The sequence below is a fragment of the Centruroides sculpturatus genome, unplaced genomic scaffold (genome assembly GCF_000671375.1).
Source record: "Centruroides sculpturatus isolate CEXI.00-Female unplaced genomic scaffold, Cexi_2.0 scaffold711, whole genome shotgun sequence".
Lineage (NCBI taxonomy): Eukaryota > Metazoa > Arthropoda > Arachnida > Scorpiones > Buthidae > Centruroides > Centruroides sculpturatus.
Genome location: NW_019384941.1, coordinates 1 through 108,925, shown reverse-complemented (window position 1 = coordinate 108,925; position 108,925 = coordinate 1). Strand labels below are relative to the sequence as shown.

General features: G+C 33.6%; 4 protein-coding genes and 1 long non-coding RNA gene across 5 annotated transcripts; 2 read left to right on the top strand and 3 right to left on the bottom strand.

Annotated features, from left to right (window-relative positions):
- Positions 1-17,119: 17,119 nt before the first annotated feature.
- LOC111632125 (chordin-like) lies at positions 17,120-39,211 on the top strand. Its single transcript, XM_023376490.1, has 23 exons — positions 17,120-17,530; positions 29,715-29,818; positions 30,669-30,795; positions 32,272-32,340; positions 33,806-33,923; positions 34,829-34,928; positions 35,000-35,141; positions 35,306-35,431; positions 35,500-35,594; positions 35,679-35,823; positions 35,895-36,007; positions 36,090-36,200; positions 36,275-36,422; positions 36,500-36,711; positions 36,789-36,908; positions 36,976-37,161; positions 37,235-37,328; positions 37,406-37,548; positions 37,621-37,729; positions 37,800-37,898; positions 37,969-38,066; positions 38,142-38,241; positions 38,311-39,211. Exons 1-23 carry the CDS (start codon positions 17,392-17,394, stop codon positions 38,388-38,390), a joined length of 2,778 nt encoding a protein of 925 aa, XP_023232258.1. The 5' UTR covers positions 17,120-17,391; the 3' UTR covers positions 38,391-39,211.
- A 119-nt stretch (positions 39,212-39,330) lies between these two features.
- LOC111632124 (ER membrane protein complex subunit 1-like) lies at positions 39,331-80,167 on the bottom strand. The gene is made up of 22 exons (XM_023376489.1): positions 80,009-80,167; positions 74,120-74,247; positions 71,194-71,256; positions 69,098-69,200; positions 66,140-66,292; positions 65,958-66,066; positions 65,717-65,884; positions 62,060-62,128; positions 61,885-61,983; positions 54,598-54,694; positions 54,414-54,530; positions 53,639-53,826; positions 53,410-53,565; positions 53,172-53,327; positions 49,418-49,543; positions 49,267-49,351; positions 49,091-49,201; positions 48,225-48,337; positions 47,929-48,139; positions 47,750-47,834; positions 39,783-39,931; positions 39,331-39,713 (listed from the first exon to the last, which is right to left on the bottom strand). The coding sequence occupies exons 1-22, from the start codon at positions 80,137-80,139 to the stop codon at positions 39,553-39,555; spliced, it is 2,778 nt and encodes a 925-aa protein (XP_023232257.1). The 5' UTR covers positions 80,140-80,167; the 3' UTR covers positions 39,331-39,552.
- Positions 80,168-80,367: 200 nt separating this feature from the next.
- Positions 80,368-81,666, top strand: LOC111632133 (GTPase Era, mitochondrial-like). Its single transcript, XM_023376504.1, has one exon. It carries the CDS (start codon positions 80,388-80,390, stop codon positions 81,516-81,518), a length of 1,131 nt encoding a protein of 376 aa, XP_023232272.1. The 5' UTR covers positions 80,368-80,387; the 3' UTR covers positions 81,519-81,666.
- Positions 81,667-85,788: 4,122 nt separating this feature from the next.
- Positions 85,789-90,235, bottom strand: LOC111632123. Its single transcript, XR_002757812.1, has 4 exons — positions 89,521-90,235; positions 89,213-89,425; positions 88,644-88,853; positions 85,789-86,361 (listed from the first exon to the last, which is right to left on the bottom strand). It is a non-coding gene; the product is annotated as an uncharacterized LOC111632123 (long non-coding RNA).
- Positions 90,236-101,616: 11,381 nt separating this feature from the next.
- On the bottom strand, positions 101,617-104,743 carry LOC111632136 (transcription factor HES-4-like). Its single transcript, XM_023376510.1, has 4 exons — positions 104,667-104,743; positions 103,879-103,980; positions 102,799-102,886; positions 101,617-102,156 (listed from the first exon to the last, which is right to left on the bottom strand). The coding sequence occupies exons 1-4, from the start codon at positions 104,724-104,726 to the stop codon at positions 101,759-101,761; spliced, it is 648 nt and encodes a 215-aa protein (XP_023232278.1). The 5' UTR covers positions 104,727-104,743; the 3' UTR covers positions 101,617-101,758.
- Positions 104,744-108,925: the final 4,182 nt, after the last annotated feature.

The window sequence follows — 108,925 nt, the reverse complement described above, 5'->3', positions numbered from 1 at the left end:
GCTAGGGGAGGTCGGTGTTTCCGGTGTTTATGCAATTGTTTTTTTTTTGGAGGGGGTGATGCGCATCGGCGGCGGCAGTTTACGCGTTGCTATGGCGAGTCACGTGACCGGTTTGGAAATTTTATTGCTGCCGTGTGACGATATCGATACGTATAAGAACAAATAATTGGGTCGTCGCCGCTGTAGTCACGTAAACACGATTGTGATTGCCCTTCGCATTTTTGTCGATGTTCTCTCGGCGTGCGAGTGCTTAATTATTTCATTTTTTTTCTTTATACATTTGTTTAATTAATAAGTTTCGATTTTGTGTGTGTTTTTACTGATATATATATACTTTTTTTTAAATACAGAAACTATTATTAAACGATACAAATATATCTAAGTTGAGGTATAATGGCAAAACGTTTCAGATTGGTGATCACACAGGTGTGGTGGACAGGAATACCCGTCGAGAAGACCGTTATCTCGGGTGGTGAAGGCCCCTCGACGGTAATGGAATGGGCCTTCCTCGTGTTCTCTCATTTATACTTTCCATTGTTCTCGTGGCAGCACTCGCTCTCAAGGGTCGTATTCCTGATTAATTAAAGTGTTTACGTTTGTTTGTTGCTTTGTTTGCTTCGTATCCTAAATAGGGGCGAGGGAACAGGATCAAATTTTCTTCCTTGATTCCTTTTACTAAAGGTCCTGAATGTATTGAAACACTGCACAATAAATTTTCCACGCTTACACTGGATCTTCGTGGACAAAAAGGGAATTTGCCCGCGATCCCAAACCAATCTTTCATAAGAAAAATGTCTGAAGTCAACACTGTAAATGGGCCCTCTAATTCAAATTTACTTGGGCCTTATGAAGCTATAAACAGCCACTGTATACTTAACAGTTTCCAGAACTCTTTTATATATATATATATATAACTAAATAACTTGTGAATGACTTTTTAAATTAGAAAGAAGATGAAATTAAAAAGTTTTAAAGAAAATTTAGTGAGATAACTTAGGCTAATTAACGGTGATTAACGCATGGAAATACGCTGGTTATAGCTAGTAATTGTTGCTTAATTAACATAAATTAATTTAAGATAATTTAGGAGTAAAAAAGAAAAAAACTTTACAAATTTCACGTCATATCGTGTATATAATAATGTATTTTAACGTACATAAATTAGAGAAAAATGTCTCGTTGCTATAATTGTAGTCCCTCTAAAAGATCATTTTAACGAATATAATTACGAAATATATTCTATTCGATCGAGTATATTTTAATAAATAATTGTAAAATTTATAGTTTTAGCTGTGTGATATTTTGGTGCGATTTAGAACAGATCAAGATTCCAGTAAAAGGATATATTAAAGAGAGATAATGTGAAAAGGGAAGAGAAATGAGAAGACAACGGTAGAATCGGAAATAAAAAGACTAAATTGGTAGAGAAGCTTTGTAAGTCGACCCGTCTTTTAGATGAAATGACATTAAACTAAAAGTATTTTAGATGGAGGAAAAACAAGAATTTCGAACGGAATTGTCGAAAATGTCACATGCCAATCCTACACTTTCAAAAACTTATCTAAGCGTTGATTATTTTTAACATTCTCTTCTAAAATCGAAACCATTTTTATTCTCATTTTATCCTTTACCTTTCAAATGGATTAAATTCGAAATTAATATTTAAATTATTAAAGATGCTTTATAAAGGTTCCACAGAAGAAACTTGCTTTAAGATGTTCTCGTACAAATGAATTTCATGGAAAAAAAAACATGTTCCGTTGTTTTAAATTATTATTATTATAACACTAACTATTTTATGAAATTTTATTAATAAAATTGATTTATAAAAAGATTTCGGGCTTATTCAGAGGGGGTTGCTTATGATACTGCAACATCCTCTTAATGTCAAAGCAATCAGTTTTTGCTATTTTAAAATATAATTACAATAATACATATCGCACGATTTCATTTAGGTACGATTAGGAGGATAACTACAAAATAATTGTAATGTAATTGAGTAATGGATCCTCCCGAATCTTTCTCGAGCAGCCATTAACTAAAGAATTAAATACAGTATTTGTATTTGGTTTGGTCTAGTTTGGCTAATAAGACTATACTTGTTATAGTATGGGCCAAATTATTCCATGTATCGTGGTCTCTGTATACCATGGAAATGATATTAGGCTACAAGTAATGTATCGACTAATGTTAGCATATGCTTTCACAGATTAATGTTAACTCAGTGATTCCCAAAATGGGCACTACCCTCGAGGGCGTTAGGGGTGTCGACGGAGGATAACAAAGATATAAGAAATATACGCGCTAAAAGAGAGTTGTAGTCCGAAAAGTTTGGGAAAAATGGCTTATTTTCTGTGTTATGTCGCACTCCTAATTCCATCTATTCATATATTTATCTTTCTGTTTCGTATCCTATCCCTAAAGTTTATTTACAAGCGAAAGTAGATCGAGAGTGATAAAATTTTATGCTTTCTGTACATTTAAATGCTTACTAAAATTAGCTAAACACTCCAAAATGGTAGTTCGTATGTTATATTACTCTATAAAATAGATTTCGTCTGTAGAAAGGGCGAGCGAGGTAATTGCCCTCCCATAGGATCGAATAAAAATTCCACAAATTATAATCGTAAAAGTGATTGAAATATGTAACCTTACACCCTCGACCTTTGTATGTCTTTTTACTGTAATTCACCAATCAATTATTAATTTTATTTCTGAATAACCATCGGAAATCATTAGATCAATGCAAATCGTTTAGGCCATTACCATCAATTACAAATCTCGATTATTTCGGTTAAAATTAAGCATTGTGTCCATTCCAACATTACACATTTATTATCGAATAGAATTGGAAAAAGACTTATTCCATAATTAATCAATAATTGATTATTATTTAATTCTTTATGAAGTTATTAATCAAAAGCTGCAGATGAATAGATGAATTAGTAGTAGGGAGGAACTATTCAGGATTGATTGATTTGTGAAATTCATTTAAGATAAAGAAAAAAACTAATTGCTTACCGGGTTATGAATTTCGCTAATGGTATTTTGGAAATTTATTAGTTCCTAAAGTAATTTAAAATCAGAAATTTTTATAATTTATTATTACTGAATTGCTCGCTAATGTTACGAATTTAAAAATAATTAAAAAAAAAATGTTCAACCTTATTCAAGAAATTTATTAATAATTTCTGGTTGACGATTTATCGATTACGTTTTCCAGTTTTAAATTTTTAAATCGTCTTGAAGGAGCGGAGCGTAGTATACTTTATACAAAAGTTCTATGAGAATTCGTACAAGTTATACAAGTCGACCCCCCTATAACACTGTTGATTTTTCCGTTTTATATGAATTCCATGTTGTACGAGTCACTTAAATTTTACAAATACGTGAGCCGTTCACAGCCCAGCACACGTATTTGTAAAATCTAAGTGACTCGTACAACATGGAATTCATATAAAACGGAAAAATCAACAGTGTTATAGAGTGGTCGACTGTATTTGAATTTAATACAATAAATCTATAGCCTAAAAATATTTTACATTCTGTTTAAGCAAATTTTCATTGATTCTTATCGAATTTACTGATTGGATTGAATTTATCCGTAAGGCATTCAATTCCTAATGGACTGTACCATCCATTATGGAGTACACGAACTGCATTGGGAATAAGGGGAATCGGTGGGGGAAAAAACACACGAAAAATCCGAATTTGGATTTTCTACCGCGGCTGAAAAAAAAATCCCTAATGGCATTTATTCCATCATAAATTGATCGATATGAATTAATTTATAGGATGTAGGAGAATGGATCTAATTTATACCTCTGGGGACAAATTAAATGAATAAAATGCAACCATTACTAACGCTAATAACACTGTTGATTTTTCCGTTTTATACGAATTCCATGTTGTACGAGTCACTTAGATTTTACAAATAAATGTGCCCAACTGTGAACGGCTCGTGTATTTGTAAAATCTAAGTGACTCGTACAACATGAAATTCATATAAAACGGAAAAATCAACAGTGTTATAGGAGGTCGACTGGTATAAATATGCGGCTGGAAAAGAGTAGATTTATACGATATAACATAAAGATCTATATATATATATATAGTTTATAAAGTAATAAAATAAAGGAATTAATTTTTGTTTTCGATTCAGAAATCTCTCTTATCCTTAATTTAATTTTCCCCAACACTTCTCTATTATACTACTTCCGAAATTAATATAATATAACGGGTGATTGCGGAAAGGGTACACATTAAAAAATAGAGAGAGAGAGAGAGAAAACTTAGTTGCAAAAGTAATCATTCATCGAGTAAATTCATAGAATCGGCAATTTTCTACGGAAACGAATTACTAGCTTAGAGATAATAGCATTTATTTCAGCAATATTTTGCATGAAATTGCATAGTTGTGTTTTGTATCTTTCAACTGATTATACGCAACGTAGGAAATCTCATTGAATATTTTACTTAAGATCAATTTGTAAACCTGTAATTACTGATTTCTCTTAACTTTTCTGAGAAATCCACTTTACGAAATGCCATTTTAGATTAGACAGCAGCTTTGTAACCATTTTTTTTTTTTTTTTTGCATATTTTTCTTCTTTGTGGTGATTTTTTTATTAAATAATGAAACTTAAAACATATTTTTAAAAGAAATTAAAGTATAAACAATATAAGAAATCGCTCATTCGATTGTTATTTAATTGCTCTTAAGCTACAAATGAGGTTAAATAATATAATTAGTATTGTAATTATCAATACGTATAACAAGTCATTAGTTGAAGAGTATTAACATTTTTTTAAAAAAAATATATTTCTATACAAAAATTAATGACGTTTATAGCTTAATAAAAGACACATAAAATTAATTTATTATACAAACAAAAGGCTCCTATTAATGCCATTTATTAAATATTTATCCGACGTTTAATTTTACGACTTTTAATCATTTAAAATGTATTGTTATAGGCCTATTTGTTTGCTTTGTTTTGTGTGTATATGTCGCTTACTAATAACTTTATTTTACTTCTCGAAGGGTTTATTTAATCCTTAAATCTAGCAACTGGATATCGAAATTCTCTTGAAGTATCATAAAAAAAAACACATACGAGAGTTACGTATTTATCTTCAGAAAATGAACGAAACACTGTGTATTAATAAAATAAACAAGTAAAATGATTTATTATTTGTATTTAAATCAGCATGCGAAACAATTACGACTTTCATTAAAGGTTTTATTTAATAAAAAGTAAAATGTTTCAACGTTTGAAAATATGAATTACTCTCTCTCTCTCTCTATCTGTTTAATGTATTGATTTACGTACAAAAAAAAGGGTGGAAACCTCTAAATAATCGAAGGATTTCTGTTGTAGACCGCACGTCGATATTCTTAACCCAATAGAGAATTATTATAAAGTAAAATTCGACTGTTTAATAATTAATCAAGCGATTGGTGGTGTAAAATTTATACTAGCTAATTTTTTTTTATTATTACACAGTATTAAATTCAAGGATACCAAGAAGTTATGGTGTTAATAATTATTTACTTTACAAAATGTTGACACGTATATATATATAGAGACGTGTATATATGCCTATATTTCTTTTATACAATAATTTAGTGGCTCAGAATATATATATATATAATGTTATTATTACTTTTAAAATCCTGTTAATGAGTACTTGATAAACTATATAGAATTTAGGATCCAGAGAATTTAAATTCTCTAGAATTAATGGTGTATTTTTGTAATGGGCGATAACATCTTTCATATCTAAATTTATAAACGTTATGTTATTAAATATACATCTGGATATGCTTAAGGCTCGATAGTTAATGTATCTCGATAGGTCATCGTAGTAGCCTACGTAATAATTCTTTAGGCGATTCTGTGTCATAATAATATAATGACAGATTTCTAAATCCTTCGGGGTATTTAAATACTTTTTCTTGAAAAATAATTCAATTAGTAAAGTTATCGAGTGTTTTATATATATATTAGAAGAGTGTAGAGAAGGCCCTAAATAAAAGAAGCCCCAATCTAATAAATTATAATAGCTCGAGATCTTAAACTGTATCGTTAGGCCCTAACCCGTAACTTGTCAAGCTGAAATACGTACACGTCTGAGGCCCTAGGCAAAAGCCTAGTTTTGCTTACGACTAATATATATACTACTACCATTGACTAGGATAACACACGAGATTTATGGCGGTCGCGATCTACCGGTTGGTTTAATAAATTTGACATAAATTAATTTTTATCAGTGTAGACTCGAAAGGAAGAAGGGGGGGGAAATGGTTATAATATCTAAATCCTGATATTCTATATCTCGTTTAGGAGTTATTATCTGCCTACTCTCTTAAAATGTTTACGCAATATTTATGTTAAGTATATCATTATAGGCTTACTCCCGATATTGTTGGATTAATTACTGTGTTTTTTTTTCTTCCTCCCCCCAAGTTTTAATATTCAAATAAGTGTTTTTTTTTTCATCGAGTTTTCTTCGAATTTTTTTTTTCTATCCTTAAATACTTATTAATATTTCCTCCTTACGAATTTTCTTTTTCTAGAGAACTTAAGTATCCGTTTGGCCTCCTTAATTCTAGTTTTATATTTATTACAGGAATTATAATGACGTTGTAACGATTATTAAAGTAAACATTCAATGAGGAAGATTTTAAACCGATTTAAAACGATTAAAATCATTCATATAACGCGATTTAATAGTACATTCCACTCACTATTATCACCTTAAAATTTTTTAAAAAAGAATAATAGTTATTAAATTTTCAAAGAGATGGCGCTACATACAAGAAATACGGTCTAGACACCCCCTTAATAACAATATCTATTAGACAATTAATCAAAGAATATTCCCATTAAAAAAAAAAAAAAGTCGTATACATTATTTTAAAATGTAATCGAGCGCACATCTCTTAAATTTTAATTATATATTTATTGTTATAAATTATTGCTAAACAATTTAAGAAATCATAAGAGAATTAATTGAATTGAATTTCCTCTTCTTCTTTTTTTTTTTTAAGAAAAAAAGTGATATATGTTACAGATGCTCATATTTTATAATGCGAACGATTGGGGAACAAAGGGATCTCTTTTTAAGTGTCGGAAAAAGTTGCGCCATATCTCTACTATCGATGACATAAATAGCAATTAAAGTCGAGTAGTGAATGAAGGGATAGAAAAAGAAAAAAGAGGAAGAGAAGAATCAGCTAGAGTTTCGAGTCTATTCGTTATTCGATCAGTCTTGGAAGTGAACACAACCTTTACTAAAGTTCAATATGTCTCCTACACACATACACACCAGGCGTCATAACAATGGTACGAAAGGGGGGGATAGAGAAAGAGAAAGAGAGAGAGAGAGATAAAAAAAGAAATAAGCATGGAGTTCGACAGTTTCAACTGACATAGATCCGATCAGATAATTCGCCTACGTTAATATTTCTCATGGTGTTGATTAATCACATGATCGAGATGTTTCGAATGACTCGGTCTTCTTGTAAAAAGCCAATTTATAGAGCAACGGGGCAGGAAGTTATTAGTATCGATTTTTTGATTTTCTTTCTTTCTTAATCTCTACGCTACTGTTTTGATTTCATTATACGTAGATAGGGTGGAGTAATGTGTGGTTTCTAGGGAGTGTTATTAATTATTTCAAAAGTGTTAAGGAGAAATGGTGAAGAGAGATCGATCTTGGAAACGATTAACGCTCGAGTAAATTTCGACACTCGTCTTCGTGATGGGCGACGTGACAAGGACTCTCTCTATCTCTCTCTCCATCCCGTTGTGTACGAGTATCTAATGTTACTTCTTCTACTTATCTATTATACAGTCCATCCGGTATTAATCAAGCGAGAAAACTCTAAACAGGGCCAAGTTAGGTAGCGAAACAATAACAATATATAGCATTCCAGGAAGTCTTTTAACTAACATTGTACGAGCTTTTTCGATCATTCATCAACCGTTCTCGTATTACGAAAATAAATGGTTCCTTACTATTAAAATTTTTCATTTGTTTGTCGATTGTTTGACATTTACTTTCATTGAATAAGTTAATTAATTAATTACTATTTAAAAAAAAAAGCTTTGTAAGATCGAAGGGGATAAAAATTCCATTTGTATAATTAGGTTCTATACGTTTAACACGTTCCTAATGTAAATGTTTGTCTAGTTAAATTTAAAAATATGCAAAACTTCGGATGTGTTTAGAGAAGAAAAGATACTATTCATAGAAATGCAAGCCCAAGAATGCCACGAATTTATTTCAATGTGGGAGCTCCCTTTGTTAAAAAGATTGAGTGAAGGATATAAACGGAATAAGATTATTATGATTATATAAGTTAACTTTTCAAGAATATTCACTAAAGTATTTGAAAGGAAATTCTTTTCCTAAGTTATAATTATAACCAGAATTGAGAAAATTTAATATTAGAAAGAGAAAAAAAAAACTCGAATGTTTTATGTTATAAAAACTTTTAAAGTATAATAATAATAAAAACTTTCCTTAAAGTTTTATATTATTACATACCAATCGACCCCCCTATAAGATTGTTGATTTTTCCGTTTTATATGAATTCCATGTTGTACGAGTCACTTAGATTTTACAAATACGTGTGCCAGGTTGTGAACGGCTGACGTATTTGTAAAATCTAAGTGACTCGTACAACATGGAATTCATATAAAACGGAAAAATCAACAGTGTTATGGGGGGGTCGACTGTAGCCTACACTCTAATTTAAGAGGTGATAGTTTATTGAGAAAATCATTGTGTTAAATTCTTCGAAGAATAATAATAATAATAATAGAATTAATTCGAATTTACTTTAGAAATTAGGGAAGAATTTTGTAAAAGAAAAAAGAAAAATTGTACGGGAGACAATGGTATAAAGGAGAAAAAGAAAGTGTAATTTCCTTAGCAGACAAATTAAGGAAGTGCAATATTTTGTTTAAACATGAAACGTTTTATTTCTTATCTCTAATAGGTGAAACATTAGCTAAAATGTTATTGCAAATAGCAATTCTTAGAAACGAAACTTTCGACGTGACACGTGATTGCTAATGAATAAAGGATCACATGATTGTTATTTAATACTTTTTTTAAAGAGGGGGTTACAAAAATGTATTCTATAGTCTACGTTAATGAGATTGTGTATCAATAATTTGAATAGTGAATTATACTAATGAATGAATAAATGAGTAGAGAACGAGAGAGAGAGAAGGAGGAAGAAAGAAAAAAAAGGGGGGGAACGTTTAAAAGGAATTGCTGCATTATAGTTATTGTTGCGTGCACCATTGGGGATGAAAGTATTTGTCATTTAAACAAGCCTTTGTATAAAAATTCATTGAATTCGATAGAAAAATGATCCTTTTGTAGCTTATAAAGAGTGTAATACAAAAGGGCATATATATATATATATTTATATCGTGGTGCGTGGCAAAAAAAATGGAATGTACTGATTATAACTTGTCTTGCATGCCGTTTCTTATAAGGCTAATAAGTAAGAACGTGTATAAAAACATGCTTAGATTCAAAATAAACTGTCGAAGTACTTAAACTTTTAATATATAATTTCTGATTTAAAAAAATAAATAAATAAAAAGTCAGAAAGAATCTTTATTACTTTTATAAACTATCCCCGTTTTTGCCATTTAAAAAAAAAAAAAATTACTTGAACTCCCTTAAAGTTAGCCTTTGTCGAGCCCCGCTAATTATGCACAGTTTGCCCACACCCTATAAATATACCAAAGCTAATTTAGCACTAGAGAGGCCATGGTAGGATCGAAACCCACGATACGTGCTAACTACCCTCTCGAAAGACCTACTGATCTACTCCTTAAAGGTGCAATAACTTGGGAGTTCATAAAAAGAAAAATATTACACAAAAGAAAATGGAAGCTTTCTACGTAACATTAAAAAAAAAAAAATGCCACATAAAGCTTTCATATCTACATTGCAAGACGAATTTGTAAGCTAACGATTGGTTTAAAGCCCGGTTGATATTTTGTTTACATTCAGAATCTACCCAGGAATAACTATACACTAACCATCTTTCCACACCATTCCCCATTTTTTTATAAGTCGAAGATTAAGAGACTATGAGTCGGCGCTTATATCAAACAGCAAATCCTCATGGCGCCAATAATGTTGACAAGTTTCTAATCAACTTTTCCGACAACTCATACTGAAATATCAACATTTGGTGCTTATAAATAATAATAATAATAATAAAAACGAATATATCCTTCCTGCAAGTATCCTTCTATTTGTTTTTATATATCTATTCCTTTGGCTTCTTTCTTTCTTTCTTTTTTCTACCCAACTCAACTTCTGGAAGTATAAACAGAAGATCGATTTTCCAGAGGGAAAATATCCATCAGTATGTCTGTCAATTTACTAAATGAATTGAAGATAGGTCGAGGGTAATTACGTTTTGATTTGTAACATTACTCTGTAAGTTTTTCATGTGTTAAATCATGTATATATATATTTGCGTAGGATCCTCATCCAATATTAAAAGTTTCGAAATTATCAAACGAAAAGAGAGAGAAAGAGAGAGAGAGAGAGATGAATTTCATTTCGTGAGACCCAATTTATTTTTGACCTTCAAATCTTTTTTTTTTGGGTGTGATGAAGTTACTAGTTTTAGTGTCAAACCCCAATAAAAGTCTCGAGTTAATTGTGTGCTCTCTTGGAAGTTAATGCTATCATTTGGGTGTAACTCTACCATTTTCTACACAAATATTTCGTCTTAAATAAAGAAATTTAAACGTTCCACGGAAATTATGCGCCCAGAAGTTTTTGGAAAAATGAATATATATATATATATATATATATAATTTCTATATTCCTCAACTGTGTATGATCTCAACCATAAAACGCGAATCCTTGGTGGGCTGATTAGAATTTCGTCATAGCCCTTGAGACTGGATAGATTTGCGGATATAACGGGTCCTGATGCGTTGCTTACAAGCGCCTACACTAGTGTTCAAGGACTTCTAAGAGGGGATGGGAGCGGAAAAATTCAGGGACCTCGAAGTCGCGGGATTGATGGATAAGGTTTATATACGCGCTCATCCAAGGGGGACGGAGATGTAATTTAGGTGGGGGGAAAAAGAATAAGATGCTTTGAACAAATTAGAAGACTTAAAAAAATTGCTTCTATGTACTGTTATTTGATACAATGTGCCTATTTAACTTAACAATAAAGGCTGATCTTTTGCTTTTGTTTGCATATTTACACGTGGAATTTTTTTTATTAAAAACTCATTTCTGGGATATTCTTTGATACTTTTAATTAAATTCGAATGCTTAGCACGCTTAGAAACTATACATTTAGATACTAGACTGGAGCTTTCCCCTTAGAATAAAAAAAAAAAAAGACAGAGAGAGAGGGGGGGAATAAAAAGAAAATTTTACATAAATTATTAAATGAAGAGAGTAAATTAAACGTTCTTGAAATAAAATACAAAAATGTAATACTAGTATTTACAACCTCGTGTTAGTAATAAAGATGGAAATGTAAAATATGTTAATCTCTTTTAAAAAATATCTCAAATTCTCGACTAATCGCATCCCATTCAAAAACATAGGCGTCAAGATGGCGGCGGGAAATGAGAGATGAAAGAAAAGTTATTTACGGTGTCATTTACTAAACTATAGATAGGAAATGAGTTTACACTTTTAACAAATGTGTATGTACTTATGATTTTTTCCCAATTGCATTCATTTTTCTTATAATTTTCGCTAACTTTTTTTTTACGTCAAAACTTTGCCTGAAGTCACGAATGCGGGGAAATAAAAGAATTTTCGCTATATATATATATATTTTTTTTTTAATTTTTTTTTAAACTATTCTTAGTTTATCTTGTTTTGGAATCATTTGCAATGATTTCTAGACATTTTGGCATAGTTTGACAAACGTAATCGACAGCTGAAAACCGTAACTTAACGCCATATTTTCTTTCGCCATTGGCAGAGACTTTCTTAGTTTTTAAACATTGTTAAATCGCTCTCTCTCTTCCATTTCGCTTGTTTCTTTCGTTAAAGCGAAATATTATTCGTTCCTTCGGCACATCCCCGACAAATCAGCTCATTTATCTCTCTCTCTCTCTCTCTCTCTCTCTTCCTATTCATTATCGAATTGAGATAAATAATTCTCATGCTCCTAATTAAAGAAGAAAGTGATTTTCAAATGCGTAATGTAAAAAAAAAAAAAAAGAAAAACAATAAATAAATGCTGTTTTTGCTAGTTATAAAACGACCCAAAAGTCAGTTAACGTCGTAAAGAATAAAAACTTCCGCCCCGTCCGAAATAATTTATTACGGAATTTCTTCGCTCTAGTCACGAATTTATGTGGGACACGCGGGCCAAACACGGTCAACTGACTTTTGGTCCTGCCTGTATTTTAAACCCCGTATGCGCGTGGCATCGTTTTATTCCAGATCGTGCATCCCAATTTTTTTTTTCTTTTTTAATAAAAATAAACTTTTGCGTTATTCTAAGTATGTCATTTCTCGCCAATGTTTAAATAATGCTAGAGCATTTCGAGTTAAGTAAGTAAAGCATTTTTGAAACCACAAAACTAAATAAACTATTTGGGATATTTTTAAAAATTTTTCAAGCGAAAACCATTTTCGAAGAGTCGTCAATACGAAAAAATCGATTACAGTAATGTAATTTCTTTTTTTTTGTGTGTGTGTGTTTTCTCCCTCCCTTCTTCTGAGAGAGTGAATCAGCGAGATGTACATCAGATTTACAATACGTTTTTCATTAAATAATAATAATAATAATAATATAGAGAAGAAGGAGGGAGATTATGTCTGGTATCGCAAACTTGTAAGGGGGAAAACTAATCGATCAGTCGGGGTGTGGGTCTAGTCGTTAGTCTACCGTTGACGTCTGAGCTACCGAAAATTATAGTGCCCACGTGCCGACTCTTTCCTAATAATAAGTTAAGGAGGAGAACCGAATCTAGAATTTTCACGGAATATTAACAACATTATAACGCTAATTAAAAGAATAACAACAACAACAAAAAGATTGAAAATTATATAAGAAAAGAAAAATGGAGGAGAGGAAGAAGAAGATGATTCATTTTTTTTTTTGTTTTCGTACTTCAATGAGTGTTTCTATAGTTAACTTTTTTAACAATTCCCATTATTTTTGTCTTCTGTATCTTACTAGATTCGTGAGATTTCATGATGACAACACTGCGTACTCTAGAATCCCGGCAGTTGACATTGTACGTGGAATGTCAAGTCTCTCTCTCTCTCTCTCTCTCTCTCTCCGAAAGGGGCATTAACCTGAACTCTGCTTGAACCAAAAATTACAGCTGTGTTGATTACCTAATTCTAGCTAGGTAATACTCTATCGTTGCTGTCTTTGATTATTATTTAAGTAGCAAATATTAAGCAATAAATCAATTCGAAGCGATATTTATCGCCTGCGACTTTGTCGTCGACGGTACGGACTAACATTTCCATTTATTTATTTATTCCTGTCTATATATATATATATATATAATACATTAATTAATCAAGGTGGTTAACGTGTACGAAACACAGTCGGCGTAACGGGCAATTGAAGAGGACAAAAATCGGCAGGAGGTAGGTCCTACCTTTAGATAAAAGCTAAAAGGGGCCTTGCCTAAACGTTACACTAGAGATTTAGAAAGGAATAACTTCTTTAAAAGTTGTAAATTGGTTACTTTTGTCGTGCCATTCTTCCCTTTCGCTCAATTAATTCCGGTATTTTTCAAACGAATTTCTACTTTTAACCTCGTGTGAAATCCACTAGATATTTAATTAGAAGCGCGTGAGATAAGTAATTAAAACTAAGTTTTTAAACGATATAAAAAGCTTACTTTAACTGATAACTCCTACGCTAATCGAGATATGTATCAACGTGTAATTTCACACATAAATAATACGATAAATAATTATATAAATAGATCGTTTCCATCAACGTTTCGATATCACTTTCTTGTTTTATCACTTTCCTTCGAAATGTTTTTTTTTTTTTATGCCAAAACTTAATTTGAATCTCCTGTCAACTTGTACAGAAACACTATTTTATACCTTTCAATTTATAAAGTATCGAGTTTTAAAACTGTTTATGCGATTGTGATGAAGTATTATTTATATTATCTGAGTCGAAATTTATTTATATTTTGTTTGTATCGCTGCAAACTTAAAAAAACAATTGGAAATTTTTGCATAATTTAATACTCAACTTCGATCAGAGGGGGTAACAGCAGGGCATCAAATTATGCAAAAATCTTGCAATATTTTAGATATAGGAGCCATATCTTGGCATGCATTTGGCAATACAGGACCCCCGAAATTTAGCCTCTTACGATATAAGAATAAAAAAATTGAAATTTCTATTGTTTTGTCGATTTTTTATGGCTTTCGGAAAGGATTGGAACCGAAATTTTTCACTTATTTTTTAGTTCTCTCGGTCCCTGTTCGTTTGTATTATATTCCTTAGAATTAGCATTATTAACAAATCTACAGTTCACTTTATTATATAATATATTATTTATGTAGTACGAAAGAAGGTTTTATTTGTGTGATGGATTTTACATACTCGAAATTGTCAACACCGAAAACTGTTTAAAAGCGATAGATCGACCGCTAATACAGGTGTGCTGTTATGTGTGTGTGAATCTAAGTGCCGACGTGTGTGTGTGTGTACGCGTGAACCATTGATTATTCCCTCGTGCTTTGTTTAGAATAAAAGAGAGAGCTACCCACAAAGTTAAATCTGTCAGAGGAGGTGTTTCCTTTCGCAGGTGTTCACAGATAGAACTTATTACTTTATTGCTGTTAATTAAAATCTCATTCTATTCAAATAGCACCTAAACAGCCTTTAACGAGTTCTGAGAGATTTATTATTAAAAAGGAAAGAAACAAGAGAGTGGAAGCTATGCAGTGTGCTTCAAGTATCCTTGTACAGACTTGGAGGTGACGTCATTTATATTTCACTGATCTAACTTCAAAGAATCCCGACTTTGCATATCGTTTGAGAAATTATATCTCGTGCGAAGAAAACAAGAGTGAATTGTAGAGTGGAAAATTCATTTCGGGGGATACTTTTCTTTTTGCAATAACGATTTTGCACCTACAGTAAACATGGAAGACGTAGTAAATACACCGGGGTCGTATGTCTCGTAAGTGTGACGTAAGTACACGATACACGTACGTCAGAAGAGTAAGGGGGAGGGGTTTATTTTGTGTTTACTCGAAATTGTTTTCGATCCATCGATGACGTAGGAGAATTTCTCTAAAACCGTTTCACCTTGATCGTTGGGTACTTCGGACAATCATTCCTTGTTTATATTCAAAAAATGGCCTTTTGTGCATTAGTAGTTTCGTAAAAATATTCCGTTTTTCAGATTGTGTTAATATCAATATTGTGTAATATTTCTCACAATGACGTCATTTCGAATTGTGCCTTGTTTTGACATTAATAAGCTCCCCTCTGTTTAACTTAATGATTTTTAATACTAGAGAGACTAATACCCCATGGGGACGTGCACTGCGATGAGTCACTTAAACCTGACCTTCATTAAGTCGAATTATGGATAACCTAATTTTCTTCATTACATCCTAAATTTCCTCGTAGAATATTAAAAAAAATTGATTAAAAACCCGAAAAGAAATTATTATTATATACAAAAAAGCTTCCCTTCTAAGCTGGAACCTTTACAAGAGTACCCTAAGAAGATTCTATAATATAGATGAGTGTAAACTTCACGTGTTTTTTTTTTTAAATTTCTTATATGCAACGAGTTATGTATTAACTCTGAAAAAAAAGGAAAAAAATAAATAAATAGACCAATGGAGGAGATTATGTTACAACAGATAATGTTTATCTGAAGGATGAAGAAAAGATGAATGAGGTGTGCGATGGGAAGGCGCCAGTGGACATGCAAGTGTGTTGATCCGTTAGACTATTGGCACGTGGCACGAAATAAGCCTCGGGCCAACCTCCGTTTATAAAGTACATTAATGGAATCAAATCGGATTTGTAAAAAAACAAGAGAAGTTTGAGCCGAAATGACCCTTCCTACGCGTTGAAGATCTACTGAATTATAATAAATTCGGTCTGTGTCAGGTATTTTTATAACAGGTTGACAAAATCATTCAGTTACAGTCAGATCAAAAGTCACATCGACCCCCTGCACGTTCTACCCACTTGGATAGTCCTACCTACACTCGGGTGACGTACGATATACGGCATAATATAACTTAGAATTAAAAACGAGTCACGTCAGGTCATATCCTATATAAGCAACTTCGCAGGAAGGATGATAAAAAAGTATAGTCTATTTATATATATATTTTGGTCTTTATTTATTTATTGGTATTAAAATCCTTGTATTATAAACAGTAGAGTTTTTTTTTTTTTCTTCTTCTTCTTCTCCTGCCTAAATTTCTGAAGGCTTCCTGTAAATAAATACGCTGGTGTGTCGGTTCCACACTCTCTCTTACATAATAATACCCGGAATGGATGGAGTGGATTATTTTTACTTTATGCTTTCACCTGTAACTACATTCCCACCGTGCAGCAAGGGTGCGGTAAAGTGCCCTTCGCGCATTTGCACTCAACATGAGAATGAAAGGGGAAAAACCTGCCCTAATATTGCTGGAGAACGGGTTTTCGGCAATCCTCAGACAAGCTACGTCTCCCTCCGCATCTGTAGATGGCGACGTCTGGCCGGCAACAGCGACATCTAACGGATAATACTCCCATCTGCGAACTGCAACACTCTTAAGGATGCAGATGCTCGGGTTAACCATTAACTATCGGGCGCCTTGGCGTGCCAAAACCACGAAATAATCGAATGGCGGAGCGGCACCTTACCCAATCGACTGTACCGCTTTATAATCCCGACAGGTGGCGCGGTGGCGACGGAGATGCGCACGTCCCGTCTTCGCCAGTTTCGGGCTCGCCGCGCCCGTCGGGTCAAAGGTGGCGCAAGATGGAGCGGGTGTGGTGTAGGTACTTTGACCTCCTGGCCATCGGGATCTTACGCGCTAGCTACGATCTCGACTCCGCAGCCATTGGTTAATACGCACGTGACGTCATCGGCTTTTACTAGGATATTTGTAGATATCCCACACGTGCGTCTTTTCCTATCGCCTAAGGAACGCTGTAGGGTAAACTACAATATTTGCCGACTTTCCACCTGCACCCGGTGACCTGCGGGGTGTGGCCTGTGCACGTGCATTGCCGACTATTTAAGGATGTGACACATTGCCAACCTCACTTACAGCAGCCGACCCTCTCTACTGACCGCACGAGGCGCTGTCTCGCCTCTCTCAACCATACACACCCCTCGTGTTGATAGTGTAGCGATGCTCGCCACTTGGAAGCTGACTTTATATTGTTTCTGTGTCCTGATAGTAGCTGCCAGGAGTCGGGATGCAGCTAGGAACAGGGGGAAGCCTCCCCTCATCGAGGAACCCAGCAAGAAAAGTAAAAATCGACCGACACGTAAGTAAATCCAATCTTATCCCTAATTTTTTTTTTTAATTCGCCAAAAAATCCAACGGCCCGTCTTTTTAAACATATGGTGTAAAATTTCGAATTATCCGAATATTTTCCTCTAGTAACGTGACCGAAAAATGACTTTTACGAATATTCCGTCGTAATATTACGGAAATTCAATCGGTGTCTATCGCGTTGCATCCTTTCTCAACGTTAGATCGTATGTCGTCGACCATTTATCGGTTATCGCGGCAAAGAGTGTCAAGGGATATGGAATACACCCTCTTAGTTTTTATAAACACTTGGAGATCCGGTATTTATCTAGTTGCGACCTTGCTTGACTCGCTTAATGCTGTAAACATCGGAAATCAGCACAATTCTTTTTCCCCCTCAATGTTATCTCCTTACATTGATTAATATTGTTGCTATTACGGGATGCCAGTTTAGAATACGCTCTATCTTTCTCGATTACAGATTAAATCAACCCTCCCCCCCACGTAACAATCGACATTTTAAACTTATTCCTTTTTATAATTCTTTTTTTTTTTTTAATCTAGAAGGGCATTTGGAGTGTTTGATTTACGCTTAGCTTGGCTAATAAATTTCGGGAGACGTCACTCTTGCTAGCTTATCGAGTTAATTTGTTCTATATTAGACACGTGGAAGCGTAAACACCGAATAAGTCGTGATTATATAAATCTGAAATGATGAATCGACTGAATTTTTATGAAAATTTTAACTGGCATATAATTATTATTTTATTTATTTATCTAGACAGGCGCGGCTATCGGGGGCTTAGAGGGTTAAAGAACCCCAAAAGAGATGACACTTAGGCTGTTTGAAAACATAAAACACACCCTGATATATTATTTATACGGCCTTCTTTCTCCTCCTTGTGCTATTGTAGTGTATTTTATCTGGATATTTTCCGAGGTCGCAACTCGTTACTATGTAACTTATTGTTCCTGATTGAACTGGAAAGTTTGTAATTAAAGAATGAATTCTTTTAAAAAAGTAATACTTAACTAAAGTATTATTTTAATTAAGAACGAACGGGGGGAGGGGGGGCATTTTCTAGTTTGTAATTCGTCAATCGAAACGTTTCGATAAATCAAAACAACTCTCTATAAATCAAATATTGCTACGTTTAATTTTAAAGAATTTTAATTTAAATATTAAATTTATCCAGACATTATGAATAATTAATGTGCGAATAATTATATAATTAACATTTCGTAGCTTAATAAAATATTTATGTAGAGATTTTTATGGAACGTATTGATAATTTACATATAAGAATAAATTATATGGGACATACTAAAAAAGTAAACAGTTGTAGAGCCCATTGTTGTCTTTTTAATCCGATGGTTTTACCATAAACAGTAAATTAGAGCAAATGTTCGATATAACAAAAGCTTAATGAAGTGGAAGAAAGAATATATGTATTATTTTTTTTTTTTGGTTAATAAATTGGAATAAGAGGAAGTTATTAGTGGGCGAACCTCACGCTTGTTTTACTACTCCACTGACCCAAACCCGAAATATAATAAGAATAAATGATAATAGATGGCGCAATGCGTAATGGGGTAGTAAACAAAAATTCCATATCGTTTTCAAATACCAATGTGATGTAATTGTAATTATCCACCTGCTATCGGTAGACGTATCATAATAATAATAACCAGTTGACTGTAACATTCGATATTCCTGAGAGTTGTTGGCAGCACATGACACCATGGGAGACACCTATGTCATTACGTCATTACTCGAGTCACTAGTGACGTGGAGACAGTACGTCACTGACCCACCTCCCAACTGACATTGACATAGGTTTACTATTCCTCCAGATATAATTTCGTTTGACATTCGAGAAGATGCAATTAGTCGACAGATTTTTCCCTTCCGTTCTATCGAGTACGCGCAGATTAATCGAGAAACGGAGAAGAAAGTTATTTTGTATATCTTTTTTTTCTACCCCCCCCCTTTCCTTCTTCTTTTTTTTTCTCTCTCTCTCTTTCTCGTGTGGTTAAGATCTCGAAAAAGGTCAGTAACCTAATATGACCCAAAACGCAAACTAGTTTTCGCCCCCAAACCGATAACTTCGGGGTTTATTTTCGAGATGAGAAGAAAAAGTATGGTTTTAGCATTTTGCGTCGGGGGGGGCGAACTTTTTTCTTCTTCTTTTTTTATTTTTTAGCCAATATCATTCGATCGAAAGACGTTACGCAACCGTCTGGGACTTCCTCTTAAAAAGCCAATGGTGACTTTTACAAATGGGGTGTTGGACGATGACTTTTTCGGTTAAAAGCTAAAAATGCCCGTTACGCGCGAGTATTCGAAAAGGGGGGGAGGAGGAGGAGAAGGAGGGTGAACGAAGCTTTTAAAGGTTAGGAAAATCCTAATAAGGACGATAGTAAATTATTATCCCAGACAGAAAAAAATCACAAGATCAAGGTTGGCTTCGGAGAGGTGCGAAAGTTTTTCCAAAAAAATTAAAAAACAAAAGTTGTACGTATCGTCCGAGACGTTAAATTGGCAGAGAGCCAAAACCGTAGTTTGATTTTTATGACTTTAAGCTTCGTGATGTGACGGATGAACGTGATAAGAATAAGGTAAGGTTACAAACTATACCTCCCCTCTCACAGTGTATTTTATATAATGCCGGAGACTATTCTTTTCAATAGACTCTATTGTAATAACACCGGTTGGCATGACGTCATCTGATGAGGGCGATAAATTCCAAGGTTGGACATATCACGTGTATATATCACGTCACTATCGTGACTGTACACAAGAGTTTCGGAAACTCAATCCTTCCACTCCAACCCCATCGAAACACTCGAGTATTTCTGCACCTCTTGAACTAACCATTCGAAGGTTGCACATGTTCTCATATGCACAGTGTGACGTAAAAATTGTTTTCTTTATTACTATTATTATTATTATTTATTTTCAAATTAAAATAATTAACTCGCTAACGTATAAAGATTTTTTTTCTTTTAAAAGAGGACAAAATTCTAAGAATTCGACACCTAGACTAAAGTGTATAAAAAAAAAAAAAATTGGGCGCGACTGCACATGAAAGCACGTTACATACTTTTATCGTGGAAGACGTGATAAAGCCATTCTACTTTCACAACTGGGAATTAGCAAGAGACGGTGACTTCATCATCCCTCCGGGTGCACCTTGCAAGTCATCAATTACCTAGCTCAAGGCTATCACATAAAGCACCAAAAAGGTGTAGCGGGGTTAGATGACTCAGCTTCTGCTCCTTCGTCTCCTCAGCCATCACCAGATATGACGTCATTTCTGGTCACCTGTACATCTCGTTACTCGGGTCAGTTGCCTTGGATGCATTTGACCCAGTTAGCAACCCGTAGCATGAAATATAGCCGAAAATTAAAATAAAACCGTACAGATTCTATATGTAAATATTTCGCAATTGTTTACAATTTTTTTGTGTGTGTGCGCGCGCGAGTGTGTGTGTGTGTGTTATTTCAAGTGTCACATTGAATAATCGGATAACGAGTGTTTTAACACGTTTCATTTACACCATCGAATTCGCAAAATAACGTCGTTTCCCAAACACCAGTAGGGATGATGTTTTATGAGGTCAAGGAGTTAGTGTTTTTTTTTTTTTTTGCACGGTAGCGTATTTTTAATTTTAAAAAATTCACGGAACCAATTTAAAAGGACAAATTCATTTCCTACATTCGTTTGGTTTCTCTTTAGAAAAATCAATTTCTCTATCTAATTTTAAGCGAAATAAATTTTCCCTTCTAATACATAATTTTTATTATTATTATTTTAAATGTGTCTATAATAAGTAACTTTAAAATTAGCGCCCGAAGAGTGTAATTTCTAAGCTAAAAATTCCTTTTAAACACTATACAAAAAAAAAATACTGCATGTTTATTCCAGGAAAAAAATAAATATTATAGAAATTTTTTTTCTAATTTTCCTCCTCCAGAAATTTTTGTATTTTAGGAAGTAATTTTTGTTTTCTATCCCCCTACTTAAAATGCATTCCGTCCCCATTTACCCGGGATATTTCTTCTCGCCGTTTAGGGAAATTTCCCCGTTTTTTTTTTTTTTTTTTTTTTTGCATTTCNAACCAATTTTTTTTTTTTTTTTTTTTTTGGTAAAGAACATCGGAATTTTCAGTAGACATTCTTTAAATGTTTCAACACACATTATTAACGTCGGTCGTTTTTAAGACTCCAAGTTTTCCATTCATTTATATCAATTAGAGAGCAGGCTGCAATTTCATTTATTTTATTTTATTTTTTTAAATATCGGAGACCATCTTGTATCAGAAAAGAGTTGTCTTCGTTTCTGCGGTAATTATCTACAACAAGTTTTGCGTGAGGAACGATATCTGAGGCCGGCAGCCCCATTCAGTCGTACGACTAAGTATATTTAAGTTGTTCCTAGTCTAGTCGGCGCCAGTCTTCAGTTATTTAGCCACAAGATCCTTGGTGGCGTCTCCCAAACAGGAAAATGGGGGCGCGTATAGTAAAAAGGACCGCCCGGGGGTAGAATATAAAATTAAATTTACATACATATATATATATTTGTATGAATATAAATATATATAAATTAAGAATGCTCTCTCTATATAGATATTTGGCAAGTTTTTCATCTTGTTTTTAAAATCGTAAACTACTACTAACTGAAGATATTAACTCGATTTTACGATTGTTCTAACTACTATCCAATTGATAGTTCTGCCACTCAATGTTATTAACTGGGGGAGGGGGGAAAAGAAACCCCTTTCTAAGTGATAAGGATAACGAGCGATTCGGATTTCTTTAAAAGTCGTAAGGGGAGAATATTGTATTTTTATTTTTAAATGATGCACGGACTAATAGAAAACGATAGGGAACAAGTGGAACGAACGTCGTCGAGTGCTGGAAAACTAAATTTAAAATAGAATATTAGAACCGAAATAGCAGAATGTATACATTTATTGGATTTGTTTGCTTTGGTTTCCTCGTATAGATTTTTTTTTTTTTTGGTTTACATTTCACAGTCTCTGTTAATCCGCGAAAAAGCCGATTATTCCGTAAGGAGTAAAGGGAGAGTTCGGATAATTGAGGGGGAGGGAGGCAATAATCCTATTATTTAGTGTATTAACTTAATGATAATCTAAAGGTTAATTATTTTTTTTTTATCCGAAAATTGTTTATTTTCTACACCGTAGAATAGATTTATTACGTCTAAATATGAATGATGTCATTTTACTTTGCTATTTCGACATAGATATTATGTAAATTATTCGAATTATTTCCGTAGAATAGAAAAAATTCCCTTTTTCTAATCGAATAATTTGGTATATTTTATTCAAATTCATTGTTTTTTGTTAAAATGTCATGTCATTATCGATTAATTTTAGTTCTAGAAACGGGATTTTTTTCCCTCCTTTCTTAATCCATTTTCTTTTCGACTTTATCCCGATTCGTTCTACATTATATAAAGTATTGTAAATTACCTGCACTAGCATTTTAATCAGATATAATTCTACGCGTAAGAGTAATAATAATAATTATTATTATTATAATGGAAACCCGATACAATGAAAGAATTAAAAATTGTTTTTAAAATATTTACCTTATTGGATTTACATTCTTTTGAAGATTTAAGGAGATTAACTCTTAAAAGAAACAATTGTAAATCGACTGTTCTTAATCTTTCGTATCCCTCTTAAAAACTTTAATGTATAGGAAAGTGATAAGGTTAAAAGTACTTTTTTCCTTTTGTATTCATTAAAACTTAATGGCTGTGAAGGATTAAAAAAAAAGGTTTTTAAGGATTTAGAGATTCGAAGGGTTTAAAACGGATTTCAACGGATGTATTGAATTTACATTAAGGAATTAAAAGGATAATAATGGATGCGAAAGTAAAATCTGTTTTAGATCCTTAATGACACCCAAAGATTTCTTCTTGAACATTAACGGTTTTCGTAGGATTTTAATGGATGTATGAATTGTTTTCATCTCACAATGGCTAAATCCTTTTCGGGTAGGAAAAATAGGCGAAATTATCTTTCCTATAAGGGAAATACTTTTGTTTTAAAGGATTTTTTAAGGGATTGAAGGCCACCCTCATCACATACGTCCCTACAATGCGTTCACACACACACACACACCCATCTAAAACATCCGTGCCCAATTGATATTACCGATTAAATTCTAAATCTGGTTACGTTTATCGGGTTTCCGAGTGGAGAAGATGGCGAGGATGAGGCCACCCCCTAAAACATCATTAAAATGGATTGTCATAGGGATTAGGCATGTCAGAAGCGTGGACACGATACAAGAGTTTTAATAATTTAAAAAAAAAAAAAGCTTTTAAGGATTCAAAATAATGTATTAATCCTTTTATACGGGTTATGAATCAGGTTGGGACTTAAGATTTACCTTAAAATTCCTTAAGGATTTCAGGATGTTTAACGATTTTAAATCCTTAATTAATTAAACGCATATTTACGTCGTCATATCGTCTGCTTTTCAAGTTAGTTTATAAAACCGACGCTATCGGGCGCTGTTCGAATGAAATATTTCGTTTATAAATAAATAAAGATATTTAAATTCAATGTGTAAATATTAATATTAATTTCGGATAAATTATTATATATTTATGATTCGAAAAGGAAATGTTTTATTTATAGATTAGAAATTCCGATTTTGAATTCCGTTGATGATAATTTTTTTTATTTTTATTTTGAATAAATTCTTTGCCCGAATGATATTTTAATGATAGGTTGCCTCCTTGTACTTAATCTAAATTTTAATCAAATTAATTAAATAAAATAATATTTTAATAATAATAATAATAAATTTGGTTTTCGTTAATGGATTTCGGTGATTTTTTTAATTAATTTTTTTTTATAAGTAATTTAATCGCCACTAGAGGGACTCTTTTGATATGAGGAATTTTCATTAAATGAGGCTTAAATATATGTGTAATATTTAAAAACGAATTTTTATTACTATTATTTTTAAGTTTTTTAAATATTTTTCTGAAATAAAATACAACTTTAATTTAAATTGCTAGATCTATAATTTTTTTTTTTTCGACGTTATTTGACGTTGCAGGGGGCGATAGTAGCCATATTGAAGGGCGCCATTTTGATTATTCGTTTGTCGAGATATAAAAATGGAATAAAAATGAATTTTACGTGATATTTTTTTCATTTTAATTATGAGTAATTTTAAAATTTAAAGTTTTGAATTGGATCGAGCGTAATTTACTTTTTCTTGATCAATTTTTAAGGGATTAAGTAGTGTCTGACGTAAGAATATCCCCTAAAGGGATCTTTTTAATCCCTTTTGAAAGTTCATCAGCGTAAATTCATTATTCGTTAAGGGAAAATTCGTTATTCATTAGAAAAATTAAAAAAAGAAGAAGAGACGTTGTTTCATTAGGAAAGAAAGGAAAAATTAATTAGTGTAAGGGAAAAAGTATTCATTATTTGACAGGGAAAAAACGGGAGAGAAGTTCGTTCGTTCGCCAGGGGAAAGAGGAAGCATTCACTATCGATAGGGAAAAATTTCCCTTTTCCACAGTTAACAATAAATTATTTTCACTAGGGAAGTACGGGAAAAATTCAACAGGAGTTAGGGAGGAAAAAAAAAAACAGTACAATTCGCAATTCATTAGGGAATAGGGATTAAAAGTTCCCTACACAAGAGACCTTTTAATCCGTAAAACTCCCGGCGAAAGCAACGAAGACTTATTTAATTGTATACAAACTTCAGTTACAAAGTGTTAAGTTGATATTTCCTCTTTCCGTAATTCAAATAAAAAGAAATAAAGAATATATATATATATTTATTATTATTATTTTATCTCCCGTGTAGAATTAAATTTCGTGTAAGGAAATAAATCATCTTTCCGCATAGCGCGGAATCTCCTATAAACAGGTTTCTCTTGAAGAGCCAGAAAGTTTTGTGGACAAAACAACTCCTCTTCTGTCAGGTTCCTTTCCTTTTGTGTGAGACAGATAAGTCTGGCTGATAACATTGATTTTTCCCTTATTTATATTACTTGTTACGTCCGGTAAATAAACAACTCCAAGTGTCCGATGTGTAATTTGTATACAAACTCCTCCGAAGGCAGACATAACGAAGCCCTTTGTAAGCTTATCGCCGCTTCTAAAACATCATCATTTTTTTTTTTTTTTAAAGCGAAACCCTTAATTTCTGCCCTAAAATCTCCCTTTTTCTTCATTAAAATTTAATTTTTCGCCCGAAAAACCCGTGTCGTTTGTACATGGAGCGGTTTTTCCGCCAATTTAGTATTAACAGATCCCTTTCAAGAAGCCATTTTACAATAAAAAAAAAGGCTTATATGTTAATTAAAATGAAATTTCTTTGCATATAATACTGTATACAAGCGATACAAAGCATTAGTATTGTACAGAAATGCTGTTAATTGCATTGTGTTGCCTTTAAAAGCACGCTTAATGGCTATTGTTTAATGTAAGAAGTCGATTTTATATATAAAAATATGCTTTTTATATTAATTAGAATTAATTTTTCCATTAAACATAATCATTATAAGCAAGTAATAACTATAAAAACACATTTTAAATGACATTAAAACTTGTTTTATTGATATAGCTTACATAATTAATGTCTATAACAACTTTCTTACTAACCTAATCAATTGCTTAATGTTATTCATAAACATCAAGAAGGTTTATTATTATTATTAATAATAATAATAATAAAAACATTAATTAACTTCAAAAAATAATTTAATTTTATATGGAATTAAGGATGCTTAATGGCATATTTATACTTTAATATAGAATTAAAGCATGGTTTTTATGTAATTCTATGATTTATTAATTAATGATTCTGTGATTTATGCCTTAACTATATGGAATTAAGCCTATTTACTAGATCTTTACAGCTTTAATTCTGGATATAAACCAAAGAATTGCACGAAAATCCATGTTAAAGCATAACAATGCCACCCAGTAGCCTCTTTAATAACCGTAGACTTACATAAAACCAGGGGTTAATTCTAATGTTTATGGTCATGAAAGCTACTCGGTACCTTAATTTTGCATGAAAAGTCAATATTAAAGCATTTCTACGGTCATTAATTAGTGTTTTTATACAAGAATTAAAGCTGTTAAGGCATAATTACTTTTACTAAACAGTATTTTATGTATAATTTAAGTCTATAGTTATTAATTAGAATTCAATGGTATAATTATGATCTAATATAAAAAATATCCCAGGCTTTTTATGCAATTCGATGCTTAGAAAAGCATTTTTTAACACAGAAAAAAAAAACCTTTTACTGCCAGGCTGAAGAGGAGGAGAAAATGTTATTTATTGTTAGTCGGGGGATGTGTTTACAGCCGTCTTTTGGCAGTTACTGTGCATTTTTATTGAGGAAATAAAAGTAAATAAATCACTCCAAACAGTCTTAAAAGAAGATATTTAAGCATTTTTTGATGTTTATAATTGCATTCTCTGCGGACCGAGCGTTAAATATCAAGCAGAAAGCCACAAAATACCATTCTGTAGAGAGAAAAGAGGAAAAGGTGCGAGAGAAAAAGCATGCAAACGTCAGAGAAACTCGTGCAATTCGGTATCTTTTTAAAATCCCAAATCGGCCAAATATCGCCGATTACAACACACAATTGCACAATTGTAAGAATCCGCGCATAGTAAAGGGAAGGGGGGGAAATCGATTGCGACACTCGGTAACGTGTGTCTACATGGTTACTATGTAAACTAGGCTCTACTACAGATAAGCGTGTTTTTATTTATGTTTAATTCTTTAAAAGTAACTTAATTTACTAAATATTAAAGCATTTTAAACCCAATTTAGGGTATTTCTAGTGTTCCTCAAACCCCCAAACTCGCTGGAAAGTTGATTTTGTTTGAATCGCAAGAGTCTCGATTATTAATTGTTATTTCAATTTCGAATTTAATTAAAACTATTGGCACAGTTTTTAATGAGGTAAAACCTAATTTTCAACTCGATTTTATACTAGAAAACGGTTCTCTTATTGAAAATCTACCGATATTTTAGTTAAAAAAAAATGATTTTCTATCGCCAGTTTCAATGAGGAAAAGTCTGTTTAATGAGGTAAATCCTAATTTTAAACTTAAAAGATGACTTTTCCTCGTCGAAACTGGCTTATTTCGGCGATAAAAATTCGGTTTTCTATTAAAAATATATATTCAATGAGGGAACCGTTTTCTAGTAGAAAATCCAGTTTTCATCGCCAGTTTCAACGAGAAAAAAAACTTGAAAATTCGACAATATTTTAGTATATTTTCACTGTGTTTAGTAATTAAGCGACTATTTTTATAGCCAATAAATGTCCTTCAAAACAGTGTATTTTCTAAAGTTATAAACGAGTAAACTCTCTACAATTTCGTCTTTTATCACTTTTTATTAGTTGACTTTCCAATAAATTTTCTAAAGATATAATTAACAGCCAATAAAATCATTTACTTCTATACCATTTGACCTGCGTAAGCCGACTCGCAAACCCTTTGATGTCCGCTCGTTTAATGTCCCTCTAAACGCTAATCGGTTTACGTGTTCGAAAACATGTTTTAAGGGGCTTCGAATTAGAGGTGGGGGGGAAACGCCGAACACTTCTCATTTTTTCCCTATTTTCTTCAAGTTTTTGCTGTAAATTCTTCGGTCGGACCTGCGATGGCGAACACCTCTAAGCGACGGCCAATTTTTTGGGAATTTATATGCAATTTTTGAACCAAAAAAAAACCTCTAAACAGCGGCCATTTTCTTTCGGGAACGTACGTTCCCGAAAGAAAGGTTAATTAATAATAATAAAAATGTCCGCCTTATAGAGATTATTTTGCGTGCGTTTTTGATATTCCCGTCAATGTCCGTTGTTCGGAGGTTCGGCTGCACTACTCTAAACAAATACGTAATTTAAATGTACTCGTAACTGTAGTGGAACCTCGATATAACGCCCTCCTGAATAGCGTTGGAAGACACGCGATTCGACGACGACAACCCGTTTACAGTGCGAAATCTCAAGTTTTAGTAATTCGCAGACACCCGAGGCTTTCCCCTTATTTAATACCGTATTTATCAGACGACACTACATCGAGGTTTGGCCTTATTTCTACGCTTAATTTTGTCTGTTGTTAAACTTAGCGGCGCCAACTCGAATACGTAAATACAGTCAAACCGCGATATACCGTCGCCCCCCCGTAAAGCGTGTCGAACAGCTCATAACTATGATGTATACAATACAAAATCTACATTTAGCGAAGGGTTTACCCCGTTTAAAACGTCTTAGGCAATCGTTCGCCGACGCAATACCGAAGTTTGGCTGCTTTTTACGCCCCCGCAATACGGATAAATCGCAAGTAAAAGAGGGGAAAGCCATTATTAGAATGCGGTACCGTTTCCTAGAAAGTTTCACACACTCCAGCCGCACAGTTCCCATATAACGAGGAATGTGGGAGTGGCGCTAAAGAGGGGGGAGCTTTTTAAATCGAATATCGAGTCGTGAAAATTATATTCATTTGCATAAAACGTGACGCGGAAGTGATTTACTAAACACACGACTCGGCATTACACTCATTCCATTATTAACTCGTATGCAAAGGAGAAGAAGAAGAAAACGAGCCAACTCTACACGCGTATAACGCGCGGAAGTACTGTTATATCGAAGTTTTCGGCGAGAAAAACACTAGATTAATCACTAAAAAAGTAATAATAATAATGGCACGAGTCGAGTCATGGTTCAAAACTGCGCTATGTATTCAGACGCTCACGCGCTGCATAAGGTCATTAGGTTATGGGCAATTATTCCATGGCGTCTGTATGTCGATACGTATTCGATTAATTAAAACCCATTTTTTTACTGGTCGGATAGAACCTTAATAGTATTGTTGACACGACAGCAACACAGTTGACATTCAAGTTATTAGGACAAACGCCCAGTGAGAAGTTCAATGTCCCGTCGACATACTCAGCACAGAGATATCTCTCTTTCCCCCCCCCTGTCTATGCCACGTCTCGCGCTCTCCCAGTTACCAAAATTAACATCGATGCATCTTTCAGAAATCAGATAGCGCGCCCGCGCGTTAAAACACCCCCCGAAAAGACAATACAAACAATACAAGAGGGGGTGGAAAGTTCTCGTGTCTCTTCTGACCTCGCTTTACCGTTTTCCAGACTGTACTTTCGGCAATCTGACCTACGAGTTGGAAGAAAGATGGAGACCCGACCTTGGCCCACCCTTTGGAGTGTTGTATTGCGTTCGATGCGAGTGTACTGCGGTGAGTAACTCAGATTTTATTTTTTTTGGAGGGGGTTTCTCCTGTGGTTTCCCCTCACTTACGGCGTTGAAAGGTGGCCACTTTGGCGCTGTGTCGAAATCCCCCTGCCAGTGCCGAGCCGTCAAACGTAAACATCTCGATAAGGGCGTAACACTATCCCCGTGCCCTCCCGAGCACCACCAAAAATGAGTTTCTTCCGGGAGTGCCCTCTACACTTTTTATCATTTTCTCGCGCGATTTGGGAGTCTCGCCCGGCCTCCAAATCTCTAAGGGGGCTAGCGTTCGGGAGAGGGGATGGAAAAAACCTTTTCTGGGAATGGGTACCACGTCCCCTCTAAACACCTGGTTTCACTAAAGTTGGGAGCCGAAGATTATCTCCCATCTAGCTCGGTGGCCTCCTTTGTTTGACTGCCACGACATTGTTAGTGCACGTGACGATTTCACAGCTTAACGCATTAACACCCCCGAGTTTTACTGTTTGGCGATGGCACACCTTAAAGACACTTCCGACAATCCGGACCATTCCAGCGTTTCTGGAATGCCAGCTCGGAATTTTCGGGATGTCTTAGGGGATTAATACCTTAAAAAAAAGCCGTTTTCTCTCTATAAACCCATTTTATCGGCTTTTCGGGAATGGGGGGGGGAATCGCGCGCCCGTTCTTCTGATGTTTCTGCAAAATAAAACGATAGCTTAATGTAGCAAAATTGGTTCCCATTGTGGCAAATTCGCTTCCTTTTATTGTTCTTCCATTGCCGTATGTGTGTGGGGGTGCCGCTCGAGAAGGGGGAGCGACAGAGATTTGTTACATCTCGGGGTGGAATTCTAATATCTTGTGTTTTTCTGCTTTAGGTGCGCAAGAAGAAACGAGTTACAGCCAAAGTCAGGTGTCGCAACATTAAGTACGACTGTCCCAAACTGACCTGTCACAATCCGGTCCTCCAATCTGGCAGGTGCTGCAAAACCTGTCCGGGACAAGGTGAGCAATATCCTAGTGTTTTACTCAACCGTTCGTACTACGAAACACTGTCGAGTGCCGGGATTACATAATAGAATCTACGTCACAAATGACTTCTTTTTTTTTTTTTTTTAATTCTTTTTATGGAAAGGGGCCATCTTTCGTCGTGGAGCTCCATGATTGATATTTCTTTTTTCCCCTCTCTCTCTCCCTCTTCGTTCACGATGTTGTCTGTCATTTTTAACAGAAATTTCCCTGCGAGGGGGGTTCGGCGTGACGTCATTGGGACTAAACGAAACCAGCTGACAATTCTCTCCTCTCACTCTTCTTCAATCCGCGGTCAATGAACTTGAAGAATAGTTCATCCTACTTCCGGTTGCCGAGGTCATTGGGGGGACCGAAAACGGTGACGTCAGGAACCCAAACTTCCAAGCGGGCGGGGGAGAGAGGGGGGAAGTATCCGTCGATATTTATAGACGGAGTGTCGGCCCGTTCGTTGTTTTGTGTGTATATAAACAAGGAGACACGTGGACAGTTGGGCGAGTGCCAAGACCCAAAACGGACGTTGTCGGTGGGCGAAATACCGTAAGGGGGTGACGTAACGCGTAACGGGTTCGCTTACCTCCGCGTGCACGGGTGTCTGCGCGCGCGTGCGCCCCCCAGAAATGTGCTACCGTATCACTAGGATCGAAATCAAGTTCAACCTAATTGTGGATCTTCCAAGACGTCTGCGCATTTTCCCCCCTCCCGGCAACTTAGAAAGTCATTTAAAACTCCAATATTCTAGTGGGGTTGGCAACACTACGCAGAGGGATATTTTTTTTTCGGGGAAGGGGGGAATTTTAGGGGCGCAAGAGCGAAATAAAATATAATACTTTAATTATAATTAATTATTTGAATTTTCGGACTCGTTAATTACATGAAATTGGACAAGTGTTCTCGATATTAATTACTCTCTCTCTCTCTCGCCGTGTGATGGGCACACATGACACTAGCTTATGTAACCCTTCTTGAGTGTTATTAAAGATTACTTTTCGCAGAAGTGATTTGGGTTTTCTACAATTTTTCCCCCCCTTTTAATTTTATTGGCTGACTACCCTCCCTTTGGGATGTTTGTAGGGGATTTTGTGTGTGTGTGTATCGAGGTTTTTCTGTGTTAAAACATAGACTTTCCCCCTCTTGCTCGAGTTAACCCCCAGAAAAAAAGGAGACTCGAAAGAATCTTTCTCAGAATCGAGAGTACACTGCCCTTTTTGAAAAACAATGAACTTCGAAGGGTGCATTGGCACCATACACTAGTATTGGGTTTTATCTAGAATTTGTGCGCGCGTTGCAATGCGCGGGGCCTTCAGTGGAGGGAGGCCCGAAGTGTGTTTCGAGTGTTTCTGTCGATAGATTTTTATAAAAAGGGGCTAATCTTTGGCATCTCTTCCTCGTGTCGATATTGCCCACCCCTACCACGCGTAAATTAAGTTTAAAAGCTATAATTTTTTCCAGATTACGCGGATCTAGAAGAGGATCTAGCGTCGAAGAAATTCGAGGACGAAGAGGAAAATGCAATTAAAGGTAAGAAACGTAATTATGTAACTGTATTGGAATGACAATGACTGTGTTTCGCACGCCCACGAACCCTCTCTTCCCCCCATTTTCTCCTTCTGTGCCGTTACTTAATTATAGATTAAATTATCTTCAAGTAGTGGGGTGTGGGTGGAGATGAGAAAGGCTGGGATGCGTTTTGAAAGCGGGTCAAGTTTGTATTGTCACCTGGGAAGACCATTTCCCTTTTTATGGTAAGGTGGATTATGTAGTGCCACCCGTACGTCATGGGCGCACCCGGTCGATCCGAGGATCAATGAATTTTGAAAATGGTCTTGTGGGATTCTTATGCTGAATTCTTATGGAAAGGGCACTCAAACATTGTAGTTAACGAGATGTTTTTTTTAATTAAAGGGGTTCCAGATGACCCTGCTCGGTACAGAACCATAAAACCTCATTTTCTACTTTAGATGATAAATATTTAAGTGTTAACCATAGAAGAATAAAGCGAGAACTATTAGAATAGTCGCGATCCTGTGCTAAAACCATGGGATCATCAAGGGTGAGCCGTGGATTCTAATGTGGACCCTTATTCTATGAGGAGGGAGGACCGTACCACCCTAAATTCGGGCGAGACAAAATATTAATAAAAGACTGGGGTAAGGTGAATGAAAGGACCGATTGACACCACGACCTTCATTAAGAATTAACGAGTACAGTACGTAATGTACACCGAATGCGTACCCATAAAAAAAACCCCCATCAAGAGTGTAATTATTCTCTTCGGTAGTGCTCCTTACCCTTGAGAGAAAGGCAGACGGAACGAATACACCCTCACATCTAGATAATATTTAAATGAAGGTGACCCCCGGATGAAGAAAACGAGCGCTCACGCCTACGAACGGGGGGAGAGAACGCGCAGTTTACGATCCCGAACGCGAGTTACATCCACAATGGCCAATACGCGAGCAATTCCGCGTGCGAGGAGAGGGGGGGGAGAGGGAGAGCGTTTTCAATTTCTCTCTCTCTCTCTCTCTCTCTCTTTCCGTCTGCAACCTTCGGACTTGTTTTCGAATGGCGGGGGCACGACATTGTGGCGCCATCCTACGGGACCAAATCAAAACATGTATCTTGAAAGGGAATATTTAATTGATGGGCGTGGATTCGAGTTCAAGGTTTTGCATCAATGTTGAAAGCTATCGCAATTTTTTTTTATTGTGGGGATGCACTTTTAAGCACCTCGTTGGCGCCGATAATATTCCAAAATGAGATAGCAAACTCTCCCCCCACCTTTTTATATATATTTTTTAAACGAGTGCAGTCGCTCTCTCGCTTCTGTTCAAACAATGAGTGCTAGAGTTGAAATTAGGCCAAGGACCACTTGTTTTACATACGCTATCTCTTCTTCTTTCCTCTTCCCCCTCTCGATTTTTCGTCCCTTCTCGATAATCCGGCACTCCTCTTTTTATTTATTTATTTTATTATTTTTTTTCAGAGTTTTCTGCCCTGATGACCGGACGTGGGTTCTTACCAAACGTACAGACTGGTGCGGCGGCTAGGGGTTATGCCATTTTAAATAAAAGAAATCTTCACTATACGATTCATTATTCCGGGTGAGTAGACGATAAATCGAGTGATTTCGGCGCTGGTCCGGGCGCGTGCCGTTTAGCTTGGTTCCAAAATTTTAATTGTTTTCCGTACGTATCCACTTTAAACTCGCTCTCAAGGATGCTTGGAAGAGCAGAGTATTTTTTATATTTTACACGTGATAAGTCCAGTCTTCCGGGGATATTTTACCAGATCCTTGTGTGAAAAGGATTGTTGACGCTTCCTGTAATGCCCCCTTTAAAAAAAAATTGTGGTAAGATGCCTTTCATTCTTAAGGAAGCTGAACAGAATTATACTTAACAGAATAGCACTTATTCAGTGTAAAGCTTCGTTCAGAATGAGCTTGAAGTGAAAGATATTTTGTAAAGGGGCATCGCAGGAAGCATTAATAATCCTTTTCATACAAGGATCTGGTAAAATATTGCTGGAAGACAGCCTGAAAAATTGGACTTAACTTAATCTTCTGGTAATATTTTACCAGATACTTGTATGAAAGGGGGTTATTAATGCTTCCTATGATGCCCCTTTACAAAATTTTATAGTAAAATGCTTCTCTCTCACAAAATGGCTCTTATTCAGAGTAAAGTATTAATTCTGTTAAAGCTTCTTTGAGTGTGAGCTTGAAAGGACAGGAATTTTACTATGAAATTTTGGAATGAGGCATCACAGGATGTTAATAAACCTTTTTATACAAGGATTCCTGGAAGACAAATAAAAACAAGTCGAAATTTTCATGAATTTTTACCAGATCCTTGTATAAAAACGATTATTAGTGCTTCCTGTGATGTACATTCCAAAATTTTAATTATAGCACCTTTCACTTCAAGCTTATTTGCAAGAGCAGCATGCTTACATATAATTGATACAAAAAAATTTTAATTCTTTAAAATTAATCTAAAACATTTTTCAGGCTGAGTCTTCCTACTTCGGTCCGGTTTACCGACGACGAAGGCACCATTCTGTCGGAACACGAAGTCAATGCTCTTCCCAAATATGTAAACGAATCGAAAGTGAGCTATTTAATTCCCACCTTACTTTTCTTTTTTAAATCTTCGTTATTAAATTGAAAATTTCCATTTAGGTATGCGGAGCGTGGAGGAGTCTACCGAAAATTTACAGGCGTCTGTTACACAAGGATCGTCTGTACGTCGTCCTGGCGACGTCAGAACATCCTGACGGAGAAGTGGGAGGAAAACTGTTAAAAAATATGAGATTTAATACGGGTAAGTATTTAAATGCAGCAATTTACCTGTTGTCTGGTAGATAATTAAGTGGGGAGAAAGGGAAATTGTCTCCGTTCCCGAGTGAGTGAGGATACAGGATGTGGAACAATGACACCAGTTGGATGTGGGTTAATGAATCACACGGAACTTTTTCCCATTTACAGAAGTGTACAGCTCCTTGTTACTGTCTGACGATCTTAATGCCGGTTCCGGAGGAATCGCCACGATAGCTCCCGTCCAGGATAACGTGCACGTAATTATCGATTTCAATGGAGTGTTTTCTCCGAAAGGTACGCATCCGTAAGATAACTCGAGCAGTGTTTAAAGAGAACAGTTACATTACCGAACTCGTTTGTAGATTCCCACAATGTTGCAGTATTTATCAGGATCAACAACAGGGATGACAACACACTGTTGGCAGAGGCTGTTGTCATTATGCCAAAAGTAAATCCAGTTAGTATTGTTTTTATAATACACTTAAAACTGCATACAAACTAGTGTATCCGCTATAATTGACTTCGCCTTTACTTTGCAAAGGAATATAACAGAGCTAACATGAAAATGAAAATGACCGACAAGGTGCAGAAGCTGCTAAGCGAAGGGAAGTTAGAGATGACGATTAATTCTACAGACGAAAGTAAAATGTTGCGAGGTCGAATAGTAGTGAAACCCACTTGTAATGGTAAGAGAAGTTTTCAAAAATTATGCAAATTTATCTACTAAATGACCTCATAAATTGCTTCCGGTTTTCAGTTTTTCAAGCCGTTTTAACTTCTGAAAAGTTGACGAACAAAGCGTTTCAAATGACAAAGCCCTCTGGATTTGTATTATTTTCAATAAATCCCGACGGGACTGTCAACTACAAGGTTAGGTTTCGAACGACGTTTCGGAATTAAGTTTCTAATTTTTGTATCCCAATTTCGCTTCATCGCTTTAATCTTTATTTAGTTGCATGTTGTCGACTCGGAACACGAACCTTCTTCCATTCTGTTTCAAACAGATGCCAATGAGGGAGTGAGTTTAGGAGAAATCAATAACCTCGACTTTTCGGGAGAATGGGTAAACGGAACGCTTCAATTAGCGCGTAAGAATTATCAAATAATTTTAAAACAAATGAAAAATTTTTCATCTAGGCAAATGGTACTTTTGCTGAAACAAATTCTCAGTTAATTGAAATGTTAATGACCGATGACTTGTATTTGAGTGTGTCCACCTCGGATGATCAGAACGAACTCAGAGGTAGAATCCGCCAGCGTTTGTACACCGATGCCTTCGTCAGCGGTGAGTTCTTAAATTAATTTAGTCGATACAAGAAAAATAATGCAGTTTGTACTCACGTGAGTTAAATCATTCCACAGAAATGCCGCTCCTACTTTCGTCTAAAGGAAATTCTTCGGCAGCAGGAATTGCTTGGCTGTCCGTAGACAAAGACTGTGTGTTGCATTACGAAGTGGACGTCTCTAACTTAGACCAGGAAGGGAGTAAATCTGATCGTCACTTGGTTGAAATTCTACAGAAATCTGATTATAATTCCAGGCAGCAGGTATTAAAAAAACTGGACGGAGACGAGGTAATTTTTGGAAATACTTCCATGTTTAGGAAGGTATTTAAGCAATGTAATAAATGCTTATATAGATATAATTCTAGGTGGAAGATAGGACCGAAATAATGGCTATTTACACTTTGAAATCTGGAAATAGTCAAGTGTTGGTCACCACTAAAAGTGGACGGGAAAAATCGATAGAACTGAAGGGAACGATCGATAAAGTAAGAAATTATCGAACTGTTTGTATTTGTGTATTTATAACAGATAATTTATATTGCACGTTAATAGATTTATGTTCCTGCTAATTGTTTACTGAGATCGGATCCTATGCAACAATCTACTTTCCCTTACATGGAAGATGGATCGAACGAAATATTGAGAGACTCTTCCCAGTGTTACTACGAAGGGAAGATTTTTGCAGACGGAACCCAGTGGAAGGCGGAGCATAATCCATGTTGGATGTGTTCGTGTCAGGCAAGTTTCCATTCGAAATACGAAATTTAACGTATCAAAGTAAATCATTATTAATTTTTGCTTTTTAATACAGAGAGGTAAAGTAGTGTGTGATTCAGTAATATGTCCTCCAACCACATGCAATAATCCCGTGACTTTACCATCGGAATGTTGCCCTAGTTGTTACGGTATGTGTTTGGTACGTTACGGTACTTTTGTCGCATTTTCCTTAGAATAAAAAGTTATTATTTTATATGTTTTACAGACGCTAATGTTAATGGAACTGCCGAAGAAGCAATTAGGGGGTGTTACTTCGAAGGAGATAAAAAATTCCACAGTGCCGGTAGTCAATGGCACCCTTATATCCCTCCATTTGGATTTAGTACGTGTGCCATATGTACTTGCCAGGTAATATTTATAATTTGTATTTTTGATATATGAAGTCATAGCTATCATTTTAACTTTGGAAAATTTGCAAAGCCCGATACATTGACTGTGGAATGCCAGAAAACCGTGTGTCCACCATTATCCTGTCCCGATCACAAGGCAGTTCGTGCAGATCCGCTGGCTTGCTGCAAGACTTGTAAAAGTAAATAGATTTATTCAAATTATGTTGTGTACTAGAATTATTTTTGCACTTAAAACTATTGTATTTTTAGACGAAGTAGTAGAATCCCCTCCTTACAAAGGCCAAATCTTTGCTGGCACTCTCGGAGATCAGGCAGAATTAAAACAGAGAGATATTCTTTTAGAAGGAGGTAAGTTACTTGATCGAAAGGCTGCAACTGTTAAATTAAAAACTCACAAATCCTTAAAATACTTTGACAGGATGCAAAACGAGAGGACAGATATTCGCTAACGGAGCCGAATGGCATCCAACGGTACAACCTTTTGGAGAAATGAAGTGCATTAACTGTCACTGCAAGGTAGAAAGACGAATCAACGAGTTCTTTTTATTTGGTGAGAGGAGAAAATTTTAACTAAAAACATTGTTTTTGTAGGACGGACAATCAAAATGCAGGAGGCAGAAATGTCCAAAACTTGCCTGCGACAGCAAAATCTATGACGAGAGCGAATGCTGTCCGAGATGTCCAGAAAATGGTACAAAAGCTCGTTAACTTTCAGAATTTTGTAGTACTTGATGATAAAAAATTTTCAATTTTTCCACAGGTAAATTGTACAATGAAAATCACCCATCCAAAAAAGAAAAGCGGAAATGGAAAATCAAAAATAAGAGGCAAATAAGTTAAACGCAGAGAATGACTTCTGCAATTTATTTTTACTCATGTATATTATGACATTTTTTAAAACTATATTATAAAATATATTTTCACACGCAATGGACACCGAAACGCAAACGTCGAGATTAACTAACATTATTTTCGGAGTAGTGAAGGTGATAAGTGTGCCAAAATGGATCAAGGTGCCTAGATTACCCGAAAACATAGTTTTTTTTTTTTTTTTGTAAAACCGACAATTTGTATATAGTATTATCTGGTCAAGCCAGTTTGTATATGTCTCATTGTGGATATGTGTAAGGCATTTATGCTGAAAAAAATTCTATACAGACAAGTGTGCCAAAGGTGAAGCTGTGATAGATATAATTTGGCATGATGCATCCTAACGTACGATCTTCTCATTTCTCGATCCGCATTTCGTCGGACTATCGAACGAAGCGCAAGACACTTTTTCGTCTCCAACGCTTGCCACCTTTAGTCTACCTCTCGCTTGCATCAATGATTTCCAAAGAGATGCACTCTTCGTTATATTTTTGTGTACGTGCCATCTTAGATTTTATAACTGCGAAAGTTATTTGCAGGTAGCTACAGTCTAATTTTTTTTTTTTTGACAGGGTGGAATAAACACAAACACACACTACAAGGTTTGTTTTTTTTTTAGATTGTGGCGTGCCAAAACGGTATAAATGTTCGCATATGTTAATTAATTAATTAATAAGAGATTGTTATACTGTTGCCTTTATATACTGAGAAAAAGAAAAACCAAAATAATTAAACTGTTAACTTTCTAGATTTGTTGTTATGGAATTTTGAGAGTTTTACACAGGTATATTTAATAGTGATGAAAGAACCATCACAGTTTTGTGTTATAATTTGTAACTTTCAATAAAAAGAAAGTGAATCTAATCCTTCTAAGGTGATTATTTTTAATCAGAGAATGTATTTCCAACAGTTAAAAAAAATCAGCTTTAATTATTCAACATAATATACAGAAATACTTTTAATCACTGCAAACATGGGACGAGAAAATAAAATCTGCTCTGAACCAAAACAATAACTTACTTCTGTACAGTCAACATAAATTAAACTTCGAAAGATTCGAGTAAAAATAAACTATTTGGCCTCCTCCGAGACTTTATAGAATTTTACGTAAGCTTTAACGGAGACTACCGACTCACTTCCACGCGGCTCTTAGTGCCTTCACGGCCGCTAGGTGTTTTGTGGCGTAGGAAAGTGCCATTAATGCTAGGAGAACGGCGGATATCAGTATGTGATCGAAGTCATCTTTTAAAATGTCAAATGTTTTGGATGGTGTTACTCTAGTGTACAAGAGATCTACAAAACAACGTTTGGAATTACTACTATAAAATAGAATTTGGGTAACATAAGCTAGATTAAACTTACCCAATCCATAAACGAACACCAGACACGTGGACTCGAGTCCCGACGGAGCCGTCTGAATTCCTCGGATGTGGTGCACTGTTTGATTGTAGTTAATGATGCCTTCGGATGGAATGGGTAATTCGGGAATGTACGGTATCAGACCTTCTTCTCTAAAAAATTAAATATAGAGTTACTGTAACAAATCAATAGTAGTTTTAAAAAAACACGAGAAAATCGAGGCATAATTTGAGTCTCTGTCAAACTTTTATGTTATTTATAATTGTAGGTTATGTGAAGACTGAATGAAAAGATTGTTTGCTTTTTTTTGTGTGTGTGAGAGCATCTTGCAGTGTAAGGATTACTCAGACAATCATATTGTATAAAAGTACAGAACTTTATTGTCTGTGACAATTAAACCATAGAATTTTTAACTTATGACAAACCACTCCATATCGGACCATTTTTCATAAGAAAATAAAATTTCTTTTGTTATATTTGTTCTTCATTTCTATACGTGGCTTTTGGAACTTTATAGATGATGGAAAACTAGCTTATCCGAGCAGTTTAAAATTCCAGAGCATGTAATGTACAAACCACAAAGTATAATATACAGAGACCAAACTCCTCACTTAACCAGAAATAACTACAATATCTGTTGACCACTGTGCCACGAAACTATGTAACACAAGTAACATTTATGTTAGATTTCGAGTAAGTTAATTTACCTTCAAATGCACAGGGCTCGATGTTTTACCCAAAACAGATTTAGTTGCATTGTAGTGAATTTGCATAACTGAATGATTATCATGTTTACATTAAGGGAACTTGCATCTGCAGTAAAATAAAAAACAAAATCAATTAAAAGCACTTTGCACATTCTAGGTTACCCAACAGGCATATTGCACTGCCATATCCCGTCAAACCACATAAAAAGTATTGGAGCATGGTTTATCGAAGCTGCATATATATGTATATTGAATCGGCGTTTAATATTTTAATGATGGTAATTTTATCACAATATTGAGGTTTGTGGGAATTACAACACTTCCTCGATATGATTTTCAAATCTGGTGTGCGATCTTTACGTGGAATTTATTTACAATAAAAGCTTACTAATCTGACATCCAATCAATCCAAATGTCTGGTGAAATGGGACCTTCTGAAAATTAGCCATGCTAACATTCTGCAAATCAGAATTTGTTTCAACACTAAAGATCCCACAGATGGAAATACAGTACATATTGGAAAATAAATACAAAATTTAAAATAGAATTCTTTTTGGAAGATCCTGTATTATATGCACAGAAAACATTGCTACTGTTGATTTTGTTCAATAATGATATTCATTGGCATTTTTAATATCAATATAATGTAAATAAAGTGCTTCACTTCAGACTCGTTAGTATGCATGCACAAACAAATCGAAAGCAAATAACAGCATGCTCTGGTACAAAATGTACAGCAACGTATACAACATCCACTACTGGTACTACTCTAGCCCTGTAGATACCTAATTAACAAGATACTGCACCATTAGCGAGTTCTACCAATTGTTTGTAAGGAAATTACTATGCACCCTGTATACATGTATGTAGTCAAGTCCTTATACACCCACAAAACTAACAGGTGTAAACGTGATGTATAAAATGACCGTGTGCTACAAGACAAGACCACTTGTAGTGGCTAGGGTTTCTCAAATGGGATTCCGGTTGTTTTCTTAAACTGGGAAATCCCGCAAATTTCTTAAAAGTTCACTTTTTTCTTATTTTGTGTTAAGGTTGACGAAATTTTGCAAATAGAAAGTATAATTAACTCATAAACTGTTAATAAAATACAAATGTATTCTTATTTTAAACCTACTTATTAGTTTTTTAAATTTTTGCTCATTATGGCATGTCACAAATGGTCAATAATCGATACATAGCTTATTTGTGGCAGGACTCCGAAAATTCTTTACTTGTCAGAACCTGTGATATCTGGAATAATTGTGCTGTCATAATTTTTAACCATGCCCAGTAGCTTCAATAACTGTGTAATGCCAGATTGTGCAAGGATACAAATGAGTATGAAGTTTTTCTTCATAAACCTGATTATTAAAGACAAACAAACTGACAAATTATTGGGTCATAAGCTTGACGTTTCTATTAAAGCAGCCGAGGTAGACAAATCAAGAATACTAGAGAGCAAAAGAAGTACTACAATTACTAGAAATCTTCCAGGCTACAGGTGAAAAATGCATAATATTTGTCTTCTCTTAAATGCATTAAACACAATTCCGCTCGCATCAATTGAATCGGAAAGGGCATTCTCGGTAGCGGGACTTTTCATTGCTAAAATACGAATCAGATTGAGTGGTTCGGAGTATTGACCAACTTTGCTTTTTAAATTCTTAATACAAAATATTATTGTAAATTTTTATATGTTTTACTTAAAAAACAAAAATTACCTTCTAAGTTAGAAGCTTAATCTAAGTTCATTTTTTAAAAATTTTCAACTCAATTCAAAGCATTTTTTTTTTGTTGTTGTTGTTGTATGCAATTTCCACAAACTTTAATAAATTTTTTTCTATTTGTGAAAATTTCTATGTAATTCAAAGGTAATTTTTAATATGTATCATATCTTACACAGCATTATTAATATGATTTTGGAGGTAGCAGAACATATTAAATTACTTGAAATCAAATTAAAAAATGAAAAATAATTATATCAAGATATTTTGTATATCTTAAAAATAATTAATTCTATCCCAGGATCCTGGAAAACATTTCACTTTTTCCCAAAATCTGGGACAAGAAAAAGACCGGGAAATGAGAAACCCTAGTAGCGGTCCCTAGCGATAAAATTCAAAGTTGGCACTCCGTCTCAAACAATGCACAATATGGAAAAAAAGTCGATTACAAAGTTGTAAAGCACCACCGATTTAGTACGAAAGGACACGCTGCATACGTAAATGGTACGAATAGAGAGCTAAGATTAATGTCCATGTCAAGCACAGGCGGTAAAATGTGTATTTCTCACATGTTCATTCATATATTCTCATTCAGTTCTCGTGTGTTTGTTTATATCAATAACATAGAATAACTAGAAATGCATGTCTTCATGCTGCATTTATTACTGCAAGTCATATGTTCTGCATCACTTGAATGTCAGTATAAAAGGACCCTACTGTATATTTTAATGTTAAATTTACAACATAAAATATTACTGATTTTTATAACAACAAGGTATTTCAACCTTGTAAAGTAAAATTTATGGAAAAAAAAAAACATAATATCAGATGTTTGCTAGATGGGAGGTTAAAGGTATCTCTCTGCTACTCTATTCCGAGTTTGTTCACAAGAATGATCTGGAATCAAAGTTTTCATTGGGTTTAAGTTGCAAGGATCGGAGCCTGATAAACTGGGCCTCAAATATTAGGTTCCAATCCTTGTCACACAAACCAGTTTTGTGTATGATGTAAAAGCACAAGTTCTCACAAACAAGTACAAAAAAATATATATATAGGGAAAAAACCAAATGTAATATTTTTTTTAATTTGCTAAAATTATTTCTTAATCTCTTAAAAAAGAATAAATATGGTTAATGATAAAAATTTCTGGATAATTAAATTATTTCTTTTGTTTTTTTCCCTGTGGACACCAAGAGAGCCTTATTTCCCATGCCCTTTGTAGATTTGGCCAGGCCCACAATGGGGGCTGCAGAGTAGTGAGAGAGGAGACGTATCCAGGATGAACCACCCCTGAAAATTCCCAGGGATGTTTCCCTGGATTCGATTCCAGGTGCCCAAACACATAGGGAGAGGCAGTGTCTAATAAAAGTAATAAAAATTTATACAAATCAAAGTCTAATTAGATTTATTTTTATTCGTACGTTACTTGGCTACTCAATGCAAAGTTTTCCTTTAGCTATTTTTGGAATTATATTAGAATAATTACTTTTTAGGATAAAAAATAAATTCATAAAATGATACAGGATATTCAAAAAGTTTCTTTGCAGTGAGAAATTTGTAATGATGCAAAAGTTATACTTACGGCATTGCATACCGGACCTGCAATACCGCAAGATCGACCGGTACCGAATGGACAACTTACACGTCTCGCGTGCAATGCCACACACACAACTTTAACATCATTACAAATTTCTTGCTGCACAGTAACTTTTCTGACACCCACATATTTTTTACATGGCATAAAATTAACTGTTAATATTTCTCAATTGATAATTATGAAATGCTCGACTTTTTAAACTATACACAATTAAAATTACGTGTTTAACATCATTCAAATATTTCTGACATCTTTGCCTATTTTAGCAGATTTTAAAAGATACTGAACTACTTAAACTGTAACAAACTTGACGACCTTATTCTGTATAATATTTTACAGGATAAGGACGTATAAAATTAGGGCAATACATAATGAGGGTATGATGTTCAAAGACTGAATTAATACCTTCAAAAATATTAGAACACTATAAATGTGACTAAAGAAGGATGTCAATAAACAATGTGACATTTGAAATGCATTTCATCAAGTAGATGTTAGTGAGGCAAGATATTTTAGTCCTTATACAGATCTATTAGTTAGTCTATATCATTTTGTTTAAAGATTTTAAAATATTAGAATACATTTATTATGCTAAGCAGGGTGTCCGAAAAGTTACTCTGCAGTGGAAAAGGTTTAGTAAAGCTTTAGTAAAAGTGAAGTTCCTTTGGAAACATCCAAAGAAAACCCCAGATTGGAGGTCTCGTTTTAACCCAAAATCCCAGATTGGGGTCTCTGGGAAACGTCCTTCGGAGAACCCAAAATCTGGAAGAGCGAGATCCGGAGACCTAACAGGCTGGATTTAACGGGAGATTGTGTGATTGCTGTTTTTGGAAGACTTCTTTAGCAATGTCTTCAAGCAAGTAATAATCGCTAGCTTTGTTTTAATAAAGGGCTTATCTTAGACAAAAGAAAATACTTTAAATAAATGTGAAAATTTTGCTTTAAAGACGAACATATCGGCAAAATTTGAAGAAAAAAAAAAAAAAATTTAAAAATCAGATAATCAAGAATCAATTGATAAACTAATTTTTTAGAAAAATATATTTTTACAATAAAAACGAGATATATAAAATTGATAGTAGTTGCAGGCCATGATGGGCCTGCCACTCCAAGGACATGGGATTGAAAAAGTCCAGAAATTTTTCAAGGGTCTGTCCTGGATATTTTGGGTCCCATTACTCACCATTGAGTTTCTGGCCCACACAGTTAATAAAAAAAAAACCAAATGCCTATTAGTAGAGTCCAGAGGGTAGAAAAAAAGAAAATAATAATAGTAGATGTTTTAATTTTAGAGAGCGAAAAGTGTAACAAAATATCTTCTGATTTTAATTCTTTTAACTGGTAAAAAATTAATATCATTGGAGTTAGATTTAAACAAGCGCAGCTTGCAACTTAGCACTAAAATATCCAAATAATAAATTCTGTAGAAATTTCATTGGAAATATTTAGTTTTAAAACCACACAATTTCAACAATTCGATATACTAAAGTGGATACGAGTTTAGATGTTTAAAAGACAATTCAAGGACGGCCGAATCACCAAGCAGTTAAGGTGGAAGCCTGCCACTCCAGAGAATCCAGGGTCAAATCCAGATGGATTAGAAAAAAACCCCAGGTATTTTACAGGGGAGATTACTTGTTCCCTGTAAAATACCTTTCGTCCGGATACATTGGACCCCATTCCTCACCACTCGGCCTTCCAATTGTGGGCTTGCTAAAAGACCCTCTGATAAAAACTGTCTGAAAGTAGTAAAATATTTTAAAATATTAATTATATTATTTCTATGCAACATATAACGACTACTGTACGAGTAAATAATTTATTGACTATGAAAACCTACATAATTACTCGATTCCTTCGAATCATATAACGACTACTGTACGAGTAAATAATTTATTGACTATGAAAACCTACATAATTACTCGATTCCTTCGAATCGTTTGATCGACGAATCGATTTAGAAGTCAAAATCATTCATTGAATCATTCATTTATTTACAAATTTGCCTTTCTTTTGAAAATTTTTTTCTCATAATGATATGAGTCAGTAGAAGTCACCAAATCAATGAATCATTTCATTCAGAAACCGAATTGAAAAACAGCGATCCTCCAGGAGGAACCGAATCCAGGNTTGCTAAAAGACCCTCTGATAAAAACTGTCTGAAAGTAGTAAAATATTTTAAAATATTAATTATATTATTTCTATGTTATATGTTGTTCTAATTGAATTAACAATAAAGACACGGAGTGTCTGAAAAGTTACTTTGTAATGGTGTTTAAGTTATACATATGGCATTGCATATGAGACCCATCAGTTGTACAGTACATCCCATGTTTTCACTTTGCAACAGACAATGTAGACATTCTGGATTTCAACTACAGCTTCTAGAAGACTTCTTTGCTGATTGTGTAATCTCCCGCATAATCTGAATCTCTAGGTCTCGGGGCCTCAATTGCCCGGGTTTTGGGGCATCCGGGAGTATTTTCGGCATTTACTATAGCAGAAACTGCAATATCATACATAAAACTTCACTTTTATAAAAACTTTAATTATGCCTTTTCCACTGAACAGTAACTTTTTGGACACACTGTATTTGTTTTTTATTCTTTAAGTATAAATCAATACATGTATTATTTTTCTGGACATAAAAAAATTCGCTATTAATAACTTGCTATAACAGTTATAATATTGCTATTTAAAATAGTTATCTTAATATCTCATTATAAAAAAGTATATGTACATATTTAATTTTGCATTGTAAACAGAGGCAAACATTTATCTGTTTGCCTCAAGTGAAGAAATAGCCAGTCATGGCTCCGTTGGGAGGAAACGTGTGCAATATTTACAGAGAAGCTTCCTAATACCACTATTCTAGCAATAAAATTTCTAATATTTAGTGTAATAAAAATTTTTAAAAATTATTTCTTAATCTCACTGCGCGAGAGAGGAGCAATTTTTAAATGGAATATCCTGTATAATTCGTTCTTTTATAATAAAATAAATGTGCAAACATTGGAAATGTTTAACCTAAAGCACTGTAGATTAACATATTATTTGTTTGAACTTTTCAATTAACCTTAATCTCTTTATAATTCATTTTTTGTTTATTAAACAAGTTATTTATAGAATTATTATCAGAAATCTAATAAGACAAATTTGAGGAGACTTCGCAGGTTATGTGACTAAGTGTGACGCAGTTATTTAAGTTCTTTTATAGCATATCAATTTATCAGTAATTATCGTTATCTGAACTATTTTGATTTAATTATTTATTTACTTAATTATATTTGACTAAAATTATTATATTAGCATTATATGAGGCCATCATGGTGATGATTGACTCTCTTCTAATCTAAGTATAAAAGGTTTTATTTGTTAGATTTCTTTTTCAATTCATTTCATGGTATTTTTGTTCTGGAGTTTTTAATATACGGGATCTTCCAAAATGAATTCTACCAATTTAAATTACTGTAATTATGTTAATTATTACCCGAGAAGTATGCGATGTATGACAATCCGTAGACTAACCTAGAGTTATGTTCTAAGAAATGTATCATTAAACAAACATTGTAGAATATACTTAGATAAATGTTATAAGCGTCTACTAGTCATACTGACTACATATAACAACTGTAAACATAACAATAAATATTTACATATATAAATATAAACTGCTACAAATTTTTCAGCTCCACTGTATTCTTATGGAACCTCCCTCAAATATGCAATTTTTTGTTAAATGATGAATACCCGTAAATGTCTGGGATATACTGTTAAATAAATATTGTTTCCAAGGCGATTCCAACACACAGTACGTTAAGTAAACTAAAAATTACACTCTCGTTACTAAATAAACACCAATTATCTACTAAACTTAGGAATTAAATCATTGCAGAAGAAACGTTTTCATAAATGACTTATATTATTTGTAATATAATTTACCTGTGTTCAGATGTTGGATGCACAGGTCTTCTTGGATCTAAAAATGCTTTCGGCAGTTCTAAAATACTTCCAGATGGAAGTGCAACTAGGAAAAGAAAGAAAAAAAAAGAAATAATTTTTGTTAATGTTTTTAAATGTTTTTCAATTATTTATAACATTCTCATAAAAATGTTACTTACTGATAAGATGTTTGCTCGTCATTCCACGTTCGGTTATAGTATCTGCCATACTATCTATTACGGCAGGAAATATGTAGGTCTGATGTTCAATGATTGGTAATGGCGGTGGATTCAAAGAAGAGAAGGCCGTAGTGTTGCTCTGTGTTTTTCCTTCGTATAATTCGACAGCTGACATCTCCATCCGTCTTAACTTTTCATTATAATAACTATACTATTAAAAAAAAATTCAATAAATTCATTAAAATAATTTATTTTAAAAAATAAATAATTAAAGCATTTATAATTTCGGTACATACGACTGCCCAATTTTCTGAATGAACAATATGTACAGGTCCAGTTGCTCTCTTGTGTGTAACAAAATAAATAATGAGGCCAGTTACAGTGTCAATAAAGTACACATTTAAGAAAGCTGCAAGAGAGATGTCAACAATGATTTAAGAGTAAATATTTTGTTATGTGAAGAGAAATCACAAACTCTGTCAACTGTATTTTTCTGAAAAACCAATTTCAATTCCAAAATTTTAAACTACACACGAGAGGGTAATCCCTTCTGTGCTAACTCAGCAGTTTCTAATGCCATCTGATGAGGTGTGGGGAAAGTATGGGCATTCGAAAATGGCAGGTGTTCTGTCAATTTCCATGCTGGAGCAATACAGTAATGCCAGTCAATTTTTGCGAGTGTCTTGCAAGAATGCAAGAAAAATTTATAAAAAAAATTAGTGCTCTGCATTATGACAATGAACAATTGCCTCCACAAACAGCACTCATTTTTTATAATCACAAGTTGATTGGGTGAGAAGTTCAGAAATGGAATGACAAGTATCTAAGCATCTACACAATCCGGATCTATCATCTTGTAATTATAAATTTTTTTTGGCTTCCTCAAGAAGAAATTAGCAGGTTACCACTTTAGAAGTGGTAATAATGTGAAGACAGCAATTTGACTGTGGCTACATATGCAACTGACATTCTACCAATGCGATATCCAAAAACTTGTGCCACAATGGGAGAAATGTTTGGTGCATCCTGGAAACTATGTGGAAAAATTGGTGTCTTCAAAATGTCAATTTTGAAATTTTAAAATAACAGTCAGATTTCAAGAAAAATACAGTTGGCAAAAAACGATTTATCCTTATACTGAAGTTAAAATAAAAGAAATTACATTTTTGAGTGACATCGTTTCCTTCTGTAATAATGACGGCCAAATTTGGATTTAAATATTTGTAAAGGACACTTCTATCTCCCATAACACGTCCCTGAGAGTGTACATGCTCTAAAAAACAGGGTAATATTTTTAAAAACTTGAATTAAGATCTAAAGTATTAACAGTTAACTTACCAGATGGTCTTTTTAAGGTACAATGTACAATTTTCTGTACATCTTTTGGCAAAATAACATTCCACATCTTTGTAGCTTTTGGATTCTAATGGTTATAATTTAAGTAAGATTAACCAAATTTAAATTTAAGATTAAGTAAACTTTTACTCACTTCTTGAGACGAAAAGGCTAAACTATATCCTGCTAGCGTCCCAGAATCGATATTAACAGTAAATATGTAATGAACATCTTTATGCTTATATATAAAATCTTCGGAGGATTTTGGATACACGTGTACCTATTTGGAAATATAATTCTAAATATTAAAATTTAATATTCACTCATTATTATTAACTGAAGTACATAAAATAATAAAAAAATAATCATTCTATGAGCCAAATTTTTCAAAATATTCATATCAAATTCCTCTGCAAGTGCATAAAGTAGAAAATAAACTACGGTTTTTAATGCTTCAATGCTTCTTAATTTTTTATTGTATTTTATTTTGTTGTACTTTATTCATTGTTGTTTAAGTCTTGCAACAATAGATTTCCTCTCCTAATCAACTTTAAAACCCCCAATTAAAATAGTTTGTTGCAAGTATTGTTTGTTGCAAATATCATTGCAAGACTTCTACATTAGTAAAAGTCTTGCAACAATAGATTTCCTCTCCTAATGTAAAATAAATAAATAAATCTGTTTAACTGAAATGTCAACAAAATGTCTGTAACTCATCTCAGTATTTTTGATCAATCGTACAAACACAAGACAATTATATAAAACTGTACATATCAATGTATTGGCAAAGTATAACTGCAAATATGATCATTTTTTGTAAGGTTGCATAAACTGTCAATTTGACATAATAATTATTTTAATGCATACGTTGCTTGCAATTACATGGGAATGCAATACAAAAAACCTCACTACTCTGCCAAACCATGCTAATTCAAAGCTGTCTACAGATTGCAAGCATAGTATATTATATTTTCCATATAATATGGTCTCATTAAGCTAAAATTGTTAGTAATTTTAACTCAAACCTGTTTTCTCATGAACCATCCATCCTTTGACAGTTCTGCGATCTTCATTCTCTCTCATATTCAGTGTGAATAAACAATTAAGATAAACAAACACTATGGCTCCATGCCAAACACAGCACCATACTATTACACTCATGTCGACATTCCTTTACTGATATAGTATGCTACTGATGTTCTGATTAGGACACACAGAGGTGACAATGCACTCAAAAGTACAATCAACTGTATATCTTTTGTAATCATTTTGCAAACAGATTGTTCAGAATTGGCTCAAAATTTACTGTCAAAGAAAAATTTGAGAAAACTAAATAATGTTAAACACATTAATTCAAACTGTAATTCAAAACTGGTATTTTTTAACCCCTTAATTTCAACTTAACGCGGTTTTACTGAATTGCATTTATGTACTGACTTTAAAATAACATATCTACACTTTCTTAGAGTGAGATAGCTTAATATAGAAGATTAAGTTATCATCAACCTTGTTTAGTATCAAATACTGTTTAGTCAGTATTATCAGTTTTTGACATTCTAGCACACCTCCTATATTTTAGTGTACACTTAACAGAAATAGCCATACATATAAGCGAAAAAAGTGACACCTATGACTGCAAATTTAGTAGTATGTTTAGTAGATAAATGTGAAAAAATATTATTGGACTTCACGCTGAATATTGGATAAGCAAAGTTGAGAAAATTATCATCTAGGCGTTAATAACCAACATCTATCGCTACAAACAACAAGCGCTTTCAAATTACAACAAGGGCAAACCAGCATTGGAAAAAGATTTTATTCCAATGCTGGTTTGCCGTTGCTGTAATTTGAATTTGAAGGATATTAACTGTTCTTTTAACCTGAAGAAGACAAAAATAGTTTCGTTGAAAGCGCTTGTTGTTTGTAGCGATAGATGTTAGTTATTAATGCCTAGTAGATAAATCATCAACAATGTGTCAAGAGAGATCTTCTTCACTTCAATCTTGTCCATTGAAAGAGATATTACTGCATAACTGACTTATTTAATTGATTAATTCAGCAGTGCTAAAAGCAGGAAAGCAATTTTCTATGCAAATTTCTGTACATATTGAATTTTCCAATTTACCGTAAAACTACTGTAAACATTTTTATTCCTTCATTGTGTTTTACTGCTTTTTTCTATACTACAAATTTTTGTATTATAATTATGTTTATATTATCGTCATAAAATAAATCTACCCTCTACCTCTATCACTATTTTAATGGGCTTCAAAAAGAAATTTTTCCTAGGGCCTCATGTTTAATTCTACTTAATAAAAACTCAGTTAACATTTATCATCAATCTTTTTTCTGGTCTGGGCATTTCACATACTGTATAAATGTTGATACCTGCAAGAATTAATATTTTCTCTTCCATAAAGTTTCAATAGAATATAAATAAATTCAAGATTTCTTTCAAGAGATTTTTTCAGAATGAAACTTTTTGAAGTTTTATCTGGCAGCATTCATATTATATGAAAGTACAGTGTGTTTTCTTCATAATTCTTTTACTACAGTCTTTTTTGTTACATACATTTGATGATTAGTATGATATTTTTGTGAGACCTAAATGAAAAATTATTCAGGCATAATAAAAGTGTGATTAGGTGACAGATAAATTCCTATCATACAAAATGTTTATTTTGTTTATACAAAGTACAAAATAATAATAAATAATATCTCCAAACAAAAATACACAGTTGTTATAGTAAAATATGAACTCTAATATGGTAGTTCTTAACTTTTCCCACTGTCCAGTCCTTGAATTTTTAAAATTTACTGTAGAATATTTTTATTTCGTATTTCAGAGTAGAGTTGTTTCATGATCTCACATGTTTTCTTAGTGAACTTAGTGAAAACATAGTTTCATGAAACTATGTTTTAACTAAATTTAGGTACAACTAAGCAAATGAGAAAAGAATTCTTCTGTGTCCATTCATCAATATAAAAATAAATTCTACATTCAAGATTTACAACAGAAAAAAAAAACATAATTATACATTTAAGTTTTACATTGATATATTTATCAAGTTCTTACATATATTTATCAAGTTCTTACTTTAAAATGTGCAGTACTCAATTGGGACTCAGGAAGATTTTTAAAGTTTAAGAACTTGATTGATACTGGACCTTGCCACACACACATCAAACAATCTGTTCTCTTCACCAAATAAATAGATTGGTCCCTGCTATTGCAAATTTTTTACAACCCAGTCAAAATTCATGATGTGAGTTGTATCTCACACCTCCAGAGATATGTGCAACCCAGATTAAGAACCTCTGGTCTTATTAATTAATTAAATCCAGGCGAATTTCACAAATTAAACAACCACTAATCTAATAGATTCTAATATCAATTTTAGGTAGTGGCATTATTATAGTAAATGTTTCATAGAGATTAACTTTAATGATCCTCCATAAACAAAACTATTAATGTGTTTGGCTTGTCCAGGTTGTTGGAGGCAAGGGGAGGGATCCTCATTACATCGAAGTTTGGAGAAGTTCTGAATCAAGACAGACCCAAAAGCTAGGCAAAGGGAAAATGTCAATTGATAAGACTGGATCTCTCATATTCATGAGGGACCACACCGAGAAGGGGCAAATGGTGAACCCAAAACTGGGATATCACAACTCCATGTGGCAAGAGAGAACTTACATCCAAGATAAAAGACTTGTTACTTATAGTAAAAGAGAGAGAATTTGTCACTCATTAAAAACATTGTTTATTATTAAGAAAAGTGATTCGGATTAAATGTCAATTTTTCAGTATAAATTCTGATCAGACTGATAATTAACATAAAGTGTATTTCATAAATATGTTATAGACAAATTTATTGCATTTGTAATATAAAAATTTAAAATCACATTACCTTTAATTCAGAATCAAGTAGGAGAATAGGTCTTAAATGAGTCGCATCAACATATCCCGACATAGTCGTCTGCATCACTTTAAATGATAATAACTGTTTATCCATTATTTGTCCAGTGATTGGATTAAATGAGTATAGATAACTGTTGTTTGTTTTCTAATAATAAAAAAGTAAAACAAATGTAAAAAATAAAAAGAATATCGTAACATGAAGTTAACAAAACAAGAAAAAACCTTACTTTATCTTTTCCAATAATACTACATTGTGGAGAATAAGGAAAATGAGCTGTAGTGCGTTGGACATATAAAAGCAAATTACTATGAGAAAATGGTTCCAAGTTTCCAAAAAACTGACTCCAAACTACTTGACCATTTAGGTTATCAATTCCAAAAATCTACAATACAAAACAGTTTGATATCAACTTTAATGTCTTCAAACTCTAAAATTAAAATGTAAAAAGTACTTACCTTTCCCGGAATCGTTGCTACAACTATCACTTTATGCAAGCCAAAATTATCTCTTGTTAATTCTATTGTTGTCTTACCATCGCTAGTTATATCACTAGTTTGAAGTCCGGACAACGTACCGAGAAGAAATGTTTGTAATTGAATAAGTTGCGTCGTTAGACGTGTCAACAACATTGTCAATATATTACCTATTGAAATAGACATATAAATTAATTTACTTAATTTATTACACAGGGTCTTCCAAAAAGAATGGTACTATTTTAAATTACTGTTTTAATTATTAATTATTATCTGAAAACTATACGACATACAACCAATCAATAGAGTAATTGTCAGAGTTTCATCTCCCATCCATATTCACAAACATATCATCTACTGCTTCTAGGAAATGCATTATTAAACAAAAACAGCGACTCTACAATAGAGAAGGCCTTTTGCATTCTGTAGTTCACAAAATTGGTATCATTTGTCATTGTGCAACACAAATAATCTGCAGAAGCTGTAGAATTGTGGCTGCTATGGAAAGAGTGACAACAGATATGCAGTAACAAGTGTAGGAAAAATTTGAGTATTGGTTCAACGTGTGCCATGTGACACACATTGCAAAATTGTAATGGGCAAACGAGAAACTTTGACAGTTTTCCAATGTTTTAATCAATGTGCATTATATTCTCAGATAATAATTAACATAATTACAATAATTTTAAATGGTAGCATTCTTTTTGGAAGATCCTGTATATAATTAATTAATAAACATTAAAAATTTAACACCAACCATCAGTAGTTCCAAATTCTTGTTCAATTTTCGCATCGGTTTCTGATAATGGAAGATCTAAAATTTCGGCTGTTATAATAGAAGCAAGAGCTTCTTCTCTCATCCACATCAACTTTCCTGAAGTGTATGTTAAAATAAATAATTTTCTTATCATTATAGATATTATAAACCATCAATTACTTACCTTGTTGATGGAATACATGAATCGAATGATCTTCGGTAAGCAATAAAATTTTATAACTGATGCCTCTATCTTTTTTAGCATATGGTAGAATAAATATCTATTAAAATAAAAAATAATATATCCATAAATTAGTATTTTACAAAATTACACATTAACATTACTACAAGAGATATCGAATTGCTGGATTTTTCAAGTTATAATTTACTTATTTAAACTGAACTATTTTATATAAAGATAGGTAGTTAAACTGTTTCTTGTAATAACATAGTGTTTGGACACCTTGTATTATAGTACGTACCTATAAGTTGTCTATTAAGAACCAGTTAACCAATTATGTTCATTAACCAATATAATTGGTTAACGAACATAATCCGTTCGAAGACCATGTTTGCTATCCGAATTGCTCATTAACCGATTATCGATTTACAGTAGATTTTTATGGTAATTTGATTAAATCATTCTGGAGACCCCCAAAAATAAATAAAAAATTATATACATAGTACTTTCTTACTATGTTCATTTACATGTAATAACAAACTAAAAGCAATCTCTCCATTTTTTCATGGATGGTACATCTTTGTTTCTCAGTTGCGATTTTTATTATTCCTTTATCTGTTTGAGTCTTTTTGATTGTATCTTTCTTAGCTAAGATTGTATCTACTGTAGACCTGCTGAAGTCATCTGCCTACAATATCAGACATCTGCCCTTTCTCTGCCTTGGCTATTATCTCTTGCTTAGTTTCTATAGTGAACACAGTTCTTGACACTGCTTTTAGGCCCCATAATATTATCAATTTTTTAAATAAAAAGTGCAGAAAAGCACTTACAAAAATTCAGAGAACAGAAATTAACTAGTGCAAAAATGGTTAGGTATACAACTGTGAAAGTCTCATTCCATAAACCATGTATAGATGCCATTAAAATATAGTTTTACAAATCTTAAACATATTGTCACTTCTTCTTGTGTTTGTTCTGTCGGGTGTTCATTATCCGAACATAAAAATCTTTCACAGTTCATTGTCCGATTTGTTTGCAGTCCGAACTGTTCATTAACTGATCACCCACTGTATATGACATTACATACAACTTGCAGGTCTCGTATGCAATACCATACATATAATATTAATGTCATAAATTTCTCACTGCACAGTAATTTTACAAATACTCTTTATTAATAATTAAATTCAATAATTTAGAATATTCTGGAAGAAAAGATCAACCTGGAGTGAGACTACTTATAACTTCTGCTTATTGTGCAGATATAATACCCAGACTCATTTGACCATAATTTTCCAACCTATTCCAGTGCTTCTTGGTGGAAACTTAGCTGGTGATTTAAAATTGAAGCCCTTGTTAGATTACCAAGTGAAAAATCCCAGAGCATTGAAAGGTAAAGATATTATATATATGTTTCCAGTCATTTGGAAATCAAATAAAAATGCCTGAGTTACTGTGTTAATATTTAAGATTGGTTCACTTTTCATTTTGTGCTGACAGTTACGCAATACTGTAAAAATAATAATTTACAATTTAAAGCATTATTAATCTTAGACAATGCTCCAGGGCACCCAAAATCTCTGCAGAATTTATACCCGGAAATCAATGTTGTTTTTCTTCCTCCCAATATTACCTGCCTCATACAGCCCATGGACCAAACAGTGATAGCTACGTTTAAACTATATTATATGAGGACAATAATGGCTAAGGCTGTCAACTGACAGGGAAGATGGGCCAACATTAACAGATTTTTGGAAGAACTATAATATATGGAACGCAATAAACAATATTGGAGATTCGTGGGCTGAAATAAAAGAGTCGACAATGAAAGCTTCGTTGAAACAATTATGCCCACAAATGATGAGTGATTTTATAAATTTTGAAGAAACACAGGAAACTATCACAGATGAAATAGTTAGCCTAATGAATGAACTGAACTTGGATGTCAACAATGAAGATGTTAATGAGTTGATTGAATCTCACTCAGTACCTCTGTCAAATGAATACTTAATTGAGCAACAATGAAATACACAATGAAAGTGAGGAAGAAGCTGATAAAAATGTCAAGACTTTGACAATTAAAAACATGAATGAAGCCTTCATGTATCTTGACAAATTTTTGACCATCGTGGAAGAATGTGATCCCAATGGAGAAAGTATATCTCAAGTATGTAGGGTGATTGAGAAAGACAGCATGTTATAGAAATCTTTATCAAAAAAAGAAAAAAAGGGTGGTATTCAACTAACTCTTGACAAGTTTATAAAGAAAACACCCGAAAGAACTTAAACATGCATCGTTAACTTCATTATATATACATATTGATAAATAAATACTTTAAAACATAGTTTTTGGTGTATATTTTTTTACATCCCTGTACTTTTTAACATTTAACATTCGCACACACTTTCAGGAACCAATTATATGCGAAAGTCAAGGGCCGCCTGTAATACATACTTGTATAAGTATATTGTATTATATATTAATTAAAAAAGAAATGAAAAACTAATTGATATATTTACTGTTTATTAAATAATTTAATCAATATATATTATAAAGGTAAGTGTACAATGTGCGTGCTGCTAAAACTCAAAAACAAGTCCCAGTACAATTAAAAGAGTTATACGGTGTGGTAGCCCTCTATCCCCCATCCATGAAGAAGATTCCTGTTTTTACCTGAAGGGCGTGCTGTTGAAGATATAAGGGATGGAAGTTAAGGCTTACCCTGAAGAACTCGGCTTCTATTGTACTATTTTTAGATGCGATTTCCTGCATTTTTGACTGCATTTTCGTAGGCTACCACATTTAGTAGGGTACCACAGGGGGTGAAAGAAGTGTATTCCTTAACAATGGAAGTGTTAAGAATGGAAGTGTTGAGTAACAATGGAAGTGTTAAGAGAAAGCAGCATGCAAGATTTACAGGCGCAGATGCAGTTTTTTGCATTTTTGCAGAAAATTGAACATATTTTTAGACCCATGTAAAAATTCTCTAATTAGTCTGGAAATGGGGGACCTAATTCTTGCATTCTGTGAAAATGGGTAAGATTGGCTATAATGTAATTATCTTAATCTTTGCTATCATTACTTTTCGCCCGAGCAATGCCGGGCTCATCTGCTATTTTTCTATAAATGCGATATTTACGAGAACATACTTCCCATGTAATTTTTTCCATCTGTTGCAAAAATATAAACACTATTATCATATAAAAGCAATTATTATAGCATTTTTACAATATTTTTTTTTATTTAAACAAGTCATATGAAGTCTTTCGAACGTTAAGGTTAGCAATTTCGATCACGTGCGGGGTATCTCAACCTCTCTAACAAGAATCACTTTTCAAATCATCATCAATATATATTATATAAGTAATCTGGTCTGAATTATTTCATCTTAACTTCTTGGACTNAATTAATAACCTCTTCTAACTGTCCATTATGTTCTGGTAAATTAAAATTTCCTTCAAATTCTATTAGTTCTTGCCAATTAACAGGACTGACGGCTGTAATTTTCATGCCCTGCAATCAAAATTAAAAATATGTACTGAATACTAGTAAAATAATTCAACAGATTATTTTATACTTTTATACAAACCTCTCCGGTAGGTCTAATGTAAAACAGCACTAAATTCTTATCGATAATAGTTGCAGTCATTTTAATAACCTGAAAAATAAATTTAAAATTTATTATATTATATTTTTGTCCACTTTGGACGTTCTTGTGAACTAGGACTTGTTATACTGAGGGAAGAGAAAAACACAATTTTCAACTAAAATATATTTAATGTAACATAAATGTCTTATTAAGTGAACAGTTAATTGAAAACACAAGAAATCTGAACACTGAAAATTGAGAGAAATAATAATAAATATGTTAAGTTACCTATATTCTTAAAATATTTGAAATGATAAAGACAGTTGTCAAAAGTACAGGTATTACATTAATTCCAGAACAAACCAACAGACTTAATAAATTACTAAAGCCGAATAAAGAAGAAATGCACACAGGTATATTGGAAGACTAATATAGTTAAACTCTTTATAATGCAGTTGTTTACAAAATTACAGATATGTTGGAGAAACAAAAAGAAAGTTAAGGAAAAGATTAACCTATATGTAAGAGCAATCAAGTATAATTATCCTAATTCAGCATTAGTGGCTCATTGAAATACATATGGATGTGAAATAAATCATAATATTTTGATTTATTTCACAGTTGTTTAAACATCTGGAAATAATTTCATATAAAAATAAAAAAATAAATGAAAGTTTGAGCAGAACATTAGATAAATCTCGGTATAATTTGTTATACATAGAGGATGCTTCATCAACTCTGTAACAGAAAAGGCATTTTGTATTCTGCAATTTGCAAAGTCAGAATCACTCATCAATGTTTAACATGAACGATGTAATCTGCGGAAGCCATAGAATTGTGGCTGCCATAGGAGGATGAATATGCCTTAGTGAGATTAGGAAGAATTTGAGTTTTGGTTGTGTGTGCACCATGTGACTGAAGTGTACACATTGAGAAATTGTAGTAAGCCATGAACTTGGATAACATTTGAATGTTTTAATGTAAATTACAGCATTCTCTGATGATAATTAACATAATTACAAAAATTTTAAGTGGTAGCATTCTTTTTAAAAGGCCCTATATTTCAATAGAAACATTAACATTTAAATGTTAAAACAAAAATACTTTTTTTATTATTAATGTTGATTTTATAACTTTTTAAGTGAATTATGAATTTAAGTGAAAATATCATTTTATTTCATATAAACTATTCATAAAATAATATTTGCACTAGACTTAGCAATCACTAAAGTTTGTTAAATAAGAAAAATGATCTAGAGATAAGTCATAATATATAAAGTAATTAGAGAGAGGGCTTTAGTCAGCTACCAAAGTGAATTAATTTTTAAATAGTTAGTGGAAGAAGTAAATGCAAACAGATTCCTTACACCTAAGGAAAATGGAATAAAGTAGTAAATTAGTTTTTATTTTTATAAAGGAAATTGCTTTTAGCCCTTGATTTAAACAAATTGATTAAAAACCTACTACTGTGAGGTAGGAATAAGGACTTATCACACCAGTGATAATAAGCACAAACACTCAAAATATCAATGGGATACATTTAATAAAACGAGAATGGGTGTACATTACAAACTATTAAATTAATAATTGACATGAAATAACCAAAATGCATTTCGGACTATCGGAATAGTCCCTCTTCAGTTGGTATACATATATAAAAAAAGGTGAGATACTTAGAATTATACAAGACAAAGAAACCGTTATAAAAGTATGATTATTGAGTAATAATTGGGTGTAGAGGAACAGGCTTAAGGTGGCTTCATTATGTTAAATGGTAGCTTGACATGAGGGATACTATTATAAACAGTATTAAAAATTAGTGAGATAATATGATGATTGTTTTACAAAATAAGTTAAATCTACATACCATAACAGTAGTAAGCTGGAGTTTGAAGGTGGTATTGCTACAAGATGTAGAACAGTTATGAGAGAGGTGTGTTACAGGCAACATCTGGGGAACAAGTGGTGACAANGCAATTTCCTTTATATTTAATTTATAGAATAATTTGCCTAGATCCCAGTTGATATTTGAGCACAGACCCTCATATATATAATGATGAAATCTATTGTCTTAATACTAACATCTGGCTGGTAAGTGATGTAATGAAGGTTGGCCATTAAGTTGTTTGTCACCACTTGTTCCCCAGATGTTGCCTGTAACACACCTCTCTCATAACTGTTCTACATCTTGTAGCAATACCACCTTCAAACTCCAGCTTACTACTGTTATGGTATGTAGATTTAACTTATTTTGTAAAACAATCATCATATTATCTCACTAATTTTTAATACTGTTTATAATAGTATCCCTCATGTCAAGCTACCATTTAACATAATGAAGCCACCTTAAGCCTGTTCCTCTACACCCAATTATTACTCAATAATCATACTTTTATAACGGTTTCTTTGTCTTGTATAATTCTAAGTATCTCACCTTTTTTTATATATGTATACCAACTGAAGAGGGACTATTCCGATAGTCCGAAATGCATTTTGGTTATTTCATGTCAATTATTAATTTAATAGTTTGTAATGTACACCCATTCTCGTTTTATTAAATGTATCCCATTGATATTTTGAGTGTTTGTGCTTATTATCACTGGTGTGATAAGTCCTTATTCCTACCTCACAGTAGTAGGTTTTTAATCAATTAGTTTTTATTTTGTTACTTATTGCTGGAGTGGAGCCAAATCTAGTCACTTTAATGAAATCATCAAGAGGACAACTTCCATTAATTAGGACCAAGTCTACTTCTGAAAGAGATATATTGAGAAAATTGAATTTTATGCTTTCTAAAAAGTCAAAAACAACAGTTTTAACTAGAAATGTAGGTGTATCAACTTTCTTGGAGTTACAGAAAGAGGTGTAAATGATGAAACTCATGTTAGAAGAGTTATGTTATTAAAAAACATTTAAAAAGATCAAACAAATGTCATTACTGCAATAATAAATTACAGTAGAGCGTCGTTTATCTGAATCAATTGGGGACTGGGGTTGTTCGGATAACTAATTATGTAACAAAAAATATATTAACATATCCCATGTTTAATTTTTATCTGTTGCGTGTCGCTTTGTGTTGAATTTTCGTCAATGTTAAGCTTAATGTAAATTTTTTAAAATAATAATCATGGCTAATGTATTGTTAAAAATTATTTCTTTATTTTGTACAAACAAAATAAATATATTGAAAAATATAAAAACAAAAAAATTATATTTTGAAGTTAATCTAGTGTCAAAAACACTCAATTCAGCACGACACAGTCCAATTGGAATGCTTTTGGTTAACTGATGTTTCGGTTGATCAGCTTTCAGATAAACGACACTCTATTGTACTTTAATACAGTAACATAATAAATAAATTTGTAACTACAGTAATGGGTTCTATAATCATTTAAGTTTCCCTGAAAATGGACAAAAAATCTAAAAGAACTAGAACTTATGTTTTTATATTCTATTTTGGTTTTTAAACTCCATTAAAACAAACATTTTTCTGTTTCATTTTTAAAATTGTGGAGTCTGTTATGTATAATAATAATTAACTTTTAAATAGTAAAGTTTTCTATATATTTTCATTAATTTTTTAAATATATATTATCAAACTTTTTATAACAAAATATTTTATTTATTATATGAACTTTTTTTGATTCAATGTGTTTAGTAAATAATATCAAATCAATTATTAAATAATATAATTAATAACCTCTTCTAACTGTCCATTATGTTCTGGTAAATTAAAATTTCCTTCAAATTCTATTAGTTCTTGCCAATTAACAGGACTGACGGCTGTAATTTTCATGCCCTGCAATCAAAATTAAAAATATGTACTGAATACTAGTAAAATAATTCAACAGATTATTTTATACTTTTATACAAACCTCTCCGGTAGGTCTAATGTAAAACAGCACTAAATTCTTATCGATAATAGTTGCAGTCATTTTAATAACCTGAAAAATAAATTTAAAATTTATTATATTATATTTTTGTCCACTTTGGACGTTCTTGTGAACTAGGACTTGTTATACTGAGGGAAGAGAAACACACAATTTTCAACTAAAATATATTTAATGTAACATAAATGTCTTATTAAGTGAACAGTTAATTGAAAACACAAGAAATCTGAACACTGAAAATTGAGAGAAATAATAATAAATATGTTAAGTTACCTATATTCTTAAAATATTTGAAATGATAAAGACAGTTGTCAAAAGTACAGGTATTACATTAATTCCAGAACAAACCAACAGACTTAATAAATTACTAAAGCCGAATAAAGAAGAAATGCACACAGGTATATTGGAAGACTAATATAGTTAAACTCTTTATAATGCAGTTGTTTACAAAAATACAGATATGTTGGAGAAACAAAAAGAAAGTTAAGGAAAAGATTAACCTATATGTAAGAGCAATCAAGTATAATTATCCTAATTCAGCATTAGTGGCTCATTGAAATACATATGGATGTGAAATAAATCATAATATTTTGATTTATTTCACAGTTGTTTAAACATCTGGAAATAATTTCATATAAAAATAAAAAAATAAATGAAAGTTTGAGCAGAACATTAGATAAATCTCGGTATAATTTGTTATACATAGAGGATGCTTGAGAACATTCAAGAGGAGTTATAACTGTAGAGTGAAGTGGTGTGAGCTGGATAATTACCCTATGGAATGGTGCATTGGTAATTTGTTTAACAAATAAGTGATGTTTAAGTGAATGAAATTATGTTGTAATAATCAGGAAAATATTTAAGAAAAGTTTTTACTAATAGGATGCTAGATTTATAATTAATAAGGAAATTATAGCAGTAATTTATGATTAATTAGATTTATTGATGCTACAGGAAGAAATAGCAGTTTAAAAGTTTATTATGAAAATGTTGAAAGAAATATATGGGTGTATTAAAATATAAAAATTTTTATTTTTTAAGATATTTTTAAAAACTTAAGTGTAAATTAATGTGTAATCTTTTTAAATTGTAATTAGAAAAAGGTAACATCTGCATTGACCAAAAATGCTCGATTGTAATGGCATACCAGATTTGTTACATTAAATATATTTTAATTGGAAATTGTTTTTTTTTTCTCTTCCCTCAGTATAACAAGTCTTAGTTCACAAGAATGTTTAAGATGGACAAAAGTATAATATAAGTACAGCTTTCCCTTGATAATCCGACAGGTATGAGACCAAAGGGGTGTCAGATTACCAAAAGTGTCTGGATTACCGAAACTGATTACATATTTGGCATTGTTTTGCTAGCAGTAGCCTACAATATTCCCTATTCCAACTGTTCGAACAGAACTGCTCACGGAAAACACACAAAATGTGTCTCATCGTGTAAGAATTGGGTGGGGAGATTCACATCGCAACATGCTTCTGTGCAAGCAGACACGTAACGGGGACGGGTACCTTGACGGGAAGTGCGTCGGACTACTGAGCATGTCAGATTACAAAACGTCGGACTATCATGGGACAACTGTAATTAAGGACAAGAATAACAATAATAAATTTAAATGCTTTTTAGATATAATAACAACTACATAATACATAAATGATTGAAAATGTATTTAATTTGAAAATTATATTAATTCTTTTAACTGTTTTCCACAAAATATATTTCGTAAAGTAGATTACAAAGATATTTATGAAATTAAATATTTTATAATTTTAACTATCTTTAAACAATCATCAGTTAGTATATCCATCATATATATGAGTTACAGATTATACAGTGGCTGGATGGCTGGGGTGGTTATGGTATCTGCTCATTGTTCTGAGAGGTCCAGAATCATATCTGGGCAGATGAAAAACCCCAGAAATGGTCTGCCCTGAATATGCAGGACCCCGTCTTGCACTGTTCAGCCATCACTATTGTGGGCCTGGCCATCTTTTTAATTTTTAAAATATTTTATTGTGATCCACCATCTGAGAATTTTTTTGACATTTTTATATAACGAGGTGAATGAGTAACCTCGAATAAAAGGTCACCTCTGCCATAAAGACTTTTATGTTCTTGATGTTGAAGAACGAGATATGAAAACATTTTATTGTTTCTTCTGATTTGTGAATAATTTTTATTATTTACTCTGTTTCCAATAAGTTCAATAACACATTACATTACTGCCTACTTATATGGTTATGCACTTGCAGTAAGGATGAGACAGTCTCACTCAATGAATCACAGAAAACCAAAATCAAAACATCACTTTAAAAAAAACCAAAAAAAGAAAATCTATTTTTATATTAAACCTTTTTTTTGACACTATTTAATGAGTGAAACTTTCTTTTGGCTTAAATTAAAACAAAATATTCACTTGTTTCTCACATGGAAAACTTGCAAATTAATAAACTGTGTTTAAAAATCTTTTCTAAATTATCTCCATTAGATAGAAGTTTGATTGTCATTTTATAAACATTATCTTCCTTTATTTTTCATATTTTTTCATAGATTTATTATAAAATAAAAAATATTAGTTGTCCAAAAACAAATTTTATGTTTTTGGACATTGAAAAAGTCTATTAATTAGCACCCCTTGATAAAAATTGATCATTTGTGGCATCAGTATCAACTTCAATTCTATTTCTATTAATCAACGTATTACATCAAGTTTATAATTCTATATACTATTCTATGACAACAACACATGCTTGAATTCTTGTTAATTTATCAAGTTAGTGTTGCATGACAAATCATACAAATATGTTTGTCATGCAACACTTTTAAAAGTTTTTGTTTCAAGGTATGAATTATATTTAAGTGCAGTTACAGAAGAATGTATGCAAATATGGAGACCTACTGTATGATTTTATTTAAATTTTTCAAACTATGTAGATAATAATTATTAATTGATTTATAAATTGTTCTTTTATTTTGCATACAATATAATGAACATTTTTATTGGACAAAAGAATTAAAAAATATTGGGTTATACAGAGAAGCAGCTATTACAGAGTGCAAACATTTGTTGTTAGTTCAAAATTTGTGCTGAAACTGATCAAAGGAAAAGGCAAAAATGAATTCATGAATTAAATGGGTGTAACCTTGCCTAGGCTTATGAGTTGATGTATCAAGTAATTTTCTGCATCTGAAATTCTCTATCAAAAATCTACGGGAAAATCTGCAACTTGGCACGTTCTACATTCTCTGATAGAACAAGTGACTTTTCTCACATTTTTTGATTTTGGGCCAATCAAAATTATATGTAATGAGTATAAATTTGAACAAATTTAATATGCATTTGCTGGCTGATATATAAGAGTATGGTAGAAGAAAGAAAATTCAATATAAGACAACATATATTTAATTTTCTTTCCTCTACCATTTCCCAAAGTTAGTGTATTTATTTAAAAATTAAATATTAAAATGTTTCAAATAACTGTCTAGCTTTTATCACCCTTACATTTGATATTTTGTTTGGATAAACTTTGAAAATATTATTGTTAAATTTCTGATGGCATTTGTATTATCAAAATGTGTTTTCTAATTAAGAAAATATTAAAAATTTTATAAACATAATAAATTCTATCTTACCCCAGGTAATACTTTTAGAAGCTTCATGTTTGATGGTTGTATTTGTAAGACTAGATATCCATCTCTTCCTAATTCGATACATAAAATTGGATTTTCAATCATATTTTGAAAAGAAAGAGATTTTAATTTCAAAACAGCAGAATTGTCTGTTGATTGTAATCCAAAACTCTGAAAACATACAATGAATAAGATTAAATTCATAATTTTTATTATTATTTAAAAATAAGATCTTTTGACATACCGAAAGAGGCATACTGATGAAATTTCTACCATCTTTTAAGGAGAGTAAATGTAAAGTTCTAGTTTTTTGTTCCACACATGCAAAGTAATTATGGGTGACAAATTCACAACTAATTGAATAAGAAAATAAATAAATATATTTTTATTAACATATTTACATGAACATTTAGAATTAGGGTTTACTTTGAGTCAGCTTGAATCCAAGGTGCATGCACTTGAGAAGTTTTTACAGAAGCACTATTGATACTATGAATGGTAACAACAATATGAGAATTTTTATGAATCTGAACCTTAATGATATCCTTACTCGCAGAATTGATGTAGAACTGTTTATAACTGAAATATAAAATATATTTTTATAAATTAAAAAAAGTCATTCATTTCTCAATCTACAAAGCAAAATGACTATGATAACAATCATATAATTATTCATAATGATTTATTGTTTGTAAAAAATGTCAGCATAATAAATTTTAGTATCATAAATTTAAAAACTTCTATGTTCAATTAATAATTATGTTTGATATTTCAATAAATTATATTAATTAACATAGATTTAGATGTATGAATCTCTTGTGTAATTTTCATTTTACAAAATTATGCTTTAAAATACTTCTAAAAATATTTCATTTTCAAACTGTTTCACTTTCATGTATGACAGAAGTCCTGTAATAAATTCATAGTTCCTGAACCATTCTGTTTAGATATGGTTTAGACATGTAAATAAAGTCTTTCACAATAAATGCTACAATTTAAATTACTGTAATTATGTTAATTATTTCCTGAGATGTATGCAACAAATGCCAATAGATTGAGTAACCATCGAAATTCATCTCATGTCTGCATTCAAATGTCTTGTTGTCTACTACTTCTAGGAAGCACTGTAAATAAAAATGGCAACTCACCAACAGAGATGGTGTTTCAAGTTCCACAATTTGCAAAATCAGAATCGATCATCATCACGCAACACAAATAATTTGCAGGAGCCAAAAATTTATGGCTTGTCACTGAAGAGTGACAATGGATATGATGTTGAGCCTAGGAAGAATTTGAGTATTGGTTATTTGTGTGCCATGTGACACGAGGTGCACACTTTGAGAGACTGTAATGGGCAAATGTGAAACTTGGTTAGTTCTCCAATGTTTAAACTTACATTACAACATTCTTGGATAATAATTAACATAATCACAATAATTTAAAATGGTAGCATTTGTTTTAGAAGACCCTGTATTTATTACCTACGCTCCAATTGTATTATGTAGCCAATATTAGTATAGACTACACGATATACTTGCAGGTTTGTCTAAGTACACACTGTGATGTTTGCTTAGCATATTCCTTGAAACATATTCCCATTGTTAAGCAGCACATACTCATATTTAATACAGAAAGTAATTGTTTGTGATGCATTTACAAAGTGTGATAATTTAAGTGCCCACTTTTCAATTATTCGGTATAATATGCAATTTTAATTTGTATCTTTATATTAGCAATGATCATAAAAATATTATTTGCAATCAAAATATAACCGTTAGAAGAAAATATAAATGAAAATAGATAGAAGCCAAAATGAAAATTATATATATTGTTTTCATGCACATTACCAAAGCTCACATTACTTATGCTAACATGACATAGGATAAAAAAACATAATCTAAATTAAATAAATTAAAATTTTATTTAATTTAGATCATTTCAAATTTGATCCAAGAATTTTTAATGTTTATGTTTTTATATTTAGTTTTCTCTACATTTAATAATTTAAATATACAAGGTCTTCCAAAATGAATGCTAAACTTTCTAATTACTGTAATTATTTTAATTATTACATTATTACCAATTGATGAAGTAACTGTCCAAACTTCATCTCTCATTTGCATTCAAATATCTACCACCTCTAGGAAGTGCCATAAACAAAAATAGCAACTGCAACAAAGAAGGCATTTTGTATTCTGCAGTTCACAAACTTGGAATCACTTTTTATTCTTCTGAAACTGTGAATATCATCAAAGAATGGTTTGCCTTACATGGTGGATCTCTTTTGAAATTCTCTGCAAAACTCATACTGTACAATGAGTGATTCCAACTTTACAGACTGTAGAACACAAAATGCTTTCTCTGTTGCAGAGTTGCCATTTTAATTTATGATACTTCCCAGAAGCAGTAGACAACAAGATGCTTGAATGCAGATGGAAGATAAAACTTGAACAGTCATTCTAGAGATTGGGGTATATCACATACTTCTTGAATAATAATTAATATAATTACAGTGATTTAAAATCGTAGCATTGATTTTGGAAGACCTTATATAATAAATATATTTTTCACATATAGTTTTGGTAAAGATAACTGAATGTCTGAATTATTTGAGATGTTTTTAAACATGTTTCCCCTCTCAAAATATGTTTTGTAAATCTAATAAAGAGCTCTATAAAGAATATAATTTATCACAGGTCATAAAAAATACAAATTATTAATATCTACAATTTTTAACAAACATTAGAATAGAACCATTTATAATATATCTGAAAAACTGAAAAACTAAAGTATAAATATTTATATCTTAAAACTTCATGAATTGTCAAAGATTCTTCTGATGATTAATGATAGAATGGACAGCATCCTACCTGTAGAATAAGTTTAATAACTTTAATGTACAGTAATGCAGCACATTTCATTTTGCAGCTTTGAAGCAACAGTTAAATACATAACTTTACAATATGTCTGCTAGCAATCACAGAATTAAACACGGGAGAAAAATTCAGCCCATGTCAACTGATGACAACTAGACGATTTTCTTATAATACTTTTTCATAGGGGTGCCTGTATGTTTTTATATATTTATAATATGCCAAGATTTGCAATTTTCCAATAGTGACTCTCTAGATCTCTCTCACTCTGATTACCCTACCAGCATGAAGAGCTTATGTAATATTGGTATATTGATGTTAGTGTCATCCTACTTGCACAGTTACCTGCCAGTATCACCTGCCAGAAGGACAGACTACTGCCCATTCTATCATTGAAAATCATTGATCCATATTATAATCATTTATCTTCAATCTTCAAAAAAGTAAAATTTTGTGGTACATTTAAGGAAGAGCCAAATAATTAAATCACAAAGTTAATTCAGGAACTTACTCCAAAACAGGAACATTTGGCAATGTCATTTCCCATTCTAATATTCCTGTCGAAGGATCCCAACCTCGAATGTACTGGCCACCTCCATTAAGCGTAATTAAATCTATAAATATACAAAGAAAATGGGAAAAATTTTATTAATAGTTAAAACAGTAATTTTTAGACTTTCAAAAATATATAAATGCTCATTTTTATACAAATCTTTAATATGAAATTAACAAAAGCTTTGAAGAATACTGCAAATTGCTTTACACAGTATTTTAAAACATTATTATTATTATAAAAGTAATCTTAGATTAGTAAAAGCTTATTTATTTCTATTTACTACTAATGAAATCAAGAACTAATTTTGACTTATAAACTTTTTATAATTTAAAGAGATTTTAAAGTTGAAGAGAAATCTTTAATATCATGTAATTATAAAAAAAACAATTGTTTTTAACTATATTAACTAATTGAATTCAAGGTTAAACATTAAAATTCTAATGTTATATTCTAAAATAATGATCTTTTAGCCATTGATATTAGTTGTAAAGTACAGAAACAAATTGAACTTTTGAAAATTTGTATTTGTAGCCATTGCCTTGCAGTGATTTGTACAATTCTACTGAAGATAGCAGAAACACTTCTTGAAAATGTTTCAAAAGTAAATTTTCTGTGGACTCCTTGAATAAGATTTGGAGTTGTGTGTTAATACACATAAAGTAATTGTTCATAGTTATCTTAAATATGCATAAAAATTTATTTTATATTGTATTTCTTGTAATATTACCTAATAAAACTTTTATGAAAAAATAATTTATATAATTCAAACAAAGATTAAAAAATTTCTAAATTATAATCAAAAATATAATAAAAAAATAAGAATTATTATTATTAAATTTACAGATATGGTATATAATTTCTCTCTTTGTGTTATTAAATTTCTCTTTTTATCTCTTAAATAATATAAAATAACTGTTATATTTGAATGTAAACAGTTTACAATAAACTAACTTGTACATCATATAAATTTTTGTCAACAATCTTATAATATAATTATATATTAAAAAAAATTATTAGCTAAATATATAATTTATGATATAATCTTAATTCAGAAAAAGTCTACTTCTGGTACAAAAGCTGTATGTAAGGTAAACCCTCACTAATCTAAACGCCACTTAATCCAAACCAATTTTCTTCATTTTCTGCTATATTTTCTAGTCAAAAACAAAAAATATCATAGATTATTTTTAAAACACAACAAATAGATAAAATTAACGTGTACCAAATAGAGTAGAGTTTCTATAGTCTGTCACAAGCCCTGTGGAGTGTCAGATTATCAGATTACTGGGCACATAATCTGATAATCTGACACTCCCCAGGGCGACAATGAAATTTTTGTGTTACTGTTCGTCAATGTATGAAAGAGAAAGAGATTGACATATGTATATACTGTCAGTTACTAGTTGTTTATATACATGCAGTTGACAAAACAGTCACAATTATGATTAATAAAACAAACTAACCTGTGAACAAAATGCATTTTTTTACTGTACAGTATGTATGTACTAGCCCACCAGTGGCCGAGCGGTCTTTGTACCCTAAACACTGGGAGTTTGGTCGTGGGTTTGCACCGTGATCGAACAGGCTGGCTGCTTGGAGTTTTCCGGGTTTTCTCCTTGCCGATAACGACTAAATAGGAGGCCAGTTCCCCATAAAAGTCCTCCTGGAAGGCATTCTTTTCCCTCGCGTAACATCGCACCCCAGAGAAGGCAACGGGAAACCACTCTGGGTACTAACCTTCCCTAGTAACACCTTGGCGTATTATTAACTACTTACTAATCTGCGCCATGTGTCGCTGATGTCAGAAATCTGATATGGCACCAAGAAGAAGAAGAAGATGTATGTACAGTACATACAAAAATCCTTATCCCCACCAATCCCACGTTTGTCATGTTATAGATACTTTACCAAAAATTTTTTTATGTATATATTAGTCTGTAGTGTTTGCTTTACATATAACTCTGCTAATCCAATAATCATCATCATACAATAATTAGCTCAAATTACTGAGCATTCCCTTTATGTTAATAATACATTTGTTAAAAACTTACCTCCTTCAGAAGATAAAGCATTGAAATTCCCAATGGCACTTTTTTCAAGAACTTGTCTCCATACTGCAAAAAACCAAACAATTATAAATATTTACTAACAGTATTCAATTAAAATTAACCAAACAATAAATTTTAGCATTATGCATAAACCAAATTTTTAGAAAAATGAACATTAAGTATACAAAATCAAACAATAATTGCTAATTAATCATTCTTATGGCTGCAATGACTCAATCTTCAAAACAGAGATGTATGGAAATGTAGAAAACTTGGCACCAGAGTGTAAATCGAAACAACAGAATTCAAAGACAAGCAGTTTTGTTTTTATTCTGAGGAGACATCACAAATAACATAAAAAGAAACTTCATTCATTAAATATAAAAAAAAAACAATTTAGAGAAAATATGGCCAAGAGTTTTATATACTACATCATGTTCTTGACTTGTTTATCATAACATTTCATAGATACTTTCATATTTAAAACCATTTCATTACATTTCCTGTATAATTTGAAATAATTTAATTTGGTTTCTTAAAGTTTGGGCTATTATTTAGTTCAATTGAATTAATAGATATAATTAATTTTCAAAACAAAAGTGTGTTTCTCTCTTAATAAAATAATCAGAAATGTTTCATTTTGGACATTTTTTACATAAATATCATTTCAAAAGTAACTAAACAAATTTATACGCAAAGATATTGCATGGTTCTCAAATTAAAATCATATTCCATTTCTGACTTTTTGTATTCAAAAGTAACTTATGTATATAGTGCCTCAAATGCAATCACTTTCCACAGCAATGACCTTAATCTCAAATTATACATGTATGAATGTTAATGCATCGAAAATATAACACGATAGGATCAGACTCATTTAGACTAGGGCTTCTTAAACCATGGGTCATAGCCTCAAATGGGGGTGTGCAATCAAATGTAGGGAATTGTAAAAATTTGACAACAATAAAATTTTGTATTAAGTATTTATGCAAAGTGGCATTTTCAGCTTTGCATCTCTGAAAAACATTGAAGATGCCCTGAGTCCTGCAGTATCAAATATTAAGTCAAAATTTAATTCTTTATATAAAAATAAACAAACACACCCATCTTGTTAGTATGGAAATTTGATTTTGTCTTTAATTAATAAATGGCAATAAACAATAAATTACAACCATACTGGTCACTTACGGTGCCAACTGGGGACAACTTTAGAACCTGAGGCCCTCCAACACTCTTGGCCAGCTAATGCTTTCAACCTCAACATGGCATATATGTACACACATAAGCAATCCAAAAACCCGATTTTTAAGTGATGCCAACATTTCTTTCAAAAATTTTTAATTAAAATTAATTTATTATAATTATTTAAAAAAAATATGAAATGGTGATGTAATTGCCTACCTCTAGCCAATTATTTTACATCTAATTATTAAATGGTAAAGTAGTAGGTACTGTATTTCAAAGAAGTGTTTTATGATTTATTTCCAAATGATTTTTGACTATATACAAGTTGTCATCAGCAGTCATTGCATAATGGAATAGCATACAACAATTTTCAGAATGAGAAAATAAACATTTTTAAAACTGTTTTTTATTCTATTATAATCCATTATTATCTATTGCTGAAGATGACTTGCATATAATGGAAAATGTTTCAGTGAATAAAAAGAAAGGTGGTATCCTCAATTTAGCATGTAAATGAAAATTTAATTATGACACATAGCAATAAATATAAATAAGAACTGATTATGTTATTTGATTTGGAAATGCTTAATTTCACTGACGTTCCCTTACTTTGCCGACTTTCCAGAATTTGGGCACACTGTATTGTATCTATAAAAGTATCTACACAAAAGAATTTACATATTAAATCATTTTTCTGTACTGTTTAAAAATTTTATTCAAATGTATTATTTTTAAACACACAAATTCCTATGTAAAATTATAAACATTAAATTTATTAATCTTAAAAAATTTACAAAATTCTCCAATAGACAATACTTTAAGAAGCGTCTTCTCACTTTGTCTCTTTCACACACCAGGAAATAACAATCTCATGGCAGTGTCAATCTTGATTTAAAGACTTCTCATCTCCTCCTCAATATTTAAAATGTTAAAATCGTTGTAAGTTTAATGCTGTATATATTTTTTTATCATGTATATTGATTGTTAACCCGTTTTTATTTATATTTTACTCTTTAGTTATAGGCATTATTTTTGGGGATGATATCAATTGTCTTATGACATTTCCTTTTGCATATGCAATAAATAAATATAATCTTTCCTCTGGTGACAGCATAGTCAATTAAAATACATATATACATTTAATACAATGTGTATATATATATATTTTATTAAATGTATACTGTATATATTTAATGTTTTACATATTGAAAAGGACTAGAAACCTCTAACGAGAGATCAGCTCTATCATGAGACTGTTACTTCCTGATAGTGTGTGACAGGGACAAAGTGAGAAGACACTTTTTAAAGTACAGTAATACCCCGACTTACGCGAATCCGGAGTTACGCGATTTTCAAATCTCGTCGATTCGTCTTTTGTTTGAGCGCCACGCAACTCTTAATTACTCATTTCCCCCCACACTATTGTTCGGCTTACATGTTCGGACGTGTTCGACATATAGCTACAATTTATTTTGTGTTATTTGTATGTATTTATATGCAAAATTATACCCCGACTTACGCGAATTCGACTTACGCGGTTATCACTCGGTCCCACCTATCGCGTAAGTTCGGGGTATTACTGTACTGTTTATTGGAGAATTTTGTAAATTTTCTAAGTTTATACTTATTGTCCCAGCCATTTTATTAAATGAATATTCTTTTCATATTTTTTGTTCTAATTCAAATTATGTAATTTTATCAAAAATTTATAAACTATAAATCATTAAAATTACGACTTTCTTACAGAGAGCTCCGGTACGAGTATTGAGCATGGCTAAAACATTCTGTTCCGTCACCACAGCTAATTTGTGAGATCCGGTTATCAGAGGATCCAGATGTACATATTTTACTTTTCCTATATATTGTTGTCTCCTATTTAAAAATAGAAAATTAAAAATTAAGTTATTAATATCTTGAAGATAAAAGTTTATATAAAAATAAGAATTAACAATAATTATTCAATTAAAATTGCATGGGCAATCAAATGAAAAGTTTACTTGCAAGCAATGCGCTTGGAATTGCAGAGAGTTGTTAATGTCAGACTAACTTGTCAAGCGCCATTATCTATTTAAAGTTTCAAATGCTATCTTGAGTTTGTAGTGAGTTTGTAGTGATTAAATGTTTAAAATTTAAATATTTCTCACAAAACATAACAGAATAATAACAGCTCATTGCATCAAGTTTATTTATCTGATCATTTATTTAGTAATACAGTAAAATTTCATTTTAATGGATCGCTTGAGCTGCTGAAAATCATCCACTGCTCTGAGAATCTGTTATATCTCTAACAATGGATTCCCACACACCCAGAAAAATATTCATTATTTGAAACTCGTTCATCTCGGTTTGTTCTGATACTGCTTTTCTGCCTATTGAATACACGACTGCTTGATACTAGCGACATCACATACCCTACAGTCTGTTCATTTATGCTGAAACTTGTCAGAAACATCTTTGCGACTTAAAAAGACTCGACAGCCTTGCTCAATTTTGACTTGAACCAGAATCAGAATGTTCACTAGGTGCATCCTTCTCAATTGTATCAGCCTGCTGACTCTCTTTATAGAATTCTTCAATTGTACATATTCCAGATGTAACAATTTCATCATTGAACTTTACAAATTCATGGAAACATCCAAATATTAACTAAACATTGAAAAAAAATGTGATGTTTACAATAGATGGAGTTAGAAAAAATCCATTATTCCAAGTTACAGGTCCATTAAAAAAGGGTACATTGATTTGGCAAGACCTGGGAAAAAAGAATCTGTTACTCTACAATCAGTTAAAACAAGATTCTACTGTATTATTCATAAAAGCTATTTTATATATCCTGTTCTGCTATCCATTGGTGCACTGACAATTATCATAACAAGGAAATTAACATCATCACCGACAGTGTTCAGCCATTGCCCTTCTAAGAAGAAAGAACTTCCACCCTATAGTTAATAACATCTATGACTTTACCAACAACTCCAACAATGCCTACCATATTAACTGGACCCGCTCTCACCAGGGCACCATAGATATTGAACGCACTGACAACTTGGCAAAAGCTGCCTGCAATGATGGCATACTTCCCATTGCATCCACACAGTAAGAAGAATGCTTTGGAAAGATCATATGCAAGGCTGGCAGGAGAACTGGGATCAACACAGGAGTCAGTTGCTCACAAATTGTTTCCGAATATAAGTGATTCTTTGATAAATGGATCACTCCTAACCATAAGATCACCCAGTTTTTTACCAATCACGACTGCTTTTATAGTACCAGGTTGTTCAATAAGTTTTGTCATTTGATATGAGATGGCGCTATTAGGATCATCACTTTATTGTTTATGAAATAGTACTACTATTTCATAAACACGTGTCAAGTTTCAAGTAGATCCGTCAACTCATTGTATATTTGCAGCTGTTCAAAGTCAATGTGTCACTGTATTTTTTTACAATGGAAAAAATTGAATATCGTGCAGTGATAAAATTCTTATTTTTGGAAGGTGTAGCACCAAAACAAATTCATGAACAATTGTTAAAAGTGTATAAGGACTCTTCACCTTCAATCAGAATAGTAGAAAGATGGATTGCTGAATTTAAACGTGGTCGTACAAGTCTTGAAGATGATGCACGTGAAGGACGTCCAAAAAGTGCATCAACACCAGAAATCGTAGCAAAAATACAGCATGTGGTTTTGGAAGATCATCGATTAACTGAGAGAGATTTAGTAGAAGCCCTAGAGATTTCGTTAGGCAGTGTGAGCAATATTTTGGCTGAAGTTTTGGGTTACAGAAAGCTGTGTGCACAATGGGTGCCGCATTCGCTAACTATGGAACAAAAACACATTCGAATGCAACTTTCTCAGCAACATTTGAAGCGTTTTAGAAAAGATAAAAAGGATTTTGTGCATCGTTTCATCACTATGAATGAGATTTGGGTCTACCACCATGATCCTGAATCAAAACAAGAGGCTAAGGAGTGGTGTGAACCCGGTACTTCGGCTCCGAAGCGAGTTAGGGTGCAGAAATCGGCCAAGAAGGTGTTAGCATCAGTTTTTTGTGATGCAAAAGGAATTTTGTTTGTGGATTACCTCCAAACTGGTAAAACAATAAATTCAGATTATTATTGTAACCTTTTGGACCAGCTGGATGTAAAAATTCGTGAGAAAAAACCTGGTTTAAAAAAGAAAAAAATCATTTTTCATCAAGACAACGCACCCTCTCACACAGCTCAAAAAACCATCTCAAAAATCAGTAAATTAAAATACGAACTGTTGCAACATCCTCCCTATTCACCATATTTAGCTCCCTCTGACTTCTGGCTGTTCAAAATAGTTAGGCCAGGCCCACAACTAGGAAAACTGGATAGTCGGGGACAGGGGCCCAATGTATCTGGGACAAGCTGCCTGTGAAAACTTTCTGTGGTTTTTGACCACCCAATCCCGGGTGGTCAAATTCCTTGGAGTGGTGGTAGGCTGATGATTTAATAATTTTGTCCATTCGACTGTCAATATCTGTACTTTAATTAATACAGGTGTGATGAATAACAGTGGTTCAAAAAACTGAAGGAATTTTTTGAAAAATGTAATTTTCATTTCTACTTTACATTACTAACAATTAAATGCATTTAGAATTCTCTCATCAGTCAATGCAGAAAAATTCATTTTGCTGTCAATAATATAAAATACAAATTAATAAAAGAATTGCTGTTTCAAGCCCCAAGTTGATATCAGCATTAAAAAAAAATCAACAAACAGAAAGGTTTAAATTCTTATTAGAAATTTAACACAAAGCCTATAACAAGACAAAACGATAAAAATATGAAATTATAAATAATAAGAAACAGTCTCTAAATTTAAATTAAATGCCAGTGTAGTGCAGGCACAGCACAGAACTTAATATAGCTCGCTGAAATCAGCCTACTTCCAGGTTGCATACAATTGGGAGTTGTATCAGTTCACTGAGACTATTGCATTTAACATTTTAGCCCACGCACTATGCCAGCTTCAAGTAGCCTATTCAGCCATTTGTGGAGTATTCAATGATATGTAGTTTTAGGGGAAAGTGGTTCACCCCTGGGCATTCATTTTGGTGTTCATTGTAGCTCACACAAAAGTATTGTTAATACATGTGGAGCATTGGTTGAGGTGAGCAATAGCTTGCTTTGACTAACATGGAGAGTAGAGAATAGACAGTACACTGGTTCATCATAAAAACTGACCTTTGGAAATGAATATCTCATGATGGTTACACACACAGATATCATTCCACTGACTTTTTGGTTAGTTTTTACAATCCTACAACCTAGTCAATGTCATACTTCCACTCTTTGTATGAGATTTTGTTCATGAAAATTACAAGTTGTTTTAAATTTGCATATAAATACGCTCAATTGTATGGAGTTGGTTACTGTGCATGCATGGTTGGTATAATTTGATTGAATTTTAATTTATTTTTTTGCAGAGTTTGTATATGTGAGATTGAAGTTTCTATTTGTGACTTTTTCAAAGTGAATTATAGTTATGGCTATCTGTAGGCATATTTGCAAACTGTAGACCTTTTTATGCTGTTGCATGGTAAATAAAAAGCTCAGATGAGAGGATTTCTTTGGATGTGAAATTTGCTGTGAAAATGGGTCTTTTGTGCTTCCAGTAGTATTTGTGAGAAGTGTAATAGGAAGCGGTCTTGAAGCCACCAGTAGACTTAAAATATCCTGTTTATCATTGTAAGTTTTACTTGCCTTTTTTTTTCTTTACTGATTTGTAGTTTAAGTTTAGCCCACGTGACTATGTCAAGTTCAAATAGCCTATGTGACTGTTCATGGAGTACTTGATGTTATATAGTTTTACAGGAATGAGGTTGCTGTGAGTCACAATAGAAAGCACTGAAGTACATGACTACATGCAAAGCATCAATCAAGGTGAGTGATAGCAAGCCTTAACAACACAAAGCATGGAGAATAAATAGGTAGTATACTGGTAAACAGAAAAAACTGATCTTTGAAGGTAAATATCTTGTAAAGGGTCGCACATATAGGTATGGTTCCTTTTGACTTTTTTGCTTGTACAGAGGCAATTTTGGGGGTGGGAAACCTCTCCTTTAGAGTTCACATCTTACCATTACATGATCTTGGAGAGAAAGCACAGAGAACTCTCACTCATGTGCATTACCTTCTTTTTACCTAAGTCTCGTACGTAGACTGGAAGTGGCTTGTGATGTAGGGGAGGTTGTAGTATTGTAAAAAATAATCAACCTTTGTGAACTCTGAATGAGGGAGTTCACATCTTAACTTTACAATTGTGCATATACAGTAAAACTTCCCTAACATGAAGCTCCAAGGACCAGGAGAAAACTTTCAGTTACAGACAATTCAAGTTAAAGAACAAGAGAGTAAAAAATGTCTATTCTGATTTGTATCTATACCTCTCTTGCATTATATGAAGAATCTTTGATGGTTTTTTTTTTTAATCAGCCAGTGTAATGCCTTTCAGCAAACGTTCAACATAATTAATGAAATAGAACAATTCTGCAGGTACCATACATCTTGTTGAGATAAAACAAGGGGCTTTTTGGACCAGAACGTCGTCTGAAAATTGGCATTGGAGAGTAGATACCACTAACTCTCCGAAAATTTCACCAAAATCTGATAATTATAATCACATTGGATAGAATAAATATTAAAATTCTAGTCGGGGAAGTCAAAAGTAACATAAATCAGTTTTGGGAGACCACGAAAACTTCAACTCGGAAATAAGAAGTGCGACTCACAGCAACCAATTAACTGGTGTGAAAAGGTTAACATTTGAGCGATGAACGTTTCCATAACCCCTTCCAGGCTCTTCTTCGGACTTCTTTTCATTTCAAAACAGGCTGGCAGTTAACATTCGAATATAAAATCAAACGGTAAGAGATTTCGAATACCATATGCATTCCCCATAAGTTACTGTTCGATTTTATATTTGAACGTTAACTGCCAGCATGTTTTGAATTAAAAAGAAGCCCGAAGAAGAGCCCAGAAACGGATTACGAAAACATTTGTCATGCAAATGTTAATCGTTTTCACACCGTTTAATTGGTCGCTGCGAGTCACACTTTTTATATTCATCCTGGCACATTGCAAAGTTAAGTATTCGAGTCGGAGATGTTTAATCCCTACACCGTTCCGCCAAGACCTACCGAGTGCTTCGTTTTCTTCAAGTTACAAACGTTCCAGTTAGAGAAGTTTTACCGTAACTATAAGCACAACACACTAAAAATCTAGTCTGGATGACGGATAAAGATATTTATTTTAAAGCAGTGGTTCCTTAAGTGGGGAGTGAGTAAATCTGGGGGCAAAAAGGAGCAAGTGGGCAGCAGGGGGCGCTGGAGGCAGGCTACCAAATGTATGTGAAGGTTGGCATCACCGACCACCTTTCTCTTTCCTCTGTTAAATTGGTAAGAAGAAACATTGTGTTTTATGGTTTCTAGACATGGAGGATAATGTAACTTAAAGTAACTTATTTGTAGAAGACAAAGTCACTTTAATTACAAAATAATTTTGTTTTTATGTGTAATTATGTTACCAAATGCACATTAAAAGCCCCCAATACCATATCACAGTGTAAAATATATCTATTGAATATAATTAAAATAAATGCTTACCAATCAAATTTTCCGATTTGATCTTCGTATAACGAAACACTAAACTTAATTTTTATAATAAGAAAGAAGCTTATAAAAAACAAAAGCCTAAATTTCTTAACTTCGATCATTGCAGACGAACATAAACTCATGTATCAAAAATGGCGACGATGTAGTGTAGCGCCATCTTTCTAATATTATAATTTTAAATATTTTTTATTAAATTTATAACATAATTTTTTTTTAAATTACGATAAATTTTAACTATTTATTATAAATACGAGTAAGTGAAATAATAATTTAATTTATTTAATTAATAATTTCAATTTATTTTTAATTGTAATAGTTGGCAACACTTAAAAGCTGTTTACATCGTGGTTCACACGTGGTTAGTTACAAGATGTGGTTTGCGAGGATTTTGTTGAGATGTGAACGACAGATCAGATTTTTTTCTAGTCCAGACAGTTCACAAACGAGAAGAGTGCCCAAACTTTATTCAGATTATGAAAATTTAATGAAGTTATCTCCTGTTCAGCCTGCTTCGCCACGTTTATTAAAGGTTTCTATTATAGGTGAACCAAATTCCGGAAAATCTACACTAACGAATCGATTGGTCAAATGGAGAGTTTGTTCTGTTTCAAAGAAGGTTCATACAACAAAACATAACACATCAGTTGTAATGGTAGACGGAGATACTCAAATAGTTTTCTTGGATACACCAGGATTGGTTTCACCTGAGCATGGAAAGAAACATAATTTAGAACATTCTCTTGTTGTAGATCCCGAAACTTCTATCTTGCACGCTGATGTAATTGCTGTTATTGTCGATGCTTCTAATATTAATACATCCAAGCAATTAAGCAAAGAGTTGCTGAAACTACTACAACAAAATTCTAATAGAAAATCGTTCTTAATTTTGAATAAGGTCGATAAAGTTAAAATAAAACACGATCTCCTAAAAATATCTCGTACTCTAATTGGTGAAGAAGAGAAAATAGTTATTCCTAAAAAAGATAAAATGAATTTAAATGTATTATTCCAAGAAACTGAGAGAAAGCTAAGTAAAGAAAAACCTACAGCTGATGAATTAACAGAGATGAAAGGCTGGAAAAATTTTTCTAAGGTGTTTATGATATCGGCATTAACTGGTGATGGAGTTGATGATATTAGAAATTATCTTTTCAGTTTAGCATATCCGAGTTCGTGGATTTATCATAGTAGTGTCGTGACTAATCAGTCGCCCGAAGAAATTGCGATTATGACCATTAGAGAAAAATTGTTGAATCATCTTCCTAAAGAAATACCATATAATCTTGACTTGAAGTTGGAAATGCTTGAAGAGACAAATGAAGGTTTATTAAGAATTGCTGTATTAATTATTTGCCCACGAAAAAGTCAGGTAAAATTAATAATTGGAGGAAAAGGTAAAATTGTGTCTAAGATTTCAGATGAAGCGAGACAGGATTTGGCTAATACTTTCAGATGCAATGTATCTTTGAAATTAATAATTAAACATAAAGATTCAGAATAAAAATTTGAAATTTTGTTATTTATATTATGTGTACAGTTAAAAACAAAAAGAACTGCTCTATCAGCTGATATGAGATTGCATCAATTCTGTTGTTAGTGATAATAATATGTATAAGTAATATATCAAATTATTTTATAATTTTAAAATAAAATGTATAAAAATATACCAATGAATTATTATATAATCCCTGACAAAATTTCCTATCTAACTGTAAGCTAAACAAACCATTCNAATGTGCTCAGGTCAAATCTGAAATCAGCATTTTTAATTTTAATTCAATATATGCTATCTTACATTAGTATTTTAGTCAAACTGCATGTTACCTTATCCTTTATACATCACTTTCATCCACCTTTTGCTTATATATGTATGCACATGCCTAAGTGCCCTTAAGTAGTTTAGTAGATAAAGCAATTGAACACTGGTAGTTGATTATAAATTTGTGGAGTTTCTGGATTTTTTTCACATGTCTAATGTCTAAATAGGGGGCCAGTTTCCCTATAGAGAGCCTTCTTGGCTGATTGCCTTATCTAACCCACTAGCTCAAACCAAATAAATATCACTTAGCCTTATAGGAAAATAATTTAGAATAAGTAAAATTGACAATTGATATTAAAAGGTACAATAACTTTGTCTTGCTATTCAAGTATATACAATAATATTCCACAAAAATTCAGGTTAAACAATTTAAAAAGATTGCAAAATAAACTTGTAGGAGGACAGGAATATATTCTTACGATATGCTAGAATCTCTTATAACATATGAATAAAATGAATATCTTTAAATAATGCTAATGTTCTTTTAATATTTAAAAATATTTACTATTTGTAAAAAATTAGTAATCTAATAATCAAAATTTATGTGGTCTTTGTACTTTCTTTAATTAACTTACATCTAATGATTCCACAATATCAAATACTCAACTTTACCTTTCTGCTTAAACTAGAGCCAGTAACAATAAACCAAATAGAAAGGACTTAGTGCTTTCAGACTTTACTCATTCATTTTTAGATTCCAAATCTTACTATTCTAACTCCTATTCCAATATTCTTTCTTTAGAACATATCTTTAAATCTAAATGCTTTCCTGTTCAATCTAAAATGGCTCTCCATTTCTTTCCATTTTAGATTCTGCTTTCTTTACTTTTTGGTGTTTTTCTTTTACTCTTACCATTTCCATTTCTACTTGAATATGTTATATTGCTGAGTATCATGTTCTCAATCCTTCTTGTCTTTTGATGCTCACTTATCAGCTTTGCTAAATTCTGTCTCATGGTTTTGATGCAAAATTTTTAATGTTCTACTAATATCTGGTAGGCACACCTTCCTCTTAAAAACACCATCTTTTTATCAATCTTTCTCCCAATCCTCTGCCAACTCACATAGTGGACCAGTATTCTTTTATTCTGGTCTTTGTTTTATTTTGTTGCAAATGTTTTACTATCTTCTCATTCTTATTACTCTTCAAACAATGACTCTTTTAAACTCTTAATTAGGTTTACCTCTTTCAAATCTTCCATTTTTGATGTCATTACTGCTCTTTGCACTATGATCCCAAGTGTTGCTGTGATATATTTTTTTGCTAGAGTATATCCTTTTTTAGTATATTGACATCACATACTCATTCTCCTCCCTAATTGTAATATCCAAGAAGTGTACCAACACCTTTAATCTCTGTTCCTCCCAGATGGTAACTTAAAAGTTGTATAATTTTATACTTGTTGGCATTTACAATGTGTTTTTATATGCACATTTTATACACATTGTAAATGTGTATAAAAACTACAGAATAAAAAGTTCCATTACATTTGAAATAGTTTAATTATGCTGAGAACATGTTAAAATTTATACTTTGTTCCTAGACAAAGAAACATTACATAAAATACTATTACCATGAGCATCTGAAAGAAATTTTCCAGGGGGATAACCTTGGAGACATAATTACATCAATAAATTTTTATTTATTTAATTAATTTTTGGGGGTTTCTCACAAGTAGATTATAGATTACATCAATACAAAGTATCCTGCGTTCAAGGGTGTAAGATTGCATATCTCAGTCATTTTTAGGATTATAATTTGTGAAATTTGATCCCAGAGAAGGCCAATTGCCCCATTTGTTCCCCTCTGCAGAGGCCACGTGTATTACAATTTACATTTTTGCTGCATTCCAGCTGTGCTTTACTGAACAATGCTGAAATCATTAAACGCTGGTTGGCAGTGGTCACAGATTTGTGCCTCAAAAACAGAATTTGAGGTTGAGGCTGAAACAATAACCACTTGGAATTTTTCAAGAATTTCATAGCGTGTCTCACACCTAAATAAAGGCCAGTTTCTCATAGAAGTCCTCCTGGGAGGCATTTCCCTTGATAGATTGCTAATGTGTTGAGTTACCTTATTCCATCAATCCTTCCAACATAAAGTTGGTAGTTGTCAAACCAGATTAAACCACTTTTAGGGAGAGACTGTTTTATTTGTTGTAAATTGTTAACTGCAGACCTGGAGCATTGGGGCAGACTCCCCTATAAATGGTTTCAAAGTGGTTTAGTCTGGTTTGACAACTGCCAACTGCCAACTTATCTTGTAAGGACTACAATCCTCACTGCACAATGCTAGAATGCATCGTTGTCCTTGAATCATATCCAATAAAATATCAACCTTTCACTTTTTTTTATGATGGAAAATACATTGAAGTTTATTTTATTGGCACTTATTTCTTTTGCTAAAAGTGGAAAAATTCCATAATTTGAGCAGAAAGTCTTGTGCCATTTAACTTTAATATCGCGCTTTTTCTATAATAAAGAAGGCCGGTTAAAATGGCACACTATCTCCCTGGAGAACCCGAGATCGATTCTGTAAGGATCAAAAAATCCCAGGAGTGTATTGGGGTTGGTCACTTACCACCGGCCTCTCACATTGTCAGCCGATTTCAGAGACAACGTTTAAACGCCGACAACAGTTTAGAGATAGTGTAGACCGCGGTTCAGAAAAATTTTATTGCAGAGACGGCATTTCTCGCTTGCCACAGTTTAAACAGCGATTAGAAACAAGTTATTTGACCTACTTTCTAGACTCCCTCGATAGCAAGTTTAGACACAATTTTATTTCAGTAGAAGTCGCCATATTCATTTGTTGGTCGCAAAGTTTATGTTATAATGGATATTGTTCATTTAATAAATCTCGTAAACGAGACGAATCAAGAAAATCATTCATCTCGACAATTAAGAAGACAGAAAGGATAATAGGAAATCGGAATAATCCTTTCAGAAAACGAATTTCGAATTCGATATAGATTTTCTAAATCTGGATTCGTTCGTATTTTAAATCGTATTGACGACAAAATCGAAGAGGATTGCCATTAACTACGGAACAACAGTTGTTGACGACATTACGATTTTATGCCACTGGAAGCTTCCAGAGGGTAGCCGGTGATCGAGTTCACGTCCCCAGATTACGATCCGTTCTAACCTTTCTTCTCAACTGTAGGATAATTTTTTATAACTTCCGCGAGGACACTTTTTTCTTCGGAAAAATTCCGGCATGATTTGAACACGTTGTTCGTCGCCATTTTTTTGACGTCATAAACGAATGACCTGATTGATTAAACGACACCCGAGAGAGGGGAGTATCAGCGAAGAAAGTAGAAAGTAAGAGCTAACGTTTTGCCGCGATTCGTTTAGATGGCGTTCTGAAATAGACGATCGTCGTCTTTGCAACGCATTTTAAACCGCGGTTCAGCCAGCCAACGTCTAGGTGCCGTTCGGCTGTTAAACGTCGTTTAACGTAAACCCTGTCTTTGCTATCGGCTGTGTGAGTCTGGCCGAATCCACGAGGGACTATGTAGAAAAGGCTCTGTTACTGCTTACAGGGCGGAAAGAAATTCAATTATCGCGTGATACGACCTTTACATTGTCAGGGGAGGCCCGAGCAAGGTTTTCAGGTGGTGCGAGATCTCATTGTGGCGCCACCCTATAGAGACTAAACTGTACATAGAGATTAAAAAAGATAACATACATTTTTTACATTATTAATAACTTCGAAAGATTAGTATAGTAGTAGTATTGATGAGAAACAATATTTGTTTGAAAAGGTTAACAGTCCACAACGTTAAATGCGATTTTCACGCTATATATGTATACCTTTGAAATGCGCACAACCCAGCTCACTGCTGTATACAATTTATTTTGGCTGGTAGGGTTAAATAGTAATAAGGTAATTTTGGGTTTTATTTTTTGAGTAGATAATCTTTCGTTGCATTTTCTGCGCCCACCTATGACAGGCCACCCCTGTATATTGTGTTTAATAATGGCCTAGCACAATCTAACGCCTCTATCGCGCGGATTATTAAAAAAATGAGTAATTATATACAGGTTTAATCGTATTTAACGTTACTTTTAATTTTAAAATACAAAATTCATGACAATTTCTTGTGTTTTTGAAGTGATTTGATGCAAAATCAAATTTAAAAACCAAAAATGTTTACAGAGATAATTCATTTGTTCTGATGATTCTTTGTAATTACATTTATGATATTCACCAAATTGTTCTTCACAAATAATTTCAGAATAATTCTTATTATCTTTTCTGTTTTAACTCTTCTTTGTCTTTTCGTGTTCAAACATTCAATGGACTTTGATAAGGTTGTATTTGACGTTGCTGATTATTGAGAAATTCCAAACATGCAATTCGCAGCCGAATTGGACACGAATTGAGTGTAAACGTTGATCAACAATGGACAAAATCGGTGAATAATCGAGGATAGAGATTGTAAGGAATGGACACAATTGGGGAGAGTCTAGATTCGAGAAGACACAATTGAAAGTCAAAACTCGAAGAATCTAAAATCTGTGAATATAAAATGAAAATAATCAAGATTTTTATTAAAAATATTCAATTACTTAACCTCTATTTCCATATTTGCTAAAATACAGGGAATTGTTTTACGAGATTAGTACACCTCCAGAATATATTCTTGTCCATACTTTGACAAGTTGTGTTTAATTTATAAACTGGGAGCGCAAAATCTCCCAAGTTTTGACACAAAATAAAAATAAAAAAATGTTACGATAAAAACTTACCCGATACGAACTCGGACTAAATCAAGCAGATAGATCTTATGCTTGATTCAAAGATGGAAGCAAACGGAGCCTTATTCAAACTGGAGATACTCGGTTTCTCTCCACTAGAGGATTTGATCCCGGGATCTCGAAAATCGGGATCCCGGGATCCCGACCACTTTTCAGTCCCAAAATTTTCGGGATTAAGTTTTCCTAATCCCGAGATTTTCGGGATTGACATCATTTTAAAAAAGTTGCAAAATAGACTGCATGAAGCGAAACGTTCAGTGCCAGTGCTTTTAACAGAATTGCTTGCCTATCATTTTAATATAAAATACAAGAAATTTTATTCCAAGCAAGCAGCAGAAATTAACCTAGCGGGCTTGCGATGCTTGCTTGGAATAAAACTTCTTGTATTTTGAACTAAAATGATAGGCAAGCAGTTCTCACTGGGTTACTTGGTAATATACTTCATTTTTGTATTTTTGAATTTTCGCGGGCGCCAATCGATTTTCTGGCGCAGTCGAGAGCACTACTCAGTGCGTTTTACCTGTCAATGTGTCAGCCATCTTGTTTTGCCAGTGTGGTTAATATAGACCCGACGCCTCTCGCTTAGGGGGGTCGACCTTAGGTGAAAAGGTTACGACCCCCGCCTTGCCCGTGATCTGTCAGGATGATGCGAGAAAGTCTTTTTACGTTTGGGAGTAGTGGTTTGCTGGATGCTGAGAGACTCACACAGAGACCGAATTTACAAAATTAACGTGTTTATTTTTAGAAAGGCATGCTTACAATGATCGAAACAATCGGGATTGTAGCCTTTACTCCTACAATCCCGATCTGTGTCGACCGGACTGTTTTCTTCCAACCTCCCCGTGTCCTCGAAGCTATAACTAGAACGGGCTTATAAGTATTTACTAACGATTCCTCCAACTTCCATCAAACCTAAACGCGTTTTCTCAGCAGCTGCATATATGTGCAACAAATTGAGAAGCAGACTTGGTGATGAGACACAGGATGCGTTGTTATTTCTCAGATCATATTTTCGCAATTCAAATTAGAATGTTCCTATTAGATTAGTTTTCTTTATATTTAAGAAAAATGTGACTGATTAATATTATTTTTAAATACTTTTTGCTAAGAAACTTATCTTACTACCTACTTACTAGGTTGCTATATGAAAGTAGTCTATTTAGTCGATGTTAAGAGAGATTTTTGTTAATTTTCAACGTTTATTTGCATAGTTTGTTACATAAAGGTTTTTTCAATTTATGTGAGTTTAAAGAGATCTCAGTGATGCTTAAAAAAGAATAAATTTAACATGAAGACTGAGTGATTTTAAGTCTGGTTAGTCTGACTCTGAGTCTGATTAGTTAGAGTGATTAAATTAGCTAGGTGTATACTGTAAAATATGTTGATTTTTGTCTAAATTTTGATTTGATTTCTGTAAGATTTTCTTATTTTTTATTAACCCTCAATACCGAAATAATCCCGGGATCCCGGGATTGACTAAGTATAATCCCGAAATCCCGGGATTAGAAATAAGGACCGGGATCGAATTCCCTACTCTCCACTCTTAACACCTTTCCACACTTTCTGTACGGATCTGAATGTGGAAAAAACAGTATAATTACTTACTACAATTCTATCAAAACATATTGAGAGCGCTTTATCGAAGTACAGTACAGCTGTATTTCTATTAATTGACTTTAAATGTAGTAATGAATCAAACTAAGAATATAATATCCTCTACTAATTTATTCTGAATGTAATTCTGTTTTTAAACGAAACAGAAAACGAAATGAAAGAACGAAATGCTTCGTTCTTTCATTTCGTTGAATTAGAAATGATTCTGGCTTGGTAGACAAATATACTGACAAGTTTCGTTACAGCGCCAAATAATACTAAAAGTTGTGCCATTCTCATGAAATCACGAAGCATTCAAACTCAAATCCCTTGTGTATATCTTAATATTGTGTATGGTTGTTGGTGTTTGAAGTACTTCGGTTTAGCACCACACTCGATTTAATGAGAATTTTAGAGTTAAACGAATTATGGAGCTAAATCAATTACCTTTTGACTGGTTTCCATACAGCCTTGAAGAAAGATCCGACTGTTTTGAATGCCTTTGTATCTCCATATTCACGACTGTTGGAATATTCACGAGGATTTTTCACGCAATCCTTGTGCTTCGCGAGCCCTTTATTTATTCTGATTTTTGTTGGAGGAACCATAACATTATTATTGAGTCCACGATCCTCCTCGTCTTCAACCAATCGCTCACTAAACGCGAAAATAAAACATTTAAAATTCAATAAATATGCAATTTTGAAACCAAATATATGAAACTTCATCAATAAACATTTATAAAAATTTTATCTAACTCCTCCCAAAATTTCCCGCGAGATAAGCAAACTATTGTTTATTAAAGTTATTACTATTTATTGGAAATGTAGGGCCTCCCTAAATTCAAAGTTGTTTGTAGAATTCATTACAATATGTAATTCTTATCGCCGAGATTCTTCGGTATAGTGCCAACTTGATTTAGTACCAATGTCAGACACTCTATAGAGCTCTGATTATACATAATGATAGAATATGCCATACAAATACGAAGAGATATAAACAGTAATATAGTTTACCTGTTAAAACGATGGCACGAGGTCTGGTAAAATGGCCGAATTCTCTTCAAAGCCTGTTTATAAGCAGGATTAATATGATTTTTGAAGATGGACTTTCCAAATCTACTTTGTACGGGTTCCTCCTGCTTCAAGAAGCCTTTCTTCTTGTCACGAAATCTAAAATGATCCAAATCGTTTGGATTCACCAACCCCGCATATCCATTCAATCTCGCCCTGAATATGCAAAGAAAAAATTCATAAAACAATAAATATTTAATTAATTCCGAAACATTTCTCCTAATTTTAAAATAAAATGTATAAAAATATACCAATGAATTATTATATAATCCCTGACAAAATTTCCTATCTAACTGTAAGCTAAACAAACCATTCCTTAGAGCCTCGTGCTTTTAAATTTATTTTTGAGAGAAGAAAAAGATCTTTACACATCACATCTTAAGGCCTCAATAAGCCTAAATACGCGCTTGATATATGATTATAGAACAAGATATATTAAATATTAACGACCTTAAGTGTGAAGAGGCCCTAAACTATAAGTTAACGAGCAATTATATATTGTAACATGGTCAGAATGCCGGGCTTCAAATGTTAATCATATTTTTAATTTATTTAATTTAAAATATATGCTGTCCAACTCAAATTAGTAGTGGCTTGCCCCTGTAAATCATACTTTCCTGCTAGCAATAGAGTAGTGATATCTAATTCCTTTTAGGGGAAAACATTTGAATTGAAATAACGTGAATTCCGGTTTATACCGAAAGTTCGTATATATTTCGGGTTTCCTGCTCCTAAACTTTCTACTTGTGGACTCGACTCTCCAGAAATATCGAAGATTCGAAATCTTTACATTAAATTGAATTAATTAAAATTTTCACAGAGAAATTTTTCTTTAAACCCATTAATTTTTCGAATGAATCTCTTATTTGAATAAATGCCAAATAAAATGTGAAAAATTTCTTATCCTAAAGGTCGAGGCAAGGGTCGATAATCGCCAGAATCAAAGAACATTTTGCAATAATTCTCGAAAAATCGCACTCTTAACAATAGAAAGAGCAAAAACAATGAAAGATCAATTGTTGAGTTTCTTTGTTACTCATTAATCTGAGAGGATAGGATATTTTATTACTTTATTTTTTGGTCTAATTTTTTGTGTGGGGCACGATTTTGTTCACCCTGTTTGAAGCTTAATGATTCCTGCGCTTTTTGTCGAAAATTTATGAAATTTTGCAGGTAAGTTTGTTCATTACGGGACTTTTTATTTCTAAACTCTTTCCGCTCTGTGGGCACTAAGAGAGCCTCTTTTAGCATGCCCATTATGGGTTCGGCCAGGTCCATAATGGGGTGGCCGGATGGTAAAGGACGGAGCCCGACATTTTCAGACAGACCACCCCCAAAAAATTCCTGAGGATTTTTCGACCTGTCTGGATTCGATTCCGGGTTCCCCAGGGAGGTAGGCTGCCACCTTGATCGCTCGGCCATCTGGCCGGCTCATTAGGGGGCTTGATGCTATTAAATTTTAGTGGTTAAAGATGAAGGGGGTGAGGAGATGAAGGGGATCGTGTGTATCTCCAGTAGGGTCGGACTTAATGACGATTTTACTCGTTATTAGCATTTACAATTTTTTATAAATACATTCCTACCCTCAAAATTGAGTTTTTGCTATTTTATAATAGTGAAAAAATATAAAAAATTTTAATAATAAAATACATAACAGATGGTGCCACCAAGCTTGCTGGGAAAGTTAAGCAACTCGTTGCTTGATTTTTTTTATTCTTGACAATCTGCTATTGTCGAGAATAGGAAAACATGTGTATAAGGATTAAACAGTGATGCAAGAGATAGTAAAGGTGACATTCTATCCGTCTGGGAGACAGAACTTGCCTATTAATCCTATGTATCTGATGCCTCAGACAGAAAATTTAGACGCTTTTATACATTGTATACATGTTATCAGACTCATACTACCACACGTAACACCCATACACGTAGATATTTAATTAATTAAGTTAATAGAGCGTGTGAACGGAATGTAGGCAGACGGATGCGTCGGATCGTTGTTTTAACCGTGTGTGTTAGTATGAGGGGTGTTGTTATTTCGGGGATTGGATGTGAAGTGTTAGTATAACAAGGATGAAAAAATTAAAAAACTCTTGACATCTTATATCTAAGTTAGTAATAAATAAAGAGAAGAAACTATTCGTCACTTCCTCCTCCATAGTCGGTGACATCGCTACGGATTCCTAAACCATAAAGGAATACGTTGCCTCCGAGTCGAAGTTAGTAGCCTATTTAGGGTTTTATCCGCCGGTTTCGGTTTTCACCTGGGAAATCTATAAACTGATAACTCTGCCAGAAAGTGGGTGAACCTGCGCAACTTCTCCATTCAGGTGAAGTTGGTGGTGAAGAACAAAAAGGTTCTCTCCTACCACGCGTTTAGCAAAGTGTATGGTGTTCCACAACGCGTACTTCGTCAAATTTTCGGGGTTTCGAATGCCATTCGTCACGGAACAGTTTGCAGAATCTATATTAAATCAAGATTTATGTGCTGTGTTTTTGCATTTACTTATATGGTATAAAACCAAAAATCTGAAATTTTTAAGATAATTTAAATTTATTACCACAAGAATTTTTAAATGATTGAAAACATGAGAAAATTTGTTTAAAAAATTGACAAAAAACATTTAAAAAGAACTAGAGCAGATGTAAAGACAGGCAAGAACATAGTTTAGTTGTTTGGTTCGGTTTAGTGGTACGTATAATCTCAGTTCAAATCTTGTTTTCTTGGATAATTGAAGGAATACTGGAAATATTTTTCGTGTTTATAAATAGAAATATTTGCAATTAATCGATGTTAAGTATTGGAATATAGTTTTATGTATAATTATACTTTATAACAATTCAATTTTTTACTTCCGCTATTAAAATTGCACAAAAGATTCCACAGATGAATTAATATTTGTCATTTTATATTACTGAAAGCGAATGACGATCGAGAACCCAACGTATCGACTTAATCGAAAATGCCAGGAAGTTGTCAAAGGTGCCAATTAGACGTTTCGGCATTTCACAAAAAGGAAACAGAGATGTGTCAGACCATGTGTTTTGGGATGCAGAAGAAAAGAATCCTCGAGATGCCGTAAAACAATGTTTCGTGTTCTCAAAAGCACATTGAATGAAGGACTGTCTTTGTAATATCGTAAGATATTTTAAGATAAGCAGAAAAATAATTGAACTTTATTACTAGATCTAAAGTCACGAAGACACCAAAAACTGTACAAGTATTTATAAAAGTTATAATTTAAGATTCTCATCGCCTAGTTCTGAATATTACACAATGAACAAAAAGTAGCATTAATTTACAGAGTGAAGAAATGGATAAATGTCTACAAGTATTAACTATTGAGGAATGAATTAATTGTTCTTCGACAGATGGCGTTAAAGTTCAAGCTGCAATAGCTACGGGAATTTACTCCTGTTTTTATAAAAATGTCTTATACAATGAAAGGCATGGACGTCCCCAGAAGAGAAGAATGGGACACTTCTCAAGGATCAAGTAAAAATTCCACAAATTATAATCGCGAAAGTGGTTAAGATAGGTAATCTTATACCCTCGACCATGCGTCGCTCTGTTTGTCTTTTTGTATTGATGCAAATATTGTATTCTATAATCTACTCGTAAAAAAATCCCAAAAATTAAATAATTAAATAAAAGTTTATTTATGTAATTAATTATCTGTCTCCAAGCTTTTCTCACAACTATAAAATTTCTGCAATTGTCTATGATAAGGAGAAAAAAATTAAAAGTTGGCAACGTTTAAATAACAAAATTTAAATTTTGTCACGTGATAACTTTCTAACGTTTTAAAGAATTATTATTATTATTATTATTGTTTTATTTTTAATGTGAAACATAAAATTAATATTATAATTTATTTTATGAAGCTATTAAAATAATAATTATTATTACAATTTGATTAATAAATATGTGATATTTAAATGAGACCACATTGTCACAGATGATGTGATTGGTTAACGTTAATGATTGTTTTTAATCTAAAATTTGATTTGCTAGGTTTAATTTTTTTGTAATATTTAATTTGAATCGAATATAATGGAAGTAATTAGATAATTTAATTTAATAAATCGTGATAAATTTATTCTAAACGCAATAAAATAGCTTTAGAAATGTGATATTTACAGATTATAATTACTACGATGGTGATGTTGATGATGACGTCAAAGAATTTGTTGACAAAACTGAGGCCTTTTATGTATAAGTTATAGCTTAAACTATAACTTATTAAAGATGTTTATTGTAACATATAACGAGAGCGATAGTTTTTTTTATCAATAAATGGTCGTTTAATTCTACTATTCAACAATTTAATTATTTACCCTGCAGCGTTATAAAGTATTCTTCCCTCGTTATAACGACAATAGAAGCTCATTTGGATGAATAAAAAAAATCCATCAAATCTGTCAGTAAATTTTTTTTATCAATTATAATTAAAAACATTTGAAACTTTAATTAAATTATGCGCATTTTGCTTTATAAACACCCTGCTAAGTAGCGTTAAGAAGCACATTTTTTCCCTCGTTATAACGAATAGTTTCATCAGCAACAACAAGTTAAACTTGTTCTTACATTTCTGTTAATTATCTTAACTTGTGAATAAGATCCAAAAATTAATTAAAATTTTAAAAAAATTTAATTAAATTACTCACATTTTAAACAGTTCGTTGCCATTAACCTTGTGAATTAGAACTTTAAAACAATTTGCCTCGTTATAACGACAGTCAAATAGTTCTAAAGTCCTGTTAATTGTCTCGCCTTAAGAACAGCCAAAAAAATTATTAATTATAATTAAGAAAAACCTGGAAATTTAATTAAGTTTAGCGCACTTTGTACTGTAAACCGTTAGGTAACGTTACAAAGAATACTTCCCTCGATATAACAGTAGTAGCAGCCTTTTCCATCGAAGTTGCTCTAAATTCCTGTTAATTGTCTAACCTTATGAGCCAAAAAAAATTCGTTAATTATAATTAAGAAAAACCTGGAAATTTAATTAAATTTAGCACATTTCGTACTACAAACTGTTATTTAAGTAACGTTATAATGAATTTTTCCTTCGCTATAACACGAGCTTAAAAGAATTTAAATTCTCTCCTCGAAAATAGTGTGCCACTGGATGATAAAAATATTAAATGGCATCCATTCTTATTATCCTGGATGCCTGATAGATAATTGTAGATCCTGTATTCTAGAAGTAGAATAATAATTCGGGTAGAGGGGCCATAAAAGTTAATGGAATAAAGCAATAAAAATAACTCAAGAAACTGAATAAGTAATTATAGACAATTGATAATTCAAGGGCATACGTTTGTTATGCCTGGCATTCTAGTTAAAGGAGTTATTGATATGCAGAGGGCATAATGGGGTACTTGTTTGCATGCTCTTTCTATGGTATCCTCTGTTTACCTCTGATCTACTGAGGAGGGAGAGTCTGTGTGACGTCCTCTTTCTTTACAACAATTCCACACGTCTACTGAAAAATTTCGGTATAAAATGGCGAAATTATAGTATATAACGGGAAATTTATAATGAGGGAACACGTTAGAACTTCGATTTTACGAATCTGTAATCGAAATTTACCCGTAAGTAGCTCCAGATTGGTTTTGTTCGGTAGTTATCAACCTTTTCTGATGGTAAAGTTTTCCTCGCGCATTCCGTGGATCGAGAGCTACAGGTTGGTTGGCGTCGTCCTAGCTTCTCTGGAGGTTAGAGGTCAAGTGTAATGAATCTAGGAGATATTAACACAAAATCATTATCATTAGTGTCGTCGTAATGTCGTCGTCGTGATAAATACATAAAGATAAAAATCAATAAATTTATATCTTTGATTCATAATAATAATTCGGTCACGTGATAAATATAAAAATTACATTAGGGCCTATTTTTTATTTATTTAATGTATTTAAATAGCCTTAAGACAGAAGTAATTTGATTTTATTGATGTTGTTCTCTATTTAAAAAATAAAATAATAATAATAATAATATAGTGTAATAAAGCGATAAAACGTGTCACGAGCCTTCTATTTATACATATACAGAGGGAACGAAATGATTTGATTGTGACGTAATCGGGATAAATCCCCGTTACGTCATCCGTTTGGAGTCACGTGGCTAAAATTTCACTCACGGATTCAAGCCACGTGATAAAAGAAAACAGTCCGGCTCGAGTCACGCGGTTATAAATTTTACACCCAATTTTAAGTCACGTGATTAGAAATTTCACTCTCAATTCGAGCCACGTGATTGAAAAACACGTCGGGTGAAGTCACGTGATTGGACATTTCGCTCCTGGATTTGATTCACGTGGGTGAAAACGCGCTGATTGGCTCACGTGGTTAGAAATTTCACATCTAATTCGTGATTTAAAACAGGGAGTCACGTGATAGATTCGAGCTACATCATAAGAAGTCAGCCTCAGTCACGTGACGGAGAGCTCGACTCACGTGATCAATTTTCATCGGTATGAACCGGTCTTTAATTTAGGCATAATTACAATTATTAGGGCCACCATTAAAGGCATTTTTTTAAAGGAAAAAAGTTTTTACGATCGATTTGAAAATCCGATTTGAATGAAATAAATCCTTCTAATTGAGTAATAATAATAATAAATTCCAGTTTTATAACTAATTAACTTCCCTCCCCCCATAGAAAATTTTAATTAAAATGTAAATAATCCAATTAAATTTGAAATTTCTGCCGTCTAGAAGGTTGAAAAGTGAACGGTAGTTATATTTACGTCACTACTCTTCAACCTGTAGATCGCGACCTACGACAGTGTAAAGGGTGGCTCAAAAGTCGGTTAACCTTTACAAAGGCCGAATTACCTTCTCGTTCGAAATTTTAAACACTTAATCGCTCCTACATCGAAAATGCTTTGTTCAAAACTCAGTTTACCGTTCGTATAAATAACTCTACTGGTGCCGTCGACTGACTTTTGGGTTATCTTGTGTATAAATTTTTATAAAATTCATCTCTTTTAAAAAAGAATTACGTGCCTAAAGGGTGGCCCGAAAGTCGATTAACCATCGAAAGACTAAATTTATGTAGAAAGGATCATCAAAATTAGTTCGAAACTTCCCAACCTTTTCTGGATGGAAGCTCGCGTGTATGTACTTCGTAGATCGCGGGCTACGGGTTGGGAAATTGGATCTTAGGCGCTATATTAAGGGTTTTTTTGTGTTTTGTTTCGTTTTTTTTCTTATAAACGGAAACTTAACTAAGTACGTCTAGAAATTATTTAATTATAATACGAAAAAGCACGAAATTTTACCTAAAAATTAAGGTATTAAAGAGTAGAGTCGATTCCGTTCGAGCGATTCGGGGGAGAAGGGGGGAGTAAGTTCAGTGTAAAGAGCAATTTAGCCATTGTCCCGCCCCCCTGATTGATGGCAGCGAAACAAACGATTCCAACCCCCAAATTTTCGGCCACGTTTCCCGGCAACAATGCGCCACGAGGTTATACGCGGGTTTAAAGTCCGAGACGAATAAAAAGCCAAAAGCCCACGGACATAAAAAGGACCCCCGGTTCCTTGCGAATGTCTTTAGTACCAGGTTCTCAAGGATACCCCCTCCGATTGCCGAATGTATTGTTGAACTGTTCTACCACTCACTCCCCTTCTTTTCCTTATCGGGATGGCCATCTTCTGCCCAAAAACTCGGCCCTTTTAAAAAGGGGAAGAAATTGTCTTGATCTTTATCTGACGGTCTCTCTCTTGTTCCTAGTCTATGTGAGGTTTACCGAATTTTCGGGGGTAGATAACATCTCCTCGCCAGATTGGGGAACAGCGGGGGTGTTGCAAGTTCGGTTCACTACATCCACCTGCTTCTTTATGCTTGGAAAATGGAGAATCTGTATTAAAATCCCTTGTTTTTTTAGGGTTTTTTCGGGTTGAAAAAAACCCCTAAAATTCGGCGTAGTTGCGCCGAAATTGGGTCATAATTCGAGCCCATGTTTATGGGGGTTTTATTATAAATCCGTGATTAAATTTGGGCTTTCTCGAATGACAAGACCTCTGTGGAACATTTTCGAGGGGCCCTACGCGTAAAATTGACCCAAACAATTAGAATTGAACCCACTACGAAGCTCGAATTAAGCCCACAAATTCCGAACTCGTAAGTGGGTCGGGCAATTCCATACAATTAAAAAAAATAAGGTTTATTTAACGCAAAAGGTCTTTATAAAGTTTATTTTTAGCGTTTCACGCACAAAATTTTGATTTAAACCATGAGAATTTGACCCTAGACTAAGCTTCAGTCATTAAACGATAAATTCAAGTGTTTTCGAGTATAATACTTATAAAGAGGCCCTTATAAAACGTTCTACGAGGGCCTCCTATACAAGAATATGATCCAAACAATGAAAACTGAGTCCAAATAGAAGAGTTTATAAGATTTTTGGTTCATACAAGTGTTAATGAAGGGCCTCAAATGTGAGTTTATGAAGCAAACAATGGGTCTAGTTATAATTTTTTACGTTTCACGTAGCCAAAGGGGGCGAAATTTTTGTATTTTTGACAGAATTAATAGAAGAAAAGTGCATATTTTACCTATACAAAAGCATTTTTTTTTAAAGGGGGTGGGCGAATGTTTTTGTCTGGTGAAAAATTCGAAATGACTTTATCGATGCCTTTAACTCTTATACAAAGGATCCTCTTGTCGAAAGCTTAACAAGAGGAGATTTTGATCTGAGATGCGAATCACTACTCCTCTGATAAGCGTTAAAAGGCTATTTAGGTCGTCCCTCATGATGTTTCTTCAGCCACGTGCAGCTCTCTATCACAAGTGACCATCACTAAGTCTTCGAGGGGAGCCGATTAAGATACCCTCTATTCTTTTTTCATCTAAAATTACTGAAACTAAACCTGTTCTATGGAGTTTCCCACAGGTTTCGACTTCGTTGAAGAGACTTTTTTATCGTCGATACACTGCCACAAGTTGTGATTTTGTTAAGTAAATTCTGCAAGTATCTTCAAAGTAAATTAGTTTGTCTAAGTTCTATCTAAACATCAGGTAAAAGAAGGTAAATTTACCTGATTTCGTCTGTAAATTTGCCTGTCTGTTCTCTTTTAAGTTCACTTCTTTTCTCTGTAAATTTACATCAAAGAAATTAAAAAATGTTACTTGACTTTTGGGCCACCCTGTCGATACAGAAGACCTTACTAAAGGGGTCTTCTGTATCCTTCATCGTAATGGAAAAACTACCATTAAACTTGGTTCGAATATGCTATTTAATGGTAAACTAAATGGACCAAAAGTCGGTTGAACACTATAAATCTTCGACTTCTTCTTTCTTGTGTAACTTTAACCGAGAGGTCACCTGACTTTTGGACCACCCCGTCGACGAAGAAACGTAAGAAGACCTTCTTAAAGATGTCCCATCCTCTATCTCTATGGAAAAAATACCATTTAACTTGTTTATTTATTAACTCGATCAATTACACTTTACATTATAAACACGAGAATTAATGATCCAGTTAGGAATTTCACAGAGGATCTTGCGTCAATACCCCAATTGACAGGTGAAAGAGATCCAAAAATGGACCTTGGCATCATTATATAATGACATAGTCAAGAATTTTAATATTTCAGAGCTCAGGAGGGGAGGAGAGAAAAAAAAAACCTGCAAACTACTTACTTACAGGTGGAAGGGAAGGACAGTAAAGGGGGGAGGAAATTGTCTGTATGTATGTATGTACGTACAGTGCACAGATGAAACCCTATCAATAAAAAAACACCGGTTATTAAGACCATAAAAACAAAGTGTAGCAGCTGCTTGGCTGGTAACAGACATGACACTCCAGACCTTGAAGTTGCGGTGGACCACCCCAGATTGTAAAGTTTAAAGACGAACGGTAATTATTAACATCTGCTACCCCACCACCAAAAAAAAAAAAAAAATGGGGGCCTTCAAACCGGTTGGCGTTCTACAAATCTCGCTTTCTCTCCCCCCCCTTCCTCTCTTCTCCTCGTCGATTTTTGTAGGCAAAAACTTAGTTTAAGTAGTCCCGGGCGCGTGCCGGATTTACTTCCCTCCCCCCTTGCTGCTACCATCTGTATAACGAAGCCACATCTACGATAATAATAAAGCAGGGGGTAGTAATTATAGGTGGGCAATTGCTTCCGCATTGCTCTACCTTCACCCCGGGTGATTTCGTAAATGTTCTTTGTTTCCCGAGTTTGTTTCTCGTGATAAACCCTTGGTATTGGTGCCTTCTGCTCTTTTCGAGGTCCTCCTCTTGGATTTTTGGAGATAATTAAAGGGTTCACTTGCTATGAGATTAAATTATTTGGATGAATGAGTGGCATTGGTAAGCCATAATGGACTCGCTGGCTCCTGTGTATTATCGTCTTTAGGTGGACTTTGTAGATTGAAAAAGCTTCCCCTTATCTTCGTAAATCTAAGCTTAGAGAGTTGAATAGCTTTCTAATTTATATCAACATTATTATTTCCCATTGCTTATGGTTTCTAAAGGTTTCTTAAAGCATGAAACCCTTTAAAAACTCAAATATACACCTTAAACTCTAAGGAATTCAGCGTGAAATTCCAAGCAATTTACACTAAAATTTACATTTTACATAATTTTCTAAACTCGAATTAACTCTAAAGTCTCTATTTTTCAAAATAATACCTTAATTTACAAACAAGAACCAGAAATTTAGCCAAAAAACAAAGAAAATAGACGAAATTAACCATGCAAGATCTTCATTGGGCACAGCTCATTTACATAAACAGATAGAGGAATTTAACTACAATGATGAGTTTTTATGGCATTTTTTTAATTATTTTTTTTGCGGATTTCCATTTATAAATCCTCAAATATATAATCTTTAAGGCAACACGTAATTACAAAAAAAAAAGATAATTTAATATGATGTTCAATCTTGTCCAAGAGATATTATCTTCAACCAGATCTGAGCACTTGTCAGACTTGAAGTATGGGCCCTTTATCAAGGACGCCTACCACGTGGCGCCACGTGCGAATCAACAAATTCTAATCACGTTGAAGGGCCTAAAAAATTGCATCTGCCGATTGTATACAGGTGGTGCATAAATTGATACGTCAAAGAGGTGTGGTGCTGAAAGCATGCCATCCCTCACTGTAACAATGGATCTATCCTGTTGGGTATGTGTTTAAGTCTATAAACTAGTGTCGTGTGACCACCCATTGAAAGAATTCTTATTTTTATATATAGAAAGAGAGAATTCCTTAAATTGAAGCGTTGGGCACGACCTAATCAATTTTATTCCCCCTTGCAGCGCGTTAAGCGTTTCTGAACGTCCCTCTTTGAAGGTGTTCATGGCTTATTTCGTGCCGTGTTCGTGCCAAATTCTGGTTTTTACGGGTGTGCCAAAGATTTAATACTTCTGTAAACATCGTGCTACAGATGTGGCCTACTTACCTGTTCTGATTTAAAAGGGTTTTTTTTATACCCCCCTCTCTGTTCTACTTTTAATTCTAATTTACATTGAGAATTTTAAGTGACAATACGTAAATTTACAAATAATATCTTAAATTTAAGCCTTAGTATGTAAATTAATTGCTTATTTATAGAAATAAATGAAGAGGTAAGGCTTAAAGACCAGGGTTCGGACCCCATACAACTAAATACTCGAGTAAGTTCCGAATCTACTTCTTTAGATTGACATATAGTTTATAGGTTTATATCGAAAATCGTAGGTTCGGATCCTACTTGAATAGGATCCGAACCTACGTCTACATAAATTGAATTTATTTGCTATACGGTTTACGTCCAAATTCGTGGATCACAACCCATGTTTTCGAGCACATACATTGAGTTTTATTAAAAGTCGTGGGTTCGGACCCTATACTTTCTAAACATCCGAGTGAGATCTGTGCCATACTGCGTATAGATCTAGTTTATATATTATGATTTATATTCGTCGTGGGTTCGGACCTTACCGAATAAATATTCGAGTAAGATCCGAACCCACGTCTTCGGATGAGTACATATAAATTGAGTTTTGATGCTGTACTTTGCATTCAGGTTGTATTTTTTAATTATAATTATAAAAATTCCATGATAATATCCTAATTATAATTAAATTAACACGATTAATTAGATTCGTGTCTTAATTAAGAAACCATGGAGTGCCAATTACCATTAAAGGAAAACACAATTTAATAATTAAAAACTTTTGCTCGTACTTTTATTAATTTATATTCTAACTACAATTAAATGAAAACAATTAAAATTAAATATTTACATTTCATAATTTAGAGGCCCTCTGAGGCCCCTCCGCTTTGTATTACGGTACCCAATAAGAGCCTAAAAATATTTGCTCACATTACTGCATCGTTGTACTTTTTTCTATGATTTTTATTTTACTTGAATGGGATCATCCCTATCATCCTCATCAACCTGTGGATTAAGAATCTCCCAAGGGGTGCTTCGTGCTTGTGATTCTCCTCTGTAGACTTAATACGCTTGGGTTATTTACAGTTTTGGGCCTACTACCAAGGCCGCCACACCTCATCGGGCCCCAGACGATGAGGAAGTTTAGGGTCGGGATGGTGGCACAGGGGGCCAACGAATTCCTTGGGTCGGTTGGATAAATCCAATGGCAGATTTATGACAGGTAAACATTGGCACTTTTCGGGCATCACTAAGGCCAACTGGCCGTTTGGTAGTCTGCTGACGATTAAAGGAACCACTTTGGGGTCGTCGCGTTTTGTCTCCGCTTCCGGTTTGGCCTCTTCTTCCTCTGGACGGAGTGAAGATAAGCAACCGCCCAGGTGAGTCAATAACCTGGATTTTAGTGAGGGGTCCACTTTTGGATCCTCGGAAAAGTAGCGGTCCACTTCCCTCGTGCATTCCTCAAACCCGGCTCGGAATTTCGAGGTGTAAATATCTGAAATGAAACACGAGAAATTCAGAAAATTCCTATTTAAATACGTGAAATATTTTCGTTCTGTTGAGATTTCGTAAGGACCCGAGGAGGCCCCTTAATCTCGTACCAAATAGTAATACAGTAAGTTTAAATACGAGAGGCATCAAGCCGAATACTCTAGAGTAAAGCTCTAAACTTGTAATCTCGTCGTAAAGAATTATCCTCGTAAAGTGAGGCCCTAAGCTGTGTCGTTGTAAAGTAAGGCTCTAAGTTTATTCTCGATGGATAAAATCCTAAGCTGTATTTTTGTATAACGAGGCCTCATAAAGTGGGCCCTAAGCAGAACCTCATAAAATGAAAACTTAAGTTATATCTTTGTAGAATGAGGCCCTAAGCTGTACCTTCGTAAAGTGAAGCCCTAAACTGTTTCCTCATAAAGTGAGGCCCTAAGCAGAAGGTCGTGAAACGAAACCCTAATCGGCATCGTCGTAGAGTGAAGCCGCCCTAAAAAAAAGCGAGGCCCTAAGCCGCATTCTCGTCGAAAGAGCATGTTTAGCTGCGTAAATCCAGCTAAATATAATAAAAATACGGGCCCCAAATTCCGTATTACACGAGAAAAAAAATCCCCACACACACAAGAAGAAAAAAAAAACCTGCTTTTACCTTTTTTATCTTGTCCCTGAAGGGTTTGAAGGTGTCTGACAGCCATTTCCAAGATGTCCGCCTTCTCTAACTTGGAGTGTCGAGGGTTCTGGAAGATAGAAAAAAAATGAATATTAACACCCCCTTATCATCTCATCGGCACTTTTTAAGCCTTTCTGTGATTAAAGGTGATGATAGGTAACGCCCTTGCCCTGCAGAGATTTACGACAGCTTCGGCCCTTGATATCTGATAAGTCGGAGGGGCACGTCGCGTGAGACAAATTTTATTATTGGTGTTAATCATCCAGTCGGAAGCTTTCAACCCTTACTCTTTAGGGAAAACCCCCTAATTACTGAAAAATCACGTGCCTGATAAACCCATCAGGGCGTTAGGGTTTGGGCTTAATCGGCATGTTTGGTTTAATTTTGTTTAATCTTAATTGCAAATTAACTGCTTTTTTAATTATTATTATTATTTTAAATCGTGACGTCACTCTCGAAGGCCGGTAATTTTGAAAATCTCGGCTACGTCACACTCGACGGATTGTGACAGTTAAAACGGATGATTTTTCGTTGTTGTGTCGTTAAGAGGTTTTTTTTAAATTTAAATTTAAAAAAGGGATATTTGTATTGTTACGTCATAAAAAGTTTAAAATCAGTTACACTTGTTTGTTACGTCATTAAAAAGTCTTAAACAACATTTTCATTGTTGCGTCATTGAAGTTTTTTAAAATGGAATATTTATATTGTTGCGTCATTAAAAATGTTTAATTGATTATTCTCATTGTTACGTCATTTAAAAAGTTTAAAAACAACGAAATATTTTCATTGTTACGTCATTTAAAAGTGTAAAACAACGTAATATTTTCATTGTTACGTCATTCAAAGGTGTAAAACAACGGAATATTTTTACTATTACGTCATTTAGAAGTGTAAAACTACGGAATATTTTCATTGTTACGTCATAAAAGTACATCGTGACGTTAAAGTTTTGATTGTTTTGCGTGTTATGTCGTAAAAAAGTGGTTTAAACTACCAAAACATGTTCATAAAACGTGTTTCGTGTCTGTTTACCAATAAAAAAAAGGGTAAGATACTGACCTGTGTTTCTTGTTTGACCGTATCCAAGATAAGTGACTTCAATTCGCATAAGCTTTTATTTATTCTCGCCCTTCTCTTCTTCTCCATCAAAGGTTTCGATGCCTGAAAAATACAAAAATCCACCATTTTGACAAAGGTACAAAGAAAGACCCTTAAATGGGCCTTAACCCTTTAATGAGATTTTCACACAGTTAAGCCCATTTCACACCAGATCGATCAAGTGACGCCCGACACCGTTACTCAGATAAACACACCCGTCAATGGAAGTAAATGACTGATGGACAGGATCTCCCTCCACCATTTCCACTTATCCATCACGCGCTCTCTTTCACGCCCATCGTTTACTACAACACTGCCCATAATTAAGGGCATTTTATGGTAGATTTGTGACAATATCACACTGGAAACCATCGAAATTGAATTTGAACCGCGTGTTTTTGGGCATTCTATCCGATTTCGAGGAAGAATCGCGCGAGCATTATGGCAAAAATATGCCCTGATTTTCAATTTTTGGAGTTCCGGAGCGGTGTAAGAGTGGCATCATTTCAGAAATTTCGCCAAAAAATTCCAATTTCAGAGATCGAGGGGTGAGGAATTCCGGTGTTAACGCTTCGAAATCGTAGTTCGCGTTGAAGATGCTGAAGATCGAAGCGATGTAAAACCTCCGAAGTGGATTTTTTTGGGGAATCTAAGGGGTGCAGTGTCTAGTTTTGACGCTTTGAAACAGGGAAACAAACACTACAAATACAAAAAGAAGGAGGAAAGTAAGAAAATAAACAAGACCTCACCCTTCTGTTTTCACTGGGCCTTATACCTAGTCCCAACGGTTTTTCGGCTGGCAACGTCATCCTGTCCAAACACTTGACTGCTCTAACGATAAGTGTATAGCCGTCAGGTGAAATAGCTAAGTTAACAATCGCTTCCTCTCTCTACCAATCGCCGTCCTCCTCCCCTTCTTCCGCTCTGTCTTTGATTGGTCTAAACCGCTGGTTCCCGCTCTCTTTTTGTCTCCGCTTCGCACGTGTTCCTCGTGAAACGGTTGCAACACGCGCTCTTCCACATAAACGTAACAGGTGTTCCCTCACGCGCCATTAATCAACCCCCTTGCAAGAATCGTATAGTTTTTTTTTTAATATTTAAAATCGAGCGGCACGTGTGTTGTGTGTTGGTCTTTTCAGTCTCTGGTGTTTTCTCACGTTCTTTTCGGTCACGTGATTAGACGGCTCGTACGTGTGACGTGTGTAGTTTGAGGTAGAAGACGAGATTTGTACGGTCACGCGACTTCGTAATGAAATTCTGCGTGATGTAAAAGGATACGTGATCGGCATTAGCTTAACCTAGAAATTAGGGGACAACACAAGTGTACCGGCGCGTGACTCAGACTATAATCGTCTTATTTTGGCCTCAGTCACGCGTTAGTTTTGTCTTTCGGCTAACGTTTTTTAGTGTACAACTCTACAATCTTCACCCTGTTAAACTTTCTACAGGTGTTATATTGTTATCATCCGTAATCATGCAATCTTCCAGCATCTTCGGTAGTTTCGACTGGTGTTTCGGGTGTGTGCGTGTGCGTGTGTGATAACGATTCAAACGTTGGATAATTATACCTGAATATTTTAACCTTAAATTAGAATTTATTGCGCAATGTAGTCACTTGATCACCCGCTGAAAATATAAAAGCTTTCAATTAAGATTTAATTTAACACTTAGTCGCGAAATCACCCCCTAAATGTTTAGTCATGTGATTATCCAAGCCTTAAATCAGGACCGAACGTGCCCTTTAATCATGCAATCGTTCCCTAAAAGTATAAAATCTTAAATAAAGTTTCAACACTCACACGATCACCCCTCAAAAACACTGTATTTGTAGTAGTTCGAATTCAATGTGTAATTTACTCACTTAATGTTGCTAGTCACCTGATCAATGCACATTCCGTTCATTTAATGTGATGTCACGCGACACACGACCGAGTTTTGTCACGTGTTGCATCACGCGCGTACACCCCACGCTTCGAACCGATCACACTTAAAGTAATTCGAACTGTCACGCACGAACACGTGAATCCACGTCGCGTGTACGCACGACACGATCACGAAATGCGCATTTCGACGAGCGAAAAACGCTAAACCGGGGTAGGGGAACGAAAAACTAATCACGAGATCTCGAGTCGCTCGAGCGTGTAACATTTTAAACAGTGTTTGTTAGCTTATTTATGTGTTTATCTTCGACCCCGCTGCAGCAATCGAAGAGTTTGAAGCAACAAAGAACGAGTGGATGCAAAGTAAACACAGCAAAACACTATCCCGGATCTTGGTTTTTTTTATTCTTGTATCCAGCACAATATCACGTGGCAGGGTGAGCCAAATATAGTAAGAGCGGGGACGATGAATAGGGTTCATTGTGGGCCTCTGGCATAGAGGTGTAAGGTGCACAAGAAGCGCACTTAATCCTTCCTGGGTCTGAAAGGGGTGGAATTCTCCACGCGGTGGATAGTGAAAGGGAGCTGCGTGCGTGCAAATACCGACAACACCAGCTTTCACAATCGTTCCTGTGTGCTGCAGATGTCGGATTTCGTGTTCCATTGACTGGCTTGACCGAGGCCTGTCCGAATTACTTTCTCTTTGTTTGCCCAACTAAAACGTGTGCGAAATCGTCACGTGACGACACGTTTATTTCTTGTCTCGAGGCCTTTTTTTTGCGCCTTTATTCTTTTCGTTTTTATCGCGTGTCACACAATACCTAGCAGCTTCGCACTTTTAAGGATCTCGGACACGTGTAAACGTACTCTTGCCAACATTCGATCTGACTCTACGCGTGATAAAGGCCCTAAGTTGTAAAACTGAGAAGTTTTAGGCCCCTCTCGTAACTTGAAACAGCCAGTGGGACGTAGATTCAAGCGTTTTAATGATCGAAATGTACGACGTGACGTCTCGGTGTACCATATAAAGGCATGAACGGCAACGATTAAAATGCACCGTAAAGTTCCGTAAAATGAGCATAAATTGTCGTTAAAGGTATAAAATGGTAATTATTTTACCTTTGTTTTATGAAATAGTAGCTACTTTACCCCTTCTTGCCATACGTTTCTTTTTGCCTTTCACAGCCTCATTATGCCTCTCCTGTCATATGCCTCTTTATGCCTTTCACATTTTTATAAAACGGCAACCTCTTTATACGCCTTTTACGCCCGACATCATCGGGCATTAGGGGCATTACTCATATTTTATAATACTCTATTCGATGCCCTCACTACTCTTCATTCCACTCTCCATTTTCCTGAAATCGGCAATTGTTCACGTCTGGATTTTTTTTCATGGATTTTTCACTTTCTCTTTCACCATTCTATTCCTGGATCCACTTTCTTCAGTAGAGAAAGCTCCTTGCAACAGCAACAGCAGCAGCAGCAGCAGCAGCAACAGAAGAAGAAGAAGGAAGGAAAAAAAATAACAAGAATCTCTTTAATCATCCATCCTCGGTCGGGCGACGACAGAAGATTCTATTCATGCAGTGCTTTTTTTTTTATTTCTAGTGGGTCCTGCCCACGGATCAAAGAGGGGGGCAAGTAATTGATGGATGCGGCGAATTCCTTTAAATGTCGGAACTGGTCACGTGACGCCATCTGAAAGCCGTACTTAAACATTCCCCAGATGATCCGCGTGACGTTTGGCGGACTTAAACGTAACGTGGAGGTTTAAGTGGTTCATTTTTAAGCTGGGAGTGGCGCAATTACGGTGGCAAAAATCGCCTCTCGCATTTCTAAGCGTGCCTAACTTTCCGAAGCCGCGCGCTAAGAATGTCGCGCGGTTTCGGGGGGGGGGGGAGAGCCGGGAGACCACGTGACCAGCAAGTATGCCGGACGCATTGTCGATTTTTACCTAACCACGTGAAGCAATTAGGTCTCAGGGCCATCACGTGACTCGGCATCCAGCGGCGATAAGAGCAGAAAAGGGAAGTAGTGGTAGTAGTAGTAAACAAGCATGTCCCTGCTCGGAAGGAGAAGAACCACAAAGAAAGTAAGGGGGAAAGGGGCAGGGGAGAGGAAAAATAAAAAAAAAAGTTGTGTCGTCCTTTCATGCGTTTGCGGGGTACAGCACGTGTCCAGACTTCTTTGAACTGTGCGGCCTATGCTAAGGCACGCGGTGCCGATGTAATGGGACACCCCCTGTTTTTTTTTTTTTTTTTTCAGATCCGTTAGTACTTCTGCCTTTGTCAAGTGAGCAACAGGTCGTGAGAATGTTTCTGCAGCTGTCATGCAACACGAAAAAATCTCTGGTACATCTGCAACTGGGTATGAGTCACGTGAAACACCTTTGCCAAATCTCTTTGCCTTTTTCCTATTGTCGAGCCACAATGCTAACAGCGAGGATACAAGGGGGAAAAAACGGTCTTGCGATAATAATAATAAAAAAGGAAGCTTAAATCGACGTGTCGGAAAGTACGTCACGTGACAGTTTATATTTGCGCGTCATTTTTCACGCGACGGATTACTGTGTCTTGCGTGACGACAGTGATGAGGTGCGAAGGAATTCACGTGATTCTAACCGAAATGGATTGTTTAAATTAAGAAATTTACACACGTAATCCATTCTTGGTGATCTAGGATTAATTCCTACCAGTTGAAGATCCCCAAGATTTGACGGTGGATGCCAGTTTTGCCATTCTTTTAATGTTTAAATTTTTGAGCCGTAGTTGAACGCACGTGGAATACTGTTTTTAATGTTGTTTTATACCCATTTTTGATTGTTTTTATGCTTTAATATGACCTGCTTTTGCTATGTTTTATGCTGCTGACACTTATGTTTTTATGCTGTAATACGCTTAATATTTGATGTTTTGTATGCTTTGACGCATCCAATTTTCATGTTTTTGTACTGTGCTAAGCCTGATTTCTGTTGTTTTTATGCTGTAACACGCCTAATTTTGCTGTTTTCTGCTGTGATGCAATTCAATTTTTACCGGTTTTATGCTCTAATATACCCAAATTTTACAGTTTTTATGCTACGACATGTCCAATTTTTGCTGCTCTTTATGTTTTTGTATGCTGCA

What these genes read in the sequence shown, in the direction of transcription:
- LOC111632133 (XM_023376504.1), top strand. Translation starts at nt 80,388, where the DNA reads ATGTGGTTTGCGAGGATTTTGTTGAGATGTGAACGACAGATCAGATTT.
- LOC111632136 (XM_023376510.1), bottom strand. Translation starts at nt 104,726, where the DNA reads ATGACGTTGCCAGCCGAAAAACCGTTGGGACTAGGTATAAGGCCCAGT. An exon ending in GGCCCAGTGAAAACAGAAGG is followed by an intron (nt 103,981 to 104,666) that starts GTGAGGTCTTGT and finishes TGTATTTTTCAG; the next exon opens with GCATCGAAACCTTTGATGGA. An exon ending in CGGTCAAACAAGAAACACAG is followed by an intron (nt 102,887 to 103,878) that starts GTCAGTATCTTA and finishes TCTATCTTCCAG; the next exon opens with AACCCTCGACACTCCAAGTT.
- LOC111632124 (XM_023376489.1), bottom strand. Translation starts at nt 80,139, where the DNA reads ATGAGTTTATGTTCGTCTGCAATGATCGAAGTTAAGAAATTTAGGCTT. An exon ending in CAAATCGGAAAATTTGATTG is followed by an intron (nt 74,248 to 80,008) that starts GTAAGCATTTAT and finishes ATTTTTAAATAG; the next exon opens with GAGACAACAATATATAGGAA. An exon ending in CCAAATGTTCCTGTTTTGGA is followed by an intron (nt 66,293 to 69,097) that starts GTAAGTTCCTGA and finishes TTTATATTTCAG; the next exon opens with TTATAAACAGTTCTACATCA.
- LOC111632125 (XM_023376490.1), top strand. Translation starts at nt 17,392, where the DNA reads ATGCTCGCCACTTGGAAGCTGACTTTATATTGTTTCTGTGTCCTGATA. An exon ending in TTCGATGCGAGTGTACTGCG is followed by an intron (nt 29,819 to 30,668) that starts GTGAGTAACTCA and finishes TTTCTGCTTTAG; the next exon opens with GTGCGCAAGAAGAAACGAGT. An exon ending in TTATGCCAAAAGTAAATCCA is followed by an intron (nt 35,595 to 35,678) that starts GTTAGTATTGTT and finishes TACTTTGCAAAG; the next exon opens with GAATATAACAGAGCTAACAT.